Raw genomic sequence first — 144,179 nt, forward strand, 5'->3', positions numbered from 1 at the left:
CGGCGTCTCTGATCAAACACAACAGCCGGCTGGTGGGACATGAACCCTCGAGCAGTGAGCTGAGAAAGCAGGAGCAGAGGAGCACCTGTATGTGCGAGCCCTTAACAGATGGCTGGGAGGTCCTGTGTGTGTGTGTGTGTGTGTGTGTGTGTGTGTGGATGTCTGTATGTGTACGAATGGCTCTCAGAGGAGCCAATTAGCTGTAGCAGACTGAGAAGCAGCCACAAAGCACAGAGATCCAGATTGTTTCGCTTTGGTGGCGGCACAAACCCGGCTGCTTTGCCAGTCAGCCGAGAACATCAGTCACCTTTAGTCACCATCGAGCTGCATGACATGCTCACAGTTTGACTCTACCTATTTGTTTGCACCGGGAAGAAAAGGCCCACAGGCCATAGAGTCCAATCGGCTTCAACTTGACAAAATAAAAAAAGTGTAAAATATGAGTCAACCGACTATTATTAAAACTCTTTGTTGTGAATTAACATTAAATCAGTTAATTTCACAATAACATATAGTTTTGTTCTAGAAATGTATTCTAATAAAAACCTTTTTTAGAATCTAACTTTTTTATTTTATTCCATATTGTCACTTTTCATGACCTGCCAGATCGCTAACTCCTGTTTGTTAGAGCAGCTAGCTGCTAGCTAGCTCGTTAGCTGATAGCTAGCTCGTTAGCAGGCTCTGCTAACAATATTCACTCTTCTTTTATCTCCGTCTTCGGTCTCCACCAACTCCTGGGGGAAATGAAATGTCTCTTTCGCTGCTAAATGCTCCATTATGTTCGCTAGCGAGTTGCTAATTTATAATAAATACTTTATTATTTGTGTTATTTACTGCAGCAGCCTCTGGTTAATTGATTCTGAATTACTTTGGCATTGTGCTTTTTCTAGCTAATAGGAGCTAATTGGCTGAATGTGTATGAAATTAGAGAAATAAAAGGGCTTTTGTGAAATAAAATGTAAATATGATGATTTTAAACATGATACATTTAATGTATCTATGACTATTCTTATCTTCATTTGTTTAGAATTTTGCACTAAATACGTTTATATTTTCTTTTCCTATGTTTAACATATTCCTTGAATGTGAAAACCTCTCTAGCAATAAACCTGATTCTAATTAAAGAACATTTTATACCAATTGAGGTTTAATCATTTCTCTAATTATTTGCTTATATTTATACATTTTTCAATAGTTATTCATGTCATTACATATTTCAAACGTATGTATTATTCAATATTGAACACTTGAAGCATCCATGAAGCATCTCAGAATCTTTTTGCATTAAATAAAAAGTAGTATTGAGTCACCATCATCAGTTTTGAGACATTTTTAACCCGCAGACTGAAGAGTGAATCCCACTAGTGTGTTTGATCTTAACCGAGTACAATACGTCCTCTGGACTAACATATCCTTTGGAGCGTGTCAGAACATACGACACAGGACCTTGATGGTTTCTCCCTGAGATACCGAGGCGTGGGTGGATTTGACCGCCCCCTCCTGTATCGAGCAGCTGACGTAGTCTTGACGTCGAGGCGATGGAGAGCGTGACGTAGTCGAGGCCCCTTCAGAGTTGAGGTGTCGGGAGGAAAAGAGGAGGCAGATGTGTGGCAGCAGCAGGAAAACAGAAAGAGATAGAGATTGATTTTGTCTTGTATTTCACACAAATACTTTTCAAGCTAATTGACTTTAACTAACAAACAAGACGCGTTTGCACTCCGTCTCATCATGGAGACGACCAGAAATCAACTTGAGATAATGAGCCTTTTCACCCTAAAAAAACAAACAGCTTTTTTGTTATTGGATGTTTTGGATTTTTTAGTTCCTTCATACGTCATAGGTAGGCAATTGCTTGGGTCCTTGTGAGTTTGTGTCCTTTAAAAATAAATTGTAAAAAATGTTTTCTTTCTTGTCACAAATGATAATATGTGAAAAAAATTCTATCCAATTAAATATACACTCACCTAAAGGATTATTAGGAACACCTGTTCCTAATAATCAGAATTTGAGTCAGAATTTGGCGTAAACAGAATGAGAACATGGATCCATCATGCCTTGTTACCACTGTGCAGGCTGGTGGTGGTGGTGTAATGGTGTGGGGATGTTTTCTTGGCACACTTTAGGCCCCTTAGTGCCAATTGGGCATCGTTTAAATGCCACGGCCTACCTGAGCATTGTTTCTGACCATGTCCATCCCTTTATGGCCACCATGTACCCATCCTCTGATGGCTACTTCCAGCAGGATAATGCACCATGTCACAAAGCTCCAATCATTTCTAATTGGTTTCTTGAACATGACAATGAGTTCACTGTACTAAAATGGCCCCCACAGTCACCAGAACTCAACCCCATAGAGCATCTTTGGGATGTGGTGGAACGGGAGCTTCGTGCCCTGGATGTGCATCCCACAAATCTCCATCAACTGCAAGATGCTATCCTATCAATATGGGCCAACATTTCTAAAGAATGCTTTCAGCACCTTGTTGAATCAATGCCACGTAGAATTAAGGCAGTTCTGAAGGCGAAAGGTGGTCAAACACAGTATTAGTATGGTGTTCCTAATAATCCTGTAGGTGAGTGTATATTTGCCAATATACCCACATTTCATATTTAATGGACTATAGATTGCTGCAGGAATGACTTATTTTCAGCCAGAAGTTAGCACTGGTCCCTTATAACAAATAAAGGGATCTTTCTATTGGATTTTGGATTATTGCAGAAAATAAGCTCTGTGACAAACATAAGTTTCTGATACTTATATATTTTGTCAGCCAGATAACCTTCACAAAGGAGCACCACTTTTACGAGTTTTCAAGCGTGAATGTATTCGACAGAGGAAACAAGCTAATGTTAAAATCACTTTTGCTTGTGTGTTTACCACAGACCTTATTCCAGGCATCTCACTAAAAAACAATAAAAAAAACTAAACAAGCATTGACTTTAAGACGTGGGAACTGGAAGTGCAGAAATGCTCATTCTGGTTTTAGGACTCATTCCTGCAGGACTCTCTATTTTTGACCTTTTTTCCGATACCCGTGTGCTGCATTTATGACGTTCCTATCTTTTTAAGCATTTTCAAATTTGAGACGAAAAGGAGTAAGAAGGACAATGTAAAGTTTAAAGAAAGTTTACCTAAACTGAAGAAATTCTCCACGACAGAGGAGCAACGTGTAGCTAACGTTACAACTGATGTAATATTAGCTGAAGAAGCTGAGCTAGCTAACGTTAGAATCCGTACTGCTATTAATAAAACAGCCAGAGACTCTAGGATGGAGGAGCTCCAAGTAGATGACGTGGGTGTAACGTTACTGCTTTAAATACGACTCAAGACAGAAGAGTAACGAGTAGCTAACATTACAACTATGTACCATCAGTTGAAGAAACCGAGCTAGCTAACGTTAGTGCCTCAGACTGTTGTGCACCCACCGCTCCAGCTCAACAGCATCCAGGAGCCATTGGACCACCAACGTCTCAACACTTTATCATATTGTCCTTGAATTACCCTCCATGTCTCAGTGTGCATTGTGCTATTATGCCCGTTGCCTCTTTCATGCCCGCCTCACAATATGGACAGAAACATACGGACAGATATAGCTCAGCTAAAGATAAGGTGTTAAAATCCACCGTATGTTGCTGGGCTGACTTGCTGCATGCAAAGAACTGTAAATTCACCATCATATCCAATTCAGCCTTTTTAAAGTGTTTTTACCTTCCTTCAGATGTAGATATGAACACCCAATTTTAACCATTGGTCTCACACACAGACAAAGACATTAACATACACATGTGCGCACCTTTCTACACCAGCAAAATTGATACTCAATGAGGGCAATTGTTAAACCTAAAAAGATGATGCCCACTTTGCATCCCGAGGCAGATCACGGTGACACGCTGAATCATACTTTGGCCCAATTTTCCTCCAACAGACAGGAGCCCTGCGTTATGTTTTTTTGGTGAACCCCTTTAAAAACGAGACCGATGAGTTTGAATGACACTGTGATGACGTAGGGATTATGTATTGCTATTGCATTACCTGATGTACTCTGATTAATTTCTACCACAGGCTAAATGGATCTTGATCATCCTCCCCTCCCTGTCAGTGAGTCATGGTAAACCCCACTACAGCAGCGTCGTGAGGCAGAATGTGATTGAATGTGGATAATGTGTGTGTGTGGAGGGGGGGACAACATAAACCAATGTCAGGATTGCAGACTCACAGCGGCCTTTTAACCTCAAGTTGTTATCTAGGTTCACAACTACTCTCCCTCGTCATCATGCATCAGAGACGTTTACACACACACACACACACTCGTGCGTGCACTAACACACACCTGTCCAACCACCACAGCAGGCAGTGGACTGATATCCATACAAAGCGACGGATGCAGGATGGAGCCATGTAAGAGCTCATTGACCTCTGCTCTGTGCTGGGCACCGTGTTCGCTGGTGCAAATTACCCGTCCATCCGTCCTAGGCTTCCTCCCTAGCAAAATGAGATCCGCCGTGGATCACCACATCTCCTGCACACAGATATAGCTTCTTCGGGTCCATTCCTGCATGCGTATGCTGACAAAGACAGAAATAACCACAGAGGACAGAATTTGAAGTTAAATGGTGGATTTTATATAACAGACAGCAAAGCAAGGACATACTGTATGTCTTTGGAGTTTTTGCTGCTCTGATGCGTCCTCTCTAAGAACCTTTATTTCTGGTTGAATTGAATCAAATTTCTACATTCTAGGTATAATGGCCGGAACTGACAAAATGTAGTTATCAGACAGGTAAAAAATAGAACTAAATAGTTAATTTAAGCATATGAACGAAATGAGCATAATCAATTTCTTCATAAAACTACACAAGCCCGTGCATTTTAATCATATATACTACAGAGACGATATACTACAGAGACGATCCTCAACAGACAGACAAGTCTTTTCGACAACCAAAGTCTTCTACAGACAACGAAGTATTCGACAGTCAGTTAGTCTTCAACAGTCAGCTACAGTCTTAGATTGTCAGCTGAAGTCTTCGACAGTCAGCTACAGTCAGCTAAAGTCTTTGACAGTCAGCTACAGCCAGCTAAAGTCAGCTACAGTCAGCTAAAGTCTTCGACAGTCAGCTACAGTCAGCTAAAGTCTTTGACAGTCAGCTAAAGTCTTCGACAGTCAGCTACAGCCAGATAAAGTCTTCGACAGTCAGCTACAGTCAGCTAAAGTCTTTGACAGTCAGCTACAGCCAGCTAAAGTCAGCTACAGTCAGCTACAGCCAGCTAAAGTCAGCAACAGTCAGCTAAAGTCTTCGACAGTCAGCTACAGCCAGCTAAAGTCTTTGACAGTCAGCTACAGCCAGCTAAAGTCAGCTACAGTCAGCTACAGTCTTCGACAGTCAGCTACAGTCAGCTACAGTGAGCCTAAGTCTGCGACAGTCAGCTACAGTCAGCTAAAGTCTTCGACAGTCAGCTACAGTCTTCGACAGTCAGCTACAGTCAGCCTAAGTCTGCGACAGTCAGCTACAGTCAGCTAAAGTCTTCAACAGTCAACTAAAGTCTTTGACAGTCAGCTAAATTCTTCGACAGTCAGCTAAAGTCTTCAACAGTCAGCTAAAGTCTTCAATAGTCAGCTAAATTCTTCGACAGGCAGCTACAGTCAGCTACAGTCAGCTAAAGTCTTTGACAGTCAGCTAAAGTCTTCAACAGTCAACTAAAGTCTTCAACAGTCAGCTAAATTCTTCGACAGTCAGCTACAGTCAGCTACAGTCAGCTAAAGTCTTTGACAGTCAGCTAAAGTCTTCAACAGTCAGCTAAAGTCAGCTAAAGTCTTCAACAGTCAACTAAAGTCTTCAACAGTCAGCTAAAGTCTTCAACAGTCAGCTAAAGTCAGCTACAGTCAGCTACAGCAGGGCTCTCAAGTTTTTAAGACAGGTAAGCGTGACATCTCTCTCTCTCCCCCGGACGGAGGCGCGGCCGGGGGGGGCGGGTGGCGGAGGCACGGCCGGGATTACATTTCACCCAGATACAACAGATACGTTTTTCTGATTGGCTATTCGTGTCGCCCATCTCTTTTTATTGATTGGCAGGGGATTCGGGGGAGACGTGCTTGATTCCTCCATGGTGAGGGCAGCGCGACCAGGTCATGTTTGCGCGCTGCGGCACATTAAATAGCCTAGAGGTTTTTTTCAGCGTGAGAAATACGATGTGTGGCGGGAGGGCGTGACTTAAGACCGAAATGCGTAACAGTCACGCTCAATGCGTGACACTTGAGAGCCCTGCTAAAGTCTTCGACAGTCAGCTACAGTCAGCTAAAGTCTTCGACAGTCAGCTAAAGTCTTCAACAGTCAGCTACAGTCAGCTAAAGTCTGCGACAGACATCAACAGTCTTCTACGCACAACTACATGTGCCATGGATAGAAGATACTACCCACGATACAAGGCAGATACACTGCCTGACAGAGTTCAAGAATGAATCGACTGAAAAGGTGATTCTCTGCAGCAGGGTGGACGCAGGTGGATTGAGAATTAATCATCTGCAGGAGCTTCTAGAGCGCAATATGATCTGAGTCTCCAGCTGAAAGCTAAATAAAAAGCTCAGAGAACGTCGAAAAGCATGAGTCTGAAATCTTCCATCTCAAAAAAAGTCTGGGCCAAGAAAGAAAAACTGATGGAGACAAACGTCAAAGGAATATTGTCTGACTTCCAGTGACCACTGGGTACAGAGTGGTGCAGGAATACACAAATATACTATATGCTATGCAAACAAAGTAAGAAGGGAAAACTCAGTCTCTCCAGGGAGTGGTTTGATTTCAACATGGGTCTGTGTTTTATATAGTTTAATCAGCCAATGTGTTATTCTCTAACTCCTCCTGTTTGTTACGTCCGCCTCCTGGAAGTCAGTCAAGCATAAATATACGTCAACTGCTGTCAATATGATAACCTTATTATTTATTTATTCAGGTTTTCTGTTTGTTTCGCCTGCTCCTGTGTTCCACAAGTGTGTCTGAAATGGAAACACCCAGGGGGAGCTAAACTTCACTTAACATATCAAAACACAGATTTCCCATGTTGCCTCAGTGTGAAAAGGTCAGCACACACACACACACACACACACACACACACACACACACACACACACACACACACACACACACACACACACACACACACACACACACACTGTACTGTCCATCACTTATGATCTTCTCTTCATGCAACACCCTCATTTCTCCGTTGTGTTCTTTTCTTTTGTCTTTCGCTTCATCTCCCTTTCTGTTTGAACAAAAGGATTTCTCTCGCTCTGACGACAGATGAAGACCCAGCGGTGAAGTTCATCAAAGCTTGTTTCATGTTCGGGTTCCACGGCTCTGATTGGCTTTGGAGGATTACGCTGGGAATTTGGAAGACTGACTTATTTTAGTCAATTTACTTCTTCAGTCACGAGATCACCAAAGTGAGAGAGCTTCGTCCTCTGGGGGCTACAAATTGACAAAAACAATCTTGGCAACCCACTATAGTTGTTGAGATATTGTCAGTCTGAACCAAAGCGGTGGGTCGACAGACAAAAAACTGAGATTTTCCCCCCAATAATTGTTCTTATCAATGCTCATAAAGCATTTGAAACTGATGTATTAACCATTAATGCTGCCATCTTTATAAAATATGTCTTATTAGAATGAGAAAGTGCTCCCCCTTTAAATTGGTTAAATGATGCTGTAATTGAGTGTTAAAGATCGACAGGGAACCGTCGCAGACAACCGGCCTATCGAGCTGAATGGTGTGTGCACAACATTTAAAAGTCATCTGATAGCGAGATAAGAAGCTGAAACGGCGTCTGTGCTTCTGCTGGGATAATGATTTAGTCAATATCAAATTGAGTACAGCAAACACGGTGCTATTGGCACAACAGATCACGGAGGATCGATTAAGTGGCGCGCCACCAATTACTAATTCAAAATCAAAAGGGTGTAGGATTATTGGGTATTAAGGGCTAAACATCCCCTTAAAGACACATTTGTTTGTCCTATTTTATTGGATTGGATTGAATTACAGAGTAATTTAAGGACAAAGAAACAATTGTGATGGACATTTAAAGCTGCTATTAGAGCAAGCTTCAAGCTTCACAAGGTTTTTTATGCCTTCAATGATGGCCTGTGTGGAAATCATGTGTTTGGTAGTGTTTGTGTGTGAGTAAATCTGTCTGTCTGTCCATGAGTACTCTTGCATACCACCTAACATTACAGCTGGATGCTCAAGGACCTGTTGGGTTGCCCCTCACTGCTGACCCCTTACTCCACGTTCTTTGGGGCTGCAAGTCAATCAACTACTTCATATGGGAATTTCTGGCAATTGTCGAGGTTAAAAACAGGCCTTACCTCTTTGTCGTGGCTCAAAAACTAGAATCCATCTCAAAGTTTGGTCTCATTTTGAACCGAAGCAGTAATTCTCTCCCCCGATATGTTATGTTCCACTAAAATTCCAGTTTTTTTCTTGTCTTCGCCGCCATCTTGAGTGTAAGGGAGCCGGCAGTGACAATGGAGTGAGATCTAACTCTTTGTTTGTTTGGGAGGGAAGAGGGAGACTCGCCTGGCGGAGAGCAGTGAACTTGTCTAGTTTGGATTTAGTTTTTTTATTCAGTCTCAAATAACCTCTCTTTAACCCAAATGCACACTTCCTGCCGAGCACCAAACAACATATAAACTAGCTGGTGAACATAGTGGAGCATTTAGCAGCTAAATAACCAGATATTTAGTGGAAACCAAAACATTCGTGTCCATTTGTGCCTTGGACACACATACAATGTTAAATTAATGTTACTGTCTTTTTATGTCACCTCAATGTGTAAATAAGCATTGTTTGTTAACAGGCTTGCCATTTTAACTTTATAAGGTGATAATATGTTCATAGCTTGATGCATTGCCCTCAGGTGGCCTAAAAAAATCAATTCATCCAGGTTTATGGAAAATGCCCTGGTTAGAAAATCAGGGCAACACAACAAGAAAAATGGATCATCACAAAAAATAACCCTGTTGTCAATTCTTTTTTTATATATTCTCTCAGTCTCTATATTCTCCTCTCGTAGAGGAAGAAATTGAGACATAAACTTATAAGCTCTGAGATTCTCCCCTTCAGACTTCTAAAGCCAACATCTGTCAGCTGACGCCACAATATCTGTGAAGCCTCTCGGCCCATCAAATATTGAAGCGATGGGCATTAAAAATGTACCAAGTTAACAATACTGCTTTATTTCTCTGATCCTTCTCCTACTGATCACATTTAAAGGACACAGACAAGCAGCCGTTTCACAGACAAACATCCATCAACATGCACATTATTTCCCATTTAGTTATCATTTTATTACATTTCACGTCTCCATAATTGTGGTGCAGTAAACAGAACACAAGGGGGTTTATAGCCTATACGTGGTGTGTGTTTTATTTGACATTATGTCGAAGGCAATAGAGTTCCTTATGTGTTCGAAAGTCGTTTTCTCTTCCCTCTATATGTAAAACAGCTGACACTGTGGCCAGCTTTCTGTGAGCTGCAGCAATAATTACACCCCACTGATATATTATGCATATTTAGACATCACACCTCATTACATGCACCCCGAGTTATACTCTGTCTTCAATGTGCCCACAGTTTATCACCGTGAAGCAGTTCCTTCACGCTCATGCTGCATGCTGAATAAAAGTATCTCTCATCTCAACCATCTTCCCCTGTCTCACCTCTTTCTTGTTCTCTCCCGAGGCCATTTCCATTCCCCTCCCCCCGCCATTTTTCTCTTTCTCTCACTCTCTCTCTTTGTAACAAAAGTTGTGGGGAAAAAAACCTCTAATGAAGACCAGAGAGACTTCATAATCGCACGTCACCATTAAGGTCTGCAGGCACATACATAAATAAAGACGGAGTGACAGGAAAAGACTTTCAGCTAAGAATAAACTTCATCATCATGATGAATATGCAATTTAAAAAGTATATTTTTCCAAGCTGGAGATACTTTTGATTAACTGGGGTAAGGACCCCACAATGCAACTGGAGCAAAGTGATAACTCGGGTTGTGAGGGTTACTTTAAGAATGTATAATGATTACTATCTTAACAAAAATTTGAACTTAAATCGACAAATTTACCTTGATGAGCTGAAAAGTGGGCACATCATCTCGTGTTGTGTGAAGTTGAGCCAATTTTTCTGATTTACATACAAAATAATGGCAACATCTCCACCCAGTAAAATAAATAGTTTCACTAACATTAGAGGCGATTGTGTGAGACTCACGTCAGTAAGTGTTGCAATGTGAGCGCATGTGCACAGCATTATATTATTCCTTCGTTTTTAAATGTATTTTTAAATGATAAACCTGCTTATAATCCCCTATTTACTAATGTATCAGTTATCTGATCCACATATGTGTTTCTTTTGTCTGAAAACAGTGACGTTTATTTGGTATCTTAACACCTTTCCATGTTTTCTGTTACTCCCCAAGCCTGACGATAAGCTTCCACTCTTCGTGGAACACTTTATCATCCCGATACCATCGCAGCCGCAGAAACAATACCGTATGCTGCTGAAATTTGTCTCAAGGCTGCCGTATTTTGACATGTGGTGACGGTGGATGCATCCATCAAGCCAAACAGGACAGGGATTGAGAGATTAGAAGCCTCACCGCTGTCCTCGCTGTCAGCAATGAGGACAAGCGATGTGACGCTGACGGGGGAACTGGAGTACATTTTTAAAGATCCCCTTATGGAGGGAGATGTGTGTTGATTGCATACACGAACACACGGTGTTCAATATTTCTGTGGTGCTCTGTTCACCTTTGGCATTAAAGACACTAATGATTAGTGCCACGACGCTAACATCACTATCGCATAGAAATGCTCCAGGGTAAAAGTAAAGAAAAAATGTTGACACTATAGTTATTGTTGATGGAAAGCAAAGCTTAGGCTGGTGTTTACTCGAGGCAAAATGTCAAATAATGTGTTTGTTAACTAAGTGAAGCACCTGTGACTCATACTGGATTTGTAAAGGACTACGCCAACTCTTTGAATATTTGGTTTACTATAGAATAGAGTAACCATAAGGCCTTCATATGCTAAGAATTGATCGAGCCTGTATAGTTCACAATTGCACATCAAGAAACATAGCAGAAGCATTAGCATTTACTAGAGCAACTTAACAACCCACAACCTAAAGTTTCCCATAACCTGAACCTGTAAGAACTTTGTACGGTCTAAGTTCTGTTAAGTATTTTACAAACCAGAACTTTTGGGATTTACAAGCAACCAGTCCTGCTCTCTCTCTCTCTCTCCTGTTTTTTGTCACCTGATTTTTTCCCCACTAACTTTGTCTTGCTAACTTTGTTTTGCTAACTTTGTTTTGCTAACTTTGTCTTGCTATCATTTTATTGCTAACTTGGTCTTGCTAGCTTTGTTTTGCTAACTTTGTTTTGCTAACATTGTTTTGCTAACATTGCTTCGCTAACTTTGTTTCGCTAACTTTGTTTCGCTAACTTTGTTTCGCTAACTCTGTTTCGCTAACTTTGTTTTGTTAACTTTGTCTCGCTAACATTGTCTCGCTAACATTGTCTCGCTACCATTGTCTCGCTACCATTGTCTCGCTAACATTGTCTCGCTAACATTGTCTCGCTAACATTGTCTCGCTAACATTGTCTCGCTACCATTGTCTTGCTACCATTATCTCGCTAACATTGTCTCGCTAACATTGTCTCGCTAGCATTGTCTCGCAAACATTGTTTTGCTAATTTGGTCTCGCTAGCTTTGTTTTGCTAACATTGTCTCGCTAACAATGTCTCGCTAACTTTGTCTCGCTAACTTTGTCTCGCTAACTTTGTCTCACTAACTTTGTTTTGCTAACTTTGTTTTGCTAACTTGGTTTTGCTAACTTTGTCTGGCTAGGTTTTTCTCACTAACTTTGGATCAATATCTTTGAATCACTATAATCCTATTTGTTTATTGAAGCTTTACTGATGACAACAAAGAGCTGAGATCAAAGCAACCCAAAGCAATAAACAGAAGGAGCTAAAAAGTTTGGTCCGGTCTCCATCAACTATTAAATAAAAACTTTGTCTGCTGTGCTGTTTTCTGGGAACCTTGTATCCAGTCAGTTTATCACATCTGTTTGCTGACAACACCCACCTGCTATGAATGTTGATCAAAACTTTAAAGTTGTGGGCTATAAAACTAAACAATGAACTGAAAGACATTTAAAAGCGCTGTAGAGCTACGAGGGGAAGTGCATGAGCACCGAAACTTTTCACGTTACACATTTGATGCACAGATGTGCTGGAACGTGCTGTTGTCATATTTTGGGTAACATTGCCAATGCGACAATTTACAAAAAGTCAGAACAGTTCATTGGTCATTAGTGTATTGTAGTGGCAGCTCTCTCTGACAAACAGTGAAGAAGTAGATAAAAGAACAAAACAACAGGGCTAGCTGGAGAGACGGACGCGGTGCCAGAGAGATGCAATCTTCCCCTCGCTCTAATTAACGGCCCCTCAAACAGACGTCGCTGCAGATTGAGTTTGGTCTTAAGTGCTCTGGTGTCAATTTCCTCCACCTTATCCCACGTGGACCGATAACGAGGACATGGTACAACGCTTACACTCAAACGTAATTTTTCTAGCGTGGCATGTCCCCCCCCAAATGACACAAAACATTTGAGATGTTTTCTCATTATTAAACGCATTTTCAAAAAGCCTGCTGCATGCAAGTAATTAGTCTTTAGACACTTGCTGCCATGCTACAACCAAGGAGGGCTTGGTTGTGAATTTAAGGTATTTTACTGGATGTCCTCTGCATGAATTCAGCGACTTATGTTAACCAGTCGACAACCTAGTTTTGAAAAGTGAAGAATATTCATCTTCAGTTGGATTTTATTTGTCCAGTTACCTCAAGCACTTTTATTTTGAGATGTGTTTGTTGAGTGAGAGAAGGTTATGTAACTTTTCTCCCAAACTGTTATTTAATGTTTTATTGTAAACATACAGTTGGCCAATGAAGGAAAAGTGAAAAAAACATGTGTTTATGTGGCAAATTATAGTTCCTAGAAAAAAGAAAATAAGAATTAGCAGGTCAGACATTTAAGGAATTGGGATCGACCCAGAAAATTACAGTCTGTGCATCTCTAATAATCATCATCAGTTACAATTTTACTCTTCACTTTTCTCTTAAATAATTTATTTTAAAGAGGTTTTTCTCTGAAGAAGCTTCATTAGCTCCTCTAGGAATGTTGTGTGTACCTAACTGCTTGTAGATTGAGCCATCTGGGAGATGGGTGGCTTGGCATCCCCGCCATCGTCTGTAAAGCTTTCACGCATGCCTCTCACGTCTGGCTTTATCTCTGTGGGATTCTCTGTAGATTCAAGTTGCTTTTTCTTCTTCTTTATTTTGGCATCCTGTGGCCCACATGGCTGACTAATGGGGTGCCCGAGGAATGGATAATGGTGACTCTGCATAAGAATATATCTCCATCCCTGAAGCCAAAGAGCATGAAAGCACAAATGTAGGCTTTACAATGATATTCTTACTTTTGACCTTTAAAAAGTTAATTCTACAAGCTTAGAATAAAGTTTTCCTTTATTTTGTATAGCCTTTTGACTCAACTACAGTTTATGTCAGTGAATTTTTGTTAGTCATCCCCGAAAGGAATACAAATCAATTGTCCGCTCTGCTTTATAGCCAGAATATTACAATACAGTATATCCTAAGGTGAAAAACAACTCTGTCCTTCAGTTTATTGAGTGCATTTTTCAAAATTCGTTGTCAGTTGTATGCAAAAGGAAAAAGGGAAGTGATGCAGCATTTTTACTGACAAACCTTAAACAAGACTGGTGCACCAAACAAAAACAACAACAAAAAAAGCAAGAAATAATCTATAATAATGTGTTTCTGGCCTAGTGTACTAATGGCTTCAACTGGTGTTTACAAAGAGACAAAGTGCTCCATACATTTCATATATTAGGCACAGATCCCATTTGAGAATGACAATAAACAAAATGTGGTGGAAATCGAGCAGATATCGAGCAGCTGTCAAACCGAACTAATCAGATGTTTCCTGGAAAGTGAGTGCATACCACGGTTTAGACAGAAGAGGAGAAAAAATGAAGAGAGAGAGAGAGGGAGAGAGACATTAAGACGCAGAGAAGTGAGAGAGGGACGAGACGCTCTTGAATGCTAATACGAGAACAGGGTCCAGGTGCACAGGAGACAGGCAGAACAGGTACCATCTGCTTCTCCAGACAAGGCATGCCAAATATGAAATATTCATGAGTCAGAGAAGCACACAAGTATACCATGCATACTGTATTTCAGTAGGGCCTGAGGCTGCGTACATCCATATGCAATAAGATGGGCGCTAGATGTACCTGTCAGCGCGTGTGTGTGTGTGTGTGTGTGTGTGTGTGTGTGTGTGTGTGTGTGTCTGCCCACATTGATGACTCTCTGGATTTCAGCGTGGCTGTGTGACTAATTCCTTCACATCAGCTCAGATTACAATCGTTTAGTGTGTCGTTTTCAGACCTGCAATATCTCAGCAATATGAGTGTGTTGTTCCAGCCAGGATTAATAAAAAAAAAAATCCCGATGGAGTTGTTTGTTTGAACCTCTTTAACAAATCAGAATCTTTCAAGTTGGGTCTTAACTGAGTAAGACTTGCGTGTCTGTAATCTTGTAATGATGTCTTAATCATTTTTCTAGGAGTAAATATGTTTACGTTTGCTCCCAATTGTTGGTAAAATGATTTTCCAGTTTCCAATTATTGAATTCCAGTATTTTATTCAATGCATAACAGGTCCATAGGGCTGCACAATTAATCAAATATTAATCGTGATCCCCTCTTTGGCTCCCCACAATAAAAATGAACTGCGATATTGACGTATGAATGGCGGGCTGCCAGGGGGGCGATAAAGATGTTTTGGCTTCACTTCTCGAGAGCTGTCATGCTGCTGCGTGCGCAACCTTCAGCGGCAACCTGGGAAAAATGTCCCTGAATGTTGCAGGAGTAATGTACTGCATATTGTGCAAAAGTAAATGCATCAAATTCGAGGGAGGAAGACCCTTATTTTTAAGTCTCATTTAGATGCCAAAATGTTATAATTAGCAGGAATTAGCACAACGTGGCAGTGAAAGCAGTTATCTGTTGATTTACATTTGGGTAACAAGTGTTGTTGCTATTTTATTTTGCTTCCAGATGCACTGGGACTTATTTTTCTGACGCAAATATTTATACATTAGCAGGAATGTAATACAACATGGAAGTGAAAAAAAGATTTTGTCCTAAAATCAATGAATAATCGTGAGCAATAATTGTGATTTCAATATTGATTGAAATAACCGTGATTATCATTTGGGCTTTAATTGTGCATTAAATAAAAATGTGTTCTACTATTTGAGATATAAATGGAGAACTTGAACTTCCTCTAGGGAACTTACAAGAAAATAAATAGGATATTAGTAGAAAATGACTGACTCAGAAACTTAAGTGTTTCGGTTCGCTGTACTTAGATCATGATGCTAAATGGATAAATGTTAAAGAGGGACATTTTGCACATAGCTAATTGTATGCTCATCATATTAGGTTGGTAAAAATGCAAGAACATTGGTCTTTCTCAAGATTCTTTTTTTTACAAAATTTTCTCTCTGCTATGAGAGCCTTGAAAACAGCAGCAGAGAAGCACAATAGAGGTCCACATCTGGCCAGTGAGATGAAGAGCCGAGGCTCAGACATCCGCTCCGAACATTAAAGGTAGTTCATCTGCAGCACTCAGTCGGTAATCACAATCTGTATCACTTTTCTATCACTTTGTTTCCTTATTTTTGATCTTTACAGTAAGACATCACCTGCCAATCAAACTTTTTGTTTCATTCTCGTAAATGCTACCTCTGCAGGAAAATGCGCACCTACTGTGACCCGTCTGTGTGAACAATTGGCCGCTGAGTGCAGAACAAATTAGCGTTGTAAATTTGCCGCTTTGGTTGCTGTCCGTGGTGCTGATCAACCACCGGTTTGCAGGATGGGAGTTGCATGGTGAGCCTCTCCATGGAGGCATAGCAATCCCCTGCTTTGCAATTATTTCGAGTGGTTGTGTGTGTCTGTCCGTGCGTATATACAAGTGAGCACTTGTATATGGGTGAGGCCAATGGGGAAGTACCTGAAACTTGCATTCTCTCTACTGGTCTTTAGGGGGCAACTCCTCTGGTTGCTCTACTTCTCACTTTATTTATTTACATTCATAAAGCAGTGTGCTTTAGGGCGGGACTACCTTGTGATTGACAGGTTGCTATCAGAGTCGTATACAACGCCATATATCCCTCTAGAGTCCGAACATGGTCTCTTCTGCTCACTCGTTGCAAAGAACCAAGATGGCGACGGCCACAATCCAAGATGGCGATGGACAAAATGTCAAACTCTAGGCTTCAAAGTGGCGGTCAACAAACCAATGAGTGACGTCACGAAAATAATTGCAGTGTGGGGCATCACAAATATGTTACGCTGAGACTACTCTTTTAATTATTACAGTAATTCACACTCTGCTTCTTTGTATACAAGGAGCAGGACACACTTGCTGAAGTATTTCTGAACACAGGACTGAATCTCTACCAAGCTTCAGGAGTCACGCTGTGAAACCGGCTCTCAGGGGAAAAGAGGCTTTCCCTGGAGGGCGTTGGTTGTAAAGGGTCACATTATCAGAAACAACCATACTTTGTCTCAAACCTCAAAAAGAGCCAGGAAGACATGATACAGAAGTTCAAAAAAATGCTCCCACCACCACCTACCAAAATCTTTTTCATGAATCGGTCAAATTGGTTGGACACGCTAATTGATGGTTTCCAATCAGCAGCGGCCAAGTGCATCGCTGACACCTGTAATCTACCTCAACGGCCCACGCCAAAGCGCTCTCTGTCCCACCGCCTCTCCCTCTCTGGACCGCACACGTCCTCCCGTGGCGTCGGCTCGGACACATTTCCTCTGGCGATTGCCAAATCCGTGTCACATTGCTTAGCTCTGAACTCTCGCAGAGCCAATGGCTGCCAAACCCCACTAACGCCTAATGAATTATACATCCTGTGGGAGGGAGAGACGAAGGAGTGTGTGTGTGTGTGCGAAAATCAATACATCTCCTGCTGTCTTCAGCATTCAACAAGTGTTTTGAAATGGATGGGAAGCCAAGAGAGCAGCATAAAGACAAATACAGAGGAAAGTACGAGCCCACTCGTTATTTTTTCGCTAACGCGGGTGCGAGACACGAAAAAAAAGTCAGGATCCTTCCTCCATTGACTGTCTGTCGCTCATTCCAATTCAGAAAAGCTGGCAGGAAAACAGTGATGCAGAGCAACAGTTACATAACGGAGCAGTCGTCTGCTGCAATCACACCTTCAGTTCAATCAATTCAGCTTCTTCAGACCAAACCTGAGACAGTTTCGACAGGTCAGTTGTGCAGAGCTGAGTTTTAGGGCCACAGCGACACGGGTCAGCTGCACCAGAGACAGATTGCTGATTGGTCAGAACGTCGACCTGTTGTTCTGCTAAGCTGTTGTTTAGAGTGACTGGCAATAGTTTCTGCAGCTTTAACCAGGCATGATAGGTTTTGGCTTAATTTACCGATACCGACTACGGTCAGCCAAACTTTAAGACAAATGATTTAAACACTCACCACAGATTCCAGCCTCCTCGCTCCTTTAAGCGTTTCCCCATCGTCCTTTAGTTTAAAAGGATTTGATCTTTATTTGCACTCAAATGAGAATACTCACACGGCAGCTATTTGGCTATTTACAGCCGTTGACACAAGTTAAATATGATTCTTAATTTAGCCATAGTGAGCTAGCTGAAAGGTTTTATAGCAGAAAGCTCTTTGTGGCTGAAATATTTAGTGGTAATAGTAAAAGCAGCATAAAGAGAGACAAAGTATCTGAAGGAAGGTTGTGGTGGTCAAAACATCTGCTCAAGATACTGAGGACTTGAGTCTAATTTTATACTTATTTGACTTGTTTTCATTATTTACTAGTATCATTTTTTTTCAGATTTCAGATGCAGTTTGGTTAGGTTTAGGCTGCAAAACTACTTGGTAAGATTTAGACAATACACATAGCTGTCAGTATTCTGCATATACTCATTTTTACTATTTGTTTTATTGTGTTTTTCACTCCTCCATCTTTTAATGTGTTTTTACTGTGTTTTGTTTTAACTGTCTAGCACTCTGTGACCTCTTTTGCCTGTGAAATGTGCTTTATAAATAAAATTATTATTATTATTATACGGTATCTAATGTGTTTCACCTTGTTTCAACAAAGCTGCTGCATAAGTGATTGCCCAAAAGAGGAAAATAAGACCTAAGTTGTAATAAACTGTGACACAGAAAGCCTTCAGGTTGAGGCATCTATGACCATTTGGCTTATAATAATATGATGATGGGATATGATCATATGATGATGATTTGGTTCATTCGGTTGTTTCCAGGCAGAGCTATTTGGTCAGACATGATGTTAATATTCTTTTTGGGGCTTGTTTGCTGTTGATGGCATTTCATTTTCACATGTCACCAGTTCTGTTGAAAAACAAACATCTCTGCCGCTCATTTGGAGCAGAGCGATGTGTTTTTTGGTTTGAATAATGTTGTTTTCCCCCTGGACAAACACCCCAGAGTCAACACACATAGTGTGAACACGCTGGGATCATTACCTCTGCAGTATTGTGCATTTCCTCCAGCATATGAAAAGACCGTGTCACGTGAAATTAATCAAGTGAGGATTTCTTCAGAGGTGATCAATATTGAGTTATTATGTAAAGAGTAGTGTTTTATATTCGCAGCTGCAGAGATATCGTGAGGTCTTTTTATGTCTGGGTAATGTTTCCCTCAATGAGAGATAAGCCTAATGACTCCTAATCTCCTTTTATTGGCCAATTTCACAGATATCCACATACAGCACATGAACATTTTCCACGGGGTCATCAATCTGAACGGCACCGTTTAATATTTAATGTTTTTTTTATCTTTTATCTAATGGATTTGTACTTAACTGCCGTGACGTGAGCTTATGGAGCTCCATTCATCTTTTCTCAGAGGATCACAGGAACGTTATAATAAATATGATGATTTAAGCCAAATTGTCCCAAATGAAAATGCTGAGACTTGAATCAAAGATACATTTACATCTCTGATTGGTGAATGAAAAGATAAGAGAGCCGATATTTAAACAATTGTGCATTGGCTAAACCCAGCGAAGCCAAAGAGGGTGACGCTAGAAGGTAGCCGTCATATCTGACGTGATCGGAGCCTTAACACTGGGACTAATTATCTCTACACTGCAACACAAGAGCAAGAGCGTATTGTACACGGCTCATTAACGGGTGAGGATGCTTTTTTTTGGGGACATGCAACTCAAGCCTCAGGCTGTGATCCAAATCATTCTCTCGTTCACTCGTTCAGCTTTCATTAGTTCAGCAATAGTAGAGCTGCAACGCATCACAAAACGCACAGTTGGGAGTTAAGTCGTGGATCTGATCATTGTTTTTTGTTGTCGTTTTCTTTTGTTATCGCTGGTGTAACTTTTTGTTCCGAAAAATCAAACACCTAAAAAAGAGTTGTCAGTCTTTATTGCATCACTTTATTCAATTTGACAAGAGGATACATATTTGGGATATTCTGCTTCTCCACTGGCTAATGTCAGCTGCTATTTTTGCCCAATAATATAAGATGGGAGTTATGGCGTGTGTGTGTGTGTGTGTGTGTGTGTGTGTGTGTGTGTGTGTGTGTGTGTGTGTGTGTGTGTGTGTGTAGTTTGCACTTTAACCAGTGCTTTGTAATTGACCTGTTTCCCAATATCTTAAGTTTGAAACAGATTCGTCATTTTTAAACCAAGTTTCGGGTAGTTTTGGGGATTCGATTGCAGCCATGGTGAGTCAGATTTCAGTGTTCGTGACGAAAAGAAACGGATTGTTTCAATCATCTCGTTGTCAAACAAAAAAAGAAAAGAAAGCGCCGTGACTCAGCCGTTACGATGGAGCCGCTCTCTCAGAACGAGCGAGGCCACAAAGTCATCGCGGATATCTTTTCTCCGTGTGATGCCTGTGTTTGCTCAGCGGGAGTAACCTATACCCACTCTCCTCTGTCATCACTGACACACCACAGGGTCATTTATAATTCAGCATGGAGGCCGAGCAGAGCCAGAGGAAGCGCACGGACGGCCGCGGTGGAGCAACAATTACCTGCCTCTCATGCCTCCGTACGTCTGCCTGAGCAAAGACATGCAGGCACACATGCAGGTCATGGCCTTTCACAGGCGACGAGGAGAGAGGGTTAGCATTGTTAGACCTGAAGCCGACTGGTGTGCCACACACACATTTTACATGTTGGAAAATCTTTGCCCACGTCTGCATGAGGCCTCATCACCGATAATAAGATTTCAGCTTCATTATAATCACAAAACATCCTGAATGACGTCCTCCTCCTTCCTCTTTTTCTGCAAGCCTTTCACTTCTTTGTGTCTCACTCATCAACAGCTTTTTAATTGCACAGAGTTTAGAAATGTGCCATGATTTAATGAACCCCCATCAACGTAATTGGATGCAAAATATTCACATGCACACGTTTTGGATGTGCATGGAATATCTTCCTGGTGGACGATGAGTCCGTAATTGGGAAATATTTGCCGTATTTGAAACTGTGGCCATAGCTTTATCTCTGGACATCTTTTCGAACTGCCTGTCAAAGGAGTATCGACCAGCTAGTTTCACTGAGAGCTGCTCTTCACCTAAAAGGGTGGTTTGTGGTATTAAGCTGCAGAGAAGCATCCACACATGTATTGGTGGGTTAGAGGCCAAAAGATCTACAGTATACGCACTTATTTATAAAATAAAAATGGCACACTCTCATATTTATTTGGCCAGTCCACAGATGCCTTACAACACAAACACATTTATAAATAAGAAAGTCATGGAGAAAGGATGCAGAAGATCACGACATTAAGGAGCAGTTTGCAAGAAAGTAGCCGAGGGCAAAAACCTGGCTGCTCTGTGAAAATATATAATACATGTTGATGCGCTTAAAATCCATCTGAGAAAACTACACTGAAGGAAAATGGATCTCTGGATCACATTTTGCACAGGTCGTCTTATCAAAATACTACAAATAGAGTTTGTCGTCTGCCATTAATAACGATGGAAACCAAATCTGTCTCTTCGATTCGTCCCAGTTTGACATCACGGGATTTGATTACACACATTTGGTAACATTAGCAAGTGATCGTAAGCAGCGACACGGTGAGGACAATACCTCTCATCAGAAACATCTTTGAAAGCTAACCTCCAACAGAAATGACAATAAACTGATCCTCATATTATCTTGGAGGACCCGACTTGAAGCACAGTCTGAAGCTATTGAACCCTTAATTAGATATGTCCTGCTGTTTATTCTTGGCTGGCTATTAGCGGTTTTGCATATAGTAGAGGGGAGTCTACTATAAAGACTTCCTAATGGTCAGATTGTGGTTCTATCTTTGGTTTATCAACGTTGGCTCTGTTTGATACACAAGCAAACACACTGCATAGTGATGATGGTCACTCTGACCATCATCACTATGATATACTATATTTATCTGTGTTTCTTTCACCACTCTGGTGATAGACACACAGATAAATATGTTATATCATAGGTTTACGTAGGAACGGCCATTTTGTGTATTTTCTGAAATGCTTCTGCAAAGTGGTACACAAGAGAGCGTACAACATATCAGTGAAAAGAGAATAAAGTAGATTTTCTTTTCCCTCCTAGAAGCTCTATTATGCTGCAAATTCTAGTGTGACATAACCTATTTTCCATATAATTCATTTTGGGCGCCTAAATAATCTTAGCTCCACCCTCTCTTGTGACTTCTGGTTGCAAAAAAACCCCAATATTGCGAAGATATTCCATGAGCCGTAGCAAAAGAGAGTCTGAGAGAAGTGAAACAATGTTTTCAATAAAGCTAATCAATAGCATTGACTGAAACCCTTAGAGTCTAACAGAGCGGAAGTTTCTGGCTGGCTGTTAATTACTAAATTATCACACAGAGTAACTCACACCTTAATATAATTTCCCCACTTTCTCTCTTACAGCGCATTGAAAAGGACCCCGCTGTTGTTTGAAGGTCAGTTTAATTTATTTTAGTAAATTGACACACGAGGGAGGCATTTAAATTAAAAGAGCTGCTCTAGTACAACATATACATCGTTGTGCGTTTGTGTTCCCGTGACAAGAGATGTGAGGAGGACACGGAAAAAAAAACCTTCAGGACAAGATTTTAGCAATTTGCACATACATGTGAACCTCTCCATCATAATGGGTCTGCTGCTGGGCCTCATCACCCCGTCTGTCAGAACCATGGATGTGAAGCACACGGTCACCAGGGCTCGATCCCCCGGGAGATTCATTCACACGAAGTCGCCGGCAAAGAACATGGAAAAGTTCCGTGTGAATCTCAGTTTCAATAACTTTTCCTTTTTAATGTCAAAAATAAGATTTCTTTTTGACGTATGGAATTGAAAAGTGTGTTAGAAGATGAGAGAATCTGCATTCGGATACGTGTGTAATCAGTTTCTTACTATTCCTAGCATGCAGCAGGTTTGTGTGGTTGGATGTTTCTTGATGCATTGTTTCTTTCCTTGTGTCTAAACGGGCATCTGGGGCTCCGTCGACCTCTGAAGGTCCAGGTCGTCTTCTTTTTCTTTTCACAACGCACTTGAAACTGAATTAATTGCGACACAAGTGCTTGTTTCCACACAATCGCCGGCGCCGTCCACATGTTGGCATTCATCAATAACCCGAGTGTGTGTGTGTGTGTGTGTGTGTGTGTGTGTGTGTGTGCTTGAAGTGTACAAACTGCACGTGCACATGTATGCACGAGTGTGTGATTGCAGCTGAAGCAGGCTGGCACTCAAGCTGAGGATGAAGGTTTAGGGCTTCGTGTGGAGAGGGTTAACGACTGGTGGGAGGATATCATGTGACATCGTGTGCACTTTGTCTTCCATGGTGACCGCTCTGCATGCGAGAACTCCCTTGCTTAGCATCGATGTTATAGTTTGATAGATTTTTGTATTTTCATTTAAAGGGATAGTGTGTAGGATTTGGTGGCTTTCAGTCAGTGTTTGGTTCTTTATTACTTATTTTAACATTGACAAACGCAGCTCTGACCAAGTCCACTCTCGTACCTTTCACAATAAAAGCCTTTGACATATGCTCACTTTTAACCGGAGAAAACTTCAATTACCTCAGAGCATTTCGCTGAAAGGAAACTCAATGAAGTAGCTTACAGTAGCTTAGGTTATTGAGCAATTTATCTAAGATAGACGCTACTCTGGGTCAATAATAACCCGGTAATTGGTCTATTCAATGATGTATGAATAGCTCTGATACAAAATATTCGCAGGCATGTATTTTTCATTCTTGCACCAATTTACCTGGCCTGAAGTAGCAAAAATAATGAACAAATTCATAGGAAATGAAATGTGTTCATCCCCTGTTACAGTTCCTCATTTGACCACAACATATTTCAGCTGATCCCAGGGCTCTCAAGTTTTTAAGACAGGTAAGAGTGACATATCTCCTGCATACCTCGGTTGTAACGAGTGGTTATTCCAGTTGACGTTGCTCTTCTATCAGCTTGAATCAGTCGGCCCATTCTCCTCTGACCTCTAGCATCAACAAGGCATTTTCGCCCACAGGACTGCCGCATACTGGATGTTTTTCCCTTTTCACACCATTCTTTGTAAACCCTAGAAATGGTTGTGCGTGAAAATCCCAGTAACTGAGCAGATTGTGAAATACTCAGACCGGCCCGTCTGGCACCAACAACCATGCCACGCTCAAAATTGCTTAAATCACCTTTCTTTCCCATTCTGACATTCAGTTTGGAGTTCAGGAGATTGTCTTGACCAGGACCACACCCCTAAATGCATTGAAGCAACTGCCATGTGATTGGTTGATTAGATAATTGCATTCATGAGAAATTAAACAGGTGTTCCTAATAATCCTTTAGGTGAGTGTATATCTGTGGACACAGCTGAGTTATGATCTGGCACGTCTGATCACAAAGGTGTAATCACGAACGCTGTCACCCGCTCCCAATATATAAATATTTCCTTGAGTCAATGCTGAGAGGAAGGTGCACAGTCCTCTCACTCAACTGTTCAACATTTAAATGGGCCGTGAACTTGGGATGTTTAAGAAATGCTTTTTCGCTCGTGTGTCATTTTTTAACTCCCTGACCAGCCTGGCCCTTTAAGAAGGAGGAGTGCACTTCCCCTTTAAAATGTCTTTTTTCCTGCTGTAATGTTTGTTCTTCCCAAACGAGGGAATGTTTAGTTGTTTCTCTTCACTATTGATATTTATGTTTGGTTCATGCCTCTTGAGAAGGTTTGATTAATATCTTTAATTGAAGTGCATTTCACTAATTGGCTCCAAATGAGGGCAGATAGATGCCACCTGGGTTAAAGTGCTAATCCCAGAGCTCCTCTCTGATTGGCCACAGAGATCAGGTGACAAGGTATTAAAGGTTTTGAACAATAGAGCACTGATTGGTCTGTTTTCCACTCATTAGGAACATTAATTCTCATTAATTGTCTGCAGAGGACCCTAAGTGATCAACCTAATGAAGCGCTTTATGTTTCTCCTTTTCGTGTCTGAATTCATTAGTTTTTTCTGGAAAATCAACGCTGAACCATTCTTCCCTCTCACGCTGCCAACGGCCCTTTTGACCATTTTGCTTCCATAACATGTCTTCTTTCAGACAGGTGGAAAGAAAACATTCAAAATATACACATTATAAAATGTTTATTTTACTACTGCAGATTTGTCTCTAAATTCACAAAAGGGTTCCATCTAAATAATGTTATTATTTATAGGACGTTAACGGGTTTATGGAGGGATAAACAGAAGTATCCAAAATCCCCCTCTGTAAAAACCTTTGACTCTAAAATGAAACAAGAATCCAATCCAAAAAGTTGGGTTTATCTGATGTTCAGACTTCTGTTCTGGTAATGTGTGCAAAGTAGCTCATAATAAATAAGATAATGCATCATTTACATATTAAAAAATACAATTTCTGAAAACTTGTAATACAAAATCTACTTGGATGACTCCTAAAGAGGTGGAGGTCATTTCACGTTGAAGGCACACAAAAAAACCTAAATCCATCCTTATTCTTTTATTTATTTTACAAATAATTCCGTCAGGTTACACCATCTCCTTGCATTTGTTTAGTTTTCAAGTGATTAATCTGGGAAAGCAATGTCTGGAACATGACACACTGGTATTCTTATAGACGGGAACAGATGGGTGGACAGTGTGGAGAGCTCCTGCTGACACGAGGCTCCTGCTGAGCTTCAAATTGAAGCACCGAGACATGCGGAGAACCGCGGCTCACGCGGAGCAGATATCATTATCGGTTCAACAGGTACAACCATCAGGTAGTAACTGAGGTAGCCCTGAGAGGTGGAGGAGCTTGGTGGCTGGAGGGTTGCCAGTTGGAGTCCAATTTGTGACTCACTTTGAAATTTTAAATTTTTAAATTACATTTCGCATCCGATGTTTAGCATATCATAATATCTTGATTTTCTTTGCTATGATTCCAGTTAAAGACGATAGATTATCATATTTAACCATCACGCAGCCCTTGCCTGAGTGCATGCGTGTCTGAGACAGTAATAGATCTCTGCATTATTTAGCGTGTTTACTAACTGTGAACCAAAGCTGCAGCAAATGCCCTCGGCGAGGGGTCTCTCACCGTCTCTCTTCATAATTGCAGATTTCAGTTACATTTTTTTCCTCACAGAAACCTCCCAACTGTCACTAATTAGACGCGTGAACCATCATTTACGGCATCAGTCCAGATGCGTGACAGTGAGCGGTGGGTTTCTGCTCACCTACGTTATTAGGTGAGAGATCATCATGCTCAACAGGTGGCCTTTGAGGCTGCACTGAATCTCAAACTCGCAAACACACACATTTCGCTCAAACACACACACACACACACGCACGCCTCCCACTCCACATGGTTAATTAATTCTAATTTGAACGGCCGTGGCCTCACCTCCTACACACATGCCTTCTGATCGTGCCTGGAGATAAAGATGGGCAGACTGGAGCAAAGTCATGAATAAGAAAGCTAAAGAATGTCAGAGTGCGCTGATGTGATCCAGAGAGACTCATCGCTCCCGACTGACAGCTGCGAGTTGGGGCCTAAAGTCCGGCCTGCAGGAGGTGGTTGAATTAAATTTGGATGTTTTTTTTATGAAGCAACACCGGTAAACATCACACAACCTGGCAACGTGATGATATCTGATGCTACTGCAGAAAACAATCCAATATGTCTGGACATCAGGCTCTCACTGCTGTTCGGAAAGAAGATTTCAGGAAGGATACAAGGACCATTTATTGTCATTAAGCAACAACAGGGATGCATGACGAAAAACATGACAAACAAAACAAAAGCGGGAATGTAAACAGCAGCAATAAAACCAACTCTCTGGGGAGAAAATATGGCCGACATAACATTGTCCATCAACTTTCAATATGTTTGAGCGCCGAGCATCACTGATGTAAACTGCTGCTTGATCTGGGGTCTCTGTAAAAAATGGAACAGGTGGTGAATGCGACATACTTGGACTCACAGATGATCTGCTAATATGTTGAAAAAATGTCAGCAGTAACTTTTGATGTCATCTATCTTTATGTAAGTCTGATTTAAATCTATATTAAATATTTGTTGACCACTTGGGGGCATACAGCAACCTATTATAATACGGGTAGATGAAATCAAGCATTCTGATTGGTTGAGAGTCATGGTGTATATTGAGCCATAATGTACTGTACGCCTGTTTACATTTACCAGAGCGGGCCTAACAACACCCTTGAACTGTACATTATTGACGATACAGTACTGCCTCTCGTACCGTATTGCTTAATTAAAGTTAATATGTTGAATGTAAACAATGCAAATAGTTTTCTATTGCACATCCTATCCTGCAGATACAATGCTTAATTGTTATTGCTACCTGCCAGGCCTAAGTCCAATTTTCCCTTTCCTCTTTGCTCCTGAGGGAAAGATCTGGCTTTTGAGCAGTTAAATACGCCACTATGTTTACTAGCTAGTGGGTAACGTTTGGTGCTGGGCAGGTAGTGTCTTCATCAGTGCTTTTTGGCCCAAAACAGCTGGCTGATGGTCAACGAGCCGAAACAACAGTTTCAGTGCCGCTCGCCCTTCAGCTTCTGTGTGCGGCCGGCCGCTCTTTCAACTAACTCCAATGTAAAACCACCTGCGTCATTATGAGGCGGTCGGACCAATTGCCGTGGTAAAAGGAGCGGCGACATAGTCCACACAGGGCGGGTCGATGGATCAAACAAACACAGGACTTTCATCCAGGAGACCGACGTTAGTGTCTTACTAAAACAATTAAAAGTAAACGTTGATACTTAGACAACGTGAGTCGTGAGTCTCGTTGCTAGTCGGTTGTCCCTAGCTAGTCACGTGAGTTGTTGGACACTCAATAAGCCTCTTTTCCTCAACTAGGTTCCCTAAACTTCCTGTGAAGAAGTGAAAAGATACGAGTGGAAACTGACACACCATGAGCTCTTTCACGTCGTCATTTGGCTCAGTGTCAATATATTGATTTGGGCAGCTTTAAGTATTTAAGTAATAATTTCATGAACATATTTTATTGACATTTGGTTCATTTTTCAATGTAAATTGCAGGTATAGCTACATGTGAGAGTTTAATCCAATTATTAATTTGTTATTTAAGTTGTTCTCTTTCTATTAAAATATATTTATTTTTAAATCCACTTGAGAAACCGGTTGCAATGCTTTGTCGTTTGGTTGAGGGCCAACCCTATTCATTTTTTTTTGTATAGTTAGATTATGGTCGTTCATCCTCACTGGCAGCAGTTCAAGTCAAGTGTCGGGGGAGCGGTCGCCAATTATAACAAGGACTCTTCCCAGATGTAACTGCAGTTATTCTTCATTTATTTGGCAGCAAATGAGCACTTGATCCATATTTCATTGAAAGCTGTGTGTGTGTGTGTGTGTGTGTGTGTGTGTGTGTGTGTGTGTGTGTGTGTGTGTGTGTGTGTGTGTGTGTGTGGAGAACAGCTTCACGCTCATCTATCCCTCCTAATTAGACCACAGCAGTAAAATGATGTGTGTTCCTCCTACGGGCATCCCCTCAGTTAACGGCCTCTCTGATGCTACATTTTCTCGTCCACATTATCTGCGCAGGTACAAACCGACAGAGATCCTAATCCTGCCGTGCATCAGCGGGCTGTCGGCCTCATTAATAAAAACATTGAGCTGATGATTGGCTATCGACTCAGGTGACCGGCTGGTTTGCAACACCTGTATGATCGATGAGCCGGGTTAATCCTGTGTGCTAAGAGGGAGAGGAGGAGGAGGAAGGTGGAGGAGGATGAAGGTGGAGGAGGAAGGTGGGGATGTCAGCTCAGTCACCTGTTAAATTAACACAACTGAAGATTCTCCTTTGCTGCTTCCGCCCACTTTTTTTTTTAGGTGTGAACATCCACTGATTTCTAATGCGTGTGTGGGGGTGTGTACAAATACACACCCCCACACACGACCACACAGCCACGCTCCCCATCACCCACACACACACTCACGCACACAAACACACACACACACACACAGCCACGCTTCTCATCAGCATTTAAAACGTGTATCATATCAGCATCCCTAATAAAACACACACTTATTTCCAGCCAAACGAAGAAAACTTTGTGTGAACATCAATTTCAAGATATCCTTTTAATCCGGATGATTGCCTGTGAATGTTCACAACACGCAGAGACACTCTTTTACACATGTCAAACAGGCAGCTTCTGAATTTTTATGAAGAGCAAACAATAAAGACGATAAAACTGAAGCACGCTGTTGGTAATGTTGAGTTCTAGCAAATATGCTCGCATAAGGCTCGCAAACACACCGAGGAATACACAGGATGTACGCTGAGGCAACACACACACACACACACACACACACACACACACACACACTGGGCGCTGAGCGTGGAGTATAAAAGGGGCATCCTTCCCACTCAACAGAGAAGTGCTCTCCTCACTCTCACACACTCCTCTGACACTGAACCTCTTTCCTCAAGGTAAGGAAACCGCTATTTCTTTATTATTGTATGACAGAGCAGAGCTTTAGGCATTTTACAAGATGTTTTTTTTAATTTTGTGAAAATATTCTCTTCACAATCAGACTGGGATTCAGACATGGAAGCAGTTTTCATGAAAAAATCCAAAGAAGAGACGCACATTTTTAAATGTTTTGTCAATTATGCGTTGATTTATTTTTCACATGTAAAAGCAATATGTATGCAAATACATACCATTTGGTTTATTTGTTCTGAAATTAATAGAAGGTTTAGATTTTAAATAATTAACATGCATTACTTTTTTTTCTTCTTCATTTTATACTCAATTTATTACCAGGGATGTTTCCCCCAAACACAAATGTGTGGAAATGAGAGATTCTCTCTGCGCTCACAGTCGGGTCACTTTGACCCATCCGTCCACTGCGTGCCGTGCCCCCTTTGGGTGACAGTGTGATTGGGCTGTTTCAGATTATTATTTGTTTCGTGCAGTCAGAGCGGTCGCTATAACTGTGAAAAGAGCAGTTGTCTGGCAGACGGGCTCAGCTGTGGTTTCTCAGTGTGGACCGTTGAGCCAGGAGACGCGAAGGCATCTCAGATTCATTGCACTTGTCCCCGTGTGCCTCTTTCTCTCCGTGTTCAGATGACTGCAGGACTGTGTGTGTGCGTCGTGCTGGCGGTGTTGTGTACGAGCTGTTTGGGGCTCCCCTTCTCCTCCCAGCCGCTCGACGAGGGCCACCGCTCCTCGTCCGCTGCTTCTGAAGGTACAGACTTGTCACTGCGGGGGATGGAAAAGAGAAAAGAAAAGGCACGTTCCACTAATATATCGCAGTAAGTTTCCTCATCTGACATCTGCTCTTTGTGTGTCTTTGTGTGTCTGTGTTGTGCAGCTCTCCTCCAGGGTGACATCCACACCTTGGGAGAGCCCCACCTCCAACACAGCCGCTCTGCCCCCCAGCTGAAAGCTCTTCCTCTGGATGAGGAGGATGCAGACTCCCGAGCCAACCTCAGCGAGCTGCTGGCAAGACTCATCTCCTCCAGGAAAGGTGTGTGTGTGTGTGTGTGTGTGTGTGTGTGTGTGTGTGAGGATGCACACGTGTATTTGTGTGTTATTTTGCATCATACCTGCGGCACCTGCAACATCTTAAAGGATATTAAGGGAGTGGATGCGAGTGTATAAAGACATCTGGCAACTGCATATATCTGCAAAATAGGTTCATTTTCAGAGACAAAGTACTTTTTCCCCTTCCATTCTCCTCCCCTCGATCTCGCTAATTACTGGAATCAGCGCACAGCCAGCTTTGTAAAATGGATTAGTGGCTCTGAAAAGCTTTTGTGGTTTGAAAGAGCGTGTATTAGTGAGCGCAGCCTTCCGGTCATTCTCCTCAAACCATCTTATTTCACTTATTTCCTCCCGTCTGACGCTCAAGAGACAAAGCCCTCGACCCTGTCCCAGTTCCTCATGTTCAGCGCTCTGATCTCTCTGGCTGTGTGACACAACACACACGCATATACTCAACGTCAAGACCTGAATCTTCTGTCAGGCTTCCAGAAACCTTATGTGTGTGTGTGTGTGTGTGTCCACGTCTCCATCGCAGAGCTACAGGCGTGTGAAATGTTCCAACATGTGATCAAAGGTCAGAAAAAAAGACTCTCCGAATGCTCTGAAGAAAAGTCTTCAGCTGCATTTACATATTCAAGCTGTAAAGTTTGAATCGCCTGCTGTTGCATAAGCGTCAGTCAAATAAATGCAAAAACAGACAGTGAAGACAATGAAATGTCAAAGGGCAGATTGAAATCGATTAAACCAACGCGTGTGCGTGTGTTTGACCGTGCGTGTGTGTTTGTGGGTGTCCGTGTTCGTGCGCTCGCTGTTCACTGTGCATGTTTGGGTGTAGGAGGTGTCGTTGTCGAGCCTTCTGCAGCCAATCTTCTCAGCACACCAGAGAACTTAAGGGAACGTGTGTGTGTGTGTTCTCGCGTGTGTGTGTTGCGTAGGAGGATGTGGGTGGACTGAAAACAGAATCTCTGCTAGCGCTCAATTGATTACCAAAAGGATAGCAAATCCTACTTCTGCTTCACAAGGAAGGGAGGTCACGTGTGGGGGAGAAGAAGAGGAAACGAGGGCGAGATGTTCATTTTGAGGGAATGGACACCCGTTGGTGCACATGTAGGCGACGCTTCAATAAACACACACATGCATGGACACACAAGGGGACGGTAATCGTATGTTGTCACCCTGAAGTCCAGCTGGTGTTGGAACGTCCCCTCTTACGCAACATTTTTCAAACTCGAATAGTCTCAGAAGACAAACACAAATCAGCTGTGGAGCTGCAAAAACACTTTTGCCTCTTGAAGGTATGAACACCAGATTGTGAAAAGCGTAATTCGCTGAGGAACTCAACTAACTGCTTAACTTTGGGCAAAAAAAACCCAAACAGCTGTGAAAGTGATGACATGTCTTTCATATTAAAAGCATCAATCACTGCAAATACATTTTAGTGCATGAAGACTAGTGAGAGCATCACTTGTGTCCTATTTCGCCCCAAACTACCACCAGATTTAATAGAATGATGATATTTTAGTTATTAAAAAACAAACAAATGAATCCTCTCAGCGTGTTTCAAAGAATCAAACAAACACATTTACTCTTATTGCACCACATTTCAGACTAGCGTTCGCCAGCTGTCGCTACGCAGAAGCAAACCAGAAGCGGGGAACACAAACCCAGTGAAGTTTTAAGCCGCTCTCGTGCTCGACAAACTCTGAGTGAATACTGATTTCCCTCCTGCTCTGTTCCTCCTCCACCCACTCTTTCTGTCACCTCCACTCCTCCTCATCCTCATCCACTCCTCCTCATCCTCATCCACTCCTCCTCATCCTCCCAGGTTCTGTGCGTAGAAACTCCACGGCAAACAGCAGAGGCAACGGACTGAGCACCAACCACCGGATAGCAGACAGGGACTACTTGGGGTGGATGGATTTCGGCCGCCGCAGTGCAGAGGAGTACGAGTACTCCTCGTAAAAAGGAAAGTCACGGCTCAGACCCCTGGGAAAAAGGAGAAGAAGAAGAAGAAAAAAAAAAACATGCAAGCTGGCTCCCCACTGTCTCACAATAAAGAGTCGATGTATGATGTATTTGTTGTACATTTGTTTGTAAAACTGTAATAATGCAATATACATATGCCAAATTTTACAGAAAAGCTCTCACTGTTCAAGGGTTGTTTGTTTCTGGTTTCCTCTGGTTTCTTTATGATTTTGAGTGGAAACAATTGGGATGGTGTGAAGATCTGTTGGACTGAATAAAGATTGGAAATATCACTCTCTGCATATGAATTATTTCAATACAATGCATGCCGCTTAAATCAGACCCAATAACGTTCATTGTGTGTCAGAAAACAGGATTACCTGTGGCGCCTCATTACTACTGCAAATTACTAATGTTATTGTTATGAAACTAATACATCACCAGCGACATTGAGGGTGACAACGTGAGTGTGTGTGAATACGCTTAACACACACACACAGCTGCTCTAAAAGTCACTTTGTTGATGGTTAATGAGGACAACGGCCTTCTGAATAAAAGAGGTTATGAAATCACGATTAAACACCGAAAGCGTTTGATTTGTTCCATTTTTACCACGTTCCAAAATCAGTGTTCAAACTAATCCGTCCAATTCCATGTCTTCCTTTTCCTCTGAATACACAGAGGATGGCTGGTGAGAAGTTATTGGCTGCTTTTACATGAAGAAGAAAAAAAGCCTGTGTCTGTGTCTTCCCACTGAAAGTCTGCCACTTCCTTCTCTAACATTTTAATTGCGAGATAAATTATTCCTTTTGGCGAGGAAATGTATTTTGATGGGGATGCATGAAGGAAGATGTCACTTTGTGGGACACATGCATGTTTAATGTGTAAGATTACAGCACTATTCATGTGTTTATCTTATATTTATGACCCCCCAAAATGTCTGACTATCCTGACTTTATCTGAGCTAAGTTTGTCCCTGGAGCTGTTTTCAGCTCTGAAGGGATCAATCAGAGCGTTATCACGTAAACCGGATTTGGAACGTCACAAACTCGATAGCCAATCGCTGTCCCCGTAAAGTGGACACGTTATCACGTCGGTTGTTATCGTCTTTAATCACGGAACGGATCGCTAAACCCAACTAAGTGGTTTTGTTTCCTAAACATCCTGTGAAGACGGTAGTTGATTTTGAAAATACAATATGTCTAACGAGCGAATATCCAGAATTACTCAATGAGGGGAAAAGATTAGATGAGCTTCCAGCTGCTTTTCAGTTGTTTTTTTTTACAAAGGAAAAGATGTTTAACTGGGGAACTGCATCGATTATTGTATGTAAAGAGTATTTGAACCCACATCCGGACCTTGTCCCTCCAGATAGTTAACAGATCATTAAATCTTTATTGAAATGAGGATCTGAGAGAAGTGCGGTTGTCTGTTCTTGTCTGGAGGAAGTCTGAACTCATCAGTGTTGTGGATGTTCATTCATCCAATTTTGGGTTTTCTTTTAGCTTCATATCTTAAAATGTCTCATAGATGTGCTCTGTACGCATCACCATGAAAGATGCAGATCCCTGTCGTGCATTTCTTATCCTCTGTAGTTTTTGCAACATTGATCGTTGCATGTAATAAACTAAACGTATTGAAGTAAAAAATCCCTTTCATCCCTCTGCTATTCAAATGAAAACAAACAGAGAGCAACAATTCTTTAAACTTCTTTTCCAGTGTCAGAGGTCACAACGATGAAATGAGGCGAAATTGCTGGACTGTGGTGGATTCTGGGTAATGATGCTGGTGTGATGCATGTAAAGGGAGATATGACTGATGCAGAGATAAAGGGGTCAGCGTGCCGCCGCACATAGGAGATGAAAGTCAGTGGATGCATCGTTCAAGAAGCCGGCCGGGGAACGTCGGAGAATATCTTCAAAAGAGCGGCGTGATCATTATGAGCTTTAACGTCTGAGCTAAATATTGAAACGGGTTTGAAGCATTTCGAGAAACTGATATCGGTTTGAATTATTAAAGCAGGCTCAAAATAAACCCTAATATTGCTTTTGGCTAACAGCGTTGTAGAGAGATTTGGTTGTTATGAAGACATTTTTTAGCGTGATGAGAAAATTGTTGAAACTTCTTGAGGCAAAGGCAGTAAAAGAGATTAGACGTTTGACGTGATATTGACCCACAAACAACAAGGACGAAAGAGCACACCTGCAGAAGGTGTTAGTGAGGAGGAAGAGGAGGAAGAGGAGGAATCTGAATTCTGATGAAGGGCCGGGCGTGTTAAGTGAAAGACGTGTCTGCGTGAGTGAGAGGTGCAGCGAGGGATCGATGGACAAAGCAGACGCGGTGAATTATTCAGAGAAGTGGTTTTTGGACGCCTTGGGGCGAAATAGTGGGTTTGCCCTGTGTTTATATATATATGTGTGTGTGTGTGTGTGTGTGTGTGTGTGTGTGTGTGTGTGTGTAGGGCATCGAAGACACTGACCCCGGACCGAGGTTGCACTTGAATCAGAAATTTAAAGAGACTTGAGTTTCCGAGAGGGCTGTGGGAATTGACTCAAACTTTCTGTTTAAAGATCTGAGGCCGACTTGAGAGTTAAAGGCTCTAAGAAGGTTTAAAGGCTTCAGAGGGACTGCCAGTAAATGTCTCCACTGTGTGTGTGTGTGTGTGTGTGTGTGTGTGTGTGTGTGTGTGTGTGTGTGTGTGTACCAACAGATGTGTGGGCATGTGTGGATGTTGACATCTGCCAATGAAGCAGCAACAAAAGAAAAAGGCAGAAGAAGCGAATGTGCAGCTGCAACATGGAGCGACTCGGGCACTCACACATGCATTAGTGCTCTGGGTTTGGTGTGCTAATGGGCAAAGCCACACACTCATGAAAGCAACATGAGCTCCAAGAGTGTGGCTGTAATGAAGATCCAGCAACGGTGACGAGCAGATGGTCCGAGCTCTTCCTGGATCCTCTACGCGCTCGTCTTTCATTCTTTTCGTCCTGTCTGTCTCCAAAAAATGTTCTGTTTAACCTCAGATCAGCGTTAGTCAATTCAAAGGCCTTTTACTGGCATGCGGAACCGAGGAACTCGATGTGAAAGACGGGAAGCAGAGCGTTCTCCAAAAACCTAAAAATGTAAAGCTCCTGTGATATTAATTCATCTCTCGCAACCATCACCATGTTACACAACAGAACATAAAGATAGTGATGGAGGAAGCTACACGTCCTATTTTGAGAACACTTTTACACTTTGTTGCCAAAAGTTAAGGCCCTTACACATTGGTGGGAGACGAATAGAAAAATGCAAAATACTCACCTGCAAATATTTTGCATCAAAACTATCCATATAGTACTATTCATGATGCAAATCTGTTGACCCAGAGCAGTGTCTGGCAGTCTGTCTGGGGTTAATTGTGTTACGATAAGCTACTTTATTGAGTTTCCTTTCCTCTGGTTAACTGTTATACGTCACAGTGCTTTTATTGTGAAAGGTAAGAACAGAATGAGTGGATCTGTTCTGCCATTGTCAGGGTTGAAAAAAACAATAAAGTTTATTATCTTGGTTCGGACTGCCTCCAGTAAACTTTATTGTTTTTTCTGTAGCACAGCTGGTTAGCTTAGCTCAGCACAAAAGACTGGAATCAGGGAGAAACGAGCCAAAAACAAATCCTCAAGAGGTTTCTAGCTTCTTTTCAGGCTTGGACGAATTGGATGGAATTTGTGGCTGAGATGTCGAAGAGTCACAGAGGTTACAGACGTAGGCGGTAGAATATTAGCATCTACACTGCTGATCAATAAATGAATGAAATAAATACCCGTTACTGCTGCAGAGTCGCTTGTGCCGGGAATGAAAGTCGATTGTGACGTCGAACCTCAGGTAGACTAGCTGGTGCCTTTGGCCTCAGCTAATGGAGATCCTTGTAAATAGATAATGAAATAAATAAGTAAGTAAGTAAGTATGTAAGCAAAGTATGTAAGTACAGCTTTATTTGTGGGTGCTAGTGTTTTTTCTTCTTCTTTTTTGTTGAGTTGGAATTAGGTTTAAGTTACACATTTTGATTTTATTTGAGTTATGGCCGGGTTGATATGATAAGGGACACATGCACAGGACACGCCTCCTAGTTAGTTGTAACCGAATGAAAATTAGTGAAATTAATTGTTTGGGATCAATGAATAATAATAATAATAATAACTTTATTTATATAGCACCTTTAAAAACAAAAGTTTACAAAGTGCTCTACAGAGAAGCAAAGCATATCACGTAATTTAAATACTGGTAAACAAAACCATACCATAAAGGCAATGAATACAAAAAATATATAAAAAATAACCAAAAAGAGCAAATGGAATAGAAAACAAACAAATAAATGTCTGTACATATAGTTGTAAAGTCACATCAATGCTGTCTGTGACTTCTGGTCGGATGTCCTGCGGTGGATTTGATCTTGTGATAAATCACATTTCCAGAACGTTTTGCTCAGAGGACAAATATCCAGTGAAAGACGTCAGTGACATCTGAAACAGAGTTTCATCTCATTTCTTCGTATTAAGACTCCCCAGCTGCCAGAGCAGCATTTTTTGATTATTGCCAACCTCTCGTTCACCCTGCGGCTAATAGAGGTTTAATAAGCAGCGCTCATCATGTCCCTCAGAGCACAAGAGATACAGATGCTGAACGGTAATGGATTATGACTGTACTTCACATGCCGACGGTTTTCTGGTTATTCAGGAGCTCCACCTGCTGGCGGAGGGGAAGACGGTGATTACCTGTCTGGGAATCTTCTTTTCATGTCTTGTAAAGGGAGAAAAAAAACCACACACAGACGGGAAAATCCTACGATTCAGTTGTTGGGATTACACAACTTTTATTTTGAAAAACCCTCATTACACGATTACCCCAATTACTTATAGTGATGTGTGGTTCTTGGATGCCATTACTGACGATTTAGTGACAATGAACAGTATATATAGTGAGCACGTGTGGGACTATTTTTGAATGAAAAATAGGTTAAATTCATAGGATTCATTTAAATAAATAAACACAAGTGCAACGACGGCCCTTTGCCACCCGTAGTCCAACACGAGAAGAACAAAAAATGATCAAAAGTAGATAGTCGAGGCACTGTATTGCTTCATTTCTCCAAAAGCTTTCGGACCACAACGGGCTGATCGTCCTCTTCCCTCGCTCCTCTCTCCCCGTGGCCTCAGTGCATCGATCCGTCCTGTTCGGCGGCCGCATCAACTTCCCCGTCTAACGGCCAATTAGGAAACTAAAGCAAAGTCTCTTAGATACTGACTTAAAATCCATGTCATGATTTGTTGAAAAAGCGACATGTCAGGCTCGCACCTAATCACGTCAGGGGGGATTTGGGAAGGTTTAAGGATGAGAGAGAGGGAGAAGGTACGGTGACGTATCTTTGTGTATTTGGTGTAACGTTTCATTTATAAAATGTTGGATCTTAATCCAGTAATAGAGGGGAAGAAAGGCATGGTTTCGTGCTACAGAGACTACAAAGAGCCAACTAGTGCGATGGCAGATTAAACACAGTGCAGCTGTCTGGGAGGACAACATCTAGCCAGCAGAGTCCGTCTCCAAAGCAGGATGTGAGTGCAGCACTGGGGGATGTCTCAATATCTCAATATATATATATATTATGCTTTTAATTGGTCAGTTTACCCAATTACATAACATTCTATATAATTGTTTTTTATAAATTAACACATCTGAGTCATTTCAGAGTAGTTTCATAATATGAGCACATAAAATCCAAACTCACTGCATATATAATAAAACGTGTGTGTTAAGTTATTTTGCTTTTGAGATCACACCGGAGGGGAAACCAATTCATTGCTCTCCATTATCTTTATGTTGTGCCTCCTCGTCCTTTGTCGTCTGCCAACAAAAAAATGAAAAAAAGTCTAAAAGCTGCTGTGTAGTGGGATGAGCTACATACAGGTAGGAGTACAGTGAGCCATCATCAGAAATAATGGGAAGACTTCAGGATCCTGTGTAGGAAGCATTTTGTCCAAATGTCAGATATTAAAGCATGTTGCGTTAGCTAACTACGGTTAGCTTTTCAAAAGAATCCTTTGACATGCTGAAAACAAATGTTTTTAGCTAGCTGTAGGCATTTGTTAGCCTTTTAGCCCTTGGTTGCATTTAATTAAACACAAGTAGAATCCTTCAAATCAATGCATCTGGATGAGCGGCCATTTGTAGGTGTGAATATGTGAGTAGCCGGCTAAAGCATAGACTGTCTGTATAAACTAAACAGAGTAAGTAGTAATGTTCCAAAGCGTGGAGAGCCAGACAAAGGAGAAAATGCTTCATTCACACACTTATCTTCCCATTGCTAACGGCAGATAAGTGACACATTTGTTCGGCTCATTTACGGAAACCAGTGTAGCATTTAGCTATCGTGGAATTAGCAAGCTAGCTCGCTAGCTAAACAAATGACCACGGAAAACAGTTTTACGTCCGTCATAATCTGATTATGTTTCCATGTGCGCCGCTGATTGTCTCCCCCTCCGGCTCTGTCTCGGTGCATCACCTCCTAGAAGCACTAAAGCGTGGGTCGCGTCTGTGAGGAACCACAGCAGTGACAAGAGGCGGGTCAGTAGTGCCACGTTGTTGTCGTACAGTTTGAACAGTGTGAGTCAGTGTTCGGGCTCCAGGCGACTGATCAACAGTCGGTCCGTGGCCCCGCCTGGCTCCAGACTACTCCGGGGGCCCCGGGGCTTTCATGGCCATGCTGGCCCCGACCATGGATGGATAACTCGGGTTCCTCCTCATTCCATCCGGCCCAAAAGGGGAGCCGGACCTGCGCAGCCCGCCGAGGGGCCCCATCATGGGTCCGGGTCCGGGGCTCATGGCTCTGGCCCCCGGACCTCCAGCCACGCCCAGCCGCTTCACCTTGTCCAGCAGGTTGAGGTTGTGGACGGTCACGCTAACGTCCGTCTGGCATTCGCAATCCTTCCCCCTCTGCCGGCCCCTCATCCTCCCCGTCACCTCCTTCAGGATGGAGCGGGCCGGTTTGGAGGTCAGGAAGTTGTCGTAGGAAGGGCTCTTGAAGTCGAAGCCGGCAGACGTCGGCACAGCTGACGCTCCCTGTCCTGTGGGCGAGCTGGGAGGGCTGGGGCGGTGCAGAGGGTCGGGGTGGGGTGCTCGGTTCGGGGTGATGGAGGTGCTGAACAGGACTCCTCCGTTGCCCGGGCCGTACTCCAAGCCCGGGCTCTGGTGGTACATTGCTGCGGAGATCCCTCTCTCCTGCAGGAGGCGCACTAACCCCAGAGAGGTGCTGGTGGTGCGTGTTGCATCTCTGCACAAACACGGGAAGCAAAGGAGAGTCACGTCACACAGACTGAAAAAAGTTACGTGGATCCTAACAACTAGGGCCGGAGAGAATTAAAAAACATAATTTATCGTCTTTCAACTGAATTATATTATGATGAAAACATGTATTTACATATCATGATACACAATGTGTGGTTATTTTGTATAGTGTGTTCATCTATTGAAGGACCAGGAAACCTGATATATCCTGATATACATATATATATATATATATATATATATATATATATATATATATATATATATATATATATATATATATATATATATGTTGTTATTGAGATATATATATTATGTCACAGGAGATTTTAGCCCTATAACAGCAACGCAATCTGCTTTTTTCTGCATATCAGTGAAACGTAAAGGCAAGTAAACTTACTTTAATAAAGCAAGACATGTCACAATCTGCCTACTTATTAAGAACATGTTTTTCTTATAGTAGAAAGAAGACCTATTTTTAGAAAACAGCTGTAAATGAAGTGGTGCATTAGCCGTGCCTGAGGTTAGTCGAGGACTCGGACGGCCTGAGGCCGAGCCTGCGGGCCGTGCCGGGCGTAGCAGCCGGAGTTCCCAACAAGCTGCTGGTCATCACGCAGGACGACGACGCCGGTACCGGGTTTAGACTGGAAGAGAAAAAATATTAGAAACACGGAAAACATGATAATTACTCACGATATCTCATCATTTTCATACATGCACAGGGGACTTTGTTTCTTGAACCACAAGCACCTACATGTATTATTTACGGCTGTCGAGCAGACGACTTAGTGGATGTTGTTGCTTGGACGCGTTCCCACCTCAGCAACTGCTGTTTGGGTTTTATTTGTCCAGTGGTTGTTATTTAGTCAGACTGAGTGCACATCTAGCACTCTGAAGGGACATTATCACATTAAGCTGCATTAATATATAGATTTTTTTTGTATTATAACCCCATGAATCCCATGAAATGTAGCGCACAAATAATTATAGTTTCTTTTTAAAAGCATGCAACATTAAAAACAGAGGCTCTTATAAAAACACATTATTTCATTATGATGTTGCATGTGTTTGAATACGGCTTATTGCAGCAGAAAAGCAAAACTTTGCAGCTGTTCATTATGAATGAATTTAAGATCAAAGAGAACCTTTGAGAGACTCGAGGGGGGAGGGGCCACAAACAGCTGACGTGGATCAAACGTGTTCTCGCATCTGTCGCTTACCTCGGCGTGACCCGCGTCAGCTCGTCGGTCGGGTGGAGGATCCGACACGTCGTGAAGGTGTAGGTAGAGCTGGTGTGGGCCATGCATTTACCCGGGTAGTATGCAGCTGCGAGGAAAAGGCGAACGCATTAAAGTCATTTAAAACAACCAGAGTATACATGAATACATAAATACAGTATGTACAAATGGACAGTGCGTCCTCACCCAGGATGTCCGTGTTGCTGAGATGTGGCGATGGGGACGGGGATAGTGGAGAGAGTGGAGCGAGGCTGGGCGGAGGAGGCCCGAGGTTTGCGTCACCCGCGCTGGAGGTGGAAGTGGAGGTGGAAGTGGAGGTGAAGGAGGAGGTGAAGGTGGAGGTGGATGTGAAGGTAGAGGTGAAGGTGGGGTGCACGGCTGGCGAGGCAGAGGCGGAGGTCGAGCAGGTGGGAAGATTCTGGAAGTATTGCTCCCCCGGATCCTCCTCGTCAAAGCTACCCCAAGGATACACCTGCAGACAATGCAGCAAAAATCACTTTAGTTATTGGAAGTAAGGTAGACGGTATTTTGCAAGCAATAAATCAAGTTATACCATTTTTTCCTAAATGTCTAAATAAAGTCCATCCAAGCACATTTCCTCTATTGTTCTGTTAAGATGTAGCTGCATTATCATTGCATTCTCCCGTGGAATTAATTCCAAGGAAAAATAGCATAAAAATGAATGTCTCGTGTGAAAGAGGTGGCGCCATCTAGTGGCGAGGTCGCAGTCGTTTAAAAGTTCTCCTGTGTGCCAAGTGTGAAGTGATTTAACGTTGGCCAAGGTGAAAAAGATCCAGTGTTTGGTTTGTCCTCTCTGGGCTACTGTAGAAACATGGCAGCCGGCTCCGTATGTAGACATAAAAAGCATCATTATAAGGTAACGAAAGCACAAAGATTCTTACATTCCGGTGGTAAAACACTAAGAAAACATACAGAATGATGCTGACCTGCTCCAGCTCTAGTTCGAGGGGTCTGTAGCCCTTCGGCACGACTCCCGGCCGGGCGTCCAGGATCACCCCGAGGTGCGGCTGGGCGAGCTGCTGCCAGTGATGCAGCGTGGCAGAACCTGGTGGAGAGACATGAATACTGCAATGTACTCAACATCTTCAACTACACACACACACACACACAACTAAACACTTGTGACTCTTGATATGTAACCGATTATTTTACTGTCTGTCATGTAATGCTTTTGATATGTAGCTTCCTGGAAAAGACAGCATTGATCACAGCGTGTCCTATAAATGTGTAGTTATTGGTTTTGTGTTACTGGTGCAGGGTGTGTATAGATATCTCATACATATCACATACAGTAGTAACAGATGGGCTGATAAAGAATATGCAACAAAAACAAGAAAAGTAACCATTAAAAGTACGTATTTAATGCTAATAATTGCTTTTCTAATAATTATGTTTCACAAGGGCATCCATGAAATGAGGAGAAATGCTGGAGAATGAGCTTCAGTGATCAAGATGACAAACAAAGACGACACGAATACAGAGATGAAGAGCAGAGGAGTACGATGAAAATGAAATGGAGGAGCAGTTAGAATGAGAAAAAGGTTTTTATTACCACATGAAGAATTAAACAGAGAAAGCAAGCAGTGGCAGAATGAGGAAACAGAAATCATAAAAAAAACAGGAAGTTAAATGATAAATAGTAAAGCAACACATAAAGACGGAATAATATTTATAATAGGAAATGAGGAGGTGTAAATACAAATAAACAAATGGATGTAAACAGAAGCAATCGTAGGGTTTCTTTAGGCCTTTCTCACTCAAACCGATCTCACTGCATCTCAATGATTAAGGATTAAGGAGGATCATAACATACAGCGCGAAAATAAAAGTCATCGACTCCTCTCTCCTCTCTCCTCTCTCCTCTCTCCTCCGCTTGCAAGCGAGGAGAGGAGGCCAGGAAGCCAGGAGGCCAATCCAGGATGTTCAAACTAGGAATTGAGAAAGGCCTCCTGACATGTCATGGAGATTTTAGCTGTGCTTGGAAGTATGAGTTATGACCAGCAGAGGGCAGCACAGGCCAACAGCAGCCATCTTTAGGGTTAAATCCTCACTGAATCAGAGGGGAATAATTAAATGCTGCTGCTGCTGCTCTCTGGGTTCAAACTTGTCTGTCACATGAAGTAAAAACACCAGCTGTGACATCGTTAAGTGTTACACTGAGTGGAATAATGTCCATCTAATTTTAAGTCTGTTTCCTTTCGCCCAGACGGAGGTCAAGATGTTTGAACACCCGTCATAATCCCGCGTGTGTGTCTGTCTACAGCCATCCCCTCGGCTGTGTGTCTTTGTAATAGCTGTGTGGAGATGCAAAGCTGCCTGATTTGTGATGGTGCATCAGAGACCAGAAGGAGTTGAAGAGCATGAGCGGCAGAGGCCTCTCCTTGGCTGCCTTCATCTTCCTGCTTCCGGCTCGCTCTCTGGCCCACCTCCTCCCTCTCTCCCTGTCTCTCCCGGCTCCGGTCTTCCTCGCCCATCCCCAGCCTCCCACGGCCCGGCTCTCCGGCCCGTTCTCCCCCTCCGCCCCCCAGCTGCACCCGCTCCCTCTCTTTGTCCAGCCTTCCCGCTTCCTCCCCGGCTCGCCGCCCACCCCGCCCTCCCATTCGCCCTCACCTTCGAGCGGTTTGACGATCTGGAGCTTGTCAGGGAGGTAGGGCCCTCGCGAGGCCCAGAGGTGGAGGTTCCCGAGGGACATGATGCTTTCCGAGGGGGTCAACGGGCTCCCCTGGACCGGGGAGTCACGCGGACCTCCGTGTCCTCCCCGTCTCCGCTCCTCGTCAAAGAAGCGCCTCTCGCTCAGGTTGTTTTGCCGACGCAGGGACAGGCGGCGCAGGGCGAGCCGCAGATCCTCCGCTCCGTAGGCCTTCTTCTCCCGGCCCTCTGTGCTGCTGCAGACGGGGACCAAATATGTTGAATTATGTAATAATGTTGTATAAACTCTACATACACATACACATTTTGACCAATGGATTTCCATGACTTTTCCATGACTTTAAACCAAATTTCCATGACCAAACATTTTGTGAAATCTCAGTGTGAACATGAAAAAGTGAGAAAATGTAGTATTTAAACTAACAATGAGAATTCCAAAGCATACAGTAAACCTTAAATGACACAAATGAATGAGAGACAATAGTTTGATTAAAAGAATAAACATTTATAAAGATGCCTGTATGGATGCCTGCTTATATTTTGAGCGTCTTTCTTTTAAAAGCATATTAATTATTTCAAACTTATGGGATTTTATTTTTTTCAAGGACTTGTCCAGGCCTGGAAATAACCATTTTAAAAGTCCATGACTTTTCCAGGTTTTCCATGACCGTAAGAACCCTGATATAACATTTGGTACAAAGGTACATCTAAAAACCTGTCTGTCTTTCTAACCTATTAAGCCCTCGCCTCCTCACCTATCCTGATTGTCTCTCGTCTCCATCAGGATGCTCTGCGTTCGGTTGTCGCCGAGGTCGACCTCGCCGCCGTACACGCTGGAGTGAGGTGTGCAGAGGCCGCTGGACTGGGGCGACGTACGCGCCGACAGTGACTGGTTGGAGCCCGGGATGTTGGCGTTGGTCGGGGTCAGCGAGCGCTGGCGGACCGTCTGGTTGACGTTCTTCACCGTCTCAAACACGCGCCTCCGGTGGAACCTGCAGACAAACCAAACGCATGAGGATGAGCCAACAGTTTGTGTTGTATTTCTATGACGTGAACCCTTTTCGGGTTTTGCCTCCATACGTACTTCTGTTCCTCACACTCGGGGTCGTCCAGGCTCAACTCCTTCCTCATTGTTCCCTCAATCTCAGCTGCCAGAGAATCCTGCAGCACAAAGCCCTCGTCGTGAAGGAATGGACGACACACACACGCACACACACAAACACACACACGCTCCCTCACCATCGGGTACAGTCCCAGAGGATGGAAGCGTCGAGGGGTCCCTGCAGGGAAGTTCCTGTTCCTCAGGTTCTTCAGCTCCTCCTGGGCCTCGTGCAGCATCTCTATGCACTCTAAATACTTCTCATCCAACTCCTGGAGCTGTTTGAAGACAAATCTTTTGGAATTAAAGTGTCTGGTATCAGCTTGGAAAGCAAGGGAACGTGGTCACGACGACAGGGCGGTGACGTGGAAGTTACCTCTGCTGTGAGTTGCTTTTGGGCATCCTTGGCTGCCACCAGGTGTTGAGAAAGCTCCTCGTTCTCCACCGCAAACTAGAAACACACGTGCAGGTTTGAATCAGCACAAATGAGCAGAGTATACTAACGGTGAACTTTAAAGTCAAATGGGTTCATGTGTGCTCACGGATTTGGCTTTTTTTTGCAGGTCTACTATCTGCGAGAGGAGGTGTGTGATCTCCTCCTGCTGGCGGGAAGCATCGTCGGTCTTACGAGCCAGTTCCTCCGCTATGGTGGAGATTTGGAGACTGGACATCCCTGATAGGATGGGAAGGAAACGTTTAGAGGGAGAGACAAGAGACGTGGGAGTAAAAGGAGAATCCAGGTCAGTCTCAGTAAGAGGTTCAGACCATTTACCACTGTGCACCAAACCAGATTATTCTAAGGACCACTTTCCTCTGCAGAGACCAGCAATGTTAAAATTATGGCTCGACCGAAGAAAGTCTGAGTCAAGTAATCGATTAGTTCTGTAAAACTGAGTTTCTTCTCAAAGATACACACAAAAGCACCACTGTGTTTTCATTCATCATGAAAAAAAGCATTAGGACAACGACGAAGACCAAGAATGACCTTTTCCCCATTAAAAAATTCCAATCAAACTGCATTTAAACAACGTAACTAGTTTGTGATATAGATAGATATATAGATACTTTATTAATCTCCAAGGGGAAATTTCTTGTCATAGTAGCGCCGTACAACTTGATATACACAAGTTAAATAAATATACACAAAAGAATAGAATACAACTGAAATATGAAATATATTTACAGCCGCAGTGTATTAATTAATTAAGCAAATTAAATGTAAAAAATAGATGCAAAATGCAAAGTATGAATGTGAACTGTAATAGCATACACGTGTACAGTGATGAATTAATCCACAGAGGATCTAGCAAGCGGCAATATGTCAGAGGTCACGTCGACCCTAAGCACAGACAAATTGTGCATCTGAAATATTTTATTGATAAAAAACAGTTTTACATGATTGATTATCATGTGATGAATGTAATGAATAATCATGAATCAATAATTATAGACTTGGGTAAGTTGGACTGCAATTGTCAGGCCTTTCCACGAGGCTCTCGCGTGCCACCAGCGGTACGCAGACCGCAGTTTGGGAATCCCTCTTTAAGTTATTTAAGTTTCCACACACTTACACAAACCCAGAAAAGCTGAATAAAACACAGATAAACAAAAGCAAGAGTGAGACAATACTTACGGAGCTCCTTCACGCATTCGTTGACAAGCTGCTGCTCCTTTTCTTCATAGACTTCAGTCTCTGATTTCAGATGGTGTGCCTGCGTATGAGCACGCATTAAAACATTAAAAACACCTTATAATCCCACAAGTGTCTTACATCATGTCCATGTGTGTGTGTGTATTTGTGTGTGTGTGTGTGTAGATACCTCTGAGCGGAGTGAGAGATTCTCGTCTTCCAGCTCTTTGAGTTTCTTCTGCAGTGTGCCTCCGAAAACAGTTTCCACTTTACTTTTCTTCCACCTTTTGACAGATACATATATACGGTAAACGTATGCTTTTTACACATCCATAGTGTGTAAATCACGAGATACATATTTGCAGATTGGAGCAGCGATAATTGAGTAAAGAAGAAAAAGGACGCTGACGTCGGGGAGCTGCTGGACTCGTCCTCGCTCTCCTCCGCTGCGTTGGTGTAGAACTGCAGCAGCTCATCCTTCAGGTTCAGCTCGTGGTGCAGCTGGGACACCTGGAAGAGGAGCGTTTATATTCATGAAGAGGCTGCGATTCATTTGAAAGCTCCGGAAACTAAGCGACTGAGCGGCGCTGGAGCAGCAGACCTCTTCCGTGATTTGCGCCACTCGCTCCTCCAGGTAGTCGTTCTGCTCCGTCAGACGTCGGTTCTTCTTGAGGAGCGACTGGCCGATTCTCGCCGCCAACTCCAGATCTCTCTCTTTCTATTGGTGGGAGGACAGGCAGGTTTAGCAGCATATGCTACAAGCACTGAGCAACTCAACGATCGCATGCACCAGAATATTCTTCAATTAAACAAACTGAGGAAGGAGGAACGATTCAAAGCCAGCGCTCAACTTCAAATGCCAAAGTTAAAACCCACCGACCAAGCCAGACATGAATATCAGCCACATCAAGACAATTACAGAGTCAGCCCACTATAAAAATATATCAACGGTTAAAGGACTTCTGAGCAGGATTTGGAAAACTTGTCCATGCATCACTGGTCACCCTAAAAAAAAAAATCAACAAGGCAGCTTCAGCTGATTCAGAACGCTGCTGCTCACTAAAACCAAGAAGGTGGATCACAACGCTCCAGTTCTGAGGTCCTTATACTGGATTCCTGAATTGATTGATAAAACATTACTGTCGGTTTATAATGCACTGAATTATTTCTGATCCTTTTCTACATTATGGACCATCTAGACCTCTGCTTTCCGTCCCCCGTCAAATCTAAACCTGGAGAAGCAGCAAACAAACTCCCTTTCCGTTTGCCCCTGACTTTACATTAAATCAAATATACAGTTCTTACACTGCACTGTGACTTTAATAACTGTATTCTATACCTGTCTTATTCTATTTGAGCTTTGTTTTTTCATTATCTTTGGCTCTTTAATTTCTTTTGCACTTTGTCTCGATGCTTTTAAAGTTTTTTTGAATTGCCTTGTTGTTGAAATGTGCTTTATAAATAAACGTGCATGCCAATACATCAACATCCCACGACATTATTACATGTGTTCCTGCTGGCGTCCTGTGGGGGAGCAGCTTCAGCCGCTGCAGGTACATTTAAAGGAAGAATTCACTCACTGCTTTCTGTGTTGTTTTCATACCATAATCATATCTCATTTGGGCAAAATCTAAAGCGGAGCATCTTCTCAGCTGATTTAAGCTAATTAAAAATACCGAGCGCAGCTTTGAATCACACGGAGAAAGAGGCCGTCTCACCTCCTCCAACAGACGTGTGACAGCGTCGATGTCGCTGTAGGTCTTCGTCATCTGGCCCACTCGGTCCGCACACAGCACTGTGGGAATAGAAAACACACCAGCAGAGTGAGAGGAAGGTAGCGAGGTTCAGTTTTATATAGGTATAAACAAATTAAAATCACTTCCACATTATGTAGTGCCGAAGGTTCAAGAGGTGACGGGCGGGTCATGTTTAGGATGCGATGCTTCCATCACCATCGATCCGATGTCGATGGACGAAAGCGCAGCACAGTCGGCTCTGTTGCCCTGAGGTGAAGCTCCCATTGACTTCAGATCAATAACATGCTCTGACGAAGGTTATTGCTTATGTTCTGCGAATTCTCTGCAATCCTAATCGTTACAACAACCAGAACTAAATAATGTGATTGTGTTTTCCTCAAATCACCTTTTGAGTTTCTCCTATCCACTCCGGTTCACTCGGGCACGTTTGTGTGTGCATGTGTGTGCATGTGTGTGCATGTGTGTGAATGTGTGTGAATGCGTGTGCATGTGTGTGAATGTGTGTGCATGTGTGTGAATGCGTGTGCATGTGTGTGAATGTGTGTGCATGCGTGTGAATGTGTGTGCATGTGTGTGCATGTGTGTGAATGTGTGTGCATGTGTGTGAATGTGTGTGCATGCGTGTGAATGTGTGTGAATGTGTGTGCATGCGTGTGAATGTGTGTGAATGTGTGTGCATGTGTGTGAATGTGTGTGCATGTGTGTGAATGTGTGTGCATGTGTGTGCATGTGTGTGAATGTGTGTGAATGTGTGTGCATGTGTGTGAATGCGTGTGCATGTGTGTGCATGTGTGTGCATGTGTGTGCATGTGTGTGCATGTGTGTGAATGCGTGTGCATGTGTGTGCATGTGTGTGCATGTGTGTGCATGTGTGTGCATGCGTGTGAATGTGTGTGCATGTGTGTGCATGTGTGTGCATGTGTGTGAATGTGTGTGCATGTGTGTGCATGCGTGTGCATGTGTGTGCATGCGTGTGAATGTGTGTGCATGTGTGTGCATGTGTGTGCATGTGTGTGCATGTGTGTGAATGCGTGTGCATGTGTGTGCATGTGTGTGCATGTGTGTGTGCTCGAGGGCTGATGCGTCAAAACAGAGCAGACTCAAAGTCAGCGGGCTTCGGGAAGAAAACAAATCCTCTTAATGAGAAGAACAAAAGAACTGGTGTAAGTGAACCAGGAATCTCACAAAACAGAGTTGTGTTGTTGTTGTTGTTGTTGTTGTTGTTGTTGTTAGAGATCCTAAAACAATGAAAAGAGCAATCTGTTGTTGTAATCTGTCGAAGTCATTAAACAAACTTCAGCGGGGAAAATCTCAAGCTACAAAAGTCAGGTTGCATTTAATACTACTGCAAAAATCTAAGTGCTGGAAAGAGAGAAATGTCACAATTAAGCTCCCTCATCACTACTTACATCATCTTTTATAAATTAACTGTACCTTTCTTGTCCTCCAGCTCCCGCTCATCCCTCGCTAATCTGTCCATCTTGTTGTCCATCTCTCTCTCCCCTGAACAGAGGACCGGTCCAAACACCGATCCATTCGCTTCCCTCTCTCCTCCTACTGCTCAGCTACCGCGTAACCGGCCCAGAGACGGAATAACTCTCCGCCCACGTGGACGCTGGGAGAGCGAGGGAGGGAGGCGGAGAGACGAGAGAGTGTGTGAGTGTGTGGGACGCTATCCAGCGACTGAGATGGAGAAGAAGTTGTATTGTAATTGAGAGGATGGAGGACGGAAGGACGAGCCAATCAGAGGTGGACTCCCACATCGCTCTCCTTTTTTTAACCTTTCTTTCTCCTCCTCTCCCTTTCCCGATGGTACATCTATTGGTCTCCAGCGACTGTTACCATGGCGACACTCACCCGCAAACAAACCTGACTCACACACACACACACACACACTACCTCTTTACCATTCATGCTGCACACAGAGGCCCAGACACACACTACGCTCTAATGCCCAAATGAAACTGTAAAGTGACACATTTTACATTAATAAAGGGATGTTTTTAAATGATAATTTAGTAATTTAAATATTAGTTTTAGTATCTGTGTTTTCAGATATGTTCAAACGCTGTACTGAACTATTCCTAAATTATTATATCACACATTAGAATAAAGTGGACATTGAAAAGAAAATAAATATTGTATGCAGACACAAAGGTACTTGTACTTGACTTTATGTATTTCCACTTTATGTTACTTTATACTTTTAATCCCCTACATTGTGAAAGTAGATATTGTACTTTTTAAACTCTTTTTACATTCATTTGAAAGCTTTAATTACTTTGCATATTCAGATAATGAATACAACATGTGAATCAGATGATGAATTATTATGTAATATCAAAGTGGCCAAGTGCAGTATATAAAGTATTACAAATAATAATAATAATAATAATTATAAATAATAATAATAAAAGGTAAATTGTATTGTGGAGGTAAAACTCCACAATACAAGCAGCAAGCAATATGTATAATATTACTACATATTACAAGATCATGAAAATGTGGTATTAAACTAATACTCTTCCACTTATTACTCTTATTAGAGAGTAATAGTTGCTTTCTTTGAGTTTTCTATGTTTTATGGATGTGAATTGTTTGTGTTTAGTTTAGTTGTAAAATAAAATAAATATGTCGCCATGCACTCAAAGCTCATGTGTTTAAACTCATCGAGAAATTCACACAAACTGAAGTAGATTATCTTTCCATGGAGCTCTTGAAGGGTTACATGTACCCAGGTGGGGGAGTCTCTCTCATGTATCCTGACACCCGTCCCAACGAGATAAAACCCAGTTTAGACCAGTTTAATCTCCAGCGTCCCTCCTCATTGATTTCTCCACACGATTACTAAACGCTTCCTTCACCTCTTCACCAGGCGCAAAGGAACCAGATCTATTCTGCACATAATTTGTTCCGTCCTCTCGCCAGACTCACAGAAGTACTTGAGCGTCTCCTCGATCTGCTCGGTGGTCAGGTCCAGCCTGGCGTCCGGCGCCACGAGGGGCGTGTGCAGCCAGTCGTCGTGCTCGTAGCCGTAGACGGTGTCGGCGCGCAGCCGGTACACCGGCAGCTGCTCCTCCAGGAGGCTGATGATCTCGAACTCCGGCAGGTCGGTGCTGTTGCACACATCTGAGCATCAGAGACGACAGAGGGAGGGAGGGGGGCAATGAGGCGACCTTCAGGCCTTCAGGGGTCACATGGGGCCTGATATCAACCCGCTAATGTGTCAATCAGTGGGTCAATACTACAATTAGAATCAAACCAGTGGCACAAAACATAGTTATTGTATTCATATCTTTGCATTTCCCCCAAAAAAGTCTCATTGCAATCAATTCATATTCAACAATCAGTGTAGATTTGATCATTTTAAAGCGGCATTTTCAACTCCTAGCTTTTTTTAAAGGTTATTTGTTGTAACTACTTACAGTCTCATTTATTTAATCCGGTTAATACTTTGGTTTCTGTACACAAAGATGTATCTGTCTGCATGTTATCAATAACTGTGACAGATATTGCACGTGTAGCAAGCAGTGAGGTACATTTACTCAAGAGCTCTACTTAAGTACAGTTTTAAGGTACTTTTTAAAAATCTAACTTTATACTTTAGATTACATTCAGAGGCAGATGTTGATCTTTTTTCACTTATCTGATCGTTTTAGTTACTTTGCAGATTCTGTTTGTAACATGCAAAAGCTTTGACCACATATCATTTTAAAACCCCAAAAGCATATAAAGTATTTAGCTCTACTCAAACAAACAAAATGCTACACACACATTAATGATTCAGTATGAAACATCCAACAGTATCCACTCACAGAGGGCGTGCTTCTGCATAACAAGTACTTTAAGTACCTGAAGTACGTATGTGCTGCTAATGCATACAGTACATTAAAATACCCATTAAACTGTATACAATGTTATCTTGATTAGTTTCATAAAATGATGCCATTTGGAACATTATAGCAGCATTACTTTATACCACAGATAAAAAAAGAACAACAAAGACATGAATTTAAAGTGCTGCATGCAAGTTTCAGAATGTGCAAACTTGGTAGCTATATTTGGAGATTTTGATGTTTTCGGTTCAGTCGAAGATGCAACTCTTTTATGTTTGAGTTGACTCGTTTACGACCCACTGGATTCTCCGTAACACAAACTGAAACCGAGGCTCTGTCTTCTCAAACACACCTGTGATGGTCTCGGCGTCCCGGCAGTCGGGCGGCGCCGGGTGAGCGTCGATCCGGCTGAACTCGCCCTCGCCCACATACTGCTCCTCGTTGGCGTGGAGGTCGGGATCCGGGTCCGGGTCCAGGTCCGGGTCCGGGGCCGGGTCCAGGTCGGGGGCCGGGGAGGCCAGCTTGGCTACACCTCTCAGCTGTGGTGGAGAGAGACGGCGGCCATGGGCCTCTGGGGCTCCGCTGGGTTCGCAGCTCCGCCTCACAGCTTCAGCGGCCTGGAGAGGAGAGACGGGGAAAGTGCACACGCATCAATTCGCCTGTTTCCCCACAGAGTGTTTAACCTCGAGCGCTGAGTCGGCACCGTGCCGCCTGCCAGCACGCTGCAGAGATCACAGCCGATCCGCTGCAGACGCCACTCTATTTATCGGGAATATGAAAGAAGGCACATGGGAGCTGAGAGCAGCCGATATCATGGAAGAGTTTACCTAATTGATCCATGAACAGGAAATGATTTTAAGTGGTTGTTGGATTTTACTAAGGGAATTTTGTACATCTCTTTCTTGATAATACTGTCAACAGCCATAGAAACCTTTGATAAAATGTTCTAAAAATCTGGATATGAATGATAAGTGGACAAACCCCTCAGTAAAAATCTTCATAATTTAGATTAGGAATGAAACAGGAAGGTTTTTTGTATGTAAGAACTTTCTGGCTCATCGTCTGAGGTGATACTCACTTTGAGAAAACAGTGTTTAAATATATGTTTTGTCAAATTAAATACAAATAGAATATACAAACTCAAACATATCATAGGAAACTTCCCCAGTTGGTTACTTACATTAAGGCAATTATTAAGTTTTACGAAATTGTGTGTTTAAATATGTAAATGAGGGATTATCTAATCTACAGACGCAGATAGACAATCTATCAAATAAACACTTAAATGTGTATTTTGGATGTTTTCTTTCCACTAGTCTGAAAGAAGACACATTATGGAAGCAAAATAACCTCAGAAATCTCAAACTTGGCCAGTGCATGAAAAACAACATCTCCTCTAAAGTACCCCAGTAGGACCAGATGATCCTGGCCGCCTCCCAGAGGGCGACACAGCACTGCTTGTGCAGAGCGACCTTGCAGCTCTCTGTCTTTATTCTGCAGCGCAGACGGCTACAGTCGGATAAACACAACACACATCTGGTTCATGAGGTTCAGATCAAACAGCGGTGTGAGTATAAATAGAGACGGAGGACAGGCGTGCGTGTTTGTTGCATGGAAAGGGAAAATATAGATAAAAGACAGCTGGTGACGGGCGACTTAAAGAGGCTCCAATAACTGACAGGAACATGCACGACCACACATGAAGGGGAGCGGATGCTTTTATGCACACGAGCAGCAGCAGCTCCAGTTTAACTGCTGGATTCACTTCCTGTTGGACTTGATTAAAACTGCCAACATGCACATGCAAATTTGGGGTTAAAGGCCATTCATAACACTCCCAGATCACAGTCCCTTTCACCAACTCAAAAAACACACCTTGTCCTCACAAAAAAAAAGGAGCTCTTTGCAAGTAAAAGTTAAGTAAAACATCTCCATGAAGACAAATACATCTGGACTACAATGATTTACACACTCGATATTGTACATATTAGTGTATTATAATGTTGATGCTGAATTTCTGTGTTCTACTTTGTTGTCTTTTTTAAATATTTATCTTATTTGTATATAATATGTACATATGTATGATGAGAGCATAGTCAAATCCCATGCATGTGTACACACACACGGCCAATAAAGCTGATTCTGATTTAGAACATGATTACTGATGTGTAGCTGGGAAACTGACAGTCGGGAGAAAGATAATAACGGTGGTTGTTCATTTCAATAATCCAAAAATAAAAGCAGTTACATTCAAATGATAATCTTGACAGTCCTCCAGTCAGAAATAAGTCTGCTGTCCTGCAGTGTTTCAGTAAATAGGCCATGGTTCATTCATGCATGAGGCACAAACGACGCTATTTACATGCGTCTGTCTGAGGGTGTGGCTTCACGGCATCAGGAGGTCGCGTCACTGGATGCGGATCTGGGTTTTCATGATTCGCGTCTCTCCAGTGACACAGAAAGTGAGGAAGGGCACACGAGCAGCGGACCGCAGGATGCAGGACATCGCCATTTAAAAAGCTCAGAGCTCGATACTCACTCAGTAAAGACACTGATCCGACGCGTCTGCTCCACAAGGGACTCTGGGTGCAGTTGAGGGATCCTGATGATGATGATGATGATGATGATGATGATGATGATTGTTCCTTCCGATGAGCAGGAAGAAAACGGGTCGCTGTCAGGCAGTCTGTGCGCGGGCCGGCGGGTCGCTCCTCGGGTCCGGACTCTCTCCACGGTCAAGGTCACCTTATGTTGGTTAACAAAGTCGCTCTTGACCCGGTCCAGTCTTCCTTCCCTACAGCCATCTCCCTCTCTCTCTCTCTCTCTCTCTTTTCTCTCTCTCCGGAGCCTCCCTTCACCACTGTGAAGCTAGCCAGGAGGAGAATGAAACGACTTCCGGTCACTTCCTACAAAATAAAACCCCATAAGACAAGGGAAAATGTATCTCGAGGGATCCGTATAAAAGTAAAGATAGATAGATATAATAGCTATTAAGACATTTCCAATGGAGGATTACTTGTCAGTGTCATAAAGCAATCAAAACGGAGGAAAATTAGCTCTCTATCCAGAATAAAATATAATAATAGTAATAATAATAGTATAACTTTAAGTATATAGTATAGGTCACGCAAAGGGCTTTAAACCAGGTGGAGAAAAAAGCAAGCGAATAAATCAAATCTGCATAAACTGCATGATAAACCAATAAAACAAACCAGTGAAAGATGAAATAATCATAATACTGCATTTCATTAATTTAGCGCTTTTCATAGTAGTCAACGACACTTTACAAAAGTTTTTTAAATCCTCATAAAAGCTATACAATAACAACAAATAAATAAATAAAGATACAAAACAATAAGAACACAGAGCACACAATCACACATTAATAGCAGTTCTGAAGAGGTGGGTTTTGTTTTGTGATTTGAATATGGAAAGGTCAGTGCAGTCTCGCATGAGTTTGGGGAGAGAGTCAAAGTATTTAAATAACAAAGAAAGTTAAAGGCAATGCTGAACCAATGTATTTTGTGCTTTTAATTTGAAAGCGACGATTTTCTTTCCGCTTCTGCTTCCTGGTGAACTCCATCTGTCTTGACGGTTTATCTCCCTGCTGCGGTCCAGACACCCAAACCAGCACCCAAACCGGTCTGAACGGAGCGTCACTGACGTCACGCGCACCCACAACAGGAAGAGGGCCAGGCTCCGATGGCTTCGGTTTTTATAACGCACACGTGACGTAGGAAACCCACGTCCAAGTAACCCAATACTACATTGCACGTGTTCCGGGGCATTTCAATAGTTCACAGCTTTTACTAGTTTAATCCAGTTCAGGCCTGGTTACATTATTAATGTGGATTATTATGCATAAAAACATTATTCCATCCATATACTGTATGAAAATAGTATTAAAAAAAAAAAAGCCCTACACCTACGACTTGACCAGCTTGACTGAAGAGAGGATCCATTGTTCTCCAGAGAATAAATGCCTTCGCTGAGTCATAACGTCTCCCTTTTTTCCAGCTGAAGCTGTATTTTACCATGTGGTAATATTACTTTTAGTGAAGTAAAGGATCAGAATACTTCCTCCAACGCTGGTCTTTAAGGCTCAAAACAAGTCAAAAGGACCTGGCCTCTTTTGATTGTTTTAGAGTTGACTCCTTTTGAGATTGCTGTGATAATAACTGACTGACAAACTTCACAATTGTAGTCTTTTCTTTACTTGATTATTATAAACACCTTTAATTTATTTATATATATGACATATTGGTCATAGCCTCAGAGCCGGGTTGCGATGTCATGCTGCTTTGGCTAAGATGTTCCTGTGTTTGCACTGTAGAGACAATAGTTGGATTACATTTTCAAAAGAAAAAATGTGGTTCTGATGATTATGACGAAGTTAAAGGGCCCAATTATGATAAAACAGATTTCTGGATGTTTATCCTCAAAGGCTATTAGCCATATGACTCCAAACATCGACCCTGACTTGGAAACAAAGCCATTTCCAAATAGTTATACTATATTTATTCTATATATATGTCTGTATATATATATATATATATATATATATATATATATATATATATATATATATATATATATATATATATATATATATATACACACATATATATAGCAGTAGAAGCCAACTTTGCCTAAGGGAATCACCCACAGTTCATAGCAATGTGACGTTAAACACGCACATCAGAGGTCATAGGTCAACTGGACACATCCCACCGCATCCACAGCCACCTCCAGTACTGTGACCACCCTGCATCGCTACAGAGTGACTTCATGCCTTTTGGGGACAACATCTGCGTATTATTCAAAATATTAGATACCTGCCATATTTCTTGAATGTCATGTGATACAGGATTTGATGTCAGGCTGTGTATTGTATCGCATTATTTATTCTGATTTAGAATAAATGTGTTGTTTCTGCAAAGATCTTAAAAATAGTCGAGGTGGTAAAAATTGGTAGTCCCAGTTTACCTTTGTCACGTGACTGCCGCCGCATGTAAACATTACCGAGACACGGCTGTTTACAAACATCTCGTGTCTCTGCATCTGTTTAAAACGTTGTTCTATTCGCCGGGAGGAAAATAAAGACAGGATGGAAATGGAAAGCCCCAACATGACAGACTGGCCAGAACATAGTGACACTATTGACAGGGTAGCGCCCCCTCATATTATCAGTCGACCGCCCCTCGCAAATCATCCTAGATTTCTTTCTGTGTCAATGCAAGGAGGGACGTGTTGGTGAAACACCTCACTCTGTTATCAAAGAACCGGGGTTACGTCAAGTAACCCAAAGTTATTTTTCTAACTTCGTTCGGTGTTTCACTATATAGGAGACATAGACTGCTCCCGGATTGTATGTTTAATCATCCAAAAGTAGATAGAAACCAAAAAATCCTAATAAATATAGTTTTTACTTTTGACCAACACCATTACTAATTTTTTAAATCAGTATATAGTGGAAGAGTAATTCACCCCTCCATAGAGAGAGTTCAATTAGGATAACTCTCTATAGTTTTAATGAACAATTCATGGTCAAACAATTTTTTAGGTACATTGGAAAAACCTAGATATAAATTGCATTAGTTTACACCGGGTAACGGAATATCATTGCTGTGCCTAAGAAATTAACCTAACAGCAGGGGAGAGTAACGTTAGCTGAAGTTAGCTGGAAGCGCCATGCACGATGGCCACGTGCGGTTAACAACGAGTCACATTATCATATAATGACCCACTCAGTCAAAATCAAGCCAAATGAGGATTTATATTGAAAGTCAACTTTATTTATTTTGATTTATAGTGTTATAGTGTCATTTCTAGAATGACTTTCTGTATTCAGTTTGTACACTGCCGTCCTGGTGGGGTCTGGCACTGTCTTTAGAATATTTTCGGCGGACTGTCTCAGCTGACGTGTAATGGGGAAGGATGACCACTGTATTTAAAAAAATGTTGACATGAATGTCTCGCTTGGAGAACAGTTATATCACTTTCCTCATCTGATGCTTCATAATCAGTACTATTATAATCTGAATTGACCTCAAGAAGGTCTTCATCTTCAGACACATCCTCCTCTATTTCACTTTCGTGATCAAGTATGTCCTCCAGGGCTGTCATCCTCTTGTTTCTGATAGTCATGGTGTCCTCCAGTAAGCTGCTGCATTGTATGTATCTGCAGAATGTAATGTTTGGGAGGTCCCCCAAGCCACCCTTTTATATGTTTCGCCCCTCCCCTGCTAAGAAAATGTAACAAAATACAATACATGTATTTTGTATTTAAAATACAGGAAACACTTTTTCTCACAATTTGGTATAGCAGAGCATTCAGATTTAATGGACACAAAGCTCTGGTGAACCCCACAAAAAGGAACTAACTTAGTGTAACTAAGCAAAGCTATTAAAAGACAACAACTTGATTGATTATGTATATACTGTATATATGTTTATTAATGGGATAAACCCCAGCGCCCCCAAAGCTGGGGGCTGAATTCTTTATCAGGAGGTCTTCCTCACTCTCACAGTCCTCGTACTCCCATGAATCAATACCAAAGCCACTGATGTGACATAGCAAACAAACTGCACAGCCTGGCCTTACAAGAGCATATAAGTCCATTTTGTATACACAATTCAACCATACATATTAACAAAACCATAAATAAGACTCCAGAAGACTCGAAAGTGACCTCGTCAAGTTATGAAAATATACATTTTCTTATCCATAGCTTGATGACACACATGATTGGCGCACCTTTCTGGAAAGCTTACGACCTACGGAATCCACTGTCAGACAAAGCCTCAGCAAACTATCAACCACATTCCAGCCAAAAAACTGAAATATTACTTACTAATGGATGAAATAATATTCTACACGTCCTTGCTTGGTATGTATTGATGCATCTGCTTGAGCAGAGCCCCTCTGTTGTGGAACCAGAGGCATCCAAGGTCCAGGAAGGAAGTTACGGTTCACGAAATCTGCACTAAATGAATTACTAAAGATATTTAACTTCACTTAATCAAAGTCAAACTTTGTAGAGATACTGTTAACACGTAGTGCTACTTTATAGTAGAAAATAGAGCAATGATATGCCACAGTATTACAACAGTAGATTATCCTGCTTTGGGCAATAAATGTGTCAATGCTGTGTGATCAGCACAAACTGAATTTAATTCACCTCAATGGTTTTGGGCTGGAGACAGATATTTAAAAAACAGGACAAATAAAACTACCTGCATGAAAGATGCCACTAGAGGACAGCAAGACATTTTATTTTTGATTGAGAGCGATCTACTTTGAAAAAGAGAAGTCGCTATATTATTACATAATTCTATCAATTTTGACTTGGTTAGGGAGATCAGGGACACAGATATGTGAAAACAAACTGACCACACTTATCTGTGTTTATTTACCCTCACAAAGTGATTAAAGTATTATGAAAAAAATACTCAGATTAATTTGCTCAGAATCCCAAGGCATATTTATATGTGCGGGAGACTTTAACACAGTAATAAGTAATAAATAGGATACATCTAATAAGAGAAAAGTGCCCCTTAATTGCTGAGAAGAGGTTTGGAGAAATCAATCGACTGATTGTTTGGTTTGTAAAAATAGTGAGAAATGGCATCACAAATACCCAGAACACCTTTATAATGTTTGTTTTGCTCAACCAACAGTCCAAACCTCATCTTTAATACTAATACATGTCAAGTATTAATAAAAGGAAAGGCAGCAAGTCTTCACCTTTGTGAAGCTTGAACCACAAAATGTTTCACCATGAAAAACTACTATCAAAATAGTTGCCAATGAATTGATTAATCAACTAATCGTTTCAACTCCACAACTAAAGCGGTCAGATAAATGTAGTAAAGTTTATCTGACGTACAATAAATCCCTCTCAGATGTAGTGGAGTAGAAGTAGAAAGATAAGTAAAGTATAATAAGTACAGTACTCATTATTCTGTAAAAGGAAATACATGACTAATTGTTTCCAAAGTTAATAGCTTTTAGCAGTCCGAGTTAGATAAATCAAGTGTGTATCTTCCAGAGTTACAATCTTTTAAAATCTAATCAAAAATAACTTTGAATTAATTTGTATAACCAACCCTGCATGTCTCCTAAAAATTACGTTCCCCCAAAGCTAAAACTCATTCTCAATTACATTTGACTTCTTTTTATTACCGATGTATAATTACTTACTATGACTTGGATCTTAGGACTTATTTTTACTTTTATTCTAAGTGTTAAATGGCTGGTCTTGTGAATATGAACTTGTGCTAAAAAAATGAAAACAAACAGATAATAATGGAATATCACTCAGGCAAAAGGATTATGATTCCTCAAAATGTATCATTCCTATAGCAAAGAAATTAGAAACATAAATAACATGTTTTTCCACAGCATGAATCTTAAAATCATGCCTCACCGTTACACAAGCGCATTGGAGTATGTTAGATTAACAAGAATCACAAGGTGTCACTGAAGGCGGCAGACAGTAAACTTTCTTTTATTGCATTGATTTCATTCAAATGCATACATCATAAAGTATAAGACCAAGTGTAAATGTGTCACAAATGTACAACTGAAAAGGCACTGCAAGCCATGTGCAACAAACTTGTAAGCGCCAGGTTTAAAAAAAAGTTTTTTTTAAAAAGGAGGCTTGTTCCGTGTGAGAGTTGTGCAGCGTCTTAATTCACTCAGACATCGTTCAACAGCAACATACTATTAACACCAAGCAGCACAGTTTGACTTGATATCCACACCTCAGCACGTCCCACATTAGGTGTTCTACATCCTTAACATCTATTTATACATAGTGGAAAAGGACAACGCTATACTAGTGTGACATAGGTCGCATCAGTGGTGACGCCACAGTTGTTATCCTTCATCGACATCAGGATGTAGCCGTCGTTGCCCCAGTAGGTGGACCACGAGTTCTTCACCAACCAGTACGGCTCCCCATTCAGTGTGCCGTATCCCACCGCGAGCACAGCGTGATCCAAGTCGTCGGTGGTATTACCTGGAAAAGCACAAGAACGCATGCCGAGTTATGGCGTGAGAAAGCCGGTCGCTGCTTGTGAAACGTGCGAGTGGGGGAGGCCAACGTACCACAAGCCGGCTCGTAGTAGACGCCGTGGCTGTAGAAGACGAAGGAGCGATGACCTGCGTCGATGCTGACGGCCGTCGGCCCGTTTTTAAAGAGCGCCATCTTGAGGGCCTCGGCGTCTCCCGAGGTCACGTTGGTGTAGCTCTGGATTTGTGCCGTTAGCTCGGATGTGTTCAAGTGGCAAAATCCATTCTGTTCAGAGGGGAAAGCGGAAACTTAAACCCTGTAATCCGTCTCTTGAAGGAAAGTAACGACTGATATGACAATATTCACATAGGAACTTGTAACTCTAGCGGTTTAAAAAAATAAATAAATAGTAATTTCCAACGGAGCAGAGAGTGAAGTCGCTCTCCCTCGCTATACATCGTTTATAGCGCCTTTAAAAATGTCCGACTGAGCTTTGTTGCATCACGTCAGACCTTAATCTAGGAGAGACAAAATGCCATCAGAGTAAAAATATTTTAAAAAGGTGGTAAATAAATAACTCACCATTCCCATGTAGGCGCCGTATGTTTCTGTTGTGGAGATGCCTCCGTGTTTCATGATCCACTCGTATCCTCGCCACTCCTCCCCGCCGTCACAGCCGTTATTGCCGAAACCCCAGGAACAGTCGATAAGCATCTGCTGAGACAGAACCTGCAGGGAGCCCGTCTGAAAGACAAGAGCAAAACAATATAGATAATAAATCACTCAGATTAGTCACTGAAGAAAAAATATCTGAAGTACAATACAAGTGCAGAAAAACATAGAGGTTTGGGAGTGTGGCGTTCAGAATTCATTTTATTATCAAGGGGCTACGTTTATGAACCTGCCGATGGGAGTGTTTGGAGGCATGCTCCAGGTTGGGTTGCATCATATCATTTCTTAATTATTTTTAAAGATGCCAATAGATCAAACGTAACCGCAATGCAAATCTACCAAAACATGTCCAGATGAACCCCCACACTGAACATCTGTGGCGTCAAACAGCATAAGGAAGTTATAAACCAGTGATAAACACTGGAATGTGGATTTTGTTTTTAATCTCACCTTTAGGAAGAGAGCACCCTCCATTGTTCCAGTGGTGGCAAAGCTCCAGCAGGAGCCGCAGATGGCCTGGTCCTTCACTGGGGTCACGGCACCTGCAAGAGCAGAGTCAAAATACTGTGATGTCCTGCCGGGAATATGCATCTTTGTTTGACTTTTTATTGCATATACGTACCGTAAAGCCTCCAGTCAAGCGACTCGGGCACCGTCACCGCTTCGTAATCCTTTAAGAGGAAAGAGAGCCCTCTGTTTGGGGTCTTCTTTTGTTTCCTCCCCCTCATGGTGGTCAGCTCAGACATGGTTCGATCCGACAGAGAGTTCAGAGCCAGAGCGAAGGGCAGCCCTGCTCTGTTCTTGGAGTGGACGTAGCTACAAGAAAACAGCCGTCAGATATCCATCTACGCTGAACTGCTATAAAGCAGCTTTAAGAGAAGCTCTCACTGGTAATCGTATCAGTATTTAATGTTCCGCTCACCGGAGGTTATGAACAAACGCGTGTTCCCTTTTCTCGTGTTCTCTTTCGTCGCTGTACCGACGCTGAAACTTGTCCTTGAAATGGTCGAAGATGCGCTGCGAGTGGCCCGCCGCCGAGGTGTGGATGAGATCCTTCATCGGATTGGCCAACATGTGGTGCTCCACTCCTGGACCAGGAAACCCACCACAGCTCATCCCTGTAGGAGAAGAAATGAATGAAACGTTTACCCAACTTTATCAACTTTGCTAAGTCGTCTTGCACCTAAAGCGGCGCACAAACCTTCAGGCAGATCGAAGGCCTTGGGGTCCACGCGAGTGCTGAACTCTTTGTAGTCCACCAGGTATTTGTCGTAATGAGAGCCCAGCAGCGTGTTGTAACCCAACATCTCGTAGTGGACGGGTGTGGCCGGCTCGTCCTTGCCCCGCTCTGAACGGGTCACCCACAGCGTGTAGGTGTTCTTCTTGTAGCCCACAGAGGTCACGTTCTGCCACACTTCACACAGGGAACCGCTGAAATACTCCATCTTCAGGAACTATGAGGGAGAACGACATTTTCACTTGTGAGAAGACAGAAAATGAGAGCATTTTTCCCTTGACGGAAATATATCATAATCAGATTAAATGTGAAACTATGGCATCATTATTTATGTCAGTATGGTTGAAATGTGGCACACGGTTTCCATAAACTGTCAATTCCACCAGTGACCCAAAAACTGTTTAATTCCTGCCCTTTTGGAGGAAGGCCTGCTCCAAATCATGTGCAAGATTACTTTTTTCAACATTTCAGTATCATGTGCAATGCAAGTTTGGATTATTTTTCAATATCATGCACAATATTACTTTCCATTCGGCACATATGTTACAATTACTTCTTGTGTACTTATATTTGTACCGTTTTTTTTTTTTAAGATCATGTAATTTTTTATTTAGCTGAATTATTTTAGTGAATGTATCTTACTCTTGGTGCCATTCTGTTTTGTACTGGTGTAAATATTACTTCTGATACAATTAGTATTTATTTATACACAATAATATTTTAACTGTATTGTTTTTTGTATTTTTCTGTTTGACCTTTGAGCGGTCTCCAGCATAAGAATTTCCTTTGGGATGAATAAAGATGTTTCTTCTACATTACGTGTCCCGTTTTACAAAGGATGTAAACTGCTCTATATTTATGTAGAATCTTTGTCCCTCAGTCCTCAACGTCACTGAGTTTGCATCGATGCAAGGCCGTAAGTTTACTGAAAGAGTCAGCAGCACAGTGAGCTTAAAGCTCACTCAGGCTGCAGTGTAAAAGAAGAGACCAACTTCAATAAAATGCAATAACTGTGTTTCCATGTTAAAATACATCAGAGCACTTTTACACCGTCTCACCTGGAAGCCTTGAACGTCGGGCAGCGCCGCCTGCGATGAAACGACTTCCTCCTTCGTCCCGTTGGCCTGGAAACACTTCATAATATTCTGCTGCTTCTCCGTGGTCGCAGGAGTGATTTTATAGGAAACGCCCCACGGCAGCTCCGCCCCCAACTGGTAGGTCGACACCTGGCCTGTTGATGATCAATGAGAGAAAAATAACACTATTATTAGCTCCTTTAACATCAATGTGCAATTTCATAAAGACATATATTACTGTACTTACAGTGATAGCTTTATTTAATTACTTGAAGTGTGCGACTCAATATAATGTTACAGAGTGCATTTTTTGCATTACAACAAGTTAAACACATTATTTTCAGTGCATGTTCAGATAATGTTGTTCTAAAAAGGTAGTCTGCTGAGGCGTTCTGAATTAACGAGACATTCATCATTTCTTATCAGAGCAAATAAAGGCTACATCCCACAGCTGGCTCTGGTTACATCAGAGCACCGACTAGGCAATATTGTGGATATTCTACCCTTTTCTGGGGAAGATCTTATTATCGTGTTAATATGCATTTGCTTTGGTTATGATAAATACATTTATGCAAACAGTTATAACATATCTTTAACTTGACAGTAGATAATGTAGGGAAGTTTATAGCCAAAGACAGAACCTGGGTTTATGAAAATAAAATGTGTTCAAAGCACCTAGAACTTTAATAGAAAACATGTATGCTGCTGCAACAGTCATTCATGAGGTCAAATCAAAATGTTAACACTTCTAACTGAGCAATTTATCATTTACTTCCCGAGCATGGTACGGATACAAAAGACAGTTCACAAAATCTGCTTAAACGCATGACCTAACTCATGAGTATGTACGGCAACATGAGCCAACAATAAGTTCCTCCAAAATGCTTATGCTGTTTTTGTTTCCACAGAGTGCTGAGTTTATGTTTCGCTCTGGTGACTTTGGTCTGACACAGCAGGTCCTCAGTTTCACACCATTAATCCAGACGAGCAGGGAAACCACAGGGTCGGGTTGAAGAGAAACGGACACAAGTCAGGAGCTTTCTTACCATGGTAGTAGTCTATTCGGCTGGATTTAGCCGCTAGGTCGAACCAGGCCTCAAATGGCTCCTTGATCTCAGCATAGGGAAGAGAGATCACTCCTGCAATGCAAATGGGAATTATATTTTATCCATTTCAAATATGAGGGATAAAAAGAGGTCTTAACGTGTAATTGAATGTTGCACCGCTTACCTTTGACGTGATAGCTGTTCCCAAAACTTGGAGGGGAAGGGACAGCTTTTCCCTCTGTAGCTGAAAAAAAAAAGTGTTGAATTGGTGCTTTACAAAAACTACATTTTCAGCATCCTTGTTGACTTTATCGATCTACTTATAGGACTTTGGTCATTTGCTCCAACAGTGAGTCAATATCACTTACGTGTCAAAGCAAACAGCTGTAAGACAGTGTGGCAATATAGTAAATACTTTATTCTTAACATAGTCCTAGCAGATAAGCAACTGACCGACATAAATCCTCAGTGTTTAGCTCGGTCACCACTGCAGGAGTCACGATATAACAGAAGGGCTTATGACAAAGAGCTATAGTTTAGTCATTAAAGTGTGCAGTAAGGTGTGTTGCATGTATACCGAATCAAAGTGTAGTTTCTATAGTTTCGTTCGGCACCATAAGGTTTATTTTAGGATGCACCCAACTACCCTGATAATTAAGTCAACTTTAAACTGACTGATTTTTGCCTCGAGCTTGGTACGACAGTCTGTGCATTGTGCATTCACCAGCACGTATCGGAGACAGAATATATACTTTCCTTAGCATCTGATTTCTTGTAGACTTTAATATATACTCGCCCCTGCTGTTATTTTAACCCGTTTGCAACCTGAGCGATAGCGAGCATGAAACACTTTGTGATAACACCAAACGCATACTTTAGCGGCTTCCGTAGCTTGTAACTGAGCAAACTGGAGACACGATGCGGCAAATTAAACGGTGTGTCTTACCTGTGAAGGCCCACAGAAGAGCAGCTGCGACGAACCAACGCATCGTTTCTACTGCGAGACCAGAAATACAGGAAATAAAGCAGTCAAACAACACAAAAGCACAAGCCTTCAGTGCAAAACACTGAAATCATAAACTGACCGCAAACACGTGTTTACATCGTCTCCCAACCAATCAGAGCGAGGCGTGGTGGAGAATCAGCCAATCAGATGCGAGAAGTCGTTTTTTGTTTATTACGTATCATGTGATTTGTGTCATATGACTAAATGACCTGTGTGACACATGCTACTCACAGATACAGTATCTCCCCACCTTTAATCATTGTTGACTGTTTATTTTAAGTCCGACAAAAATAATCTTTTGTGTCAAGTTACTCAAACTCAAACATATGTCATTAAAAGACATGGACATTGGATTTTACTGTATATGGAGGGAAGGAACTGACTGTTTCTTTTAAAGAAAACTACTATACTACCCAAGATCACACGTCATAACAATATAAATATATATTTATTTATAATGTAAGAGTGAACTTGGGTGATGTAAACTAAACACAGGTTATAACATAATTATACAATAATTTTAGTATGATATTGAATTGCTGTCTATCCTCTTGTGTTCATATTTAATATCTAAAGTTATGTTAAGTGTATGATCTGGTAGCTTCTTTTGCCACTAGTGGGAACTGTTCAGGTGGTTGGAGGTTACAGGGTTGAATGAGGAGAAGGGAGAGAGGTTGGTCTCGTCAACAAAGCATAAACAATGTTTGCAACGCACAACCTAAAAATAAATGAATTACAAAAAAACGACCGACATCCTTGAGGCCTGGTAAAGAGGCCTGGTTAGAATCCTCAAAGCACTTCTCAGGAGAAACCAAGGAGCATGCAAATGCACAGAAAACAATTAATCTAAGCACCTGAAGAATCTAAAGATCCTGCCATATTGGCAAAAGACCTTCACATTTCTGACTTTATTCTTCAACAAGTACACCGCGCTGTGGTCGGAACCACAAGCTATTGAGACTGCGGAGATTGGATTCCTGGTGCTAATGAGGCTATAAGGAACATCCTGTCCGAGTGTATTGTCTGCTGGCGACTGCATGCAGCACCAAGTCACCAGCAGATGGCAGATTTACCTCATGACAGTTTCTCCAGATGAGCTGCAGTCACTGGTGTTGAAGTTGATTATGTTGGACCCTTTGCAGTTAAGCAAGGACGTATAGTGAAGAAGACTGGTGTTCTCTTTTAAATGTTCATCAGCGAGAGCATTCACTGATCCTGAGAAAGCACTAGAAGTACTAACCCCTTAACTTCTGCTTCATTAGGTACATTTTGTATTTCCAACAGGGAACAAGTCTAATAGCTGTTCGACTTGTTATGGAAACGATGGATTGAGGAATACTTGGCTCTGCTTCAGGTGTGCCAGTGTGTCATAAGTGGTGAAGTTGCCGGAGCAACTTGATAATAAAGATACGGTGCTCATGACTCGTTGATGACTCATGGCTTATCGTAAGGATTGTGCAAACTATCTCTGACGGATACGTCAGGTGTGAATCAAGACCAAGTCTGGGACGAGCCTGGGTTTGAATATTTCCACTTGACTGTATTCACACACCCCAATTCATGATTTTGTAACTGGTTCCATTTACACGTTTTGTGGAAGAAGAATAAATGGTCAAACACATCTTTTGAGGTGGAACTGATCAACTTTTACGGGTCGCCATGTAAAATAAAGCAGTTGCAAGTTGAAAGTTCAAGTGACACTAAAAACCAAAGGAATGGAGCTGTAAAATAAACATTGCATCATCGGCTGCTACTGTACTTCTCCAAAGCCTTGAAATGAAAGAGCAAATGGTGGAATCAACTTAATGGATTGAATGCTTATTTGGAAGCTAACAAACGAAAGAACAGTCTTTTCAGATACTGAGGTATCTCTTTATAGTTGATGCAAGTGAGTGCGGTGCCCCAAAAAAAGCAATTCAGAAACTGCTCTCAATCCACGCAGCCCCCAGCAAACAGGATGCATGGTCACCTCAACGCTGTTGTATATGAATAGAAATTACCGACCATATCAGCAAGAACCAAAAACTAGCCGTCACAGCAGATGACAGTACTGGAAACCAATCTTATATGCAGACATTTGAAAAAGGCATCATATTTGGAAAAGGCATTGAACTGGACAGCCGTGAAAGCTGACGATGGGAAAGCGCTTGTGTCCTTAAGAGGTGACAGTAATGCTGTGCAGGATTTACAGTGTCTGGTTGAACTTGGTATTCCCTCTAATTTCAGGTCAATTGCATCACAAATTCCTTTCAAGCTGCGGGAAAACCCACAGATTAAAACGCCACACGGTTAATCTTCTAAAAATGAATGGTCAGTGTTTTGGATATTTAATCAAATGTGCCACGACTGCAAAAAAGCCTGACATGTCAAAGGTGAAAGGAGTCACCCATAAAGTATGGAAACCAGGAACTTGAAATGAAAGGAGCCTCGCTCAGCGATTCCCTTGTTTAGCACGGAGATAAATCATCGAGCTCTGAGCCGTGGGTTTAGACTCCTTTGGCCCAAGAGAGGTGAAAAGAGGCTGAGCACATGTTAAACGGTGGGGAGTGATCTTCACTTGGATTTTTTAAGTTCCTTGTGATTTTTGACAGGTCTGGTAGTCCTGTTTCCGTGTTTTTATTTCTGTTGGGTTTCGGTGAATGTTGGTTGAGCTTAGAGGGGAGACTGTTGTTTATTTTTGTATCGTCATTTATATTGTTTATCAAAAACTTGAATGTTATTTCCTGCATCTCCTTGACTCTTGATTATTTTGGGCCTATTTTGGGGTCCTAACAATATACAATATAAATACAATATAACAATATAATGAATACGGTGTACATTTTGTGACTAATCAGTTTCAGACTTTTAATAAATATCAGATTTTGTTTTCAAAGATATAGGCTTTCTAATTCTTGGTACTGCAGTAATTCTGATTCAGAAACATTGGTCAGTGTCTGCTGACAGGTCTTGCTGCTGGGCAAATCTGTTAATTGAACATTGAGGAATAATTTAACATTTTGGGACACATGTTTATTCGCTGGACTCTCTTTGCTGAACAAATGTTTAATTTGATAACTGTTGTCATTACACTTTACACCTTAATGACAACTGAGCCAACATATTTTGGTTTTTAATTAATAAATGAAAATGTTTAACTTGCAATCAGAGTGCCTCCGATTCAAAATCAGGCCGACAGTCTGTCTTTATCTGTCTAACGTCATATCTTTAATACCACATAATAATAATAAGTTTAAAAGTATAATTCTGCCTATTTCAAAAGAGGCTTTGATGACCAGTATTTAGATTTACAACCTTTAACCTTTTTTTAACCTTTTTTTGCGAACAAACATAGTTGAGAACTGATATCAAAATAATCTGTTAAGTAGCATATTTATTGCTTATTTTGTTAAACAATAACAATAGTAACCACAGACCACTGTTCATATACAAGAATACAGGAGTATAAATATAGAATATCTGTCCTACAGGTAGTATTTGAGCATTTCCCAAAAACACAACAGACGCACACTCAAATGTGCTCAATCGCCACCTCCTCAGATGATGATCTGCACTCAACATTCACTCACTCACTCATTCACAAATCCAAACGGACGACCGCTTGTGTTCAGTCCCGTCTGAAGAGAGTCTCTTGTGTTTAGAGCTCGGACGATTACTCCCCCAAAACAGTCTCTGCCTCCTACATTTCAACTTCACATTTCGGAGCTAGAAGCGGAGCTCACTAATGATCCAACATTCAACATCTTTGTCTGGTCCCATTTGGATCCTCGTGTGCAGATGCAGATCCAAGAAGAGGCTCACTGTTGACATCTCTTGGCGGTGCCACTGCCAGCTGTAGCATATTTACGTCAATACATGTTTTTTTACATTAATTTTGACACATTACTTCAAAGCTGTAGACGGGTTACACCATTTTTGAGAAGTTTGAAGGCTTCTACAAAACGTAAAAGGAAAGATATTTTTCCATAATGCTGTACAACGCTAATTATTTCACGGCACGAAATAGACGGAGCACGTGAAATCCAAAACACCCACTTTGCAACAGCAAGAAATGAGATTTATGAGGAATGCAGTCTTTTGAATAATGCTAGCACTAATGGTACCAATACAGGCGAATCCTCCTGTCCCTGCTCTTATTTTACACAACAGGTTTACAACTTACTTAAATGATGTACTGATGTTCAAATACACTACTTATAGCACCGTCTAATATGACACCATTGGAGGTTAAGACAATACGGAGACACAACGTCAGGTTGGCTTGAGCTTGGTTTGTGCAGGTCCTCATCCTGCTCTGCTCCAAGTCTTTATGAGTTTATGAGACACTGTTGAGTAGCAGAGTGGTAGTGGCTGAGCTGGGAGCGGATATTTCGGGGTTAATGACATCTCCGGAGTCCTCTTCTTGCTTTTGAGCGACAGTCAAGGTTAGCTTGTTCAAACCGGCTGCTAGCGCCGTCTCCGCTCCCTCTGCTCGGTCACCTGCGACGCACAGAAAGAGGACACGCAGTGAGTAAATGTGCAACGTGAAAGTGAACCAATGACACACCAGTTTCTTTGCTGACGGACACTGAACTTTACTGCAAAGCCAACATATCCTTAATGCCGTCCGCCTCTAGCGTGGTGAACAGGATTCTGTTTTCTGCACAATAAAAAATGTTTCTCAGTGAAATTGGGAGTAGACCTTTACTTTTTCATCTTCCCAAGGGACAGAATAAATAGAATAATTTAGAATAGTTGGAGTGCACAATATTGGTTGACATAAATATAATATGGAAAATACCATATTGGACACATATTTTATTGCTAATGCTTTAAGCAAATATACTGTGTAAGTTATTTAATTTTATCATAGAAGTCTCACATGGTCTTACGTACTAAAACTTCGACCATGATTATTTTTTTTACTTTTTACTGAATAATTTATCAACTTCTAAATCTAATTTTCAATAAAGATACTCAAACCCACTTATAATGCCAGACATGTAGCATTGATAACTGATATGAACAATATTTATGAACAAGACATTTCACTGCATTTGACATTGAAAAAGTGCTTTCTTTTCCACGGTGAGACCAGAATATTGATATCAATCATGTTTGTGTTACTTGGAGTTGGACCTGGTTAGTCCAGCATTGCACAAGTTCGTGAAATCGAGGGGAAAACTGCTAGCCTGGCTCTTCTCAAAGTATAAAAAATGCATCTACCAAGATCTGTAAGTAATTAGTATTAATTAGTGAGCTTCAGATGTGCTGGTAGGCATATTTCTGAATGTTTAGCAAAGCCAGGCTAGTGGTTTCCCCTCAGTCTTCATGCTAAGCTAGCTATGCTAACCATACCATTACTCCAGCTTTGTCCTTAACACACTTGGAACATGAAATTGGTATGATATATGTAATGATCTTCTAGTCGAACACTCAGAAAGAAAAAGCTTATCAAAAAACTAAAGGTTGAAAAGCTTTTAAAGCTACAAAAATAGAAAACAATTTTAACACAGGATGGATGAAGCATCACATCAGAGGTCAACACACATGTACACACTGATGTGATAAACACACACCTCTCTCCTGGTCGCAGTCCGGAGAAGAAGCTCCGCTGCACTGGCTGCGAGGGCCCAGGAGAGGCGAGGCATGCCGAGAACCCCACCCTGAGTCTGGGTCATGAGGGCTGCAGGGGCTCGCTAACTCCTGCCCACCCGGACCGGAGGAAGAGAGGATGGAGGGCGAGGAGGAGAGGCACGAGCAGGGGGTGTAGAGCGAGGAGGAGAAAGAGGAGGAGGAAGAGGAGGGAGGGGGCTCAGGGCAGGGCATGTCCGCGGGGGTGGAGGCAGAGGTGGAAGGTTGGGAGGAGGAGGAGGAGGATGAAGAGGAGGGCACGGCTCGGGGGGAGGAGGTGGAGTGAGTGTCGGTCTCCTCCTCTGAGCTGCTACTGTGACTGCCCTCTTCATCGATTGATACGGACACCACTGAAACACACACACGGATGCACATTAAACATGCAGACACACGGATGCAACAACACAACTAACTAAATGGGGACGAATGGGGAGGACGCGTGGAGTCGTACTCACTCGACAGACCGTCTGACTCCATCGTGAAGCCGGCGATGTCCTCGTCGGGCCCGCCTCCCTCCGCGCCGACGCCCTGTTCCCTGGCACCCATGGCGAGGGAGCGGCGCTGGGCGTGGATCTCCTCGGAGATGCTCTCTAGGTTGCGTAATGCTGTGCGGTAGTCGGCTTTAGCGACCACGAGTTTGGCCTGACGCTCATCCACAAGACGCTTGAGTTGCTAAGAGGATTTAAACAGATTGTTTTTATTTTAGTAAACACACCGTCTTGGTCAAACTGTTTACATATGAACATATGCACTATACTTGCACTACTCTGCTGTCTTTAATGTATTTTTTATACTTGTATTTAATATGTATGTGCAATGAGAGCTATGTGAAACCGAAGGCAAATTCCATGTATGTGTAAACGCACACGGCCAATAAAGCTGATTCTGATTCTGATATTTACATTTTGATACAGTGGCCCCTAGTTTAGTGAGCTTTATATGTATACAGTCTTTATATAGTGCTTTCCTTAAGTGAACACGACTAAGAGTCTGCAGTCATACGGCCCTGTGAGGCGGGACGATGCTACTTCTGAGCTAAATGCAGCTTCTGTGTCAAGTGGGTTTCTCCACTGCCCTTCAGGACACTTGTGGCAGGTCCTGAGTCTATTGACCTCAATGGGAGAACTGAACCTGAACTGAACCTGAATACAGAATATGACTTGATTCTTTTGCTCCATAGTCAAGATCTATATCAAAATATATTTCTGCAAATATAACACTTCCCAACATAGTGGAGGAGACGAACACGTCATGACAACGTCTAGTAAAAAGACAGGAAGTGTATATTTTTCCCCACAGACTCATCCAGCTCCGCTGTCACAAGGACAGATGCAGGAGATCATTCCTGCTCACTGCTATAAGACGATATAATAAATCACCTCTGGCCAAATCAATCACTCAACTATAACACTGTTACATTGTTTGTTTGGTTATATCTATGCACCATTGTTTTGTTAAACAATTTCATTCAATTGTTTTGTATGTATTGTGCATTTAATATTGCTTTACTTGTATGTGTAAATGCTGCTCTAACAAAACAATTTCCCCTTGCAGGATTAATAATTAAGTATCTATCTATCTCTACCATTTCAAAAATATTGGCGGAGCTTGTAATGCTTTATCTTAGTTTTAGAGCATCTTTTATAATGTTTAAGATGTTCACCTTCTCAGTTTAGCATGTCAGCATGCTAACAGTTGCTCACTAAGCCATCATTAGTTTTAATGGTATTTGGTTGTAAACCAAAGTATTTGACATATTAAAACTTTGAACAATGATGCTGCTTGATGGAAAGTTATTACAAATGTTATCAATAATGTATAAACTCCAGTGCTTGGAACTGTTTTTGCTCAAACTTTAAATTGTTGAAAAGCACGATAACATACATACCTCAAGCTGTAGATAATACTTGGCTTTCAGTTCAAAATACGGCCTACAGGGGGAGAAAAAAAAGAAGGAAAAACTGAGAGAGAGGCAGAAACTGTGCCAGCTGTCACTGGAGGAATAACACTCGTCTGTGAGCAGTCACATTCCTTGGCTCTTACAAATGGAACACACCCCGACTCTGCACAACCAACAAATGAAACATCTGGACTGCATCAGATGACATCAAATTAGCGCTGCTTTCTCACACGGAGCGAGGCCCAAGCAGGGGGGAAAAGAGACATTCAGAGCCGAGACAAAGGCACAGACCTGGATTTGTTGATGGTGCGTTTGAGTTTCTTCTCCAACTGCCTCATGTGGCCGATACAGGAGTTGTAGTTGGCTGCTGTTTTCTTGTGTTCGGCCTCGCTGCGCGTTCTCTCCTGCTCGGCCTCCATGACCTGAAACAACCGAGAGGCGTTTATTCAAACGAAAGCGAGAACATTTCAGTGTTATCATAGTTTCACTTTCACCAGCTTCAGTCTGGACATCAACCCTCGCGCACAGACTTTTTCAGTTTGTTTCAGCCGTCTTGCATCGTGTTCATACCCTCTTTGTGGCATGGTTGAGCATTTCCTGCCAGGCGGAGTCAAACTGGCGGCTGTCCTCCTCCAGCAGCCTCTCCTCGGCCAGGGCGATGGTCTCCTTGGCCGCCCGCAGGATCTCAACCGCCCGCTGGAACTCCTGAGTGGCCTTTTGGGCTTCAACCTGGGCCTTGAGATCAAAGAGAGGGATCGGTTATAGCCCTAATGACATCATGTGTGAAGGCAGTTAGTAGCCACAGGTTCCTGCCTAAAAATAGCATTTTGACATTCATTTGACACTAATTTCTACCAGGCTTTGTTCTCACGTAGTAGGAGTGCTGCTTTCTGTGTGTCTTATGACCTATATTTCCCCTAGAAGAACCACGGTTGATTCATTATGACAGCCATAGAGATCGCACACAGACACACACGCACAGAAAGACAACCCTGCCTTCATCCAATGGACAAACAGGAGCTTTGTCCCTAAGAAAATCTGTCACACTCTTAGTGGGCTTTTCCTGCCCACAGTCCAAGTCAATGGGAGGATTCATCCCATCATGCTGGATATATTTGGAGCCACTCTCTCCACTCAGACTGACTAAAGGTCAATGTGTTGGCCGAATACTAAGCAGTTACAGAAGAAAGAAAAGATGAGGAATGATGAAGAAAACTGAGCGATTTGTACATTTAATTAGGATTATCTTGGTATAACAAAACTCTGCACCTTAACTTTAACTTTCTGGTGAAAGTATTATATTGAAGGCATGAAAATAAACCAACAATACCAATTTTTTTCACATCTTGCAGATCTTCCGTTTAAGAAGGTGAAATGGTTTAAAGTAGACAAGTACTGCAGACATCTGTGAGCTGCTCTACTCTTGGCTATCATTTTACATGCATCTGAGAGATTATGCAACAGTGTCCCACTGTTACGCTTCCTCGGGTCCTTTAAATGCTTTATAGGGTTAGTGAACATTTTGTACAGAGCAACAGTTTAATGGGACACATTTCCCTTCAAGCTGAAGGGAAATCAGTTATTGTGCGTGTTGTTCACACCCTGTAAATCCACTTTTCTGTTTTAACTGATTTGACTGGATAATACAATGTCCACAACGTTCTATCCTTGAGCATTTTGAATGGATTATTGTTTGCTATTGTTGCAGCTGAATGGCCATTTGTAACTATGAAAATAAGCCATCTATCAATGTTAAAACTGTATATTTCTACAGTTTTAAACATGGATTGTTTCAAATCCAGATGTATTTTCTCAAAAGCAAAAGATGACGGGAAAGAAAACTTGACCCAAGCTGCAACGAAATAGTCCAAACAAATAGTTATCAGTTAAATTATTTCCTCTATACCTTAAATTGCTAATCGGTGCTTTATTTTCGAAACAGTTTCGTAATTATATGCCTATACTTGGTGTGCATTAAACAACAGAAATGTTAGGAATTTGACACATTATACTGTATCAAATATATAATATGAGTGTATCAGTTTGAGCTATGTCCACCTCTGGGCTCTGCACACATCACCAAACTACAGTTGTGAAAACACCATAAAACGGTAAAATTGTGTGACGTAAAAGCGAAATATTGTGCTTAAACATGCTAAAATGGCCATAGAGTTAAGGGGAAGTGCATTATGAGCGACACATTTCACATCAAACGGCTTTATCAACTCCCAAAAGTTTAGTTCTCTCAGCTGTCACACTGTTTCTCACGGCCTTCCCTGGCTTTCTGCTACATTAACCTGTGACATGACCCCCTGATTCTGTCGGCCATGTTTAAGATAAAGGCTCCAACAGTGACGTAAACAAGCGCCGATCTGCGCCGCCTCGCGCAAAATGTAGAAATCCAAACGCGGGCATCTTTTGTGTCGCTGTTGTTGCGATATCTTGAATGATTGGGTAACATTTCACGGTTTGACAAGGTCCCTTCGAGAAGGTGAGGGAGGAGAAGGGAGTGGGAAGATAGCAGTTGCCCTTTGCGCGTTATCTGTTGGTTTGACTGACCCGTCCTCTTTGTTCCCCCATCATGACCCATTTCCCAGGCTCGGAGAAGAGAGGGGGTGCGGGGAAAACAGAAGGGCGATGATGGATATTTGATGAGGAGATACCAAGAGCAGGGGGTAGAGAAGCAACTGAGGCTTTAACACCATCCATCAATGGCTTTTGTCAAGTTGGAGATAAAAAAAAAGTCACCCAGAAGTGAGCGTCCTTCACGGGACTTCCTGGACAGAGCAGCAGCACGCTTCCTTTCTCATGCCGGGTTGCTGTTCACTCATCGTGATGCATGTTACTCACAGAGGCAGTGACTCTGAGTCTCTGTGAGTAACATGCATTAAAGGTGGAGGACACAATCTTCCGTTATCTTTGTGGCGCAGAAGCCGGCTGAGCGCGGTGACGGCTTGCAAATGGCAAGCATTGTTGATGAAGTTGATGTCACAGAGCCCACAATATCTGACGATGGCTTTGTTCTGCAATACCGTGACACGCTGTCCGCCTCGCAAATACACGACATGGCCGTGCACGTGATGTTTTTAGTCACATGTCGGACACTAGCATCCTGTCGGACGCCTTTGTCTTGAAATTGAACACAATTACTACTATTATTATTTTCTGGAGGTGAGAGATGGAGGGTGAGGACGTGGAGAGAGGGGTACAGGAGACAGGCAGGCAGACAGGCAGACAGGCAGACAGGCAGGCAGACAGGCAGACAGGCAGGCAGACAGGCAGACAGGCAGACAGTGGTGCTGAAGACAATGCTGGTAAAAAAGGACAAAAGATGGGACGGCAGAGGCAAATTCCTATACACAGCACCCCAGTTTGGTGGAATGTAGGAGTATAAACATGGGGGGGTTGGGGGCTGAGACTGTGTGTGTGTGTGTGTGTGTGTGTGTGCGTTCTGGTGAGGTCAGTGAGGCTAAGTGTATGAATCCCTTTCAAAAGTAGGTCATGTATTAAATATGAAATATTCATCCATAAATCATGACCAGCCAATTCGCCAGTTTAACCTGAGGGATTCATGGGCTTTGCTCTGCTTAATCCCCCTAGTCATATAGACACACATGCACACGCACACGCACATGCACACGCACGCAAGGACACACAAAGCCAAGGAAGGCTTTGGATCTTTTCACTTGAAAGCAGGTCCCATCAAAATGCAAAACCTCCCAGTAATCCCAGACTCTCACGCGTAACTGAAAGGCAGGTAGTTTGTCATATAGCAACAGAGACACACACACACACACACACACACACACACACACACACACACACACACACACACACACACACACACACACACACACACACAATCTATTTCAGTTTGAGAGCTCAGCGATGACACAAATGCCGGCCTTCTGATTAATGACTCAGAAGCTTCTTCCTTTTTGGCTGAGAAGAGGGGTGCGCTTGACTCTTAATTTCTGGTGCTGCCCAATCAGATCGCAGCCTCCAGCGGCCGGAGCGCTTCAACAGTGAAGGACACGAGCGAGCGCAGGGGGAACAGCACACTCAACACCTGCTTTCATCTACCTGCAACGCAGATTATGACAAAAATAGCAAGACTAGCAGTTTCAGTGCAGCTCAATTCCTCTTCCACACTGTGTGTGTGTGTGTGTGTGTGTGTGTGTGTGTGTGACACTAGCTTAGGACACAGAGGTGCGACTGTGTTTAAAAATAGGCATCACATGGCTGTGCTCCCTTTAAGTAGATATAAGCTGAGCTCCTTAAACTTCTCATCGGTAATCCTCTTAAGCCTGCCCTCACACTCACTGTCTGCTGACCTCAGTTACTCCAGCTGTGTGTGTGGTTGTCTGTGTCTCTGTGTGTGTGTGCATGTGTGTGTCTGTGTCTACCTGTTTTGCTATTTTGCGGGCCTCCCAGTACGGTTTGGAGTCGTCCACAGCTCGTCCGATCCTCTTCACCTGCTCGTCCAGCTTCATCGTTGCCTCTACCAGCACCGCGCGAAACCGCTGACGGCAGTCCTACACACACACACACACACACACACACACACACACACACACACACACACACACACAATTAATATTTTTCCTATAGAATGTATTGTTTATTGATCTCTTTATTTATTCACCCCTCATTGTGTGGTCAATGATAACTGTAAAAACCGATGCTGAAATTAATGGTATTTTTTTTTAAACATTATCAGTTTTATGCAACTTTCATGGGAAATAAGTTCACTACAGTTAAGAAAGTGGCTGTGACAATATAGAACCCAAATATGAGGTGATTGTTTACAAAATGTCAACAATGTTTCTAAACACTTCATAAATTCATCTGAAGAAATGCTATCAACATTCTTCATATTTGAACAATTTCAGTGGATATTCTTATTTTGGTAGCCCTTTATAATAACTACACACTATTTAGCATTAGTAAAGCATGAGTAAACACTTAATAATTGGTTTGCAATATATATATGTCTTAATTTACAAATGGGGAATCCATCATTTATAAAGTATGAAAACCCAATCATGAAACCCATAATAGTCAAGCTTATTAATCACGAATAAAACATTTATAACTGTGTTTATGAGTTGCATAATAATGAGTTACTAATCAGTGTTCATGTTGGAATAATGCGTTATAAATGATGAATTAAGTGTTTCCTCATGCTTTACTAATGCTAAATAGTGTGTATTATAAAATTGTGCCGCTGAAAATCCTCACACGTCATACGCTATTCTCAAACTCCACAATTCAGTACTGTGCTCAGAAACTTGTCACATTTTCAACAATGATTTTATAGCGTGTGTAAGTCTTTAATGTTTAAAGTCGGCTCGCCCTGCGGCGTGTGCTGTCCTGCTGGCCTTGATCAATTTAGCCTGGCGCCTCCAAAAGCAGCTCCTCTAATTCAAGTCACCACTAACCCATGAAGCCGGACACACGCGCCTGCAGTGAGATACAGTGCAGCCGTGTCTCACTCTGGGTTGGTGAGCGTACATTCTTCGGTGGTTAAATCATCTTGTGAGAACTGTTATTGCGAAATTGGCAACATCTGTCTGTGTGTGTTTGTGTGTGTGTGTGTGTGCATTTCTTTGGCGTAAAGCCTCAGGTGGCACGGGGACAGTAGGCCTGTTATTCATGGGAGACGTCTGTCATCCTCTAATCCACATGGCAGGGTGACTGAGTGTGCGTCTACATGTGTTGCAATTCACGAGGAGGAGAGTTTTAAAGGCAGCGGCGCAGAATATAAGAGACGGGGAAAAAAGACGGGAAAAGGGAGAGGGCGTCGCAGGAAGCGCACTTCCTGTGACATGGTTACGTTTCCTGACTTCCTGTTCCTGCAATGAGATGTTGACGCAGCATGCAGGCTGGGAAGCATGTTCTGTAAGCTATTGGTCACGTATGTGTGTATATTGTAGGGGATGTAACTCACTCGTCATGCCAGAGGTTTGTTTACCTCATGGATTTAACCTCCGTGCCTCAGCTTTCCCTGAATCCTCTGAATCTACTGTACTCGGTCCTTAATCAACTCCAGACTCTGCAGGGAAGCAGCCTGCAGCCGGCCCACATTCTTCAGCTCCCCGACTTTCATTTTGCCTCGCCATGAATCGCCTTCTGTCTTTTTTGTTTGCTTGCTTGTGTGTGTTTTTATATCGGTGACACAACTGTGACTTCAAAAATATTTCCAGTTCCCCCCCCCTTAAAAAAAGGCAAACAGCCATTAAAGCCTTCACATCAGATGGGTAAACATGAGCTGGAACAATAAGAAGTATCCAGAATTTTGCTGAAAAACTAAATATAACAATGGTACCAACATTGAGACGTGTGTATATAAATCTCTCCCTTTGTCTGCTGTTACATGTATTTCTGCAGCTTCCTTGTGGCATTGGGAAGTGAGTGAAGGTTTAATGAGAAACAGAAGAGGCCTACTCTGAGGAAAAGAAAAACATGGCCTGCCTCTGGAATGTTTTGACTTTAGCTGAACAGCAACCTTTCTAGTAAGCGATTAAAACCAAGCGAGCGCTGTAAGAAAACTAAAAAAGCACTTCTCCCATCCATCTTTCTGGCTTCCTTGTGTAGCAAGAAACAGAAAAATGTTAAATATGTTTTTAAAGGGCACAAGGAAAGCACTTGGGATTGGGATTGCTCCATAATGTGCCTTTAAAATATTATATTTAACATTCCGATCCCAGCTACGCCTCTGGTTGTATGCTATTAAGGAGGAGTGACGGCCGCTGCTTCAGTTTTTCCACATTTTCCCTCAGAAGCAGCTTCCCACATTTATAAAATGTCCATCTTCACGAGACTTTCCGTGGAAACCGTTTCTATGTGATGACCTCGCTGCCGGACAGATTCCTGAATTTCTCTCTTGTTTAGAGTGAGATTTTGAGTGTGACAGTGAGACTTAATGGCTCCTCGAGACGGGTGTTTTAGCTCAGCCATGACTGGGAGTGTTTACCCCAGCATGGACACACACACACACACACACACACACACACACTGATGATCATGACAGTCGCCTTACCTCCAGCTCGCTCTCCCAGCGGTTGATGTCATCTGTGGACTGGTTCAACTTCTCCAGTTCTCCCTGTTTACAGAAAACATGGCGGTCATGGAAAGTGAGTGTTTGTGCGTTAAAGGCACAAATACATGAATTTCTATTTATTTAAGATTCCACTAAATATTATGCACAGTTGACACATTCAGTAAATAATAACTTAAGTTGCGTGAAACACTAGTTGTTGCGTTAATATAAAGTAGTATTTCACATTGACCTGGCTTTAAGTATGTATATGTGTGTGTACATGTTTGTGTGTATGTATGTATGTATGTATGTATGTATGTATGTATGTATGTATGTATGTATGTATGTATGTGTGTGTGTATATATACTTAAAACACTATAATATATATGCACTGAATGTGAGGTTGACACAATATTCCACACTGACTTTCACCGGGCTTCATATTTCTGTCTTAATGTCACTTTCACTTGGTGGCCACATCTGGATTTAATTTTTAAAACCCCCACCTGGATTCTTGGATCCACTTCTCCCTCCTCTTCTTCTTCTTCTTCTTCTTCTTCTTCTTCTTCTTCTTCTTCTTCTTCTTCTTCTTCTTCTTCTTCTTCCTCATCGGCACACTGCGAGTCCTCCACACAATTATTCCCATTTTGTAAAGGATCCATTTTCAGGATATCTGATGTTTTTTTTCTTTTTGGGGTGAAAGAAAATGTGGTTCTTCACTGCAAACAAAAGCGCGACCCCGTGGTGCTGGACAGCAGGCAGAGGCGTCCGTCCTCTCTAACCTCTACTCACAGTCCGCTGCATGCTTCAGGCTTCTGCTTTTTGAAAGGTTTCAGTGCTTTTAGAGGAGGAGAGGAGTCTGCTGTCTGCAGACCGAGGAGAGGAGTCTGCTGTCTGCAGACCGAGGAGCGCGTCTGGCCGCTGGGAGATCCGACGCACGCACTGTGGAGGAGAGCACAGCCTCGGGGATCAGCAGAACAACTGTGGAGAAGAAAGTCATAAAGTCACTATAATGATCCACGCGACTACTTCTGGTGAACACTTTCAAAATAAAAGACTATTAAGCGTAGCAGCACTTTTATATCAAAAAGTGGGCAGACTGTAGTTATTAATGTGTAATATGATGATGCCATGGCAAACAACCCTTTTCAAGATGATGTTGGAGATATCTAAAGTTATTGTTGTATATAGATTATGGTCATTGCCAGAGTATCCTCAGGTATATCCAAACACAATTTTGGACTTTGATTCATCATGACGCTTTATTTTTGTATTTATTTTATTTTGTCACTAGTCTCTGCATCTTAGTGTTTGTTTGTTTTGACTGTTTTAGCTTATTTTCATGTTCCCACATTTATTTTCTTCCATTTGTTGAATTACTTAAGATAAGATAAAATAAGATATTCCTTTATTAATCAAGCAGTGGGGAAATTGCAGGATTACAGCAGCAGACAGGTAAAGTGCACACAAGAGACAGTCAAATACAAATAAAAAAGTAATATAAATATAAGTAAACAGTAAAACAGTAATAGAACAGTGAAATAATCCAAATACTTTATACTTTATATATTTTATTTTATTTGCCGTGTACTAGTACTAAAACAACTAATATTTAGATAATGGTTTCCAAGTTGAATGTACTTGATTACAATTATATGACACGTTTTTTTCCACCCCAAATCATCCACATTCCACCCAAATTACGCTTTTATTTTGGCAGGACACACGCCTCACATGTTCCGGTCTTGTTGAAGCTTCTGGAGGAGAACTTGACTCCGCGCCAGTGGGATGGTGCGCTGGTTTCACGCGCCCTCTGGTGGCGGGGACCCCTGAGCAGGGCGGGTCAGCCTGGAGGCATTCCTGTAAACACTGTCATGTCTAATTAAACCACTGGTTTCCAGTATCATCAGTGGGAGGTCATTAAAGGTTGTTTTAGAGCTCAGGTCAAGTGATACTTCTATAAATAATTTAGAATGAAAGTTTATGTATTTGGAAAAGGAAAACTTTAAAGCTGTAACTCCTGGTTTAATTAGTTATGTATTGCTGTTAATTAAGTGACAAGGTTTTTGGACAGCAATATTATTGATTACTATATATATATATATATATATATATATATATATATATATATATATATATATATATATATATATATATATATATATATTATCTGAACAGGAGAGTGTATTGCAGACCATGGAAAAGTTTGACAAAACATATACAAACAAAAACATTCTTAGCATAAGGTCTAAGGTCAACCACTAGACATTTTCAATTTTTTCAATTTGGGATTTGGGGGGAAATAGTCTATCAGTGAAACTATATTAATCTAAACTTTATTAATGTTTTTAAACCGATACGGTAGTATCTGTATTTCGTTCTCATCTATTAGTTAATGATAACGCGAGTGTTCTTCACACACACACACACACACACACACACACACACACACACACACACACAGCAGTGCATACATGTCTGCATAATATTCCTATGATTCTTCTGGATATGCATAATGTCAAATCCCCGGGACAAACGTTAGAACAGCGCCACAGTGCGCGCCGGTGGCAGCGGGCCTATAGGCTGCAGCGCCGCAGATATGGACGGCTGCCCGGCTCCCCTTGTTCGTCATCGCGTTTTTTCTCTCCCAGCGTCCTCCTGCGTATGCATGCATGCGACCGACGGGCTGATTTCATAACGTGGGGAGTAAGAGAGGAATGGGGCTTTGAGGGAGCGGATGAGCAACCAGACCCCGGGTCGGTTCTATGCACCAACACTGTCATCTCTATTCCCGGGCCGTGCAGACGGTTGCGCCAGAGGAGATGCGGTAGTGGAGGCTGCTGATGCTGCTGTCCGATCAGCTGTTTTTTTGTGTCTTGAGCATCATCGCCGGCGACGGCCAGAGAGACCGAGACCAAGCTCCGGAGCCAGGGACACCGCGGACCGGATAACAGGAGAGGATGGAGTTCAAGCTTCTGGTGGAGGCGGCGGAGAAGTGGTGCTCCGGGAACCCGTTCGACCTCATCTTCGCCGAGGAGGACGACGAGAGGCGGCTCGACTTTTACGCAGAGCCCGGCGTCTCCTTCTACGTTCTGTGTCCCGGCGGCACCGACAGTTTCGTAAGTAGAGCTTCTTGCGGGGGGCCTTTTGAGGCTCTCTCGCGCTTGCGTGTGCGCGCGCGCGCGTGTGCGTGTGTGTGTTTGTGTAGGTGTGTCGAGGGTAGGCTGGAGGTGGGGTTGTCCTTCTTGGTCCCGGCTCATAGACGTCGGGGAGGAGGGCCTTTTGGGTGGAGTGGAGGGATGATGTCATTTCAGTTTGGGTGCCCACCCCACCCACCAGCCTCCCACCCTTCTCTGTCGATGGTGTTTTTTTTTCCCTCCATCATAATCAACTGCGATAACCCGCTGAACCACAGCAACATCAAGCCGGCCAGGTTATAAAAACACGAGGCCTGTGGATTTCAAAATAAAAGCTCTGCAGAACATTATGTTGCATTAGGGACAGAAAGAAGGCCGCTTATGTTCTAATGAAGAACTTGATGTTGGGAAAGAAGAAATAAGTGACAATTGCTGCTTTTCTCTTCCAATTTAATTTGCATTATATTCTTTTAGGCCTCCTACTGTCAAAAAGCTCAAACTTAGTTTTTTTACATCAGACTGTAGTGAGTAGATAATTCTCTCCAAGGTGAATACACGACGGATCTATTTGTTTAGAGAAGTTCAGTTCTGAAAACATAGAGTAAATAATTACCAAGGGACACATTTCCAGATATTTATTTTTGAAGGAATTATTGACAGGTCTCTGCTGTGATACATAATCCAAATCATTAGTGAAACCTTGTAAAAGAAATGTTTGCCGAGACAAAATAAAGTTAACAAATGTAAATGTTTTAAGTTTATTTAATGTGTTTCCCCTTAAAACAGCCACATAGCGAAATCAGAGTCGGCCTTAAAGAAACGCCATGTGAGTCTTTCTGTCCATTAATTATTGAACATGAACTCATTGAATTGTTAAAGTCCCCAAAACACAGAAAATCAATTCGGAGGATATGAGCTCAGTGAAGGGCTGGGCGAGGTGTGGAAAATAAAAGATCACAATATTTCAAACAAAAATACGTGATATTGTGATGATATCGTGGGCTGGTTGAACCAGCTTTAAAAAAAACATCTACAATGAGATTTTGTATAAATAATTATCAGTAATGTGGATGTAATGATTGTTGTATACTGAAGCCTTAAAACCAGGAAAAGACAACACTTGTGCCAAACAACATCAAACAGAATATCTAATCTCATATTACAATATCGATGATGTCTTCGCTGGCAGCTGCACCGGCTGTATCCTATTCCAGCGTGGTGCAGTGGTGTGAGCCCTGGAGCTCCTGAGAACAGACCCGCCCTGCTGCCTCCTCCTGCAGTCACAGGGAGCAGGAGGAGGCGACCCCGGAGCCGAGGCGTCTGCTCAGCCGGTCACACATTACGTCACACCGACCGTGCCGTGGAGAGAGAGAGAGAGAGAGAGAGAGAGGGAGAGAGAGAGACCACAGCAGAGGGTTAGATAACACCTATAGGTGCATCATGTGTTTAGTTGTCTCACCACCAGCTTCATTCTTCACCTCCCATCCTTCTTGTCTCACTTTATCTCCTTCAATCTAATGCATGCTGCTGCTGCAACCAGTACTGACACACACACACACACACACACACACACACACACACACACACACACACACACACACACACACACACACACACACCCGCCACAGTGCTCTGTCCAGAATAACTCTGTCTCTCTGTTGGACCCTTGAGACTTAGATTCTCTTCCTCCATCAATACTTCTATCAGCAGGTCGTCTCTCTCTCTCTCTCTCTCTCTCTCTCTCTCTCTCTCTCTCTCTCTCTCCCTCTCTCTCTCTCTCTCTCCGCTGGAGGGCGCTGTGAGGAGGAGCACAGCTGCACGTTGCTGTTTGCAGCTCTGTGATTCCCCTCAGGGGGACTTTTGGTGGTTGTCAGTCTTCCAGGTCGGTGATGCAGTACAGCAGCTGAACAACAGCAGCGGTCAGGTTCTGGTTCTCTTTGTGGCTTTCAAAGATGGAGGTTTTGCCGACGCAGCAGAGGCACACACACACACACACACACACACACACACACACACACCCTCACGTGAGAGTCCATCCATCAGTGTCAAGCTGGAACAACCGCCCCATGAGCCGCGAGAGCCGGAGGGCTCCATATAATCCCCGTCTGCGACCCAGTGAATACAATACTGATCCACGTTGAGTCACGTGACGCCTGAAACTCTCTCATGAAGGTGTTGGTACATTGTAGGTGATTGGGGATGATTAATGGATGGACTAATGCATTGTAATACATTCATACATTAGGAATGGCTTTCATTACGTGATTATGTTCAAGGGTTTTATTAAAACATTAATCAAAATAATAATTTAGTCGTCCATTATCCTCATGTTTGGCATGAACCCCTGACTCTTCACCTTAATTGAAATGTTACATCTATTCAAAGGTGTAAATTAAGGGATGGTTTATAAGGTTAGAATCTGTGCATATGTTACATTTAATTAACATTTTTGAATGATTCATTTACCCCAAATGAATGGTATGAAATACTGTTCAGAATATAACTCCTGAAATCTTGAACTGGAATTCCATTAATCCCAAATGATTTCTTAAAATAATCAACTCAAACATCACACTCAAAGTTTTTTAGTTAAACTAACCCAGACGTTAACGGCAAAGCCACATTTAGATCACCTGCTTTTGTTTCACACCTGCTGCTTTTTTCCTCCTCGTCACCTCACTTGGCACCTAACTGCATTAATACATTATCTGTAACGGTTCAGCCCTTTGACTCCAATTAAGCAACACTAAAAGTAAGTGAGGCGGTATATTGCTCCAACAGCCGTTATCACAAGCAGATGTGTTTTATATGCAGCTTTTAAAAGGGGGAAACTTGGTTGATTTATTCACAAATTATGTAGAAAGCAATAAATTAATCCACTTTTAAGCAACATGTTCTCAGACAGAGAGGTGGGTTATCACCTTAGAGGAAAATGTATGAAAACACGCAGAAGAGCTTCATTAAATCCAGTTGTGGGGTGAATGAATGGAATGGGTTGGATGAGGAAATCAAGCAAAGTAAAAAGACAATTGAGTTGAGGAAAATGTATGAACATGTGTTTTTAAGGAGGATGAGTCCTTGTCTCTTTTGGGACTGTGACACTTGTTTTTGTATTGTTGTGCAATATGATTAGTTCATTATTTAAATTAAAGACATGTGTTTCTCCTTTTCAAACATATCACATGTATTTATTTTGTTTATTTCGCTCTCTGTATATTTCTATTATTTTATTATAATTATATTATTCTTGTTTTTTCTTCCCTATTATATATCACATGTTATAAAAAAGATCGATCTAATCTCATTTAATCTGTCTGGAAATCTAATATCTGAGGAGGAAATACGATTCATTGTTGCGTAATGCAGTTTTATTGGCCATCAGCAGCATTTCTGACGTAAGTCCTCAGCAGCTCCGCCCTCAGACGAGACCGGCTTTGTGATCAGAAAGGAAGAGATATCTTTACTAGAAGTGTAGCAAAAGATCAGTGTGTTTTACAGCACATGTGTGAGTGGATGTTCATCTAATGGGCGTAACAAAGGAGGCTTACACTCTACAAAGAGGCGCACAAAGAGAGGCCTGAAACACAAAGTGGGTTGTCTCACACTTGCAGGTGGAACTGCATCAGTATATGACACCAACATTCTCCCGTAACTAATATTGTGTAAAAATGAATTAATTATTAGCCATTGGTTTGGGGGCATTTAGCACCGGATTCAGAGTGAACAGGCAATGATGCATGAAGAAATATCTGTATGTAGATCCATATTTAGTATGTAGATAACAGATTATGTAGCAGTCTGGTTTTAAGAATGTATTTCTTATCCTTTTTTGTGATTTATTCAGAAACTATTATTATAATTTTCCTACACTTTGAGAGGGTACACATTGAGAACCTTGACGTATGTTACTGTAAAGAATCCCCACTGTTTGTAGTTTTCTCCTTTGTGCTGCAAGTAAAGTGAAAAATATCTCTTTATCTAGTTTAATTGCTTTCTTCTAGTTGTGTTGCCCCTGACCCAGCTTTACATATTGGTTACTTCCTGCAATGCTTCCCTACATTCAGCCCCATGAAGCATCGCTGGTGGAGGAAGCGTCACATGGCAATAGTTTATTTTGAATAAAAAAGTACACTCTTTCCCTTCATGCACAAGCTGAATCCATGTATTTCTTTCAGTGACGTTCGGTCAATTTGCACACAACTTGGTTTGACTCGTTAATGTTTTCGCCATGACATGTTTGGGATGAAGCCGACTTTCCTCATGTGTTGTTTTTGTCTGCAGCACGTGTGGAGCGAGAGTGAGGACTGCCTTCCCTTCCTGCAGCTGGCCCAGGACTACATCTCCTCCTGCGGGAAGAAGACCCTGCTGGAGGTGCTGGAGAAGGTCTTCACATCCTTCAGGCCTGTAAGGGAACACACTGTTTTTTATTTTTCACACACTGCGGCCAAACCGCAGCCCGGTGACCCCGGCTCACAGTTTTTTGGGTCGGTTACAACCCTGATACATTCTGTTCTCTCCGGTTTGAACAAAACATGTCAAACTCCACCCAGAGTTATGACATTTGAATGGTGCCTTGCTTATTGGAAACTGTTACAAAACAAAAGCAGGATATAGAACTTGATTCGAGGCAGGTTATCTTTTATGAATTCTGAGAATATTTTTGCTAGTACTTTTATTTTCATGGAACCACAGATTTAAGAGCTGATTTGCTTGACACTTTCTCTCACAAGCTTTTTTTTTGGTAAATAGGAATAAGAATGAAAACCACAATAATTAAATATCTTTAAAAAGATATATACTATGTGGTACTTGGTGCACTGTGTAATATCACTATGAAATTGTGTACCTTGTTTTTCTTTTACCCTAAAAATTCCATGAAATCAGGCATGGGCATCTTAAAATAATAATTTACGAAGAAATGAATGGATTGTCAAATGTAATTTATATTAATGTATTATAAGAAAGCCAATATGCACATTTTCCAAAAGGTCGGATTACCCCTTTAAGATCTTTCATGTGTTTTCAGGGGTAAAGAAAGGATTAGTTAAGGGTATTTTAAGGGAGTGGTATTAAAAATGAAGTAAAAATACAAAAGTCTAATCATCAAATTATACTCCACACTGTGGGGCAAATACATATTTAATATATTAGTTGACTGTATTTTGTATTGATATTAAGAATCTGCCAAGTATCTCGTAACTAAAGTTCTAGCGGAGCGAAAAGTATAAATATTCCACTACTGGATGTGCAGTATGTTGAGGAGAATAGAGTTTAATCATGAATACAAGGCTGTAGATCATGTTCTACCTGCTACTGAATGTTTCGCCGATAAACAAGGCATCATTAAAGTGAATGAACTTGTGTTTTAAACACACACACGTCTTCATGTTACAACCTTCTCCTTCTCCCCGTTAGCTGCTGGGTCTGCCCGACATCGAGGACGACAGCTTCGAGCATTACCACGCTGACATGGAGGGGGAACCGGGGCCGGACCACCAGCAGATGGGGGTCAGCCAGCAGTGATTCGCTGCCCAAGACGAGGCCTGCGGCTGTGTGGGAGAGCGGCTAACCGACCCAAACACTTAACAACACACACATACTTATACGGCCGACTCGCTAACAATGCACCACCATGTTCTTGAATGTCTCAGTGGCTTTGCTTCCCAAAGAGTGCTCTCTGTTGCACTGTGTTGACCCCAACCCCGCCCCTCCTCCCGCCAACCACACACACACACACACACACACACACACACACACACACGGACACACACACATTGGGGCTACGTGAGCCGTACCATGTACAATGCAACTATCGTAATCATTCACCATCTGGTTAGTTAAAGTTCTCCACAGCACAGCAATATTAGATCAGCCTCAGCTGGCTTTGTTATGCGGAAAAAACAGTCAGATGTTTCTGCAGTGCACACACACACACACACACACACACACACACACACACACACACACACACACACACACACACACACACACACCCCGTGGCTTTGGAGATGAATGTGACAGATAACCTACTTTCTCTGCCTGTCAGTTGACACAGAGAACTAGTTTAAAGACAAACGGGTTGAAAACTGACAGTTTGTGGCCGCGTGAGGCAACTGGAGGGTTGCAGATAAAAGAGAGGGAAGGAAGGAAGGAAGGAGGGAGAAGCGGCGTAAAGTTTTCCACTTCACGGCGGGAGCTGAGGGATGTATAGCCGTGACGTAGATTCAGATAGGGGAAGCGCTCAAGCTATCCAGTTTCAAAACACACGGCTAAAATAGTCTAGTCTAGGTTATAATCAAAAGCGGTTTACGCCTCGTGTGGAAGTCAAAGTGTGCAGCTTTACGGTAGCATGAATCATTTCTTGAGTTGTGTTTCTTAATGTTTCTAAGGCAGTGCACCTCAAAAAGTTAAGCGTCACTAAATGAGGTCGTTTTTAATCAATGTTACTATCATATGACAGTCACAACAAAGGCCCATGCTGCAGCTTAAGCTCTTTCCGTTTTGGGTGTCTCACTGTCACATGACACCTTAGTTCTTCTGTCCCGTGGTCTTCCTGGTTGTTTGCAGTTTTTCCTCTTTTCTCAGCACAATCTGATGAGATACCTTCCTAAATCTAGAAATCTTTCGCGTGTGATGTTTTGAATTTACCGGCGCCTTTTCGAGGGGTCCTCTTTACCATAACCATAAATATTAATATTAAATACACACCCAAATCCCTGAGTGGTATCACAGAGGAAGGGAAGATATTTACTGACGGACGCCCTTTCTTTCGCCTGCCCTGTTATCGCTAATCTCACAGTGTGTTGTTGTATGTCACATCCAGTGCACTGCAATGCTTCAGGCCTTCAGACCCCCGACCCACGAGCAAGACTGTTTCAGAGGTTTATCTTTAGCCTGTTTACTTTGGCTTGTAAATGTGTGTCTTTTTATTGCCTATTTGAATGTTTCTAATGCAGTGTATCTTCTGTTTGTCCTCCGATGTGTGTTAAATTGTTCAATAAACCGTGTGAGCAGCGTTCCTCGTGCGTTTTATTTCTTCTTCTTCGTTTTCATGGCAAAGTGAATGCAACACAAAGCGCCAAACATGGAGGGCTTTGCATATCATAGAGTGGACTGGTGTCCTGCTGCCAGCAGCCAGCCCGCTGGTGTTACTGGGACTGACGTCACGTGCCACCTGACGGGCCCACGCAGAGCCGCGTGAAGCTGAACACGAGGTGTGACTGCAGACAGGAAGCGGTGTCTTGGCCTTCAATGTAAAATCACAAAAAATGTCTGTTTATGAGGGTTCCAGTACAGATCAGAAATACTAGTACTAGCATAGTACTCATCGATACTTGATGCAGCATTTTAGGCTGTCGGAGCACTTTCCAACACTGTCATCTTGTTGCATTTCACATTCATTTATTTCTGCTTTTGCGATAGTTACTTTCCATAAAGATATAAAATATGTTGCACTGTTATAGATTAAACTTAGCTTGCAGTAGACCACAAAAACACTTTAATCACTTTGGTCACTTTAATCATTTCAACTGGTGAAATATAAATGCATTTTTAAATACATGTGTATTCTGTCTGTATATGTAATACTGCTATTCTGGGTTATTTACTGATTTTACTACTGTTTCACTGTTTATTTATATTATTACTTGACATTTATTTTATTTACTAAATGTCTCTTGTGTGAACTTTACCTGTCTGCTGCTGTAATCCTGCAATTCCCCCACTGCGGCACTAATAAAGGAATATCTTATTTGATCTTATCTTATTTTATATGCCGTCTAATAAACCACACAGAAGTGCATGAGACAGTTAAAATGAGCTCCACCTACCAACTGCATTATTTAAGTACAACAATCATTATTATATGTTATTTAATGCACCAATACAATGATCCAAAAATCTGTGGGGGAAGAAGTATTATGATCCGTTTCTTAAATACAAGTATAAATACCTCAAAATTGCACTTAAGTGCAATACTGTTGTACAATCACTTAAGATAAGATAAGATAATCCTTTATTAGTTCCGCAGTGGGGAAATTGCAGGATTACAGCAGCAAAAGACACATAGTAAATACAAATAAATAAAAAGGTAATATAAATAAACAGTAAAACAGTAATACAACAGTAAATAATCTACAATAGCAGTATTATATATATATATATATACAAACAGAATAACACATGTATTTAAAATGTATTCATATTACACCAGTTTAAGTTAATTTACACAAAAGCAGTGGCTACAGAATGATCCTGCAAAAGCAGGATAGGAGGGCAACAGATACAGGCTGCCTTAGTCCAATTATATATATCAGTAACTTGTAGTTTGATATCATGTTTGTTTCCCCCACACTAAGTGTTGTGTTCACGGCTTTTACTTTGAAGGCGGTCGCATGTCGTCCCGGTGATCTTCGGGGAGTCTGACGGCGCCGCCTCGCAGAGAGGAGGAGCGCAATCCCTGCTTTTATTTTTCTTTCCAGACGGCCACAGTTGAGCACAAAACAAACTTGAACCAGACGAGCTGTGACTCGACACTTGCGCAAATGTCCTCGTCTGACGTGGAGAAACCCACTGCTTTTACCTGAAGACATTTTTTTATTTTTTTATTTTTCCATTGTTGGAAAAAAGGGAAAGGACTCTGCCAAAGAAACAAACAAACAACCATTTGGAAAAGATGTTACGCTTCAGAAAGTGCGCACTTTCCGCACCATGAAACTAACATGTTGGATCACCTCGCCTTTGTTGTTGTCCGCGTGTTAGGCTTCATTTCCTTTGTTGGTGTCAGTGTTTCAGAACTCACTGAAAGCATGTGTCGTGGCTAAATACTTTAAAGCGCGCGCACACACACACACACACACACACACACACACACACACACACACACACACACACACACACACACACACACACACACACACACACAAAAAAAAAAGACTCGAGACAGCATGGGGGCCAAACAGAGCAGCCCCGTATTTGACGGCAGAACTCGGGCTTATTCCAGCTCTGATCTCCCATCTGGAAACTCCAGCGGAGGTGGACGCATTGCGGGGTTCAGGTACACTAATGGACCCGATGGCCCACGGATCCGTTACACAGGTGGAGGGGCAACCAGCTCCGGGCTCAGTATACCGGCTGGCAGCAGGTCGGGGTCACACGGACTGAATCAGAGCCTCGATGGCACGGATGGTGACGAGGAGAGCGAGCTGCCACCTGAGGGCCACAGGTTGCTCATCGGGTCCCTGCCGGCCCACCTGTCCCCTCATATGCTGGGAGGTAAGAGTGTGCATGGTAGAAACTCTGGACAGAAGTCAGTCACATGCAAACCAGTAATATGTTATTGCTCTGTGCCTTTAAGAACTTTTTGTTCTACTTAAATCTCCTGATTTCCTTATTCTAATAGTTGTTATTGTTTGTTGTTTTTAGTACACTGTAGAGAGTCCTTATCTTATTCAAGGGACATTGTTTCATCTCACGTTGCATAACTGTAACATTTCTGGTCTTATTACTGTGCTTATGGCACCCAGTATGAGTTTATAGTCAACATGTCTGTTCATGTTCAAGATATCATAAGCTATAGGCTACCCATTACTCTCAAAGTTGCTTAGTATTTTTCCATTTGACACGAGGCACCTGGCATATGGTAATAGCAGGCTGATGACTGACTGAGCCCTTTGTTTAGCACTTCTGCACTTTTATTGAAGCCACAGGTGGCTCAGCTGTACTTCACTGTCTTCTTTTGCCTCTTCTCTGTCTTGCAAAAACATGGCCTGTTATTGTCTCCGACTGAGAAGGAAGAATGCAATATGTAGGTCAGCCGATAAGAGCTTCCTGCTGGTTACACATTGTCTGACACACACGCACATGCACACACACACAAACACTTCCTGAAAGTGCAAGTCTAGATGTTGGTCAACTGGTTGTTCGTCTCCAGACCGGACCAGAACAATAAAGGGCCGAAACTAAAAAGGTCCATTTGTGTTTTCAGCATCCTTATTGGTGTTGGATCTCCTGCAATGCAGCAATTTCCTCATCTTTCATAACATGGTCAATAAAAAAAAAAGTCATGTTTTTCCCCCTCCCTCTAATTTCCTGTAAATTCCCAGATGAGGAAGTCTAATCATTAAGAATATCTTCAATAAACTTTGCTTATCAGATCCATGTGATGCTTTCCCTGCAGGCCTGACACCGTGCCCACAGGATTATGCTCCCTTTCAAACACATGACACAAGGTTCACAACACACACAAAGATAATTACTGTATAATGCATTTGTTGTTGCTCTCTCGACGGACGTGTTATAATGCGAGACAGAATGTTAACTCATCTTAGGTCAAGCAGTGCCTGGCTTATCAATATTTATGCAGCTGAGAAGATGCACAGAGGGGGGAAATTAATAACTGACTTTGTACATTTCATACATGCAGTGCATAACGTTGTTTACAGCTGACAGAGAGTTAGCAAGTGCATGGAGGCGAGACACCATGCAGGTCTATGTAAGATCAAACTCATGGTAACTGTCCCACGCCCTCTGTTGTGTACACATCAATAAAAAGTAATGAGAGAGAAGTTGGCACATCTCGGTCCTCATGTTCTCTTCTCTTTGTGTTTTCCTCCGCAGGTTTCCACTGTCCTGTTTGCTCCAAGTTTATGGCATCGGATGAAATAGAGAAGCATCTGTTCATGTGTTTCAGCAAAACGCGGCTCACATACAACAGTAAGAAATCAGGGGTGAAAGTGCAAGAGGACATGGGGTGTTTTTAAAGTTGAAGGATTCTGTGTTAGTTTTGGGCCACAGCCGACATGTTAATCTGTTATTCTTTAGTTGTACTTGTTCACCTTTGTTCAAAATAGACGTGTAAAAGAATGCGTCAAACTGAACAATGGTCAACGCCGCTGTAGATCAGATGTCAGTATTCAGATACTTTACTAAAATAAGTACAAGTACATCAAAGTTGCACTTGAATGCAGTACAAACATTCGATTGCCTCGGTGCTCCCTTCCTTAGTCACAATGGTAAGTCATGTTGTTTCTACAACTGGATCATGAGGATGATCATGGATCAATATACAAAGTCTTGCATTAAAAGATTCGTAGAGAGACTACTAACGTTTATTTTTTCAAGAACTCATTAGCCACAGAAATACACTTGTACTAGATGTTTCGCAATGTAGCATGCCGATATGCAGCTGCACATCTACGCAGCCACCGATGTGTATTTGTGTGGACTGTGTTAGCTTCCTGCCGTTAACACACATATACAGACACACGCAAATACAGGAAAAAACACACACATTTTGTCTGTTGACATACGGCTGTCACTACGCACACTCTCTGCAAGGAGCTTTTAGACAGTTTAACATGTATGAAAACAAGAGTAGAACGCTCGTCTTTAAATGTTGACGCACAAGCAGAGACCTGCACACACACACACATACACACACACACACACACACACTCGCGGCAGCATGCATGTTACTGAGAAATGAACAGTACGTGCTCAGTGTGTCGTAGCTCACCACCAACGGCACACGGATGTGCAACACCGATACAGTCACCCCATTATCATTCCCCTCACCCAATGCAAATATTTTCACGAGTGCATTTTAATGAATCTATCTCGCCTGTCCTGCATGATTAATTTTTAAATGAGCACATAGAAATCTACAAAGAGTTTGAGTTACTCCTTCGCCTCAGGTATTGACACTAGGGCCTGTCGTGCGAAACAAAAGAAAACGTCATCATACCTGTTCTTGAAATGTACCAATTATATAAAGAAAATAGCGAAACAATAAACTATATTTCAAATAGCACAACCTATTCCCACTGGAGACGGCATCATTTACTGAAAAGGGAAACCAGTTCTCATCTGGGCATAGAGTGCAACGGGGATTCTGGTACCAAAGGTTAAGCAGATGGTTGTGCAGCATTCAGCGACTGAACTGAACATCTGACGCATGGTTTAGTGAGCGAGCCGACTCAGTTTGTCTCTGTGCGTATTGTCTTTCTCAGAGGACATCCTGTCCAGAGACTCTGGGGAATGTGCCATCTGTTTAGATGAGCTGGAGCAGGGAGACACCATTGCCCGGCTGCCCTGCCTCTGTATCTACCATAAAGGGTAACTAACACACGCACAAAACACACGGAAATAAACAGATTGTGGTCGGAAATAGTTTTGAATGCACAAAATGCACCAAGTGTAAAACAGTCACGACATCCAAAAGCAACCTAAGCTTCATTTTTAGAATACAAACATCAGTCATCAGAAAAAAACAGCGTGTATCTCACAATGTCAAATTATTCCTGTTATACAGATGTTGCTAGATTGTCAATAGCAATGCCAGAACTGTATGCATGTAAAAAGTAGACGCAGTCACCGTGACGTAACACATTGGTTTGTGGACCAGGTTTTGGGGCCTTGAATTTGACATTTTAGCCGTCACCATCTTGGTTTTAGTAACCAAAATACTCTCTTGCTAGTTTATTTATTCACTGAAAGGAATAGTTTGACATGTTTTTAATGTATACACCGAGATTTCATAAAATGTTTGGTCATGGAAATTTGGTTTTAAAGTCATGGAAAAGTCATGGAAATCCATTGGTCAAAATGTGTATGAACCCTGTATATATATATATATATATATATATATATATATATATATATATATATATTAAACAGACTGATATGAGTGTGGTGTCAACCTTCTCATCAATCCCTCAGCAAGAAAGCAAATACGCCATAATAAGAAAACACACACATTGCCATCCAGGTAATTAGATAATTGATAAAATAAGAGATAATTGGATGAAATTAATACATATTTGTATTGTGATTATTCTAGCTAAATGTAATTCAGCTCATTTGTTCACCCTCCTCTTCCTCTTCCAGGTGTATAGACGAGTGGTTTCAGGTCAATCGCTCGTGTCCCGAGCATCCCGCCGTCTAGGAGCTGCTGTACATCACCGTGTCATCGCCCGACCTCGTCACAACGCCGTCTGTTCCAGCCGAGCATCAGCGCTCCTCAGGGATTGTAAGACATTGTTGTGCACAAACTTTTTCACATTGCCTCACGGAATAGAGACGTACTTCGGATGCGTCGCTCTAAACGTCGCAAGACGTTCAAAGAACCACTGCTCGAGTAATTTTATCTCCAGAAAATATGTGAATGTTTCCTCGTGCCTCCTTCTGGCCTAAAGTGGGTTCATGAAACCTGAATCGTTTCGCTGAACAGGGGCGTGGTTTTATAGCAGAAGACTTGTGTAACCGACACGGTGCGGGAATCACGTCTCTTTTCAGCAGAGATTTAGATTGAGAGACCGTTCAGACTTGATCAGAAGGCGGAAGGCTGATGTTGTGCAATGTAAAACAAAAAAACAGTCATTCACAGTTAGAAATGCCTTTTTTCAGCTTTAAGGGATGATTACAGTGTTGATCGTACTTAGGATATAGATCTTAATTCTATCGTGAAATTGTCAAAAATTGTCAAACAATCATGTGTCCTTGACCGAATAGTCTAATGTGAAAGAGTCAGACTTTGTTAATCATTTGTCCATTCAGAACCACTGTAATGTGATTGTGTAGTTTAGTGTTGGAATGAGAGATAGGCTGAAACATATCTAATAATGATTCATCCTCTAAGGAGTGCCATAATATGCTGCTATGTCATAGACTGGAACGTTTTCTTATAACCTTCGAACTTTTGTTTATTGTTCTTTCTATTTGTACTGTCAGGTTTTGCACAACAATAAATGTTTTGTCTTTGTGTCTCGATACTGCATAAAAATGTTTATGTATGTATGAGTTTTTCCCCAATGAGATGCATGTTTTTCTGTCTAAGATGGTTGGACATGAGGAATTCGAAGAAGAGAAATTAGGTAGTAAAATTGTTTAAAAATTAGATGATTAACTTAACTTCTATCAGCTGTAGACGGCAGTGAAGATAAGCAATGGCTCGCTTGAAGTGGGATGCATGGACATGGATGACATTGATTAAGTGTTCTTTCTGTTTGTTGCAAAATGAACAGTCTCAGTTTGTTGTTTTGCAGAGATAACACCTCAGCATTTCTTTGACTATATCACAGAAGGTATTTTTCCTTATGATAAAGTCTGGTTCCAGGAAAAGATAGCGTTTGAAGGACAACTACTATTTTCTGAAAATACTTTCCTAATGTTTACTTATTTAATTTTCTTAGAATGAAACCACATGTTAAATAGTTTAAAAGAATGTTTACTTTACTTTAACTTTCTTCATCTTATTACTGTGTTTTATGGCAAAAGTTAGCTCATTGTATTGATTGTAGAAGTGTTAGAAACCTGAAAATTCACCTTAAATAAGTCAAAAAGTCCGTCTATATTTAGTATATTTTAATTGGAGGTTTTTGTTTTTTTCAATCCAAGATTCTTTATATATTGAGTGAGTAAGATACCAAAAACAATATTGATTTTAAACTCCAGAAAATCACAACATCAATAATGTAATTTTGTAACAAACAAAGCAACAACAAAAAAAGCCTACGCGTGACGTCATCACGTCGTGCACACGTTGTCGCTGGCTTGATGACGTCACGCGCAAAGAACGTAACGTTTACGAAAACGTACACAGCAGTCAACGGGGTTTTGTCTCATTGTAGTTATCAAGCTACGTTTTAAATACGCGTTCCCTTTTTGTTTTATATATATAAGGTACGTTTTTTTAGGTGTATTATTCTCTTGTTCTTATTATATATTAAGTTCCATTGTCCCCGCTTTCCAGACGTAAATTCAAGCTCGCGAGCTAGCTAGCCTAGCTGTAAGCTAGCTAACGTTTCCTCCACGAGCGGTCTCTCAATTTGATGCAAGCTTGAATCCTTTGTGTGTGTTTTTCAGGTGTCTGACGGCTCGGGTTCAAGATGTCGTACATGCTACCACATCTCCACAACGGCTGGCAGGTGGACCAAGCCATCCTGTCCGAGGAGGACCGAGTCCTCGTGATCCGCTTCGGACACGACTGGGACCCGACGTGCATGAAAATGGACGAGGTTCTCTACAGCATCGCTGAAAAGGTTTGATTCATGTCTGCTGCGAGCTTTTTACAAAGATAACGTGTTGTTTGTGTACACATAAGGGGGATGTTCAAGCTTTTCCTCCGAGGAGGACGTGAAGTCGCACGTGAACCGCGTCAGACGCCAACCAAGGTGTTTGTTAGATATATACGTTATTCATCCCCAGTTTGAATATACTCTACACATGTTTACTATGAAATATATAACCCCTGTTTCAGAAAGCAACATTAATTAACCCTAAGATGAGGGGAACTGTGGGTTTAGTCAAAACATAAAGGTCACTGCTTCTCTTTTTCTACATGTTCAAGTTTTTTTGGGGGAGGGTGGGGGGGGGGGGGGGGGGGGGTTCCTGCGGCGATGTGAGGTCCCGGGACAGAGGCTGTTGCATGTGTACAGATTGTAAAGCAATCAGGCAAATGTGTGATTTGGGGCTATATTGAATTGAATCAAAGTGGCCATCCTTAAAAATTCAGTCCTGGTTGGTTTTAGATTATTTTTTGAAGTGTAAACAATCAGAATCAGAACCATTTATTGCCACGTATGTTTTTACATACAAGGAATTTGTCTTGGCAGGTGGTGCATAACATTAAACAATAATAATACTTGTAGTAATATGGAATTTGCAGTCCCAACTCTTTTGAAGCTAACCTGCTCACTGACTGAGGTTTTCTTCAACCAACACTCGGTTTGTCTATCTACATTGCAGCGCAGAAATGCACTTTAATAATGCCACTGAAATGCTGTTGAGCCAAGGTCCATATCTTTGATCTATGTATTTTTCTTATTCAGTTCCCCTTATGTTTTTACCTTGTCAGATTAAAGCTGAACGCATATTTAAAATGTATTTAGGTTATATATATATATATATATATATATATATATATATATATATATATATATATATATATATATATTTAGCAGGGAACTAAATAATTCGATGGTCCTTTTCTGAAATGCTGTAGATTATTTTTTGCAGATTTATACTGTCTGCTAAAGGGATTCATCACTATTTTCATCAGGGCTCACTGCTCCTGGTAGTTTATTGCTGATTTTATAACTGCGACTCCCATTACAGTACGTTATGTTGGTCTCAGTCAGCAGTTTGTAGACCGTTTTCAGGACACGCTGCCCAAATCTATGAAGGCTGTTAGAAAGATGAGGCATTGCAATACTTTCTTAAAGAGGTAACTAATACTCTTTTTGAAGCTCAGTTAGATATGCTCATTTTTCATACTAGTCTACTAAACAGGTGAGCTATTGCAGGGAACATTCAACTTTGAAATTGAGTCTAATGTATTTATAAAGCACATTTAAAGCAAACAACATTTGGCCAAAATGGTGTTTTAATCAAAAATAAAAACATAAAACAACCACATAAACAGACCAGTTGAACAGACAAAAAGACAATACAATTATAAACAATAAAGCAGCTCTCATTCTGAATTGAAAGCCAAAGAATAAAGAGAGACATTTGCAAAATAAATAAATTGTCAAAGATCATTTTTTGAATTTGAATCCAGAAACTAACCTTTCCCCCGTTCATAATTGTACATTGATGGTTTACTATTGTATCAATATTCTACCTGCCTACGTCCCGACAGGTGAAGAATTTTGCTGTCATCTACCTGGTGGACATCACAGAAGTGCCCGACTTCAACAAGATGTACGAGTTGTACGACCCCTGCACCGTCATGTTCTTCTTCAGGTAAGTCGCTCAATGTCTGATTTCCAAATATCAGAGCCAATGTTGCTTCTTGTGCGGTGACTTCGATGAACCCGGTTGCTGTGCGAGGAACTTCTCTCATGAAGATGTTTTGTCACAACTTCAGATCTTCATATTGTTGTTGTTTTTTCCAGGAACAAACACATCATGATTGATTTGGGAACAGGTAACAATAACAAGATCAACTGGACAATGGAGGACAAGCAGGAGATGATAGACATTGTTGAAACAGTGTACCGGGGAGCCAGAAAAGGACGAGGTCTGGTGGTGTCTCCAAAGGATTATTCTACAAAATACAGATATTGATCTTTTTGTATTTTTTTTAATGCCCATTTTTTGAGAAGATTTTTTTCCTGATTTTTTTTTTTTTTTTTTTTATTATTTTTTTTTTTCTTTTGTGACATGACACACAGACTACAAGTTACAAAAGTCATGGGAGATCTCTTTCAACATGTTTTTGTTTTTGCCAGTGAAACAGGACAATATTCTTTTTAATGGCTGTGATTGTGTTGCATTGAGCCATTTGTGTTTTTTGTGTAGACTGATGTTTAATTCATTTTTTTTTTTTTTAAACAACTCAATTCTGGGAAACCGTAGCTCAAGAAACCAGACGCAGAGTAAAAGTCCCCATACTTTATTGTAATAAACATGGATGGATATTTACATATTAAAGTATATTGCTGTAGGTCCTTTCAGTTTTTCCACCTTGTCTTTTCAGTGTGACTCACACAGTAAAGTTGCTTAATGAGGAAAAAGTATTTCAGATCATTTATTGAGGTCAAACTTCATACTGACTGAAAATAATGAAGGAATATTTAATGATTTAATTAAACTAATTCAACAACAATTATTCCATTTTATTGATATAGTTTGTATTCTTTGTTCACCTTGAAAAGAATCTGATGCGCCAAAAATGTAAAAGTATTTTGGTGCTTTAGAAAACCTGACTGTCAACACCTGAACCTGAAGAGTGCAGTTCCCTAAAATCTCCTCCAGGTGGAGCCAGAGATGTTTGGCAGGGTCACTGAATACGTTCCTGTAATACTAAATCTTCAGAGTGCTTATTGACTTCTGAATAGAGTAGTTTAGGGAATTCATTTGTCAAGGACTATGTCTAAATACAATAAAGAAAAAGTTAACTCCAAAAATCAAACATACGCAAATGTACTTGGCTGTAATGATATTTAACATCCTAGATTGTTTTGGTATGAGTTTTTGCCTTTTTTGATAAACTATACTAGGACGTTTTTGGACATACTATAGTATGATCTTTATAGGACTTTTTCAACATACTATACTATACATTACTTAAAAAAACACATACTATGGCTTTTTTGTTTTTTTCAATGACGTTTGGTGCTCAAACAAGTCAATCGTATGTTAACAGGAAACTATGGATCGACCTAGTTTTTCTCAATAAAAGTGCTTGTAGTTCGACGTTTGGCAGCGCTTGCACCAGCTGATGAATGATCCTTATTCCAACAAAGACGGTTAAAACTCATTCTCAGCACACATGGACTTCAACCCCAGTTGGAACTTCTTCCATTGTTTCCTATTTATTTTGAGTCCTGCACCCTTTTCCAACTCATTCATATTGCTCAGCTGCTTCTTTACCCAAATTAAAGCCAGCAATCCAGTTTACCATCAACCTTTCAAGCACCAGCATTCTGAAAGCTCTACCTGGACCAAAAGGACAAAGAACCTACTGTAGCAAAGAAAGGGCGATTTATATGCAATATTACTTGTATATTGATAAATTACAGGCCTCCATTCTTTCACTGGGTCTCTAGTTTCCTCACAGTTATCAAAAAGAGAATGATAGAAATAAGATAGCGAAGAAAAGAGGAAGTAGAAAGTTGACATTGGAGTCAGTGAGAGAAATATCAGTACATGAGTCTCATTAATATTGGTTAGCTGTCAGCTCCCTATAACCAGACACCACACACGACTTGGGAGACGGATCCAATTCGTCGAAGTGAGAGATGAGGTGAAAAATGCTGCGTCTCTCAGTCAGTATGGACCAAAGAAACACAGAGATCCTCTGACCTCTTCGCCTCTCCTGAGTGAGACACGGCGGGAGTCACTTGGCATAAGACCCAGAATCACAGAATCAATTCTTCTTCGAGACAATTCATTGTTCTGTATGTCTCTGGTCCTGAAACACCAACCGACCAAACCCCCCCTCTCTCAGAGAGAGAGCTGGAGGGGAAGACGGGATGGCTGGAGAACAGCTGGCTGCCGAGAGGAGGAGAGGGAGGAGAGAGGAGGAGAGGAAGGAGAGAAGAGGTGAGGGAGGAGAGGAAGGAGAGAAGAGGTGAGGGAGGAGAGAGGAGGTGAGGGAGGAGAGAAGAGGTGAGGAAGGTGAGTGAGGAGAAAAGAGGTGAGGGAGGACAGAGGAGGTGAGGGAGGAGAGAAGAGGTGAGGGAGGAGAGAGGAGGTGAGGGAGGAGAGAAGAGGTGAGGGAGGAGAGAGGAGGTGAGGGAGGAGAGAGGAGGTGAGGGAGGAGAGAAGAGGAGAGGAAGGAGAGAAGAGGTGAGGGAGGAGAGAGGAGGTGAGGAAGGAGAGAGGAGGTGAGGGAGGAGAGGAAGGAGAGAGGAGGTGAGGAAGGAGAGAGGAGGAGAGAAAGGAGAGAGTAGGTGAGAGAGGAGGAGAGGAAGGAGAGAGGAGGTGAGGGAGAGAAGGAGGTGAGGGAGGAGATAGGAGGTGAGGAAGGAGAGAAGAGGTGAGGAAGGAGAGTGGAGGTGAGGAAGGAGAGAGGAGGTGAGGGAGGAGAGAAGAGGTGAGGGAGGAGAGAGGAGGAGAGGAAGGAGAGAGGAGGTGAGGAAGGAGAGAGGAGGAGAGAAGAGGTGAGGGAGGAGAGAGGAGGTGAGGGAGGAGAGAGGAGGTGAGGGAGGTGAGGGAGGAGAGAGGAGGTGAGGGAGGAGAGAGGAGGTGAGGGAGGAGAGAGGAGGTGAGAGAGGAGGTGAGGAAGGAGAAAGGAGGTTAGGGAGGAGGTGAGGACGGCGAGAGGAGGTGAGGAAGGAGAGAGGAGGTGAGGGAGGTGAGGGAGGAGAGAGGAGGAGAGAGGAGGCAGATAACTGCTGCTGTAGCTGCTGCAGAAACAAAATACTCTGACCACATTTGGCTGCTCTTGAGTAAAAAACCACATCATCTCTTAAATATCATTATTTGGGGAACCAGAAAAAAATTGTCTTTTATATTGATGCCATTCATTTTGTAACCATAAAAATATAAAAGCTTGCGCACACAGTGACCTCATCGCACTAATGTGTGTACACAGGCAGGCATGAGTGTATTTACAGGTCAAAACCAACTCATTTCCTCATCTCTCTTTGTGTGCCGGCTGCGTTGAGGACCTATAGACGTCCCCTCCGGGCCTCCCGTGTCCTTTCCACTTACGTTAACCTACAGTCTGGCATGCTTTTGTCTTTGTCTGGCCCGTCCCTGCAGGGCCTGTGTACATCATTACGCATTGGCCTCATATGGACCGCATGAAGGGCCAAAGGCCGCCTCCATCGGTCCATTATAATTCACATTATCATGCATTGTTGTTCCCTATTACTGTTAATCAGCTCAGCCTCAGGGGCAAAGCAGTCTGGACGAGTAAGAGTTACCGGGAACCTCCAGTCTAGACGCTTATGGAGACACGGAGTACAGTGCAGCGAGTGTCTGTGTGTGAAGAGAGAAAGAATATATAGACTATGAAGGTAATGTGCACACTCCCCTCCAAAGCTTTGGTAATCCCGGATCTGTTTTCAACTGATAGTGTTTAAGTGGATCTGCACAAAGAGGGAGCAGCAGACAGGCAGCGAGGATCATCTGGTGCCAGGGGGAAGACATGCTGGCATACCTCCATCTTCTCTGTCTTGCTCTCCTCCTTTTCTAGTCTGTCACTTTCCATGTGGGTGCCCAGCGTGGGGGGAAGGGTGAAGGGCAATTGCCAATTTCTGGGACCCCCCCCCTCCCCCACGCTTCCCCTATTGGCACTGATGCAGACGCACACACACATGCACAAACAGTGTGTTAACCCCTTCCCTTTGCCCGGTATCCGGGGTCACTGCGCCTCATCCAACATGTGCGTCGCGCGTCGTTCTGAGCCGACGGCTTCTGGAAGTCGGTCTCACGGTCAACCTGAATCCTCGCCACGGGTGAGTCAATGTTGCCTTTTTGGCTTGTGATCCCGAAAACTAAAGTTGCGGACCCCTTTGTCACGGGGTTGCCAATTCAAATAGGACCAATTGAATACTTTTTGGGTATCCTATGGGTACAAAGGTGGAGTAAGTAAGGGGGACAAATGTGCATTTAAAGGGAACCTACAATAAATGACAGTGCCAGTACTTTGTTTAAATTGCCCAGTAAAATATGAAAAAGGAAAGGAAAGAGATAGTCGGCTTATGGAGGAGATACAACCAACAGGAAGAACTCAAACCGGTCCAAACTTTCTCAATTCACAGCTGAGCCGTAGGCAACATTTTGATTCATATTTGATCAGCGTTTTAGTTCGACAGTGTGATCTGACTTCCTCGGTCCATGGTGAATGTTTGCTTCATGCCGGTGGCTTTTCTGGAGGTTTGGAAAAGAGCATTTGCAGATTTAGTTTTGCAAAAATAATATTAACCCTTGCCACTTTCACATTAAAAGAGCCTTTTGCGTTCATGTATTCCGTCAGCAAATCTCCAGCTGTGTTAAATCTGTGGCATCGTTCCTGTATGTCCTTTAATTTGTTCATCCCACAAACTCCATCTCTCCTCTCGGCTTATATCACAGTCTCTTTACATAACCGGCACACCAGAGAGAGATATCGAGACTCATCTCTGCCGTAACAGTTGTCGTTCCCTAATTCCGTCAAAGGGAATGCCCGTTGAGCAACACGATGGAGAGATGTGAGCCGATAGTTCTCAGTTTTATATTCGGAGAGGAGACACGGTGAGCAGAAAAGGCTTATCTCCAAACGCCTTCTCCATCTAGATCCTATGCATCCATCTGATCTATTTTCATATAAGATCTGCTCAGCAGCGTGGGCTTCACTGAGGGTTTGAGTCGTGTCCCCCATGGGGGAATTACTCAGAGTAAATGAAGTATAGCCATCAGGTTGGTGCAGATTAAGAGCAGATGTTTCATGCTGATAATATGCAGAAACAAACACACACAAACCTCACAGCCTCTTGCCTGCCTCCTTTAGATGCTGACACACTTAGCAGCCGGGTGTTATGTTGGTTTAATTCCCTTCTCTTCTCCTCCTTGCGTCTGCTGCATTTTACTCCACTTTGGGACCTGTGACTAAATGGATTTGCATCTCTCTTCCAGCATCATTCCCAACGGGGTGTCATCCCTCCATCTGTGACAAAATGGGGGGTCCATTTAACGTAACGGAGAGACACACCGGAGGAGCTGTGTTTATGCAGTCTGTGGCTCTGCTGACGCTGATGTACCGTAAACACGCTGAACAAACACACACGGATCACACGAGCCCACCTCGCTCTACGCAGTCACTTCCATTCAGAAGCTTCACGGCCAATTAGCACCTGCCCAGTCCTCCCAGTCAGACCAGGCCTGCTGCTGCACAGGAGGTGTGATGCTGAGAAAGGCTCCAGCTGAACCAACACACACACTCACTCAGACAGAGTTACAGTTTTTAACATGAAGTGTGTTTATCTTTTGACATGCATATCTTACATATATCGCATCAAAGTCTATTTACAGGTATTTATGGAGTAGTAAATATGAAAAAGTTGTATGAAGCCTAGTCGCTTAGGGTTGAAGACGACGAGTGTGAAAACGCTCTTCATCTCCGCTCAAAGCTTCTTTAGCTGCTAGCATAACACCTCCGAATCGCCAACCGAACTGTCAGAGGTCAAGTTGCATTGTGGGTAATGTAGGTGTCGGGGTTTTAAAAGGAAGACTCTGTGGAATAAAACAGAATATATCTGTGTTTCTGCTGCTTCCATGTTATAGAAGAACCAATGCTAAATCTGTGCAGCACTTTTTTTAATTAAATTTGATGAAGTTCCTAATCTCGTGTGATAAGCCTCATTTTATACTCTTAACAATTTTTTTTTCTCAGCTTAAACCAACTCCTTTTCTTGCCCTTGACAATGGCTCTTTATTCTATTAAGGTGAGATTAAAGGGTTACTCCACTGATTTTACACTCGGTTATCAGTTATCAGTCACTGGATGACGGTGAATACGATTGTATGAAGTCTTCTGTAAATGTGGAGGAGCATTCAAATGAAAAGACACTATCACGTTGCATTATGGGAAGAGTAGGACCTTTTTGGAGATAACATTACGCTGATTTCCCTTCATCTGATATGTCTTTGTCCACCAACTCCATGTATGTAAAAAACTAAACTGCTGGTGCACCCCTTTAGTGTCTTCAGTCAATATTGGCCATATCTAAATGATAAAAAGCTTTTTGTTTGATTACATTTCGTAGAACTGATCAATACTTTGATTGATGCTGAGTGAAAGCAGCGCTTAACCTGAATTGACTGTAAAGTGACACGTGATCACCCGATGGAATATATTTAATCGGATACGTTAAATAATATTAGGACATGTGATCACTGGGATGACAGGATGTCGGTGATTCAATAACGATGACGCTGACGACAGTCATTGTTATCAACACTGATGCTACTGTCGTTATTATATTATTATCTGAGCCAATACATTTGTCTGTTTTAGCTGTGGCTCGCTGACATGACCTTTGGGGACAACAGATATCTCCCACTGGGAAGAAGCTCTTCTGCATTTCAGAGTTATGAGGAAAAGGAAAAACATTTAAGACATCAAATTCTATGCAAGCTTTTTTGTCACAATATTCGGTTTAGCGTATATTAAGTGTATATAAGTGAACATGATCGATGCTGTTCATTCATGTAGTTCATTATATGAATGGTTCATTTAAAGTGCTAAGATCAGCCATGTTTCTATCAGTGTTTTGATGGTTCATGGATCAGATGTCATTATGTTGGATATGTTCTCACGATGGGTTTTGGAGGAAAGATGTGAAGCATCATGGTTTAAATGCTGTTTCACTGGTTTTGTCTTTCCAAAAATATCAAATATCTTAGACGTTTCTGATCTATTTAACCTGGGTTTTAATGGATAGTCCCGTAGGGTTTCCACCCTGCAACGACATGAAATTCAGGGAGCAAAACTGGAACATGAAATCTTTGTCGTGAGACTGAAAATCGATGCAACACGATGTGCTTGTGTCCTCCTCAGTTGAAATCACACGATCCCCATCACCCTCTCTCTCTCTCTCCCTGCCATCTTCATCCCTCCTCCTCCTCCTCCTCCTCCTCCTCCTCCTCCTCCTCCTCCTCCTCCTCCCTGTTCACAATAAACTCATCTCTGCTCCTCTGCCTCTCCATCATCTTTTTCTCCCCCTCCGAGCCACCGTGCCCCTACCTGTCTGCCTGCGCTGGTACAGCCCCCTTTTTCTGCCTCTGTCAATGTATTTTGCCCTTATAAGGAGAGAGCGCAGGCAGACTGTACTAACAGCGTGAGCTCAGCGGGGGTGTTGCCGGGGCAGGGAGACCACAGCGTCTGTATCGGCAGGGTGAGATAGGAGCAGGATGGAGGAGAGTGGAGGACTTTTATCAATGACTCTAAATAAGACGACAGAAATAGGCATAAGGGAGGAGGAGGTGGGGCGGCGGAGGAAAGGATGGAGAGAGGAGAGAGGAGAGAGGAGAGAGGAGAGAGGACGGTGGATGAGGAGAGGCAGGTGAATACATATGTGGAGGTGGAGGTACCATTACTAAGTGACTGCCCGGCAAAATTCACCTTCCATGTAAAAAGCCAACGTCAGCCCACGCTGTTAATACACATTTACAAAGCTCTCGTTTCCTCAACTCTGACGCCGTGTGTAGCGTGTGTGTGTGTGTGTGTGTGTGTGTTGTGTAGTGTAGCGTCCGCGTGATGCCAGCTCACCAGCTGCCCACACACTCATCGATATGGAGGTCTAACATTTGGCTGGTGAGAGTCATGGAGGGAGAGTGTGGGCTTCAGTACGGACGTCTGTGGTGCAACGTGATGGGTCCAGGCTTCAGACGCTCCGTCCTTTGATGAGGCGAATAAGACCAAAATAATGATGGATTTAAGATCATTGAGCATGCTCACGTTTCTGTAAAAGAGTACTGTACACATTGTGCATTTCCCTTGAACATTGTCGAGAAAAAAAAAGGCAGCAGAAGTAGAGATATTGTCTTTTTTAGTTTGGTTGGAGATTCAGATGTGTTGAAAAATGGCTAAAGCTAAATTCCCGCCAAATTAGGCATTGCTTGCGAAAACGCCAGTCCACAGGAGACACTGGAGAGAAAAAGCGCGGCGGCCTACGGCAAAAAGTTGAAACAGAATCCACTTTTAGAGAAACTTCAGGCGGTCAGACCGGAAGACGCCCACAGGAAGAAGAGAAGCGTGAATGACCACACTGTAGTCGCTCAATTTGTCCTCGTGCACCAGTTTAGAAACCATCGCTTTGATCGACCTCGCATCCTGTTCAGTTTCTGTAATCTGTTGCTGCATGACACTACTAATGTTGGCATTTACCATCTTTTCCACAGTTGTTGATGTTCAGTCAAACTTTAATGTAAACGTACTTATTGAAGCGATCCGGTTCCATCAAACCCAGAGAATGAAGTGTGATTTTTAAGTTGAATTTATGAATTTTCTGTGACGTTTAAAATATTTAAAGTATGACTGGATGAAATCAGAAATAAGCTTCCTCAGATTTTCTCACCCCCAGTTGCTCTTTATCTGTGTCTCACCTTAATGGTCCTGGTGCACTTTACTTCTCCTCATAATTCATAAAGCCTGCCTTTATAAAGACTGAACTCCTCTGAGGACACACACTCTCTGCCATTCAGGCAACGACAAGGATGGGACGACTGACCTAAAAAATAATAGGCATTGTATAAATAATCCAAAGTGCTGGTTGGCAATACTGCTCAGGTATTAATATTTCACCCTAAAAAAAAAAAAAACCTCCACATCTGTCTTGCACTTTCACATATTGCAGAAAAAGACAGCGTGTTCGCTTCTTCACCTCATAATCAACACGGACGATCAGAGTGAAAATGCTTTCAATTTCACTCTTCAATTTTCAATTTTCAATTTTCAGCTAATTTAAACGTATGGTTGTTATCAGATAAAGAGCGTGAAACAAAGTGCAATTAACCAAGTTAATGAGCGGCTTAGCAATCCTTAATTCACATTTGTGGACCACGGGACTGTATACAGTCGCTTTCTCTGGAGGCGAACTTTCCCTAGAAGCTTATGCAAATTCACTTACTCACCATCCTCCCTCAGTATCCTTGGATACCAGCTATTTATTCATTTTGGTCTCCTTCAGTGCAGAGCCGCTGTCTTTCAGAGCAGGTGATGATCATGTGTCTCAGTTTGCAGTATCCGCTTTTCAATCTCACACACACACAACTGAATTTCACGGCGTGGCGAGATGTGAACTATTTATCCGTTAGCTTGCGTTCGGTTGGTCGGAGGGAACCGACACAAGGCCTCACATCAAACACGATGTTTGTTCACAGACAACAGTCAAGACTCTCTGCCCTCTTTCCTTCTGGTTTCAAAGGGAACATCTGGTCCCGTCATTAGGGGTGACTGTGAAAACTGGAGTATCTGATTGTTTGAAAGCCTTCCAGATTCTGGATGCACTGATTAAATAAATGATCTCGTTGGAGTCGTTTTCAAAAAAAGGAGGAATTGGAAATGGCATCATTGATGGTATTTGGTTAGAAAGGAGAGTGAGCCAGTGGTGTCACACAGTCAAAAACACCCTCAGGCCATCACGGTTGACCTGCTGTGCACCAAAAACCAACAGATGCCACCATTTATGTGCTGCGGGAGCCTCACGTTTCAGGATGTGTCCTCAGGCCCTGTTCACTCAACAGATGGGTGCAAACCCACTTAGGTAGGAGGAGCCAGATACAATAACTAAATACAGTATCACAACAGACTGAGATCTCACACCAGCTTTATGATAACCCTCCCACTCGATGAGCCTCGGTGACTCTGACGTTGGTTCTGCTCCGTTCCTCAGCCTCATGTGACATCCTTGTGGAGAGCAACTCTTGTCCCCAACACGTATTTCATAAAAAAAAACTAAAACACCCTCACAGCACCACAAAATGAAGCGCTCCCTGTTCTTTCCCTTCCTTGTCTTTGATCTCCCTCTCGTCTCTGTGGCGCTGCCGGCTGACACGAGGGTGTCAACCGCTGCAGCAGCACTTCCACGTCTCCGTGATGGACTGCAGATGGCACAGGTGCCTTCTGGTATATGGAGTCGGCACGGAGATATTTATTTGAATGTGTGGAGAATATAATGCTTGAATATGTATGTATAGAGTGGCTGAAATAAAATGCATCTATACGTATCTATAATGTTTCTAATTTGTATTACAAGATGATGTAATCACCGGGAAGTTGATGTTTGCACGTGATTACAAGCCTATATGTAACGTCTGTTTGTGGAGTTGTGAAAGTAAGCAGTCAGAAGATTAACCACAAAAACAGGAAGACTCATTTATTGTTCGTCATTAAAATCTTCCCCTGGTTTTCATTTTGGTTTAGCAGAGAGCTCAGAGTCTGAATGGTTATCAACACCATATGGAACCAAGCTTTGTTACAGCTCAACCTAATTGAGGAAATGAACGTTGTATCGGACATTGATGGTTTTAAAGAGCGAGGAGGACCTTAGCTAACTAACCACACTCAGCTAAGTGGCGGTATTATTAGCTACCAGCATGCGAGACGGATCGTTTTTCACAAGGACCAACAAACAGCTTTTCTTTTGACAAGCCTGAGGTTCAAACTCTGTGTGAACCTTAAATTACAAAGTTTTCTAAATGAACTCTTCATGTGTTTTTTAATAAAAGGGCAAAAGCTAATTTTGGAGTCTGATTGCGTCTTTGAGCTCGTCATATTCCCACGACAAGCGTCTTCTTGTGCTCATTTGACCCGACGACCTGTTTAAATATTTATAAATTCTGCAGTGGGAAGAAGAGTGCATCAACTGGAGTCTTCTCACTGTCCCCAAATACACACAAACTTAACCTGATTATAAAAGGGCAGCAGGTCTTTCTGCCTCAGTCTTGGCTCCAACTCAAACAACAGCATGTGGCCTTCAGCTCATTTACACTGCTGCAGTCCCCCGGGTGGTCAGGACTGGTCTGGGTACAAGACCAACAGACAATAGACACTCTGTCCCCCGCCTCACACTCACACACACACACACACACACACACACACACACACACACACACACACACACAAGCCTCAAACGGGTCTGTTCGAAGGTGAGAACGAGCCCAAATGTCCCGTTTCATAAATGGCAGCTCATTTATGCCCGTGGTAGATCAGTGCTGTTTTACCCGACAGTAAATATAAACACCTTCACACTCTCTCGCTGCCTCTAACCACAAATAAAGTGAGTTTCCTTCCCGTCTCTGCAGCACAGAGCAGCGAGCGATGCTCGGCAGTCACCCACACAGTTTGCAAAAATACCCTGCTGCACATCCTTACTCACCATGATTCACTTTCACACCGTATGGACAGAAAAAGTCACTTGGCTACTGAAACAATGTCAAACACAATTCAACTCAGCACACACGCACACACACACACGCACACACACACACACAGAGAGTGCCCCCTCCTCGTATTGCCAGCAGGCTATAGTGGTAGACGTTATTCAAAGGGGGAGGGGGTTTTGTGAGGACATGCTGCTTGTGTGTGTGTGTGTGTGTGTGTGTGGTGGGGGTCTTTGTGCGTGAGCGTGGTAGGAGGAGGAGTGGAGAGGGAGGGGGGACATGGCGTTCTATTTCTCATAGACCAACAGCTGCTGTCTTTAGTGCAGAGCGAGCGAGAGGAAGAGGGAGGGCTGTGTGGCGTGAGCAGTGCGTGTGCTCAGTGTTTAGGTGAATCCACAGCCCTCTGGCTCACAAGGATAAAGGAGTCTCTCCAAGGAAGACACACAACAGCAACACAAGGACCCTTTCCCCTCTTTTTTCTGCATCCTCCGTCTTCTTTCTCCCCCCTGCTTCATTCTCTGAAGAGCCACCAGCGGCTGGCGTCTGTGTTTTGTCTCTTCTTTTTTTTGCCCTTCTCTTTTGTTCCCTGCACCCCGTCCCTGTTTCACCCGCGGTCCAGAGAGAAGGAAGGACGAGCAGAAGTCCGAGGCATCATCCTCCCCTCCCGCACGCCCAGCCGGTAAGCTGAGCCAGCAGCGCTCTCTTCGTTTTTTTCTTCTTCTCCTCTTCATCTCATCTCTCGCCATCGCTCCATCTATTTAGTTCTGACAGTGGGATGGGGCCTTTCAGTCCCACCCTGCACCTAAAAGAGAAGCTGGCTTTTCCTGGAAAAAGGAGGCTGAGCCTGGAGGATGGATGTGGGTTAGACTCTAGACTGAGGCTGGTGGCTGACTGGTGCTTGGTTTAAAGAGAGAGAGAGAGAGAGGGGGAGAGGACTGGATGTGAAGGACTAGCGTGGGTCAGGATCCCGAGGGAATCGGGGGAGCGTGGAATTTGGCCCGACCATATCAAACCCGCGGGGCCGGTCAACCGGGGCTCGTCCTCGTCCACTGCAGTGCTTGCAGCCAGAGCGGCACGGCCACAGTGACAGACACACACCTCAGCAAAGAGCCATATTCTCCTCTGTGTATTAGCAGGACTCCGTCAGGAGAATATGGACTCCACGTATGCTTCAGTGTGTGTGTGTGTGTGTGTGTGTGTGTGTGTGTGTGTGTGTGTATTCAGTGATGGATGATGGTTTGGTCACGGCACATATGTGACCTAGAAGCATCACACATGCACCATACATCACATTGATGCACTGGAGTGTTCTGGGAACAACGTGGGTGAATCAAGCCTCCTCGCCTTTTCAGCTCCATTATCACACATGCATTATATCAGGAGTTATTAGCATCACTATGAATGGCGTCTAATTTCATAGTGAGGTTTGAGGTGTGTGTGTGTGTGTGTGTGCAAGCCGTCTCTGCAAACAGCCTGCTAAAAACAATAGCCCCTAGATTGCACTGCTGATCAGAAGGGGTGGGTTCATGCGACTAGAGTTGGAAAACAGGGAGGAGGGAAGGAGGAAGGAAAAAACTGAATGGAGGAATGAATGAATGAGGGCGAAGGCTTTGCAGGTGTGTTTCATTCTTTCAAATGGGACAAATGTCAGGTGGAGAGAAAAGGGTGTAACATGAGGTTGTCGGAGGGAGCCGGAGAGCAGAGAGGGTGAAGCTGTACCTTGTGACTCTGCAGGTCTTTGTGTGTGTGTGCGGGGGAATGAGAGAGAGAGAGAGAGAGAGAGACAGAGAGAGAGAGAGAGAGAGATGCTGTGGATGAGAGATGGATAAACAGTACGGTGGAAAGAGAAAGCATGATGAAGTACTGTGGATGTTCGAGTGCGTATGGGCGGGTGGGCGGAGAGAAAATGACAGGAGAGGTGTGTAATTGAAAGATCTGGTCTCTGCCTATCCCTCAGTAATCTACTGACTCTGGTTATAATCCATGTGAGCAGATTAAATGATGATTAACTGCCATGTTGACTTTGATGACACATAAACACACACAGACACACACACATTTGGTTTAGAAGGAGTTTATGTTGTCGTGCTTTTTTGTACATAGCTATACATACATGTATTCATCATGTGTGTGTGTGTGTGTGTGTGTGTGTGTATTATATATATAATATACATAGTACTGTCTATCATACATCTTGTCGATATGTATGAATAAATAGAGAAAATGTGTTTTATGTCTGTCATAAATTACTGTTATTGTAATTGTGCTGACATGCAGTCATATAATAGAACATATAGGCTTCACACTACAGGGTATGAACATGAATCAAAATATGCAGATTTTAACCCATTTACTTGTGTGAATAAGCATCAAGGTGCACGCAAGCAGCTAATGTGTGTGTGCGCTCCAAGAACGCGAGTGTGTTAATCAATGTGTGTGTGTATTTTTTTTTTTTTCTGTCTAAAATGGAATGGTGGCTGCGATGGTATTTACTCTGCTGTTGCTAGGACACTCCCTTTGAACATTTTAACGGAGCCTTCTCATTGGCCGGCCGCGATGATGCAAGATTCCCTCATCCCAAATCTTTCCTGAGCGCCCATAGAAACATGCCCGTCTGCATTTCCTCCTCTCTTCTCACTCCTTCTCTGTCACTCTTTGTCTCACACCCCCTCATCTCCCCTCTCTCTTTCCGTCTCTTAATCGTGCAACATCTCCCTCTATTCATCGCTCTCGCTACGTCATTAACTCATTAATTTCTCCCTGCCGCCACTATTTCTCTCCCTCCGATCAGTCTTAATCAACTCGGTACATTCTGTCACTTCCTTCACCGCCATCGAGTCAAAGGATGCTCATTGCAAAATGCTTTTGACAGCGTGTGGCGGTGTCTTCCAGCGCTGCACAATCCTTCTGTCCTGCAGAGGATTAGTGCTGCGTGTGTCTCACAATGTACCGTTTCCTCTGTTGTCCGTGTGCAGTTATCTTATTAGGTTGCCTTAGCATGTGTCAGGATGATCAGGTTTGACAAGGCGGAAGACAGGAGAGGGGGTTGGGGTGTCAAGGTGGCGGATGCTCTCTTTATGTTTCTCTTAAAGCACTTTCACCTCATGCATTTCAAGCTTTTCTCCTCATATGCACAGATAATGCATGCCATAACTGCAATTATTAGGTTCACAGCTACACAGTATGTCCCGTGACGACGGATGTGGTTAATCTTATGGCTCCAGCTTGATGCTTAGTACATGTTGAGGGACTGGGAATAGAGAATGGGGGTAAGTGAGTGAGAAAAAGGAGAGGATGGGTTTGTCTTGTTTGCTGCTTCTCGCAGTATTTGTTGCTTTCGAAGCGCCCATCAGGTGTAATGATGTGTGGTGATCTCTCCCAGCCTTCACTGAACTTGACCCGGCTGAAGTCGCAGCGACACGTCGATGACACGGAAATGTGTGCAGCTATACTCCTAAGTGTCATGGTTCACGCCTGAAAACGTGTTTCGCCAAAACATTTTGACACTGGAGAGACGCTGATGGGACAGCCTGAAAGAGCATTTCCAAGAAAGCGTCGCTTCAAATTGAAAGTTAGAGCCTCGAGGATATTTGCTGCTACCTCGTTTGCTGAAGCAGGGATGTTACTAATATCTTAAACCCTTTTAAATTTTGCCATGAAAATGCTTTTTTTTTTAAACCCAAACCCTCTCTGAACGTTGTACATGTGGACGATTGCTCCTTTTTACTCACTTGACATCAGAAAGGTTGGACAACCATGTTGCTTTCAATCCTTTGATTAAAATACAACCTCATCCATATGTTTGTCCATGTGGCCAAACCGATTTCCTCCAAAAATGCCCGCCAATCCACATTTAATCTTAACACTCGTAATCGTGTCGACTGGCCGACCCATCTGTCCAGCTCCAACATCTGTCTTTCAAACATCTGTCACTTGAGCTTTGATCCTCGCCGTTGACGATCCTTTTTTGTTTTCGCTGAGGTTCAGAGGTCGGATCAGACTGGAGCAGCAGCAGCTGTGAGCCGTCTCCACCTGGTAATCTCGCAGTTTTTAAACCAGCACTGTAAGAAATCAGGGATTACTCCGTCAGAGCAGAGATGATCCTGTTAAAGGGGACGGGGCGGCGTGACCGAGGCGCCGGTGGTGAGGGAGATCCTGAAATAGCATGCAGGAGGTTATATATCGATGCGGGAAGAATATTCACTACAGACAACTTTGTCAGTGTTGCAGGCAGAAGAGGAATTTGGGGATGCTGTCAGGATGAGGACGTTCAGTCATACAATAGTGCAACATTTTCAAAAATGTGCTTGTTTGCTGAGAGTTAGATGAAAAGATCAATACCACTCTCATGTCTGCTAAATATAAGGTCCAGTCAGCGGCTAGTTAGCTTAATTTAGCATAAAGACTGGAAACAGCGAACCTGGCTCCGTCCAAAGGTGATCCACCTGCCAGCATCTCTGAAGGTCACTATAGTTATCGCTTTATGTCTTATTTGTTAAAAAAACAAGAGTAAAAACTATTTCTTGGCTAGGAACTGTAATTTACGGAAGTCTCTGCTGGTTTCCCGCCAACCTCAAGGTGACGACAAGACTTCTACACTTATGTATTAATTACAGAGCTCTCAAGGTGCCAGTAGACAGATTTTATTAGTTTTGTATCGAGCCAGGCTTTCTGCTTTCCCTGCTCCATGTCTTTGTGCTAAGCTAAGCTAAGCTAACCAGCTACTAGCTTTACAGACATGCGAGCGGCACTGATCTTCTTTCTCAAAATGTCACACAATAGTTTGAAGAGAAATTAACAATTCTGCTTGGTTTCCCGTGCGCTTCAAATTTAACAAAGTTGTCACCTGTCTCTCATTTTCTGGTGTCATTGAAGAAAGAGAGAAGTATGATAAGCAACGGATTTAACCCTGGACCTTAAGGTTATGAGGCACGCGCTTGGGTACAAAAGCGAGTGTCAAAGAGGACGAAAGTTGAGAAAAAGATCCTTTAAAACTTAAAACTCAATACTTGCCTTACAAGTTTCAAATTGAGCAATTCTTTAATTTACCACACGTCTATGAAGTAACTCACTGAACCAGTGAGAGAATAGATTTAGGAGACAGTGAGATTTAATTCCCAGTGACAAGGGAGCCACGATCTGATAACTCTTTGATCACACGACCGAACTCTCGATGCTGAGTGGCACCACTGAAAAGTCTTATTAAACTCTGTTAACATCCTCGTTACGGTTGTCCTGCAGAAGCTCCTTGAATCTTTGATGTTACATCCAGTAAGACACGGAGACGAAGCCTCTCCTTCCAACCAGACATGAGTCGGCTTGTCAAACTCTCTCTTTCCATGGCAATAAAAGAGGAGATGGTGGATTTCTGGATGTAATCAGATTACTCCAGATCTGCTCTCCAAAGACTTCCTACACTATCATGGCCTGTTGTATGTTGATCAGATCAATTGATGTCCACTAACGTCAATAAAACAGCACAAGCACCCGCCCTCTGGTCATATTTAAGATCAATAACCCCAATTCAATGGGAAGGTGAAGCCAATTTAGGCCGATGGAAGGCTAAAGAAAGCAGAGCGGGAAGAGAGGAAGCGAGACAGGATTGCAATTAGTGTGCAATAAGTGAAGAGGCAAAATATCTACTTAGCGATGGTATCTGAATCGAGGCTCCAGCTCCGTTAATACATTCTGCTGGATAATATAACCGACTGTTTGGTGAGATAAATACATGAGCACAAGAAAGGAGCCCTTTGACTATCTCACATGAACAACGGAGTGCATTTAGTGTGAGAAGATGTTTGTTGGACTGCGCTGATGATCATCTCTCAATTTCTATCTTTTCTTCAGTTGATCGTTGGCTAAACGCCCGAGCAGCGATTCATTCTCCAATCACAGCTCAGCAGCCGTAACCAGGCCCAGCAAGTCTGTCAAACTCTGGAGAGAAAAACACTTCAAGACACTCTTTATGCCTTTTCAAAACCAAATAAATACCATCAAACTAGCTTAATCTGTTGTTGATAACGCAGCGCTACTTCCACAACCAAAGCAACACATCAGGCCGGACACTTGGAGAACCCAGATCTCAGCCGAGGCCGACAGCTCGATCTCGCAATGTTAACGAAAGTGAAAATTGATTTGTGTCCGCTCCAACCACGAGTTGCAAAACACTCGCAAGATGGTTGCAGTTTGGCATCGATTGGTTCAGGTGAGGAGAAGTTGTTGAGCAGCGAGTCTCTCAAGAGTCTCCACGGGTTTTTGCAAGTCATGGGTAACCATAGAGGTGTCATCCTGCCGATAACACGGACAAACCGAAAACTCCTTGGCGGAGGTAAATACATTATTTATCCGGGTTACCTTCAGGACCGGGACATCCAATGTGTAGTATCTGGCGTGGGAGTCCTGAATAATAGGCTCCTATATCAGAGTCGAGGCTAACGTCAGCAGCTCTGTCATCGGATTTGACACGCCAGCAAACCCCAGCCAACATTTCAACATCAATCAGTCCTCATGCTGAAAGTGAGACCATCTTTATTTATTAAATACTGCCAATACAGCATAAATATAACCATCATAACCTCTGGGTTGCTCGTTATATGTATTTCTGGAATAAAAGCAAAGCAACGAGCTGCTCTGTTATTTCCACGTCTTTTACGTGGATCACCAACTGATGAGGAAGGTGAACAACCGGCTTTTGTCTACGGGTGAAATCAAGGATCAATTGTTTTAAAAATTACCAAACATGTAGAGTGACAGGCTGGTCATTGTTAGCATTGTAAACTGCACGTGTTGTGAAGCTTGACAGCAGAAACCAAGGAGGGTCGAGCTTAGTGAACGGTTCATTCTCATTTCAGTATCATCTCTGTTTTTGTATATTGCTATATTTGTGTGCGTGTGTGTGTGTGTGTGTGTGTGTGTGTGTGTGTGTGTGTGTGTGTGTGTGTGTGTGTGTGTGTGCCAGATCTGCCTGGTGCGCTGGCAGCCATGCCTGTGTCCAGTGTTTGATCAGGCTTGTGAGATGATACAAACACTCTCCATATCTTTTTCCCTTTCTGTTACACTAAGGAGTTCAGCTTGAGCCAGTTAGGATTCATCTTCTCTATATATCATTCTTTTTTGCATCCAACAACAACAAAAAGAAGAGGTATGCAACAAAAAAATAAATCACCGGACAGAAATAAACCACAAAAACAGCCAAGATCTCAAAGCTCCTTCTCATCCATCTTTTTTCCCTTCTTCTTCTAAGCGTCACCTTGAGCCCATACATTAAATCGCAGCCAACTTCCTATATTTGAGAGCTGCTGCTATTCTGCCCCTCCCAGTGGGACGAGGAGTAGTGTAACACAGCATCCTCTGCCATGCGAGACACATTCGGGCGCAGCGGGACGGAGCATCGTCTCCGTCAAGGACGAGGGTGGGCGACTCCGACGCAGCGAGCTGGATATAGATTCTAGGTCACGCTGGTGTCAGAGGTCACCCACGTTCATTCATTCTCTGTGATCACGTGCTGCTGTGTCCCAATTCCACACTACGTAGTAATAGTACCCAGTGTGTACTACATACAGGAATAGATAGTACACTGATTTTGTTTATTTACAAAAATAAAGCATCAGACTTCCAGTGGCAGCCTGTTCATTTTTGTTTGGGAGCTTTCTGTTGAGGTTGTTATTTAGTAGGTGAGGTTTCTATCAGCTGTGATATTGGTTTCTATAGCAGTTTACTTAAAGTGTGTCACATTGTAGAACTATATGCTCGGCTGTTGGGTCACGTGACATCCATGTTGCCATTTTGTTTTTTTCTTTGAATCATTTTTTCGCTCTGGCACAGGAAGATGACGTCGCCATTCTTAGTCCCACCTTAGTTCTTAGTTATTTTTTCCAACATGGGAAACAGCCATCAAAATGCACAACACCAATTAATTGTAATTTCAGAAAACTCAAAGATGACTTGGAGGTCTATATTCATACTATTTCTGTTCTCCAATATCACGCTGAAGATTTCCTACTATCATCAATTCCCATTGGGACATCATAGCGTACATTTACTGGCATTTATTCCAGTGTGTACAGATTATAGACCTAAAACCTGCTCAGCATGTGTAAGATTGGGGGTTTGGTGCTTTAGACACAAACAACAACATTTACGGTTTGCTTCTTGGTTGCAAGTCATACCGTTCTCCCTCGTGCCGTGTTTTCAGTCTGTGCCAGTACTATCAGCAAAAATCCAATAAAAGGTAGAGATTTTTATTTTTAAAAAGAACAAACAGTCTGCAGTAGTTGGAACACAATAGAATGAGATAGTAGGAATTTAGATTTCTGACTGCTTCACGATAATTGTGTGGAGAGAACAACGGCTGACGTACAAGCTGGCAGTGAAGAGGGCGGGGAAGTGGACAGACGGACGGACGGACAATGAATGGACTGAAAGAGTGAAGGAGAGTTGAAGGAGAGAGGAGAATCACAACGAGACAGCAGGGAGTTGAGTTCAAATTGCCTTTACGTCCCGTTTTATGGAAGTCCATGTCGCTCACTTTCTGTGGCGATAACACAGCTGAGTGCATCACCGCCAGAGACACAGAGGTTTGTGTTCGCTTTTAGCTGTTTGGATGCTTTTTATGGAACTAACCACGCTGCTGAGTACATCGCTGCTACGTGGGTAAATAGCTCAGTGAGTTTAATTTTGTTTTTTTCCGACAAGATTGTATGACTTTGAGTGGATTTCCTGCATACATCGCTGCTTGTTTTTGAGTTTGAAGTGTGTTTTACGACCCCTGACAGCCCATCAGTGTATAGACTGGTGTATTAGCCAATTGTGGGTTGTGTTTATTCGATCGCACACTGCAGCGTTCGTCGTTGCAGACACACCTGCCGGAGATCTGCACTCTGCTGAGTGCACCTTTCTAGTTCAATTTGATTTACGTCAAACCAGTTCAGCGCAAATTAATTCAATTCAATTCCAGGTGGATGTAAACACACACAAACAGACACACATACTGTACTTACAGCTCTCGGCAGGCACACACACACACACACACACACACACACACACACACACACACAAACGCATGCGCACGCACACACACACACACATCCTGACCCACATAAAGCAGTGTGTAAGCAGTCCATCAGGGACGCAGAGTTTCTAGCTGTGCAGACGTATATCGCTTCTCTTTGTTTACAGATAGCAGGGGGTCAAGGGAGGACAAGGAAGGGGGGGTGCAACAATAGCCTGAGCAATGACAGCAACACAAGGGTATACACACACACACACACACACACACACACACATACACACATCACGAGCCCCCATGTGAGTGCGCCTCGACCCCTAAAAGCCTCTAGCGCTTCCTTTGATAGCAGCTAATTGGCATCCCGCATCACAAATAAGGATAACAAGCGCTTACTGTACATCCATTCACTGTCTGACAGCCAAAGCTCTGAGAGGAAACTGCTGTTAAAACCGCAACTCAAAGCTGAATTTCATTCCCAACTCGGCTTTTCCGAGCTTCAAAACGCCCAAGAGCCAAATTGTGGTATTCAAATATTAATGGCTGCATTAAATATAAGGCATATATTCATTTCTGTGGCGGAGAAAAGAAAGGAAACAGAGCATTAAAACAGAATTTGACTACGCATAATCTCTCACGCTGGACCCGCTGACAAACAGGATGCTGCAAATAGCCAATGCAAATACACATAATGCATTATGCACCTCATAATAGCTACACAATAGAGACATTAGAGCTCGTTTTATCCACCTCTGAGCAAATAAGCATTGAAATCAATCAGTTGCTGCCCCATTCTTTGTTTCAACTGAAGAAACGATAAAATTGAAGCTTGTTCACAGTGAAAATGGATTCAAGTACCAGCTTAAACATGCCATATCCCCTCTCTCTCTCTCCCTCTCTCTCTCTCTCTCTCTCGCTGACATTTTTTCTGTCTCTCACTCTATCCACTCCTTTCTCTTTGTCAGCCTCGCAGCTCAGAATCACAATGCTCCTTTGCAATCGGCCTTTCATGAGGCACTGTGCACTGCTCTGGACTCTGTGTCCGTCCGTGTGTGTGTGTGTGTGTGTGTGTGTGTGTGTGTGTGTGTGTGTGTGTGTGAGTGAGCGAGAGAGAAGGAGAAGGGGGAGGGGTGATGCTGAAGAATCGTAACCTCCTCCTTCTATTTTCCTCTCCTCTTTGCTCTTTGGCGCTTCATCCTTTGCTCTCACGCTCAGCCAATCTCCCCTTTTAATCTCCTTTGCTCCTCACCTCAGGGAGGAGGGACGGCGGTATATATAACTGTGTAGGTGTGTGTGTGTGTGTGTGTGTGTGTGTGTGTGTGTGTGTGTGTGTGTCTAGGCCTGAGGCAAATCGGCTGTAGCATTCCATCGACGGTCAATCTTTACCGATGGTCGAGCCGGATTTGACACTGCCACCTCCAATTAGACTCCTAAAACTAGCTATTTGTCAATGCTCCTCTCCTCTCCTCCTCTCCTCTCCTCTTCTCTTCTTCTATTTTCTGTCTTCTTTCCTTTCCTCTTCTCTCCCCTTCCTCTCCTTTCTTCTCCCACTCCTCATATTTCCTCTCCTTTCTTCTTCTTCTCCTCATCTTTCCTGCCCTCTCCTCTCCTCTCTTTTCTGTCTTCTACTGTCCTCTCCTTTCCTTTCCTCTCCTCTCCTGCATCATACTCTCATCTCCTCTCCTCCCACAGATATGTCCTCCAGTATATAATCATCCATTTTCCTTCCCACTACCACCAGCATCCACATAATACTTACAGCAACTTAAAGTAAATTGTGCATTATATAGTTCACATTTCCTCCAAACAAAACAGAGGATGAATTGAGTTTGGGTGGGTGTGGAGAGTTCATCCCTTTCAGATCAATTTATCCGCAGCCTCCTGCACGCATCTCTACCTTTAGGGAGAATATGTCGAGAACAAAGAAGGAGAGAATAGAGGGAGGATATAAAAGACCCACCGAGGAAGAGGTCGAAAGGGTGTGCGGTGAGAAGATGAGCGAATGAACGGCTGAGAAGAGAGTGAACATGGGGAGAGAGGGGTGAGGTGAGAGAACAGGCTGAGAAAAGGTGGAGAGAGTGAAAGACAGAGAGTGAGAATAGGAATAATAACCAGTGGGTTTGGACTCTGATTTCAACAGACAGATGTCTGCATAGGATGACGCCGTGATCTCCAACTTTCTGCCGTTCCTCGGACCCTCCGACTCTCTCGCCATCTCTTTCTGAGATCGCTGAAGAAGCAACTACACATTTAAGGACGGCCCCTCTGATTGGTCAGACTTCTTTTTCGGTGTCTGCTCACTGGAGGCTGCAGAGTAGTCTGATATTTGATTACCGGGACACTGATTCATGACGGGGCTCATTAAGTGACAGCTCCAATATCAAAGTCTTCCAGGAATCTGATCGCATTAGTTTTGACTTTGAATACTTCAAAACGAAAAAAATGTGATTCACATAGACAAATGAAAGGAAAAACTCACTAAATCTGAAACAAGAAATCCATATGCTGCTGTACAGGGAAGTGTAAAGATGATATGAATGAATTGCATGCTGGGACCTTTAGAGCCAACAGATCCGTTTGGGAGCAACGCGTCATCTCAAAACATCATCAAAACACCAAAAGAGGAGATAAAATAAATAAAAATAAAAATAAATAAAATTCACGCTAAATTAGGTTTATGAACAAAACTACTTGGTTAGATTTAGGAAAAGAGTGTGTTTGACGTTAACTTGACTCGCGCTGTGTTTGTTTGTTTGCTTTCCTTTCCGCTGTTTCGATTAGACTGGATTCTAATATATAAAAAGATATGATCACATTTTAAATGTGACGCAGAGAAATCGATTAAATTCTACTGCTATAAGACTTTATAATAAATCACCTCTGGCCAGATCCTCCCTCAATTGAGTCATCAATAACTCTAGCATCACTTCACTGTATATACTTCTAATTCACTGACTTGCTTTTTATTTATTATTTAATTTTCTTTAATTAAGATGTTCATGCTCTGCTATTTTATTGTACTGTATATATTGAGTATTCATACTTCCCCCCTGTGGATGAATAAAGTATCTATCTATCTATCTATCTATCTATCTATCTATCTATCTATCTATCTATCTATCTATCTATCTATCTATCTCAAACCCTCACGCTGGATAGCAAAAACGGAGACGGAAGTTGGCGTTTGTGTGTGGAAGAGTTTAAACAGCAGTGCTGGGAAAGCAAACAAGTGGCAGGAAGCTCTAATGGCAAATTAAAGCACTCAACTAATTAACAGAATTGAAAATGGTAATCCATCAAACTGTGTAGTCAGGGCTCTGAAGCAGGAGTAAAATTATATGTCTGCTCTCAATTTGATCTGAAAAGCCATTAATATTCATGACAACAGCTGCTGGCCTTTCATTAATGACACGCTCTACCTTAAACAACTACTTCTCTGTGGGTCGAAGCATAAGGAAAAAGTACATGATGTGAGTTTCTGAGGGGTTTTCACTGTTGACTCACATCAGTTTCAAAGGGCAAGAGGTAGAAGACGTTCACTAGCAAAGTGAGACTCAGAAAGACGTAGTTTACCTCGACTCTGTCCACACGCGTTAACGTCAGTGTCTCAGCTCTCCACCTCTCGACCTCAGCATCCTGGGCAGGACTTGACCTTTGCCCTTTCACTGAGAAGAGAGATCAATAAGAGTTAGGCAATTTACTTTAATGGCAACACACAGTAAAAATAATAAATCTCTATTTAAGGAAAAAGGACATGCAATTACAGGAATGGATGGTCTGGTTTACAACCTTTTAGAGGAGAGTATAGTTGATCCATCCGGCCATCCAATCCACCTGATTGCTAACACTGAACGGTACCCGACAGTGTTGCCATGAGAATGAGAGGCTGTGTTTCCCTGGCAACTGTTCTTCAAAGGCCCGCACCTCTCTCCTGTCTGCGCTCTCTCTTGATGAGATTCGATGATGCAATGGCAGCAGCAGCGGTGTTAATAGTTACACCAGTCAGCGCTGGAGTTGTGAGAGCCGCACGATGACTGAGAGATAAGCTTAATGAGCTTGATCTATTATCAAAATGTAAAAGTGGGAAAGAAAGAAACACCTTCTAGGTTCTCAGATTAGACTGATGTATCGCTTGGATGTGAAATTATTTTGGTTTGAGTACATCTTTTGTTTGACCCAGCAGTGCTTTAATGCTGTGTAGGAACGTTTGAGCTCAAAGAGCATCAGTGTCATCATAGGACACCTAAAGCAGCTCATGTTTTGTTTTAATAATTCTATTCGCTGAAATGACTTCATCAAATGTAAAAGGGGTTGTTTGTAGTTGCAGTCAAAGAGAATTATCACCAAAATCTGCAGTTCCTCTTAGCGTTGCTGGGCTTTTGATCTTTTTAGTTTGTTTCAGCGTTCCGATCAACAAAAAGTACAAACTACTGTTTTTGTTTGTTTTTACTATTTTGTTCACTCTTCACCCTCATCTGTCAGCTGTTTTCCAGCGAACAAAGAAGCTCTAAAGAACCAGTGTATGCCACCAATGTCAGAGAGCGTTAGCGGCTAACTAGCTACTGTAGTGAACATAATGCAGCATTTAGCAGCCAAGAGGCAGATATTTTTCCCAGGAGTTAGCGGAGAGTGAATATCTGATATTCAAAAACAACTTCATATCGATGCTAACGTTGCTCTGTATCTACCTGATGTGTAGGCTACATATGCAACAGGATGCTAACGTTGATCTGTATCTACTAGATGTGTAGGCTACATATGCAACAGGATGCTAACGTTGCTCTGTATCTACCAGATGTGTAGACTACATATGCAACAGGATGCTAACGTTGCTCTGTATCTACTAGATGTGTAGGCTACATATGAAACAGGATGCTAACGTTGCTCTGTATCTACTAGATGTGTAGGCCACATATGCAACAGGTTGCTAACGTTGCTCTGTATCTACTAGATGTGTAGACTACATATGTAACAGGACGCTAACGTTGCTCTGTATCTACCAGATGTGTAGACTACATACGCAACAGGATGCTAACGTGTTCACTCGATCAGCTTAGGTGATTATATGTTAGTGCTGTGATAACAGCTTGTTTTTGCTGAAACATCTACTGCAGGTTTAAACTAAGCATTCTTTTGATGTAGTAGCAGGTTAAATACGTCTGAAGTTTGACTGTGAAGCTAGCTAACGTGAGGGAAAATCATATCCTCACCTGAGGGCAAACTAGCACTACCCTATTTACATAATTATTCTATATTCTTTTGGTTTTTATGTTAATTTGCCCTTCATGGCCCTTTCTTTGCCCGTGTTCTTCTTTGCTGTGGCTGACTCAAGGCTTCTTAAAACCAAAACGTCTACATTCCTGCTTTTCCCAACACTCTAGTGCATGATGTTGAATTGTATGTTAATTTATCTTCCTCTCTGTCCACCTGTCCGTCTCTTTGTCAGGTGGTGGGTGCTGATGCTGTAACCACTGTGAGGAGCCGACAAGCCCTGGTTGATGCAGTGAAGTGTTCCAGAGGGATAAACACAAGCGAAGGTAGGAATGAAAAATGAGGAGTGGAGAAAAATGCTGAGAGAAAGAAAAAAAAAAAGATCAGCAGCTGAAAAACAAGGACACGGCAGAGAAACACCATATGGAGTAGTCGGAGAGTGAAGGGATGGATGGACAATTTAGGAATAAGGAAACAGTAATGAGAAAGATAGTCGCTGCATCCATTGTGTGCGGTATACAAGCTGCTGCAAGGGTTTGATTCACAGGCCACTGAATACCCAGCCAGCCAGTGTGTGACAGAAAGAGAGATCATTGTGGTTTTGAGGCAGAGAGAAAGACGCACAGATGGAGAAAGGGAGTTCAGATGGCATTATCGGCGAGTTAATAGTGGTTGGACTTGGCAGAGACGAGCAGTGCTGTTTTTTGTGCTCAGTAAATCCACACTGGTGAGGCTCCCGGGCCGTAACGTAATCAATACGAGCTGAAAGGAAGCTGGGAGGCCTCGCTCTGACGCTTTGGCTCCCAGTCCGGACCCAGGTTTTGCTTTTCAGCCGCCATGTGGGAGCCGAGCCGCGTCTTTATTAAGACTCGAGGAGCCCCTCGGTGTGGTTTCTCTTGCCGGACTACAGATGAGAGCTGTGTGCTGCTCGGTTGCATAAGACGGGGGCACTTTGCTCCACTTTCACGCTGGCTGACTGCAAACGTTGTGTGTCGAAGAGACACTGAAACAAGAGACCACCAAACACACTTCCTAATTCACAGAATGGCATGTCCTAATGCTCAAACGGTGAGCCGGTGATACATCCATTTTTTTTCTTCATGTAATGGACATTATGGAGGAAAGGTGTGTTGGCCGTTTCCGTTCTGCCACTTAGATTTGTTTGCATCTCAGGGCCGCCAGCGAGACCGAACGGCACCGTGACATAGATGTCGTGTGACAAGACAAGGCCAGAGGAGCCGGGAGAGTGCTGCTGAGTGGTGAAATAGAGAAGTGAGGCAGCGAGCAGAGCTGCAGGGGATATTTTTGAGGAACCCATTCTGACGTCAGAAACGAAAAAGAGAGAAGGAGTTTTCTCTATTTGTGGAAGTGTTGAAAAGACACGGACACACAACGGAGACGACACAGCCGGAAGGGGGAGGGGATGCAAACAACATTAAACATATCTTATTCTCTTAATACCAACAAATTCACCCAGCAGAGTGTCTTCTTGAAAGAAAAAAAAAAGAAGAAAAAAAGAAGCTGCACCAGGCACACAGACCAAATAGAGAAAACCACAGGCCTTTAAATAGATGGCTGAAAAAGAGAAGTGTGAAGTGGACGGAGATACGCAGAGGCAGAGGAAGAAAGAGCGAGAGCAGAAGTTTACATCAGTCTCTATGAGGAGCAGAGGGGCCGTCGCTCAGAGCCGAGCTAACCGGGGGTTTAACGACAGCAACGACTTCACGAAGCAGGGAGGACGAGGACGGGGAGAGGAAGAGAAAGAGAAAGGAAGAGCTATATCACTCGTAGGAAGAGAGGGTAAGAAGAGACGAGCTGTTGGTTGGTTTCTAGATTTCCGGTTTAATTATTTTATTTTTTTAAGGTGTAGTGAAGGTTTGTGTTCACCATAAGTGAAAATGAGACAACGACTGATTGCTGTTGAGGCTCTGAAGCTCGGTGCATCAGATCACCGTCGTAAGCTACTGACCCAGAGAGTGTGTATGTGTGTGTGTGCGCAGAGCTGGATGCTCTTCCATTTTTATTTTTTTCTCCATCTTCTGCTGAGACGTGCAGACGATATCACCAGGCCAACAGTATCCTGGCAACCATCAGCCGAGCGCTGCTCTAAGGATGGACCACATGCTGCTCCAGACTCGGTCGGCGTGTGTGTGTGTGTGTGTGTGTGTGTGTGTGTGTGTGTGTGTGTGTGTGTGATAACGTGCACACACTCACTATGTCAGAGAGCTCTCATTGCTTCATACGAGGCCCCGACTTGAATCTGGGCCTGATTTTGTTTGCGCCTTTGCGATCACCATGTCAGGCTGAAGATGTGAATCAGTTATTCATATATTCATAGCGTCAGTTCAGCGTGCATCTCGAAGCAGGCGGTTAAAAAGTCAGAGGAGATGGAGAACGTTGTACATGTCTGGACTGATGCTCACAGGTTCACAGCGGTGACTCAGCATCTCTCTCTCTCTCTCGTCGCCTCCCAACTGATTTACTAGATGGCGTAAACGTGTAAAACAGAAGGAAAGCACAAATCTGAGAGATAAATTGCTTCTTTGGAGAACGTCCGCGTGCCGCCTCAGCGGCTGGAGGGTGTAACTCCATCCCCTCTCTGTCGGTTCCTCAGTGCTGCATTGCAACACCCGTTCTTGCTGAGGTACAGTTAAAAGGCCGGGCTTTTTTTTTTATTTTTTTCTTCTTTTCTGCGGGACGGTGGCATCTCGTAAACATGCTAATGTCAGCCATTAATCACTCTTGCAGTGGGGGAACTGATAGGCCTCGGCTCTGTGTGTGCTAACATAGCACATAAACACACAGAGGATATGGCAGAGGAAGTGAAACTTGGCAGCGGCTCACCTTCTGCTACCGAAGGCCCTTCATGATGAGGGGGGAGGTTAAAGAGGGAGGCTTTCACAGGCTTTCAGAGTCATTTTTGAATATTGGATTCCACTTGGTTTTGGTGTTTATTTTATGCGACACATGTGCCCTCTAAATCCTCTTCCTCTTTGATCCCTTGACATTCATTTCTCTTAAATTTCCTCTTTACGTAGCTGTTAGTTTATTAAAAGCATGTTATATATGTATACACTCTCACAATTTCACACTGACTGTACATTCAGCTTGTTCCCGCTCTTTATTGAGGCTGTATGATGTTTACGAGGGAAATATTCAAACACGAGGCTACATGTTACTTATGCCTGCAACATTCAATCAGATGGTAATAACGACATATTTGGTATCTGTAGAAACGTTGAAGTCTCGAACTTGGGGTTAGATCCCTTAAATATACTGCTAAAGCTAAACTACTAGGTCCCGTTTTGAGTATAGATACTAGTCGATCATCTTCTGGGCAGGAATAGCACTTCTCTTCTGCTGCAAGGTAAATAATATTTGTGATTAATCGCTGTTAGTTAAAATGTTTTAATTCAAATCATAATTTACCGTTAAAAATGGTCCTGTTTCGTTTTGCACGCTTGTGATTAAGTACAAGAAGAATAGTAAAACAAGATATGCTTAATATTTAGTGGTAATGAAAATGTATTCAGGAGGAGCCTATTAATGATGCATCCACCTTATACAGTATGACACATAGCTCTCTCTCCCTTAACTCCCCAACACACGGCGCTTTTAATTTTTAAATGCTGGCCCTGAACTTTTACTTTTACTTAATATTTGGCCCCCGGGGGATCGAAGAGGTTGAGAGCGGGGACAACTGTCATGGTCTTCCATTTTTTTTAAAACACCCGACATATGTTGTTTCATCTGGTCCTGAACACACAAGCATTTTCTTCCTGCATCTCTGACCCAAAGTTTAATCTGATAACGCTTGCATCATCGGTTTCATAGAGTTCTGGCATCTGGCGGTTGGGTATGAAGCATAAAGAGCCCGTCATAAAGTCTCCATGTAGGATGCTGTGCTTGAAGAGCATCAGGAGAAAGTAGGCTGTACATAGCCAGCTTTTATTAGGTTACGATAGTGTAACTGGATTAAAACCGCCGCTCGGCTCTAGTGACTCCCGATGAGCGAGCTAAACGATGCACTACTGGGCTTTGCCCACCCTCTAATGGGATGTGATCAGTGTCCTTTGTAACTGGGATGTCTGACTTCGCTCTGGACATCTTGCTAAGACAGAAGGATGGAGGAGGAGAGGGAGAAGGGATAATTATAGAAAAGTGCAGATGGGTAAAAAAAAAATGAATTAAACACTCAACCTGCTGTGTTCTCTTTTCGCATGCTGTGTTCTGTCGTTCGGGTTGCCAGGTTCTGCGTACTGTATGCATTTTGTTGTTTCCTCCCATCCAGGTCGCCAGCCATGGGGAACCTCATTAAGGTCCTTGGCAAGGATTTAGAGAACTGTCCACATTTTTTCCTGGACTTTGAAAGTAAGTGAGCGCCGGGGCTGTGTGCACGTGTCTGTGTGCACGTGTCTGTGTGCTTAAAAATGTGTGTGTGCACGTGCAGAGGTGTGCAGTGAGAGGTGGCCGGGTCACGGGAGGTACACGTGGATGTGAGCTGCTGAGTTGTTGATGGTGTGATGGAGTGTTGTTGTGGGTGTGGTTTGTCATTATCAGACGCTCTCTAGTCCCACTCTCCGCGCTTTCTGACACGAAAGCTGTTTCCGATGATGGTGTAAATATATACGGTGCGTAGGAATAGAAAAATGTTGCTCCGGTAATTACAGGGAGACAAACAAGCATTAGTATTAAAACAAAAAAAATACATTTCCCTGTCCTGAAATACAAATATATGTTCTGATATTTATACAGTGTATCGGGATGTGACTCCTTACTACATGTAAGAGTGCATTTTTATAGACAGTGATTTTATGGGATTCTATTTAAATCAATATTATGCAACTAACTTGCCCAATACTGAAATAATATGGTGACTTTCTTTAATAATGCATTATGAAACATACCTAGAGTGTGTTATTATCTGCTTATGTCACTGTATAATCAGAGCACTCCTGAATATTCATAAGGCCTCGTAAAATAATCATTTTTATATAAAGCATCGTATAACGACTTCTAACATCAAGTATCATACTACTGGCTTAGATTAAATATATGCAAGGACAACACATACAACGCTCGAAGTAAACAACTTTTTATTCCCCCCCAATAAAACTAATTCAGTTTGTCTTTGAACAAATGTACAATATAAAATGAGGAATACATTCTAGTATTCAAGTTTTTCTTTTCATCGTTTTCATGCTTCGGATAATTTTCTCAATCTAAACAAATCTCATCCTAAATAGTTGAAGATGTGTGCCATTAAAAGGTGGATTGAATTTGTACATTCACATATTTTCTTACATATAAATCTGCAAATGCAAAATAAGATTTTGATTGGATTCCATTCACACACACTCACTGGAGCATTTGACCTTTAACCTTAAGGGTTACCATCGTCACCAAATCAATGACTTTTGTTCTACTTGAAGCAAGCTATAAATATGACCAGGAGTGGGATTAAAGAAGCTCTGTGTTCATGTTGCCATGCTTCACCCGGGACATACTTCCACCAAGCCATTCCAACGACGCCATCTCATCCAGTCCCCCACCCGACACCTTCACCTCTCACACACACACACACGCACACACACACACACACACACACACACACACACATGTACACGCGCACAACCCCGACACCCGTCCCCTCATCACCCACAGACTTCTCCCCTCTCTCTGTTCCAGGGGGCTCATGGGAAACCTCCTGAAAGTGCTGGCTTGCGCCGAACTTGAGCATGGCCCAATAGTTTTCCTTGACTTTGAACGTGAGACCATCCGCTTCTTATTTTTTTGAGTTATCCCTTTCTCTTCGTTGCCTTTGCTTTCTTTTCCTCATTCCATCGATCTTAGCTGGCCATTGTGTCATCTTCACATCCTTAGTTTCCCCCTTTCTTCCTCCCCAGCTCCTCTCCTCCTCGCCCAATTGTTTATCTTCTGATTTCTGCTCCAGGGACTGGCATTTAGAAAGGCATTTGGCTTCTTTCTAAAGAGTCTTATTCACATGCGCCACATCTTATTAGACACAGACAGATGCACAATGGCGCAGTGACGCTGTTGCAAAATGACAACAATAATGCTTTGATCTCGACTGCTAAGCCACACAAAAAAGAAAGAAAGTAAATGCCGGTCCTGTGTGGGTTCCTGTTGCTCGGGGATGACGATGGCGAACAAAAAGTCTATCGTCATCCCTCCACCTCCTCATCTCCTCATCCCCTATTGTGCGACCTATTGTGTGTCTGCCCTGTCTGTGTGTGTGAGTGTATTGCACTAAATAATGTGTGAGTGAAAGAAACTGAAAGAAAGAGAGAAAGAGGTTTATAAATAAAAAGAACCCACCTCTATCTTCCCCTTTTTCTCAATTTCCCAGTCAGTGAATTCTAAAACTTTGCAGTGTGAAAAAAAATCCATCTCAACATTTTATTTTTGGCCTTAAAATCTGCTGTAGTTGTGCAACACATGCCAGAAACATTGGAAGTTAAAAAAAGACTGCAGCCATGTTAGCATCTGTGTGAGGCGCTACTTGTTGAGCCACACGCTAACATCAGCACACTAGCGGACAACGTCACTACGTTTACATGCACCAAATATTGCCCTTATTCCAGAAAAAGACAATATTATCCCATTAGCTGTTTACATGGCTAATGATTATTCCACTAGTGTTCCTGTTTACATGGAGCCCTGCATATTCCGATTAAACGACGCTGCATCCTCAACACAAGCCGGTGAATCGCACATCAACGCCATTCTCGGCTGTGTTTGACAGGGGTTCGATGCCCGAATATGTCGTTTTTGGCATCGAGCGCCATTTTGCTTCTTTGCTTTAAAATATGTTTTTAAGCAGACTTGTTGGACCGAGCAAACGCAGCCTCGCTCTTTTCATTCCTTCGGCCACCTTCTAGAAAAGGTCGTTGCGATATTTGTGCAAATTCTAAAACCTGTTGATGTCCAAGTCCATCATGGTGCCGAAAAGTAGGTGTGTATCAGCTTGGCAAACTATTGGCTAGTTGGTTTGTGTAGAACGCACAGAGCTGGTCATAAAAACCCTTTAATGACGTAATCGGAAATTGCTCCGTTCGGAAAAAAGCCTAATTCAGAACATCTAATTGCAAAAGTACATATCAAATTTGGAATATTGTCATATTCTGAATAACAGGGAAATATGAGTGTGCATTTTAACGTAGTCAATGACAAAACTAACATGCTCATGTGTGGCAGATATACTGTAATATTGTTCACCGTCTTAGTTTAGCGTGTTAGCATCTTTGCTAATGAGCACTTGACATGTCGTTATCATGACTAAAAAACAAGCTTTATTTTACTACATGCGGTAATCCAACAATCTTGTCAAAAAGACTGATTAATTGTTAAGATGGAGATGTTTTTGCAGTGTATCCCGATGTATTCTGCTCCTCCTCAACCACTTTCCCCTTTAACAGCTGGCTTCCTCCTCCTCCTCCTTAACTGACTGTATGTTAGGGTGGGAGTGGGAGAGCTCACTGCTGGCAAGAGACGTCAGCTGACAAACATGCTGAATTTCCCCTTCATTTATTATGCCTGTGATTCACTTTACTTCAAAAGCAAGTGGAATGAGTCAGACTCAGGCATGCAGCTTTAGACCCCGACCACCCCAATGCCATCTGTGAGCTCTCCTCGACCCAGAGACACAGTCAACTCTGTCACACAGCTCAAAGTTTGGTTTAATTCTGAGCTCTCATTTAACTATTGATGAATGCTAATTGTGATACAGTGTTTAAAAATATTTTGAAGGATCAAATCTGATGACAAAAATGTGGATAATTTCTCAAAACATGGAATCCGCCGCCATTCTCACATGCTAAATTAAAGTTTCCCAAAGGTTCGACATTTTGGGAAGTGAGTTTATTTGCTTTCTTTTTTATTTTACTTTTAACATTTTGCTTTGGAGCTACATAACAGGAGTCGCTTAGGTTAGCTTAGCTTAGCATAATGACTAGACAAATGGGGGGAAACAGCTAGCCTAGCTCTGTCCCAAAGCAACAAAGCACCTATAAAGCTCAATATAGATGTTATATCTCATTTCTTTAATCTGTGCACCCTTTCAAGAAAATAGTCCACCATTAAAACCCTGCAGGAAACCTTTCACCCAAAGTGAGCCTGCTAAATTATAAATCTTGCTGTAGCAAAGGTGTCCTCGCCATGGCTAGCTATATTATCTCCAGGCTAACAGTTTCTCCTGCATCCAGTCTTCATGCTAAGCTAAGCTAACTCAGCTATATTTAGCGAACAGATATAAGAGAGGTATTAGTCTTCTCGTCTTACTCGGCTAGAGAGCGAGCTAATCCTTTAATGCAATGAGCATATGCTCCGTTCATTTTGCTATTAGCTAGCAACAAAATATGTTGTTGTTTACAAGATAAACGCACATTTAAGAGAATTCGTTACAGAAATAGCTGCAGTTGCTGTGCCTGTTATGCCAGCCAGGGTGCACGTAGGATAGCAAATATCCCACGATGACTATTTCTCTGCAGGGAGGCAATGCCTCGTGGTGCAAAAATAATCAGCGGCGCTACCGCATGTAGAGAGCTGGCGGGACAAACTCCCACTCTCGCTTTATACCTGAGTCACACAGAGAAAACCAAACACAGTGATGACTCAAGAGGCCACATCCTAAATTGTGTCCCTTAAACACCTCCGTCCTGTATGCGTGCAGCTCGCCACATGGGCACACAAAGCAGAAGTGTGACTGGGAGGCGCCCTGCGGCAAAAACAGAGTTTACAGTAAGCGAGCTGCTCGGTGTGTACAAGTGGAACAGAGAAAGAGAACGAGTGAGCCCAGACGTCGGCCTCCATGCTGCTCGTTTGTCTTAACATTTCTCACAATAGTGAGAAAAAGAAGGATAAGAATGTCACATTAATCTGATGGGACTATTACTCTCCTTAACCTCCACTGCATGAACAGCTGAGATGCATTGTTTAAGCGGCGCTTTCGCAGCCACATCCTCATCCAAATAGTTCCCCGAGGTGAAACTGACTTGTCATCTTCTGGTCCTTATTAAATACACACTGTAATCAAACCTCCCTGTGTGACAGAGCGTGGCTTGCAGGTCCCTAGTTATAACTCCTCGGTGGGTAAATTGGATCATTAGTTTACTTGCCAGATTTTGACCTGAGATGGCTGCAATGTGAAATGCAGCCATTTCCACATTTTTGCTTTTATTGTGAGTAATTATTCATCTCAGGATATTATCTTGCCCTCTAGGGTGTCGTCTTTTCAGCTCCTCCTTCCTCACTAACCTCCTTCTCTCCTCAAATTTCTCTCCCCTTCTTCTCATTTTCTACCGGCCATCTTTCCTCTTCCTCTTTTCTGCCACCTCTTAAATGTGTTCCAACCGGACCTTACATCACACTTTCACTTCCCACTCCCCCGTCTTCCTTCCTCTCTCTCTCTCTCTCTCTCTCTCTCTCTCTCTCTCCATTCTCCCCCTCCCAGATGCTCAACCCACGGAGGCAGAGACAGCCGTGTGGAACCAGGTCAGCGCCGTGCTGGAGGAGGCTCATGGGATCCTGGCCGAGCTGCAGTCCTATAACGGCGCGGGCCAGGAGATACGAGAAGTGAGCACCCAAGCAGTCCATGAGGCGCCGAACATCAATACACTCCGGTTTAGTCGAGCCACGGCGCCGTGTGTGTGAGACGCACGCGGCCCGTGACACGACGTGTACAGTGCAGTATGCACGAGGCAGAAATGTGTGAAAGTATTTTTTCAAAACAAACACTTCATGCAATATGTTGTTGTTGTTTGAGGCGTCAACATCATCCGTAAGAAGACTGGTCTCGATGAACAGCAGCGTGGTTGTGCTCAGATGAAGCGGTTCCCTCTGCAGAGAGCGTTGCTCAGCTGTTGCGTTGCTCCACTTGTTAACAAATAGTGCTGAATTGTTTCCTCTCCTCGCTTCCTCACCTTGAGGCCTGAGGAAAGACTCTTCCACCTCACCATATTCATTTAGCTTAACTGTTTTATTCTGATTCAAACATGTGCACCTGCTGAGGATTAGGACTCCATGGCACTAGCATGTGTGAGTTAAAATGATGTGATTATTAGTGGTGCATTAAAGGATAAGTCTGGCAACATTCGGTATTTTTCTTATTGTCAATAAGTCCCATAGAAAGACCAAAACCAACAATGAATTCATCTCACACATTACACCCGATACGTCTGTATGAGTCACACCATTGCACCGGTGATATGTTCCTTTATGACGATTAACATGTAAGAGAGTAAATCCGACATGTAATCTCTTGCTGCCAGCAAATGTATTTTAGTCCATAGCGGGAAAATAGTCCCCCACAAATGCTCTATTCACTCCAGTTTGAGAAAAACATTGCTTTGTTGACAATTAGAATTATACTGAATAACACCAATCTCTTGAGCTCCCATTTGTCTCCCAGTCTGTCTGGTGGGTAGTTTGGAAAACGACATTTGATACTCAATTATTGACTGAACTGAAATCGCCATAATATGGGAAGTACTATCAAAGTTGAAGGTTAAAATGTTTTGCCGAAGTGAAATACTGCTTTAAGGAACAGAGGATAGGAAGGAGAGTTTTGTTAATGTTTTTTTGGAGAGTTACATCTGTGCTTCTGCCTGTGTTCATCGCCCGCAGGCCATCCAGAACCCAGGCGACCTCGCTCTGCAGGAGAAGGCCTGGAACGCAGTCTGCCCCCTGGTGGCCAAACTGAAACGCTTCTACGAGTTCTCCCTCCGACTGGGTGAGCATAACATTACGTACAGCGCATAGAGTCATTCCAGGAGATGTAACACACACTCTCCGGTGGCCATGCAGGAAGTCTGATAAGAACTGGAGTAACATAAATATAAATGTAGAATGTCAGCCAGTCAGAATCACAGAAGCAAGGCCGTGACTGTGGCTAAAAGGGTTCAGTATTTCACCTCCGTGGGTTGAATTGTGTTGACTGGGTATAGAGTCAGAGGAAAGAATAAAAGAAAAAGCAGAAGAAGATGAAGGTGAAGGGTGCACACAGGAAGAAGAGCGTCACTCTCACTTCTGTAAAGGCCGTCGAGAGCTTTTCTTGGACTCCGGTAAAATCGCAAAACCTTTTCTTTGGTCTCCGTTTGTCACATTTTGTGACACGAATGAGCGTGGAAAGGCCGTTTGGAGCGTGGTTTAGCATTCAAGTTTACGGGAATGCTGAAACGTTCAACATATGCTCTCACAGATTCCTACTGCATGAGACTGGCTGTTGCTTTGGTCTTTTTGACAGCTACTCGACAGTGTGAGACGTGCGCCGTATGTGACAGACAGACGCTGTGGCACTGTGACCCTGACAGATGCAGGAAAAAGGAAGATATTTTAGACTCTTATTATTACTTACATAGAGATGACATCATTCCAAACGGGAACAAGCACAGGGACAAAGCCAACATAAAGCTCAGGAGGTGGAATAAACTAGCTGGCACCACTCTGGTCATCTCAAGTTATCGTGTATGAGACAATAGAAATATGTTGGTGATGATGACATACGCCAATGTGTATAATTTGGGTTCCCAGCTCATTACAGGGCATGGTTTGGTATTTTGTGTGCAGTATAACGTATGAGGTGTATAAGTGTCTTAGTCGTATAAACTGGGTTTTTCTATGTGTGAGGAATCTTGGAAACATAAAGAGATCCAAATAAAAACTAAATAATCAAATTACTAAATTACTAGCAAATGGCCATCTTGTTCTGTTAGTGCTGCTTCACGGCTTCACTCCATGTTGCCAAAGAACCGCCATCAAGATTTTACGTGCAGTTTCACTCTGGCAGCATTCCTTAACACACACACACACACACACACACACACACACACACACACACACACACACACACACACACACACACACACACACACACACTGATGTCCTCTCAGCCATCTCTGCAGCATCCTGACCTAGCAGCCAGGCAGCCGTTGCTACGGAAACAGTGGTACATGGTGGTCCAGCACAAAGAGAGAGATGGGCTGCCTGCCGCCTCTGCTCTGCCTTCCAATAATAATGCTTCGATGTCGTGGACATCGTGTACTCGGCTCACCGAGGAACGAGGCGTAACTAATAATTAATGATAATGTTTCTGCGCTAATGGATCCGTGAGATGAGATACGCTGCAACAGATATCTTGTCGCCTTCCCGCCCTCCTTATGGCGGGAGAAGGATCAAACATTAATGAGCAGGAGGGTTGTTTATTTGACCAAAGCGGACAACAGGAGGTGAAGAGGTCACACACACACACACACAGTAACAAACAGCTGCAGGGTCTCTCTCTCCAGACTGTCAGGATATACAGTGTAGACCCTCGGGAGCCGGCGGATAGGAGCCGTGTGCTCTGTGCTAACAGCAGGAGGGCGAGTGGGGCCCTTCAGATGAAACACTTCATTGCTGTATTTATAGAAGGCCCTTGTGCATTATTAATGCAGAGGGAGGGATGGGGCCTCAGGGGACTTTGCTTCTGAGGCATTACTACAGAGAGCCTCTGAGGTCCGGTCTGTATTTGTCACAGCTTACGCTCAGTGGTGTGACACGGGGGACGGTCACAGGGAGGCCGCAGTGTGACCTCTAGGATCATCCGACTAACGCACAAAGAGTGCGGCTATAGCATAACACACCTGACTCTCTGACTTAACTGTTGGCCGTCAAGGTGCATCGTGGGTAAACTAGGCGCCAGGTTTTGACGAGGAAGAAGAATGCACGAAATTCAGGTTATTCTGCATCAATTTTCATCCTTTTTTCTTTTTTTTTTTCAACCCTCCACGTTGAGTCCGACAAGTATAGGAGTGCGATGCTAAATCGGTGGATCTTTAAAGGATTTCCAAAGTCATTAGGATTAATACTGAGGGGAACATGAACGGACTAAATTTCATAATCCCTGAAGTTGAAAATGTATATTTTCTGAACTAAAGTGGTGGACAGACCAACTTCGCCATCCTTAAAGTGATGCTGACACAGAAGTCCACATTTAGAGTTCACCAGGCATGTTGTCCCAAAGCCTGAGGACTCCAATGCTACATTTCTGGACACGTTTAATGTTAAATCTCAGCCAGAAGGACCTGTTTGAGGACCCGAGCCCTGGTTCTCAGAGGGGGGTCCAAAGGTCTGCTATCCTGCCCGAGGCTGCAGGTCCATTTCTAAAAGCCCAACTGGACTCCAGTGATACCTGGCGAGGAGGCGACAGAGCTGGAGTGAAGCGATTTCACCGGTCTGAAGCCGTTTAAATCCCGCTGCTGCGTTTTGTTTTTACATCTGGGGACATGAAAGAGAATCCAGATGAAGGCCAGATTAGAGAGAATTACAGCAGTGTGATGAAAGTCTGTACATCACATCGTGATTCCAGCTCGTGTGCGGATACTTTTTCTAACATCCGAGTGTTTATGTGTGTGTGTGTGTGTGTGTGTGTGTGTGTTTGCAGAGAACGCCCTGCGCAGCCTGCTGGAGGCGCTGACCAGCCCGCCGTACGCGCCCATGCAGCACCTGGAGAGAGAGCAGGCGCTGGCCAAACAGTTCGCTGAGATCCTGCATTTCACGCTCAGCTTTGATGAACTCAAGGTGACGCAGAGTCTTTTTTTTATTACAGCCCTCAAGAGACTGACCTTTACTGTATGAGATCAATATCATGAATCTCACTCTCCTCTCACCACGCAGATGACAAATCCAGCCATTCAAAATGACTTCAGCTACTACAGGAGGACTATAAGTAGGAACCGGCTGAACAACCAGCAGGTGAGGCCTCGGAGGCTCAACGTGCAGCACGGCTTCCCTTTCTTTCCCTCTTCAATCGTTCCTTTCAAGAGATTTTCTGTTACCGCCTGGATGACACGATTATCACTCGACGCCTGTTTTGTGTTTTCCACGCAGCTGGAAGCGGAGAACGAGGTCAACAACGAGATGGCCAATCGGATGTCCCTGTTCTACGCCGAGGCGACGCCAATGCTGAAGACGCTGAGCAACGCCACCACCAAGTTTGTTTCAGAGGTAGAGACACAAATCCTCCTCAGTCAGATCTTTACACACGTTTACAGTGAGAAGACTTAGAGGAGGATGTCTTCTTTTCTTTCAAACTATAGTGGAAGGAAAACCTCCAAAAGGCACATTTAGGTGTTTTATTTGACGACTTTGTCTATTTGCGTCCGTAGGTTTCTCCTAAATTTACCTTTAGATAATGACTCAGTTGTGTAATCGAACTAACAAGTTCAGGAAACTTGTAACACAAAAAAGAATTGTCTTCAATCAGTCAATGAATGCACTTAAAAAGTTGCCCATGCTAAAAAAAAAATTTCTTTTAGGCCAAATACATTTTAAAGTGTTGGAAGAAGTCTGTTTCTAACTTCAGTTCATCTCAATGAAACTGACATTTGAGACTTTTGCAGAATCTCAAGGACACTTAAACTCTGCAGGTGTGCTTTGTCTCCCCCTAGTGGTGGAACATTTTGTTCAATCAGTACATAGACTACAGCGCATTTGTTAGTGAGGGAAAGGATGAACATCCATCTAATATCAAAACATTCAAATATTAATAATAGTATCGGCTTATTTTCTGCGCTGACTTCTCTTATTCCCCCGTCCTCCAGAACAAGACCTTGCCCATCGAGGACACCACGGACTGCCTGAGCACCATGGCCTGTGTGTGCCGCGTCATGCTGGAGACTCCGTGAGTACTTTCCTCACTTTCCCTTCTCTCCATCAATCCGATCTCCTCCTCCTCCTCCTCCTCCTCCTCCGCAACGTCGTCCTCTCCAAAAAGGTCACGAGCCCCGGATATTAATTAACAAGCCCTTTCAAAGCGAACACAAAAGATCGTCTCAAGTTTGAGCCTCTAATTCAACACACGAGATCGCACCAAGTCAGAGAGTTAGAGAGTCTTTCATGCTGCGTTTAAAATGTTTGATGTCTTTATGCGAATGGAAAGCCATCAGCAATTTGTCAAGGCTTTCAAATCGTGACCTTGACCTGTGCTCATTTCTCTTTGTTGAACTCCTCTCCTCCAGGGAGTACCGCTGTCGGTTCACCAACACAGACACCATGCTGTTCTGCATGAGGGTGATGGTGGGCGTCATCATCCTCTATGACCACGTTCACCCCGTCGGGGCCTTCGCCAAGACCTCCAAAATCGATGTGAGTACACGCACAGATATTCTGTGTTTGTAACAGACGCACATCTTTGTGTTTTCTGCCCTGCAACACTGTGACACAGTCCCTTTTAACATTTCTATTTGATTACATTAGAGCCTGTTTGTCGTGTTTGCTTCTGGTACTTTTGCTAATTAACTAAAATCGACATTTTAAAACGGAGTGTTTACAGTGCTGCAAGTCCTTGGGAAGCGCACTCACGCACACACACACTCACACACACCTTTCTAATACATCATCACAGGCCCGATAAGACTTTTCAGCTACTAAAAGCTGCAGTAAAAGCTGCCTGGTTCTGCTTTAAGAAGCCACTAAGAATTGTTTTGTTGGTCTTTACTGCACTGTTTACTGTTCCTGATCCATAATCATGAACAACTCACTTCTTCAGTGCTTGTGCACATACGTTTGAGTATCTGGAGTGAAATAAGACGACGCAGTCAGTTTTTTGTGGGCTGTCTAGATCAGAAAACATGGGATTCAACAAACCCTTCATTCAGATTTGGGCTTTATTCAGGAGGGGGATTTAAAGAGACAGTCAGCGTTTCAGTCAGATTGTGAATACAGGTGTATCCAGGCAGGGAGGATGATGGATTATTTTATATTTTTTACATTAAATCATGTAAACCTCTTCTAGCAGAAACCTAAAATACAAGTACGAGCCTCACAATGAGCATAATGTGTTCCCTTTAAGAAATTAGGATTCGTTGGAAAAACAAACGTTGTTTTGTTCGGAAAACACATTTATTATCATTAATAATCAGCATTTAAAGCTGTGGCTCATAAGCCTCGGTCGTGACTCAGTGGTTAATCTGATGATGAAAGATGATTCGAGAAAGAGAGAAAAGGTTCATGTTGTCTTCTGCTTTCTCTAATTTGCTTTCTTTCTTGTAAAATACTGAATATTTTTGGCTTTTTCCAGAAGTAGAAATCCTTCCAATCAAAAACCACCTGTGAAGACAAAGAGACAATGCTTTATTTTAAACAGTAACAAACCAAGAGGGTCTAACCGTATAAATAAATATGTCCCGGTGCATGATACATATGAACATTACACACTTTTATAAACATGTGTTTTCTGAGTCGGTGTTTGCAGCAGCAGGTGGATCTGAAGCCGCTGACCTTTCTCTGACACCCTGTGTTGTCTTTGTGCCGTGCAGATGAAGGGCTGCATCAAGGTGCTGAAAGAGCAGCCGTCCAACAGTGTGGAGGGACTCCTGAACGCACTGAGGTGTGTATGAACCTGTGTGTGTGTGTGTGTGTGTGTCTCCGCGACATATACAGAGAAGATTCTCATTTTAACACGTCTCCCTTCTTCAGGTATACGACACGGCATCTAAATGATGACAGCACCTCCAAACAAATCAGGGCCCTGCTGCAATGAGGAGGAGGACAGAGGGAGGAAAGGAGGAGTGCACTTGAAGGAGGAGAAAAAAGAAGAGGAGGAAGAGGAGGAGGAGGAGGAGGAGGAAACAAACGCCAGGGGCCGAGAAAACCCGTTTGTTTTACGACGAAGGAAGGCTTAGAGAAACCTGATGATATTAAGAAGAGGAAAAATAATTATATATATTGTCAGCTGTCCATCATTCTGTCTCTCATTTTGTAAAGTAAGAAAAGAGAAAAAAAAGCCAGAAAAGAAAATATAGATATATATTAAAACAAGTGAAACACATGCAGCAGATGAAAAAGAAGTAGGATTAAAGAGGATGCTATATTGCAAAAAATGTTAAGGTCAGAACCGAAGCAAGCTGAAAATGTAAAAAAAAAAAAAAAAAAGAAAAAAAAAAGGGGTTTATGTTCCAGCAGTAGTCTGACAAGTATTTTTGCACACAAACACAACGCCATCTCCGTTCCCCTCAGATCTGATCCCAAACTGACTTCCCCTCCCGCGCTCCGTTTAGCCGGCGGCGGCGTTGAGCTCGAGGCTGCAGGTGTGTTGGCGCCGCCCCTCAGCTGCACTGACCTCCGCCTGCAGGTGACTGGTGGAGCAATGTGATGGATGCACTCCGGAGATTTGTTCCTGTACCTGTTTCTGTTCATTTGCAGCTGAAGGAAAGGAGGCAAAGTCTTTTTTTAAGATGTCTCACGTTTTTTTTCGCCCTGATTTCTGCTCCATCCCCCCCTCGCCCCTATTCTCACCCATGTTGTTTTTCCTTGGCACAAAAGAAATTCCATCTAATGTTGTGTGCCCTCAAGCTCTCTATGTTCCACACAACACATCATGCGAGTAGTCTGGCTTTACTTGAACAATGTCTCTCTCTCTCTCTCTCTCTTCGTGGTGCTAATGTGGTCTAGACATCACAGCACTAGCTTGTGAATTCATCCCTTTTTCTTTTTGCACTAATATGATTGAATCTCAGATTCAGAGAACATCTGCTTTCCGCCGTTCACATTAGTGCACAAACAGGGACGAATCTGATTTTACGAACTTAAAACGGCCTTCTAGGAAACCACAGCACACTTACTTCTTCACCCAGTGCCAAAGCTGATTGTTTTTTTGCTTTTCTTCCATCATGAAGCCTCGAGGAGGAGGAGGAGGGGGGGGGGGGGGGGGGGGGGGGGGGTGAACTCTTGACCTCTAAAACATCACCGATTGTCATTTTAAGTAAGAGGACAACATTGAAATGACGCTCACAAAGTCAGACGGTGGTCAAAGTCATATTTTAAGGGAGAGATCTGAGAGCTCCAGTGTAAATATGGGAGGCTTTTCTCAACAGGCATCTTGTGGTCAGCTTGGGTCCTCAAGGGAAAAACTGAACATACATGGAAATCTGCATCGCTAGGGTTCTTTCTTTTAGTACGAGGTTGTAAAAGAATTAAAAAATTTAAACGGAGATTAAAAAGAAGTGCTGTACTTTGGATGTCTATAGCCCTTAGTCTAATTTAATTTGATCTTATAATATATTTTCTATACAGGGGTATGTGAACAAGCATATTCTGTATAAATATATAGATGGCATGTTGTAAAAGTTCTGACAGAAATGTGTAAATAAGGTGTTTTTATTCATTTTTAATTG

At 42.7% G+C, this 144,179-nt stretch overlaps 8 protein-coding genes across 11 annotated transcripts; 5 read left to right on the top strand and 3 right to left on the bottom strand.

The window, feature by feature from the left end:
• The first annotated feature begins 29,127 nt into the window (after nt 1-29,127).
• On the top strand, nt 29,128-32,386 carry ccka (cholecystokinin a). Its single transcript, XM_079232059.1, has 4 exons — nt 29,128-29,152; nt 29,793-29,913; nt 30,040-30,195; nt 32,038-32,386. The coding sequence occupies exons 2-4, from the start codon at nt 29,793-29,795 to the stop codon at nt 32,172-32,174; spliced, it is 414 nt and encodes a 137-aa protein (XP_079088185.1). The 5' UTR covers nt 29,128-29,152; the 3' UTR covers nt 32,175-32,386.
• A 6,496-nt stretch (nt 32,387-38,882) lies between these two features.
• trak1b (trafficking protein, kinesin binding 1b) lies at nt 38,883-47,903 on the bottom strand (the record flags this gene model as incomplete). Its single annotated transcript, XM_079232060.1, has 16 exons — nt 38,883-39,483; nt 40,016-40,141; nt 40,718-40,823; nt 40,922-41,207; nt 41,683-41,801; nt 43,367-43,641; nt 44,161-44,397; nt 44,490-44,566; nt 44,645-44,782; nt 44,881-44,955; nt 45,047-45,177; nt 46,138-46,216; nt 46,325-46,418; nt 46,544-46,644; nt 46,736-46,852; nt 47,853-47,903. 16 exons carry the CDS (start codon nt 47,901-47,903, stop codon nt 38,883-38,885), a joined length of 2,613 nt encoding a protein of 870 aa, XP_079088186.1.
• A 12,305-nt stretch (nt 47,904-60,208) lies between these two features.
• On the bottom strand, nt 60,209-65,764 carry LOC306748559 (digestive cysteine proteinase 1; the record flags this gene model as incomplete). Its single annotated transcript, XM_079231739.1, has 11 exons — nt 60,209-60,750; nt 60,840-61,029; nt 61,327-61,488; nt 61,867-61,958; nt 62,039-62,232; nt 62,339-62,534; nt 62,618-62,870; nt 63,712-63,884; nt 64,776-64,868; nt 64,960-65,019; nt 65,722-65,764. 11 exons carry the CDS (start codon nt 65,762-65,764, stop codon nt 60,563-60,565), a joined length of 1,644 nt encoding a protein of 547 aa, XP_079087865.1. The 3' UTR covers nt 60,209-60,562.
• A 3,190-nt stretch (nt 65,765-68,954) lies between these two features.
• On the bottom strand, nt 68,955-81,296 carry LOC306748833 (SH3 domain-binding protein 5-like). The gene is made up of 9 exons (XM_079232058.1): nt 80,844-81,296; nt 80,337-80,399; nt 77,701-77,829; nt 73,865-74,029; nt 73,586-73,716; nt 73,283-73,325; nt 71,850-72,066; nt 71,340-71,744; nt 68,955-70,260 (listed from the first exon to the last, which is right to left on the bottom strand). Exons 1-9 carry the CDS (start codon nt 80,997-80,999, stop codon nt 70,097-70,099), a joined length of 1,473 nt encoding a protein of 490 aa, XP_079088184.1. The 5' UTR covers nt 81,000-81,296; the 3' UTR covers nt 68,955-70,096.
• A 1,828-nt stretch (nt 81,297-83,124) lies between these two features.
• Nucleotides 83,125-90,490, top strand: mturn (maturin, neural progenitor differentiation regulator homolog (Xenopus)). The gene is made up of 3 exons (XM_079232105.1): nt 83,125-83,456; nt 87,756-87,878; nt 88,890-90,490. Exons 1-3 carry the CDS (start codon nt 83,298-83,300, stop codon nt 88,995-88,997), a joined length of 390 nt encoding a protein of 129 aa, XP_079088231.1. The 5' UTR covers nt 83,125-83,297; the 3' UTR covers nt 88,998-90,490.
• Nucleotides 90,491-92,403: 1,913 nt separating this feature from the next.
• Nucleotides 92,404-97,241, top strand: LOC306748868 (E3 ubiquitin-protein ligase znrf2-like). Its single transcript, XM_079232097.1, has 4 exons — nt 92,404-92,747; nt 94,092-94,187; nt 95,483-95,588; nt 96,360-97,241. The coding sequence occupies exons 1-4, from the start codon at nt 92,420-92,422 to the stop codon at nt 96,415-96,417; spliced, it is 588 nt and encodes a 195-aa protein (XP_079088223.1). The 5' UTR covers nt 92,404-92,419; the 3' UTR covers nt 96,418-97,241.
• A 1,112-nt stretch (nt 97,242-98,353) lies between these two features.
• Nucleotides 98,354-101,515, top strand: txnl4a (thioredoxin-like 4A; the record flags this gene model as incomplete). Of its 2 annotated transcripts, none has more annotated exons than XM_079232422.1 (3): nt 98,354-98,512; nt 100,114-100,217; nt 100,370-101,515. In XM_079232422.1, the coding sequence occupies 3 exons, from the start codon at nt 98,360-98,362 to the stop codon at nt 100,539-100,541; spliced, it is 429 nt and encodes a 142-aa protein (XP_079088548.1). In that variant the 3' UTR covers nt 100,542-101,515. The 2 variants fall into 2 exon arrangements, with proteins under 2 accessions (XP_079088548.1, XP_079088549.1); XM_079232423.1 differs by having other exon boundaries at nt 98,360-98,488.
• Nucleotides 101,516-127,580: 26,065 nt separating this feature from the next.
• Nucleotides 127,581-143,682, top strand: fam49al (family with sequence similarity 49 member A, like). 3 transcript variants are annotated; one of them, XM_079232072.1, is made up of 12 exons: nt 127,746-127,806; nt 130,298-130,377; nt 131,695-131,774; nt 135,479-135,600; nt 136,651-136,756; nt 139,448-139,584; nt 139,681-139,758; nt 139,894-140,010; nt 140,607-140,686; nt 141,024-141,150; nt 142,323-142,393; nt 142,483-143,682. In XM_079232072.1, the coding sequence occupies exons 3-12, from the start codon at nt 131,702-131,704 to the stop codon at nt 142,544-142,546; spliced, it is 975 nt and encodes a 324-aa protein (XP_079088198.1). In that variant the 5' UTR covers nt 127,746-127,806; nt 130,298-130,377; nt 131,695-131,701; the 3' UTR covers nt 142,547-143,682. The 3 variants fall into 3 exon arrangements, with proteins under 3 accessions (XP_079088200.1, XP_079088199.1, XP_079088198.1); XM_079232074.1 differs by lacking the exon at nt 131,695-131,774 and having other exon boundaries at nt 127,581-127,806; XM_079232073.1 differs by lacking the exon at nt 130,298-130,377 and having other exon boundaries at nt 127,581-127,806.
• Nucleotides 143,683-144,179: the final 497 nt, after the last annotated feature.

This window comes from Taurulus bubalis, assembly GCF_910589615.1.
Source record: "Taurulus bubalis genome assembly, chromosome: 16".
NCBI classification, from domain to species: domain Eukaryota; kingdom Metazoa; phylum Chordata; class Actinopteri; order Perciformes; family Cottidae; genus Taurulus; species Taurulus bubalis.

Bases quoted from the DNA above. Each gene is read 5' to 3' on its own strand.
- ccka (XM_079232059.1), top strand. From the start codon at position 29,793: ATGACTGCAGGACTGTGTGTGTGCGTCGTGCTGGCGGTGTTGTGTACG. The intron at 29,914-30,039 runs GTACAGACTTGT...TGTGTTGTGCAG, and splicing joins CTCGTCCGCTGCTTCTGAAG to CTCTCCTCCAGGGTGACATC. The intron at 30,196-32,037 runs GTGTGTGTGTGT...TCATCCTCCCAG, and splicing joins ACTCATCTCCTCCAGGAAAG to GTTCTGTGCGTAGAAACTCC.
- LOC306748833 (XM_079232058.1), bottom strand. From the start codon at position 80,999: ATGGATCCTTTACAAAATGGGAATAATTGTGTGGAGGACTCGCAGTGT. The intron at 74,030-77,700 runs GTAGACACAGAC...TTTGATCTCAAG, and splicing joins CCCGCAAAATAGCAAAACAG to GCCCAGGTTGAAGCCCAAAA. The intron at 70,261-71,339 runs GTGTGTGTTTAT...TGTGCGTCGCAG, and splicing joins GGACTGCGACCAGGAGAGAG to GTGACCGAGCAGAGGGAGCG.
- mturn (XM_079232105.1), top strand. From the start codon at position 83,298: ATGGAGTTCAAGCTTCTGGTGGAGGCGGCGGAGAAGTGGTGCTCCGGG. The intron at 83,457-87,755 runs GTAAGTAGAGCT...TTTTGTCTGCAG, and splicing joins CCGGCGGCACCGACAGTTTC to CACGTGTGGAGCGAGAGTGA. The intron at 87,879-88,889 runs GTAAGGGAACAC...TCTCCCCGTTAG, and splicing joins TCTTCACATCCTTCAGGCCT to CTGCTGGGTCTGCCCGACAT.
- LOC306748868 (XM_079232097.1), top strand. From the start codon at position 92,420: ATGGGGGCCAAACAGAGCAGCCCCGTATTTGACGGCAGAACTCGGGCT. The intron at 92,748-94,091 runs GTAAGAGTGTGC...TTTCCTCCGCAG, and splicing joins GTCCCCTCATATGCTGGGAG to GTTTCCACTGTCCTGTTTGC. The intron at 95,589-96,359 runs GTAACTAACACA...TTCCTCTTCCAG, and splicing joins CTCTGTATCTACCATAAAGG to GTGTATAGACGAGTGGTTTC.
- fam49al (XM_079232073.1), top strand. From the start codon at position 131,702: ATGGGAAACCTCCTGAAAGTGCTGGCTTGCGCCGAACTTGAGCATGGC. The intron at 139,585-139,680 runs GTGACGCAGAGT...CTCACCACGCAG, and splicing joins TCAGCTTTGATGAACTCAAG to ATGACAAATCCAGCCATTCA. The intron at 140,687-141,023 runs GTGAGTACTTTC...CCTCTCCTCCAG, and splicing joins CGCGTCATGCTGGAGACTCC to GGAGTACCGCTGTCGGTTCA.